Source organism: Chrysemys picta, chromosome 20, assembly GCF_011386835.1.
Source record: "Chrysemys picta bellii isolate R12L10 chromosome 20, ASM1138683v2, whole genome shotgun sequence".
Taxonomy (NCBI): Eukaryota; Metazoa; Chordata; order Testudines; family Emydidae; genus Chrysemys; species Chrysemys picta.
In genome coordinates, this window is record NC_088810.1 from 10,298,921 (window position 1) to 10,420,816 (window position 121,896).

Below are 121,896 nucleotides of genomic sequence, written 5' to 3' on the forward strand. Positions count from 1 at the left end.
TCCCTCCAGCTCCAGCGAAGGGAGGGGAATGGAGCTGGGTAGACCACCTGGCCCGGACTGGGGAAGCTTGAACAGCTGCTGCCTCATCACGCTGGGGCTGGCTAAGAGCCCCAGGGCAAGGGAGCCGGGGGGAGCTGGAAAGAGGGAAGCTGCACTAGAGGAACGGCAGTGAGGGGAAGCAGAGAGACAGAGCTTGACCCCTCTCTCCTGCCGGGGGACTGCACGAAGGGGACTTGTCTGGTGGAAAGGGGGTGGGAGCACAGCCTGTAAATAAAAGCACCAGGTGGGCACTGCACCTAAAGGTCTCTGTGTGACATTCTCAGCCCAGCGGGACAGGAGCCAAGGGGGGTCCTGCAGGGACGCTGTTACACTAGCACAATGGGGTTGGGTCCCTGATCTCAGTCGGCGCTGCCCTGGTGCACATACTAGTAAAGTTGTTCTCTGGGAGGGTTTGGAAGCGTCTGGCTGTTAAACCCCAAACAGAGACTGAATTCTAACATTGCTCCTGTCAGATTTTTGTTTTATTCCCGAGCTGCAGCTTGAGCTCCTGCTGCTGAGTTTAGACACTGACTCGCGTGTTGAGGCTGGGCTGAGGGTTGGCCGGTGTCTGGGAATCACGGACACGGCTTAGACTGACCTGGGGCGTGCAGACTGGAGTGGGATTGTTTTGGGCTCTGATAGTGCTTGGTTCAAATGATCCTATGAACCAATTTGTTGCAACAGATTTGCTCTGTATTCTGCAATCAGGACCCAGCGTGCGTTCTGTCTCACTGCTCTGTACTCATTGCCCGTGGTTTATTATTCTGACTCTTGCAGACACACTCTTACACTTTCAGAAACTGATGTGACCTGGCACTTTGTGCATCTGAGCTTCGAAAAACACAGATTAAGGGGCCTCGGCTGCACCCCAGCAGGTTGAGTATTTCTACATTGGGAAGGGAGCAGATATTCAACTGGACACCAGGAATATCCAGAGTTGTCATAATTAATCATCGCAAAAATGTGGGAAGGGACGTTGAACCTCAGCTGCAGGGCTTCAACTGCTCTTAATGATAGTGGGGGGCAGAGGGGGGCAAGGCATACTATGGGGAGAGGTTTTCCCACATCTGCTACTGTGAGGTTATTACATCTTCTTACAATGTAGTAAGTGAAGGCAACATAGTAAAGGCCTAATGAAGGCCCAGTGTGAGGCCTGAACCAAACTAAAGTAATGGTCAAGGCTTTGCTAGCATAGAAAGCAAAGTTAAGCTGTGAGCAAAAGGCAGGCCCTGCTCACAGAAGTTGGCAAGGAAAGGGCTGATGTTGCAGAAATATATATTCATTTAGCATAGTTATAGTATAAACATGGTACCAAGACATACCATACCGGAACATTCCACAGATAACAGGGAACAGACCGACCCATCCCAATGACAGGGGCAAAAGGGTGAAATGATGGATAGAGTTGTTTTGATCGAACCAACAGGTACAAGGTGCGAGGCGGCACCTTACTGCACAGAGGGGTTGTACCTTGCTACGTAGAGGGGTTGCACCTCAATACGTCAGGAGTGATGTGTAACTTGTTTGTACCTGTGTATAAGAATGTATCCCTGGGGTGGTGTCTTTGTCCGGCCACGGGGGCAGTGGAAAGTCCCGCCACTGAGCCGGGTCCTTGCCAAGAGGCATCTATTAGTAGTATGCCCGGTAGACTAAGTAATCTACGGGGAACTGCAATTGTGTCCGAGATCGCAATAAACCTGGCCAAGGTGCCTTTGTATCTTAGTAGACTCTGTGGTTATTGGAGATTCTCGTCGGGTCTGCTGTGTCAGCTATCTGCGCAGAGCTGGGGCAACACACAGAGGGAACACACGCACGCAGCCGAGTGATATCAACAGGAGAAAGCAGAAGTACCACACCGGTAGCCTCTCACAACACTCTGGATCTCCAGTGCTGGCCTCTGTCAGAGACAGGAGACTGATGTAGACGGACCTCAGCTCTGACCCCATCTGGCAATGGCTACATTCCAGTGATGAATTTGGGGACCGGATAACTTTATTTGTTACACCTTCAGGGCCATGGTTTGGGATCTAACCTGCCTCCAGACTGCCAGTCCTGCCCAGTGCCCGGCTAACACATTGGCACTCACGGCACTTGGGCACCGATCTGTGTAACTGGAAGGTGTTAATGGCTCCCCCATCTGCCCCCACCCTATGAGGCAGGAGGGGTAGCTAGCTCAGTGGTTTGAGCATTGGCCTGCTAAACCCAGGGTTCAATCCTTGAGGGGGCCACTTAGGGATCTGGGGCAAAATCAGTACTTGGTCCTGCTAGTGAAGGCAGGGGGCTGGACTCAATGACCTTTCAAGGTCCCTTCCAGTTTTAGGAGATAGGTATATCTCCATATATTATTATTAGCTGCTCCTTTTTCTCTCATTGCATAAAATAGACAGTTATGAACCCACATAACAACTGCAGATTATACAAATGCATTCAAAGATTGAAGCCAAATTACTAAATAAAAACCTTGTGTGATTTTAGGGGTAGGCTTTTCTGGAGACCCCTTTTGATGAATTGTCTGAGGGATCCAACCCCTGGGGGTGGCAGGCAGAGGTAGAATATAGTGAGAAAGGGGGTTTCCCTAACTTTGCTTTTGTTTTTTCACCTGGGAAAATGTGACAAAAGAAAATGATGCTAGAGTTTCTGAGTGAGCCAAGGTGGGTGAGGGAATGTCTTTCATTGGACCAACTTCTGTTGGGGAGAGAGACAAGCTTTGGAGCTGCTGTTTGAAGAACGGTAAGCAGCTCCACGGGGTGTTCCCTCGCCTGTGTTTCCTTGCAAGAGAAGGGCTGCCAGAGTTTTGTTTGCTGACTGAGAGCCAGCCCCGCTTCCCGGCTTTCTCCCATTTCTGGGAAAGGGGCAGCTCAGCCTGTTGCTTTCGGTTTCCATCAGAGTCAGATGAAAACGTGGGCTCCAAACTGGCTCTTGGGACTGTCACAAGCTCCCTGTCAATCTGAGCGATTTAAGATTCTCCGTTGCTTACACCTTGCAAACGCAGGCCTTGTCTACAGTGGATTTTGTTTACAAAAATATTATTGACAACCAAAAAGCATTATAACAACATCGGTAGTGCATGTTCGCGCTACGCTTCATGTGCTGACAGAGCGCATCCACACTTGGTGCTTTAGCATCAACAGTGAGAGCAGTGCACTGTGGGTAGCTATCCCCAGGTCTAGGTTGGATATTAGGAAGCACTATTTCACTAGGAGGGTGGTGAAGCACTGGAATGGGTTCCCTAGGGAGGTGGTGGAATCTCCTTCCTTAGAGGTTTTTAAGGTCAGGCTTGACAAAGCCCTGGCTGGGATGATTTAGTTGGGGATTGGTCCTGCTTTGAGCAGGGGGTTGGACTAGATGACCTCCTGAGGTCTCTTCCAATGCTAATATTCTATATTTCTATGATTAAAATGCCAATAGGCCGGCCCCAGCCTCTCCGAGCTGAGAGAGGCTGTCATGGTCACCAAATGATGATCCGAGAATGGGCCCGGCCGAATGCTGGAGGTGTCGGCCCGTGACAGATGGAAGCATGGTAAATAAATTGGGTCCAACCGGGAGTGGTGCGACCGATTGTCCTCCCCCCGGACATAGGTAAAGGTGCTATCATCGTCTGGGTGGGGGTCACACCAGGGAAGGATGGTCCACGATCTCTCCGAGGACGCCCGCGGCAGCGTGGCAGCTCTTGACTCCTGAGCGGTCCCGGTCCTCAAGGGTGGTGTTGAAGTCCCCACCCAGGACCAGGCACTTGTGAGGATCCAGAGGGCCGAGGAAGGCCAACGCCAACTGATAAAAATGCACCTGTTCCGGGCCTGTGTTCGGGGCACAGACTCAACGCCAGCCCCTCCGCACAGGCCCGGACGTGCAGCAGATGACCCAGCATGACCTCGGCAACCCCCAGCACTTCAGGCCGTGGCTCGGGGGAGAACAGGGTGGCCACTCCAGCCAAATGGGCGCTGAGGTGGCTGAAACAAACTCTGTCCCCGCACTCCAGCCGCCAGCTAGCCTCGACGGCTAGGGACGTGTGGGTCTCCTGCAGGAAGATCACAGAATACCCCCCTCCCGAAGGAAGGAGAGCACCTGGCACCTGCAGAGACCCACCCTACAGCCCCGGGTTTTTAATGTAGCAAAGATGGTAACTGTCATACAGAGGGCTGGGGTGGATCCTCACGGGCAGGGGAGTCAACGGCCCCCAGTGGGCCCCACAAAAACCTGGTTTCAACCCTGAAGGTCAGCAGGGAGTTGTAGTTCTCGGCCGCTCCCCTCTCCCGGCTCTCCCTGGAGCGTGAGGCCCGGCCGGACTACAGCCCCCGGCATGCCCTGGGCAGGAGCCGCGTGTTGCACCGAGATGATGTCACAGCGGGCGACCCACACACACAAATTCGGAGATCCTAGCCTCCCTATTTCCCCGGACATGTCCGGCTTTTTGGCAATTCCCCCCGGACGGGGATTTGGGGACCAAAAAGCCAGACATGTCCGGGGAAATCCGGACGTATGGTAACCCTAGGCTGAGGTGACACAGGGAGACTGCAGCAGAGCCAGGAACTGACCCCAGAACTGCCAAGGCCTAGTCCAGTCACCCTCCATTAACCAGTCCTCCCTGGCCTTGGCTTTATTCTGCCAGTTCCCCGCTCCAACCGTTCTCCCTCTGCCCCCTGCGCAGGGTCCTCATCACACTCAAAGAATTTAATTTTCAGTTTCTGTTTTCAGGAAATTCGCAGTGTTTGTGAAAAATGGCCTGGGAGTGGCAGGTGTTAAGTAAACACCACAGATCAGATAAAGGCAGAGATACCCTTTCATGCCTAAGGGCATGGCTACACTTGCGAGTTACAGTGCATTAAAGCAGCCCTGGGCGCCCTAACTCATGACACGTCCACACTGGCAAGGCACGTAGAGCGCCTGGATTCCGTGGCTAGAGCACTCCTGGTACTCCACCTTGGCGAGTGGAATGACGTGTGATACAGCCCCGCTGGAGCGCCGCGGCACCAGTGTGGACGCCCTAGTCTGTTAATGTGCTCCGATCGGCCTCCAGAAGTGTCCCACAATGCCTGTTCTAGCCACTCTGGTCATCAGTTTGAACTCTATTGCCCTGCCCTCAGGTGACCAACCGTCAGACCTGCCCTTTAAATTTTCTGGGAATTTTGAAAATCCCCTTCCTGTTTGCTCAGCCAGGTGTGGCGTGGAGTGGAGTGCTCTCAGCGAATCTTTCCAGGTGACCATGCCTCCATGCGCCAGGCGATCCCCAGTATGGAGCAATGGCGAGGTGCTGGACCTCATCAGTGTTTGGGGGGAGGAAGCTGTCCAGTCCCAGCTGCGCTCCAGCCGTAGGAATTACCGTACCTTCGGGCAGATATCAAGGGACATGATGGAAAGGGGCCATGACCGGGACACACTGCAGTGCAGGGTTGAAGTGAAGGAGCTGCGGAATGCCTACTACAAAGCCCGCTAGGCAAACAGCCGCTCCGGTGGTGCCCCAATGACCTGCTGTTTCTACAAAGAGCTGGACGCGATACTTGGGGGCGACCCCACCTCCACTCCGAGTACCACCATGGACACTTCAGAGCCCAGTTCAACAAGGCAGGAGGAGGGGGGGCAGCAAAGTGGGAGCAAGGGTGTTGAGGCAAAGGAAGCCATCCCGGCATCCCTAGATGCATGTCGCCAGGAGCTGTTCTCAAGCCAGGAGGAAGGTAGCCAGTCGTGGCGAGCGGTGCTTGGGGAAGGACAAACACCAGAGGAGGTTCTCGGTAATCGGCTTTTATTTGAGGAAGGAAGTTATTCGGTGCGGGTTTTTGAGGCGAGGATGGTTAGGGCTGTATGCATGCCAAGATGCAGAATAGGGCGTTGGTGTGCTCTCTCACATCGCGGTAATCGGCCCCAGTGATCTCTTCAAAGATCGCAGCCAGAACTTGGGCTTATACTGTCGTCCTTGTTCCAGTCAGGCTAACATGTCCGTGCCACTGTGCCGTGAGGGGTGGGGGGACCGTTGCTGCACACAGGGAAGCTGCATAAGGGCCAGGGCAGAAGCCGCATTGCAGTAGAAGACCCTCCCTTGCTTCCCAGGTCACCCTCAGCAGCGAGATATCGTCCAGGACGAACTCCTGTGGAAAATGTGGGGACAGTGTTCAGTATAGGGGCTCTCTGCAGCTGTTGGCTCTCCCCAAGGCACAGAAACCCAGAGGACAGTACGTCCGTGAAACAATCAGTCCCCCTTGACGCTGTGCTTACTCACCATTTTGGGGCTCCTGTGGGTTATGTGCGCTCGCTTTGGGATGGGCAAATTATGCTATTGTGTAGCCTGTGCTTGCCCTCCTTAAGTACGGGGGAATCATTGCTCTGTCTGGTGTGAACAATGCTGCCTCTGTTCAGTGTTGCATTTTACTTTTACAGACGCAAACTTGAGATCTCAGCCGTCCGTGTTATCACCGGCCAAAAGACTGCAAAGACTCAGGAAGAGGCCACGTAGAAGCAAAGACGACCTGCTGCATGAAGTAATGCAGCCGTCACTTAAGGAGAATCTAAAAGCACGGGAGTGGAGGGAGAGTGAAAGGAGGATCCACCAGCAGAATGTGGATCGCCAGCACAAAAGCGCAGAGCTCTGGCAGCAAAACACAGATCAGCTGATAAGGGATAGCTCAGTGGTTTGAGCATTGACCTGCTTAAATCCAGGGTTGTGAGTTCATTCCTTGAGGGGGCCACTTAGGGATCTGGGGCAAAAATCAGTACTTGGTCCTGCTAGTGAAGGCAGGGGGCTGGACTTGATGACCCTTTGGGGTCCCTTCCAGCCCTATGAGATTGGTATATCTCCATATTTAAATTTATCATGGAGCGCCAAGTGGACTCGATCCAGGCACTCGTAGCCACGCAGGCAGAGCACTACCGCCCCCCCTCCTCCCGCAGCCCTTGTCCTTTCCCTTGTGCCCCCATGTCACCTCCAACCCACTTTCCCGAACATCCGGGTTCTTATCGCCACCAGCTGCCTCCATCACTTATAGCGTCAGCACTCAGCCCTGAAAAATACGACCCTTACCCTCTGCATTCAACCGCCATCACCGTGCAGTATAGCCATCCTGAAGTGCAGCACTCCAGACAGGACATACGCAAATGTGTGATTGTACAGTTCCCCACCCCACCTCCGTTGCCCTTTCTGTTTTCCAAGCAGTTGTGTTTCTTTTCAATAAATGAATTTTCTTTTCAATAAATGGATTTTTTGGCTTTGAAAACATTCTTTATTATTGCATAAAGTAAAAGATCCCTGAGCCCAGGAAAGCAACAGGCACTGCAAGTCAGCGTTGCAAACACAGATTCCTACTAACATTGGAACCATTGCACTTCACTCCCGTGCAGGGCACTAGACATTACTGGGGGCTTTCAGCCTCAAATTGCTCCCTCAAGGCACCCCTAATCCTTGCAGCCCAGCGCTGGGCCCCTGTAATAGCCCTGCTCTCTGCCTGTTCAAATTCAGCCTCCAGGTGTTGAACCTCCGAAGTCCATGCCTGAGTGAAGCTTTCACCCTTCCCTTCACAAATATTATGGAGGGTGCAGCACGCGGATATAACCATGGGGATGTTGTCATCGGCCAGGTCCAGCTTCCCATTCAGAGAGCACCAGCGGCCCTTTAAACGGCCAAAGGCACACTCCACAGTCATTCGGCACCGGCTCAGCCTGTTGAACCGCTCCTTGCTGCTGTCAAGGCTCCCTGTGCAGGGTTTCATGAGCCACAGCATTAAAGGGTAAGCGGGGTCTCCCAGGATCACAATGGGCATTTCGACTTCCCCTACGGTGATCTTCCGCTCTGGGAAAAACGTCCCGGCCTGCAGCTTCCTGAACAGCCAAGTGTTCCGAAAGATGCGTGCATCATGCACCTTTCCAGACCAGCCTGTGTTAATGTCAATGAAATGCCCACGGTGATCCACAAGCGCCTGGAGAACCATAGAGAAATACCCCTTCCGATTAACGTACTCGGATCCTAGGTGGGGTGGTGCCAGAATAGGAATGTGCGTCCCATCTATCGCCCCTCCACAGTTAGGGAACCCCATTTGTGCAAAGCCATCCACTATGTCCTGCACGTTGCCCAGAGTCACAGTTCTTCTGAGCAGGATGCCATTAATGGCCCTGCAAACTTGCATCAACACGATTCCAACGGTCGACTTTCCCACTCCAAACTGGTTAGCGACCGACCGGTAGCTGTCTGGAGTTGCCAGCTTCCAGATTGCAATAGCCACCTGCTTCTCCACCGTCAGGGCAGCTCTCAATCTCGTGTCCTTGCGCCGCAGGATGGGGTGAGCTCCTCACACAGTCCTATGAATGTGGCTTTCCTCATCCAAAAGTTCTGCAGCTACAGCGTGTCATCCAGACTTGCAGGACAATGTGATCCCACCACTCAGTGTTTCTTTCCTGAGCCCAAAAGCGGCGTTCCACGGTGGTGAGTATGTCCATGAATGCCACAATGCCATGAATGCCACGTGTCGTATGCATTACTCGAGTCGATATCATCGTCGGAGTCCTCGCTGTCCGTTTGGATCGTAAGGAGTAACTCCACTGCCAAACGTGAGGTGCTGGTGAAACTCGTTAGCATATTCCTCAGCAGTTCAGGCTCCATTCCCACAGCCCGAAAGGGAAGACAGAGCGGGCAGCACAAAAAACATTGAAAGATGGCGCCAAATGTGGACAGAAGCAGAGGGATTCCTGGGATGTGAACCGATGCATCATGGGGCGTTGGGACAGGACCCAGAATGCCCTGCACACCCCGCACCCATCCCACAACCCACGGCGCCAGAATGGGAAGAGGTGCTCTGTGGGATAGCTGCCCATAATGCACCGCTCCCAATGCCGCTGCAAGTGCTGCAAATGTGGCCACGCCAGTGCGCTGTCAGCTGTCAGTGTGGACAGACTTCAGCGCTTTCCCTACTGTGCTGTACGAAGGCTGGTTTAACTCAAAGCGCTCTACATCTGCAAGTGTGGCCATGCCCTAACACAGCAGAGCAAGTATCAATGGAGCAGAGGGGACCGGCATTGGGTGCTTCTACCACAGCATCCAAAAGTGAAGCCAGGCCCTGGGATCCTGCCAGCCACCTCGCCCTGGGATGCTGCTGCAGACACAGGAGGGGGAGGCCGGGCAGGGGAGATCACAGGGGGAAGGAGGGCACCGTCTGCACTGCCCCATAGCCCTGTGATGAGCTCGCTCCCGCAGCACTGAGCTCTGTGTTTCCTGGCTTCTCCTTGTAACTCACAACCTCGGCTCCTGCATTTAGTTTGTGAGGGTTTGGGGCCGGGAGGGAAAAACTGGGAAACTCACCAATAAATGGCACCATGGCACATTTCCTGGAGCTCTGGGCTGCGTCCAGTAAGCTCCGCCGTGGGGCCCCTCGGCGCTGGCCCCTCCCTTACCTGCCCCAGTGACACATGGGGGGGACGTCACAGAGTGAGCACTTCGGGGCTCTGGATCGGTGCCGCCTTTGGAGTAACTGGGGGATTCTCCCAAGCAGGACGATGGAGCCAGTGACCAGCATCTCCTCCCCAGCCAGGCTCAACTCACCCTGCCCAGCCCTAAAGAAGCATTGGGACCTGCTCCCTGCTTCTGTATAGAATTCAAACCCAGCCCCTGTTCACCCAGTCCCTCAATTGCTCACGTCTGCCCCCACCCCAAGTGCCGTCTGGGGGACGGGGAGGGATTGTATTATTTTAGATTGAAAAAATGGGCCCAAAAGAGTCAAAGGTGTTACCTGACCCTGTCGCTGTCCAACATTAAACATTGTTATACCAGGTTCGGGGTTTGGTGTCCAGAGACCTCAGCTCGCTTAGTGCCATGGCAAACACTGTGTCAAAGTCATGCCAAAGGTGAGAAATGTATTAACTGAAACACAGGAAAGCAAAAGAAAACAAAGCAAAAATGTTGAAACTGGAATTGAGCGATTGTCTAAAAAAAAAACAATCAAAACCTACAGGAGTCTCATTTAGAACGGGGTGAATACTGGTGAAAGTCTCTTATTCTTTCAAACAGTCTGTCTTGGTGGGAAGAAAGGGTTAGTTCTGTTGTTCCATTCTGAGTTGGGAAGGACAGTCAGACTCAGAAGGGGGAGAAGAGACGGGATAGTGAAGAAGGGGAAATGTGGCTTTTGTTGGGGTTCTCAGGACACAGGGCGGCTCATCAGTCCTGGATGGACGCTTTGGGCTGGCAGATCAGCCATGACAGCGGTTGCTTTGGTCCCTGACTCACCTCCTTGAACAGGGTCATCATCTGGTTTGTTTGGTCCTGTCCCTCTCCTTCACTGGTTCTTTTCAGGCCAGGCCGAGCTGGATGGGCCGTCTCATCTCGCTGTGCTGGTTCTGTGCAGTGCAGTTGGTTTCAGGATCAGGTGAAAAGCCAAAAGAGAGAGTGAGAGATGAGAGGCGGGAGATAGTGGAGGGTGGAAAGGAACACCAAAGGCAGGGGAAGACGCAGCAGGATCTCACACATATCAGGTATTTATACTGAACCTGTGATTGAGTGATAACTACAAAACAAACTTAATGAAAATCTTTCCCCTTTTGGAGGCAAATAATCATTCTTTTATTTATTTATTTTTCCTTTATTAGGGGGGAGGGATAGCTCAGTGGTTTGCGCATTGGCCTGCTTAAACCCAGGGTTGTGAGTTCAATCCTTAAGGGGGTCATTTAGGGATCTGGGGCAAAAATCTGTCAGGGACAGTACTTAGTCCTGCTGTGAAGGCAGGAGACTGGACTCACTGACCTTTCAAGGTCCCTTCCAGCTCTATGAGATATGGTATATCTCCATATATTATTATTTATTTTCAGAACCACATTTTTGATGAAAAGAAAGGCATTAATGTTACACTCGATCTTGGTGTGTAGAGGACATTTACTTATCCTGTTGTCAACAAACAGACAGACACAAGAGGGAGGTGAGGTGGGATAGAAAAGACAGGTCTAATATGGCTTTAATTGATGTTTTTTGGAACTTTTGGCAGCTGGCCAATTATGAGTGGATGCTTTGGCTGGCAAGTCAACCATGACACCTGTGACTTTTATTCTGGTTCACAGTCTCGTCAGGGTTGTCATCTGATTGGATCCTTTCTCCTTGGACAAGGCCGGCTTGGATGAATACAGCATCAATAACTTCAGAATTCAATCAAAAGGCAAGAGAGTGAGATAGCATGGGAGAAAAGAAACAGGGGGCAGAAAGTAACACAACAAGGGAAGAGAAAACAATACAGGAACGTATGTGCCTGTGTAATGCTGGCAATAAGATATCCCCACATATGGACTGGGCACTGGAGGACATGATTGTGACGAAGTGGGGGGTTTTCTTGTTTTCTGTGGAGTTTCAATGGTTTGCATGCGGAGGGGGTGGGACTCAGTTTCCCTGGGTGTTACTGGTTTAATGAGGTGAGGGGAGAGGGAGTGTGTTTTGCAGGAGGACCGGAGAGAGGACTTGGGGATCCAGCCGATAGCCGGGAGGATGGATACCCCAGCGACCAGCGACCTGGTGACCCGGAGGCCCAGCTGAGGAGACGCAGCCGGTTCTGGCCAGTGGGCGGACTGTGGGCTGCAGAGTGAGGAGCCAGTGACCTAACTAGCCGGTTCCAGCCAGAGGACAGAAGCGAGGAGAGGAGGCCCCGGTTTACGACCCTGTTTACCTGGAAGGAAGACAATGGACAGAGGCAGGGCCTGGGGCAGGGGATCTCGGATGCCCAGCAGGGAGCGGGAGGGTGGGGGGGGAGCGCTCTGGGCTGGAGAGGGGAAGCAGGCAGAGCCCACCTGGAGGCAGAGAGACTGGGATGTGCTGGGCTGAGGGAGGCCAGGCCTGAGGGTCAGAGAGTTTCCTGGGCTGTGTTCAACTCTCAATAAACCCTCCTGTTTCATGCTGGCTGAGAGTCACTCCGGTCTAGAGAACAGGGTTGCATCAACCCCTTCGGGGGTGGAGGCCCCGGGGGTCCAGAGCGAGTGGACTCCCTGAGAGGGCCCATGGCAGAGACAGACGTGCTAAGGCTCAGAGAGGTGCGGATCCATGAGGTGGAGGGGCCTGACCCTGAGAGAGAATGGACCCCCGAGAAGGGCTGTCTCACTAAAAGGGGCACCCCCCACGTACCGCATGGGGCCAAGAGTGGGCACGATCTGTGAGTCCGTGACAACGATAATGTGATGATTTTCAGGATCCACAGGTAAAAACAAAGTTCCTTAAACAAGAGCAAGGCCAGCCAGCCTTCCTCTTGGGACAAAACTCCCTGAGTGTGATCTGCTCCTTCTGACTTGGGGTTCAGGACGCCGAGATGAGTGGAGATGAAATGCAATGCAGACAGGTCGAGGGAGGAGCTGAGGGAAAGATGATAGGGATAGAAATATGTCAGCAAGTCATGGAACAGGCCACCCACACCCCTAGTTATCACCTATCACCGCACACTGGAACCTATATGTGGTATCATTAAACAACTACAACCCACACTCCATGGGGAACACATCCTGAAAGACATCTTTCCTGACCCCCCACTTCCAGCCTTCAAACAACCCCCCAGCCTCTCCCAAGTTCCATATCAGATGTAAGCTTCCCACAGACCACTGGCTGGGCCACTTGGTTCCATGGGTGCAGGATCAAGCCCAGTATTTGGCAATTTTACCATCTGTAAATTGGTGATAATACAGACCAGATTGACATGGGCACTGTGAGGCTAAATTGATTTCTGTGTGTGAAACACTTTGATATAAGAGGCCTCCATAAGAAACGTTCCACTTGTGCATCTGTGACAATGGAAAACTCATGAGAGGGGTTTGCATTGGAGCAAGGTTTTAGGCCCTCCTCCTGGGGTTGGAGGCTGCCTCTGATGCTCTGTCTGTGGCCTTGGGCAGCTCCACACTGGGCATTAATTCTTCTGCCTCACTTTCCTCATCTGTGAACATGGGGGTCAATAATAAATGTCTATGTCCCAGAAGGCTGCAAGACTCAAATAGCTAATGTTAATGATCTGCTTTGAAGATAAAAGTGCTACATACACCTCTACCCCCATATAACGCTGTCCTCAGGAGCCAAAATATCTTACCACGTTATAGGTGAAACCGCGTTATAGCGAACTTGCTTTGATCCGCCAGAGCGCGCAGCCCCGCCCCCCGGAGCGCTGCTTTACTGCGTTATATCCGAATTCGTGTTATATTGGGTCACGTTATATCGGGGTAGAGGTGTATCTGTTAACCATGATTGTCATTATGGGAGAGGTGAATATGTCTTCTGACTAGTTATTGAACAAGCGGAGATGAATGGAGATGAAATGCAATGCAGAAAGGTTGAGGGATGAGCTGGGGGAAAGATGGTGGGGATAGAGATATGTCAGTGGGTCATGGAACAGGTCACCCAAATCCCTAGTGGTCACCTACCACCGCACACTGGAACCTTCAACCCCAGGAGGGCTCCCTGCTGTGTGTTTCAGGTGTACCTCCATCGCAGAGAGACGTCCTGCTGCTCACCCGGGGGGGGGCGGTATCCACAGCCGTGTGTTAACAGCTCCATCAACACCTGTTCTACAGGGTGTGGCGGCTCCAGAGCAGTGAGCTACCCTGCTCCTGCCATGGTGACCTTCGGGGGAGCAACTCTCACCTCCATGTGAAACCCAGCAAGACCATCCCCAGGACAAGGAATAACCAGGCAATGAATAACGGGATCCGCTTAGGGGCGTGGCTTTCAGAAGTGCGGAGCACCCACAACTCCAATTGAACTCAATGGGTACTGTGAGTGCTCAGCCCCTCCGTAGCTCTGCCCCACACACGTCTTTAACTCTGCCCCCCACGTGTCTTTCCCATGTTACACTTTCCCTCACATTTATGAGTCTTTCCTCGAATGGCTTCCCAGCCAGGGGCTTCTTCTAGTGTTAACGAGTTAGGCTGAGTCTCATGTCAAGCCAGGCTCCGTTACCCCACACGGCCAATTACTGTGAGCTGCCCCTAAATGACATTTGCACTCACTGTAAGGCCCCTCCCACTGCTCCAGTGGGGTCAAGGGGCTTTAGTGTCAATGAGAATCCAGCCCTGTGAGTTGTGGCCTTTCCGCGGCTATTTACCGGGTGTTTCTGGCTTTGAACTTTCTCACAGTGGATATATAATGGCAAAGCTGCTCGCTCCTCGGCCTATATTTTCATTTGTGGTATTTGACACTGACCGGGGAGAAATACGTGTCTCAAAGTGGTTGCAGACAGGTCTTGATTGTGAAAATCCTCAGCAGAAAGAAAGAAAGAAACAAACATCCTGTGTGAAATGCGGCACCTTGGAGAGGGTGAGGTTTGCAGCCCTCGCACACAGCTGGGTAGATATTCTCTCCACTCTGCAACGGTTCTCTCTCTAGCTCCACACAGCTTTTCTGGTGCACATTAACAATTAGGTCGCATCATAGCGCTCGTCTACATTGGCAACGTTAAAGCGCTGCCGTGGTTTGTGTAGTCATGGCAACTCTCTCCCAGCGCTCTAAAAAAATCACCTCCACGAGGGGCGTAGCTCCCAGCGCTGGTGCACTGTCTACACTGGTGCTTTACAGCGCTGAGACTTACTGTGCTCAGGGGGTGTTTTTCACACCCCTGAATGAGAAACTTGCAGCGCTGCAAAGTGCCAGTGTTGACAAGCCCTAAGTCTGAGCTTGTGGTTTTCTGTTTGATCCCGTTCTTTACACACTGATATCGCCAAGGCCTTCTCCACAGTAAGACAAAGTAGCCTCTAATTCTGGGTGTCTCCAGCTTTGGGTGCCCACGATGCTCCACCTTGGGTTCTGATTTCTTCCCAGGCGTGCTGAGCACCTGCAGGCTCTGTTCCTTCGGGCGGGGCTTTGCCTGCTCAATATTTCAGAACATGAGGTATGAAATGTCCCATGTTTGCAAGGTCCCAGCTGTGGCAGAGCCTCACCGATAACTGTCCTGCCACTTCCCCCGTAACAATACACGGGACACCTGAGTTCCAGTCACAACATTTCACCCGCAGCCTTATCCTGCATCTCTCTAAGGAACAACCTGCGTGGAATGGGGTCAGTGGGATTCTCAATATCAGACTTTGAAGATCTCAAAAATGGCTTATTTTAACCCCTACAGTAGAGTGTCAACTGAACACAAGAGCCAGAAGGGTGCAACCCCTTGGGCTTTAGAGAGCACGGCCCCTTTAAAACCTCGTCCTGAGGCAGAGGAAGTGCTGGTGTTCCAGGGGGAGGGGTGGAGAGGCAGAGGGACAGGGGCGTGTGGGTCTCTGTAGCTCCAGATAAGAGGCCCTACAACGAACTGGCTCTCATGTAGCAAAGCAGCCGAGAACTAGCCCGAAGCCCAGGCAGGAAAGGAGGAAGCCTGCCTGTGTAGGGAAGCTCGGTGGACTGTTTGTTGTACTATCTAACAGGATGAGAAATGGCTTGATTCAAATCCTATTCAGTTTAGAGAACTTAGATTGCGGTTTTGTTTTAGTTCTTATGGTGATCTACTTTGATCTCTATGCTATTATTTATAATCGCTTAAAATCTACCTTTCTGTAGTGAATACGTCTGTTTCATATTTTTTTACCAAAAACACTATGGTTTGCTCAGGGGCGACTCTTTGGTTTTTGCCGCCCCGAGCACGGCAGTCAGGCGGCGTTCAGCGGCATGCCTGCAGGAAGTCCACTGGTCACGCGGATTCGGCGGCATTTCTGTGGTTGATCTGCCGGTCCCCTGCCTTCGGCCTACCCGCCGCCGAATTGCTGCTGAAGCCGCGGGACCAGCGGACCTCCCGCAGGCGTGCCGCCAAAGGCTGCCTGACTCCCGCCCTCACGAAGACCGGCAGGCCGTCCCCCCGCAGCTTGATGCCCCAGGCATGCGCTTGTTGCACTGGTTCCTGGAGCCGCCTCTGGGTTTGCTTTAGGTGCAAAGGGAAATCTGTTCAGGAACAGGGGCGGGGACATTGTCCTCTCCACATCGAGCGAGGGGTGGGCTGGGAAATACACATATACGGGTCAGGCTGTTGCCCAGGGCAGGATGGTAGAGCTCTGGGGTCCTATGCTGGGGAGCTGGGGAGCTGGGGAGGAGCTAAGTGGAGTCTCTCTATTGTTAGTTCCTGAGTGGCTGAGGAGAAGCATTCACAGGACTGCAGCTGGGTGTGTCCCTGCCTGTGTAAAGGAACAGTCTGCATCTTGTCACAGCAGCACAGTGTGAGAGGGGGCCCAGGCTGGTTAGTCACAGGGCTCCGTGGTACCCCAGTTCCAAGTTGCACCCCGGGTGGAGGGGAACCCGTCACAAGGGTGTAGCCCAATGTGCTAGCTTGTCTTTATTATATTCACTGCATTGCATTATATTCAGCAGTAATGCAAGGAACCTACAGGCCTGTATCCTGTCAGATATTAACTTCAGCAAGTTAGCATAAGCCTTGAGGCCTATGAACTTCGCACAGATAAACAGCCCAACGGAAAACAACAAGTATTGGGGAGCTGAAAATAGAGTGTTTACAGGGAAGTTCTGACCACAGTTTCATAATCCAACTGCAGAAGTGTCATGGCAATGAACTGACGTACATAACGGGTACCTGAGCTACAGCCACTAAAGGGTCATGGTAACAAACTGACCTATGTGATAATAAGTTAAGATCATTGATACACTAACCTATGGAAAAAGACACTCCAACACTGGTAAGGGGAGGAAATACAAAGAAGGGAGAGGGAAGAAACCCCTACTGCATATGCATTAGACATGGTAACGTCAACATAAGGTATTGTAATAGTTGCATCCCAGCCTAGGGACGGTAGGAGAAGGAGATGTCGTCCTTGGGAGGTGCCAGAAGGATGGCCACTGGGTTGATGGAGAAGGTGTTGGTGATGAGGAAGATGATGGGGAAGGTGCTGGTGATGAGGAAGATGATGGCTAACACTTCAGGTTGTTCTGCAGGAGATGGAGTGAGTAAATGGATGTGCAGACAGATGTTCGGTACCATCTCTATCTACCTTGCTGTGTTGGGGTGTTTGTGACTGTGATAAATGTATGAATAAACTATAGTTGTAAATATAAAGATGCATGTAAAGATGGAGATTCCACCACCTCCCTAGGTAACCCATTCCAGTGCTTCACCACCCTCCTAGTGAAATAGTGTTTCCTAATATCCAACCTAGACCTCCCCCACTGCAACTTGAGACCATTGCTCCTTGTTCTGTCATCTGGTACCACTGAGAACAGCCGCGCTCCATCCTCTGTGGAACCCCCCTTCAGGTCGTTGAAGGCTGCTATCAAATCCCCCCTTACTCTTCTCTTCTGCCGACTAAATAAACCCAGTTCCCTCAGCCTCTCAGCGTAAGTCATGTGTCCCAGCCCCCTGATAATTTTTGTTGTCCTCTGCTGGACTCTCTCCAATTTGTTCACATCCCTTCTGTAGTGGGGGGACCAAAACTGGAAGCAATACCCCAGATTTGGCCTCACCATTATGGAATAGAGGGGAATAATCACTTCCCTCGATCTGCTGGCAATGCTCCTACTAATACAGACAATATGCCATTGGCCTTCTTGGCAACAAGGGCTTACTGCTGACTCATATCCAGCTTCCCGTCCACTGTAATCCCCAGGGCCTTTTCTGCAGAACTGCTGCTTAGCCAATCGGTCCCCAGCCTGTAGCGGTGCATGAGATTCTTCCTTCCTAAGTGAAGGACTCTGCACTTGTCCTTGTTGAACCTCATCAGGTTTCTTTTGGCCCAATCCTCCAATTTGTCTAGGTCACTCTGGACCCTATCCCTACCCTCCAGCGTATCTACCTCTCCCCTCATCTTAGGGTCATCTGCGAACTTGTTGAGGGTGCAATTCATCCCATCATCCAGATCATTAATAAAGCTGTTGAACAAAACTGGCCCCAGGACCAACCCCTGGGGCACTCCGCTTGATACCGGCTGCCAACTAGACATTGAGCTGTTCACCACTACCCATTGAGCCTGACAATCTATCCAGCTTTCTATCCACCTTATAGTCCAGAGATCGGCAACCTTTGTCACGCGACATGCCAGGGAAAGCCTCTGGTGGGCCGGGCCGGTTTGTTTACCTGCTGCATCCGCAGGTTTGGCCGATCGCAGCTCCCACTGGCTGCGGTTCACTGTCCCAGGCCAATGGAGGCTGCGGGAAGCGGCGCGGGCCGAGGGATGTGCTGGCCACCACTTCCTGCAGCCCCCATTGGCCTGGAATGGCAAACCACAGCCAGTGGGAGCTGCGATCGGCCAAACCTGGGGATGCCGAATCCTTTCCCACTCTTTCCCTGACCTTCTTCTTGTTGCTAACATACCCATAGAAACCCTTCTTGTTCCTCTTCACATCTCTTGCTAGCTGCAACTCCATTGGTCATTTGTCCAAGTTTCCACTTCTTGTAAGCTTCCTTTTTGAGTTTAAGCTCACCGAAGATTTAACTGTTAAGCCAGGCTGGTCGCCTGCCATATTTGCTAACCTCTCTGCACTTCGGGATGGCTTGTTCCTGCAGCCTCGATAAGGCTTCTTTAAAATACAGCCAGCTCTCCTGGACTCCTTTCCCCCTCATATTAGCTTCCCAGGGGATCCTGCCCATCAGCTCCCTAAGGGAGTCTAAGTCTGCTTTTCTGAAGTCCAGGGTCTATATTTCGCTACTCTCCATTCTTCTGTCAGTATCCTGAACTCAACTATCTCATGGTCACTGCTGCCCAGGTTGCCACCCACTTCTACTTCCCCTACTAACTCTTCCCTGTAAGCAGCAGGTCAAGAAGAGAACGACCCCTAGTTGGTTCCTCCAGCACTTGCACCAGGAAGTTGTCCCCAACATTCTCCAAAAACTTCCTGGATTTTTTTGCATTGCTGTATTGCTCTCCCAGGAGATGTCAGGGTGACTGAAGTCCCCCATTAGAACCAGGGCCTGTGATCTGGAAACTTCAGTTAGTTGTCTGAAGAAAGCCTCAGCTACCTCATTCTCCTAGTCCAGTGGTTTATAGCACACGCCCACCATGACATCACCCTTGTTGCTCTCACCTGTAAACTTAACCCAAAGACTCTCAACAGGCTTTTCTCCAGTTTCAAACTGGAGCTCTGAGCAGTCATACCGCTCTCTTACATACAATGCAATTCCTCCACCTTTCCTCTCGTACCTGTCCTTCCTGAACAGTTTATACATATCCATGACAGTGCTCCAGTCATGTGAACTGCCCCACCAAGTTTTTGTTATTCCAATCACGTCATATTTCCTTGACTGTGCCAGGACTTCCAATTCTTCCTGCTTATTTCCCAGGCTTCTTGCCTTCGTGTACATGCACCTTAGAAACTACCCAGTTGCCCTACTTTCTCAGTATGAATCAGGAGGCTTCCCGTTTTGTACCCTCCTCCTTGTGTTTCCTCCCTGTATCCCACTTCCCACCCCCCCTCCCGGTATCCCACCATCCCCCTGAGAACCTAGTTTAATGCCCTCCTCACTAAGGTAGCAAGTCTGCCTGCGAAGATGCTCTTCCCTCTCTTCATTAGGTGGATCCCATCTCTTCCTAGCAATTCTTCTTCCTGGAACAGCATAGTCGAAGAATCCAAAGCCCTCTCTCCGATACCACCTGCATAACCAGTTAGCTTTTACCTGTGGATAACCTTAAAGTTGGCATCACTGAGAAACTATTGCAAACCGGGTCTGTTCAAAAGAGGAAACTGTGGTATACTACCTCATGAATTCCATACATGAAGAGTGGGATAATTCACTAGCCTGTCTATAGTACAAACAAGGAGAGTATGGAGGTAATTCTTCTGATGTCCTGCAGTAAGCAAGGAGATTGGTAAAAGGAAGGGGTATCTTTAGGCAATAATTACCTTCCCCCCCCCCCACCCCCAGGACTGGGATATTGAGCGGGCAGTTCCACAATGCAAACCCTATAGCAAGGCCTCTATGTCCCTGCTCAAGTGGTCAATGGGTGTGGCACTGGGCCGGCAAAAAAGGGACTTGGGAAACTCTTTACTACAATAACTAGGCTCAATCAGTTTATTAATCAAAGATTATAACACAGTAAGTAACCTAGAAATTGACACTCGATTGTCAGAACTGGCTAAGTGAGCCTATCTATATGAATACCAGGAGCGAATGCCCACCAATTAATGGGGGCGGCTCTGCAAAGCACGGCACTAATTGTCACAGACCTGACTCAGCTATTATCGGTGTTAACTGATGGGGTGGCAAGTGCTACCCAAAGGGCAGAGTGGGGCGCAGCATGTGCCTTGGCACAGACAGTGCTTATGGCACACCTGCACCACATCTGGGAAGGGTACATGGTCTCCTTTACTTAACCCCATGGTTACCACCCGGTTCCCCTTACAGTGGAGCAACACTTGGACCATCACTTTGGGGTCCTGCTCACCTCAGCGGTGTTACTTTATGCCCCGCTCCAGTGCTCCAGCCAGGAAACAGGGTAGGGGGCTGCTCCATGCGGCTCCCGGAAGCCACGTCATGGCCCTGCTCTGGCTCCTATGCGTAGGGGCAGCCATGGGGCTCTGCTCTGCACGCTGCCCCCTGCCCCAAGTGCCACCCCTGCAGCTCCCACTGGCTGTGGTTCCGCTTGAGGTAAGCGCTGCCCAGAGCCTGCACCCCTGAGCCTCTCCCCGCGCCCCAACCCCCTGCCCAAGCCCTGATCCCCCTCCCGCCCTCCAAACCCCTCGGTCCCAGCCCAGAGCTCCCTCCTGCACCCCAAACCCCTCATCCCCAGCCCTAACCCAGAGCCCACACCCCCAGCCAGAGCCTGCACCCCCTCCCACACCCTACTCTGCTGCCCTAGCCCGGAGCCCCCTCCCACACCCTGAACTCCTCATTTCTGGCCCCAACCAGAGACCTCACCCCCTCCCTCACCCCAACCCCAATTTCGTGAGCATTCATGGCCTGCCATACAATTCCTATTCCCAGATGTAGGCCTCGGGCCAAAAAGTTTGCCCACCCATGATTTACAGCCTCCGGTTCAGGCCTCAAATTTGGCACCAGGCCCAATGCTCCAGCCTCTCTCTTGCTCTCTCTCTCTTTACTACAATAACCAGGCTCAATCAGTTTATTAATCAAAGATTATTAGTCAAAGATTAATCAGCACGATACAGAAGGGTATCATTGATCCAGGGAAGTGATACTGCAGCCTGAGCCATTCTAACTACTTTTCAGAAATTCCCCGCTTTATATTCCATGCTTGTTTACAAAAAAGGGAGAATGGAAATTGCTGTCTCCTGAGCATTTGTCGAGTTTCTTTCATGGCATCTCAATTTAAAAAATTGATACGTTGAAGATGTGTCAACAGGTCATCCTTTCATCAATCACAGCCAATACCTGTAACAACAAGTCTAACAGAGATGGCACTATCCTAGACGAACCTTAATGAATTAAGTTTAGTATCCTTGGAGTCTGTTGTATGAAATGCAGTTGTTCATAGATCCACGTGGGTCAGGGATTGGCTGTATCTGCCTGAGGTGGGGTAACTACAGTGCCTGAGAACAGTGGGGACGTTTTGGCAAAGTCAGTCAGGTTGTAACATCTCCAGAGCAGCACCACCACCTGCAGAGTTTCACAAACATTGGTTCAATCTGGATTCTCCAGTGGCCAACAGACAAAGAAAGAATTTTGGGGATAAATAACCTGAGTTTTCACTGACTCAGGGCCTCCTCTCAGATCCAGCAAATGGATGGGACCGTGGGGCCAAGGGTTCCCCAATCCTTAGGGAAGGGCTGCAAGGATGAAGCCTGCTGAGGCCCATAAGACTCAGGGCTTATTCTGAGCAAAAGCTGTTATGAGTTTGTGACCCCAGAGAAACCCGTGGGTGGGGTTTGAAGGGCTGCTCCCAGCCAGAGCTCAGCTCCTGTTGGAGTTGGGGGATCTCTGGGGAGCTTATTAGCATGTGAGTAGATTCTTCTATTGTTTTTAATAGATTTTCTCTATAATGTTTTTACTTTACGAATAAATGTGCCTGTTTAGAAAGAGCTGTGTGGTAATGTGACTGAGGCAATGACACTGTTTACCCCGTCTAAGGAGAAAGGAAACAGGCCTGCTAGGGAGTCTCTCCTGTAGGGCAGGGAGCTGCACAGCCCATCTGTGACCTGCTTCCTTCCTTTCGATATTAATCAGATCAATGTCTCAGTTCAGTATATAAGGAGGAGACGGGGGTGAGATCACACAGCTGGAGACTGGCCCATCTGTTCTACATCAATAAAGCTCAGAAGAACTGAAGAGTTTAGGGGCTAACGGTGAGAGATTCGTTTCTGGGTTGGGGCTTGTTAAACCATAGCTGCAACCAGGAGGGGATGAGGTATAACAGAGCGAGACATGCCTCCCACAGTGTAGTAGGGGGCACTGTGCTGGAGGGAGCAGGTCAGCAGTTAATTAGGGGGTGCTCTGCTGCAGGGTGTGGGGCTCCATAGGGGTGCTGTGCTTCAGGAAATGGGGTTGGGTCTCACTAGGGGCGCTGTGCTGAAAGGAGTGGGGTGTGGGGCTCAGTAGTGGAAGCTTTGCTCCAAGGAGAAGCTGGTGGGCTCACAGGGGGTGCTATGCTGCAGGGAACGTTGCCGAATGCTCAGCAGGGAGCACTGGGCTTCCGGCAGCAGGATGGAGGTCTGGGGGGGATCTGTGCTGCAGCGGTAGAGTCTCGGGAATCAGTTAAGGGCATCATGTTGGACGGAGGGGGTGGGGGCTCAGTAAGGGGTGCTGCGGTGCAGGGATCGGGGATGGGGGCTCAGTAGGGGGTCCAAAATTCCAGGGCGGGGGCTCAGTAGAGGTTTGGGGACGTCCAGAGGGGGCGCTGCGGTGCAGGGGGTGGGTAGGGCACATTTAAGGACTGCTGTGCTGCAGAGAGTGAGGTGCAGGGCTCAGTGCGAGGTGTTGTGCTGCACGGAGGGGTCAGTAGGGGTCATGTGGTGCAGGGAGTGGGATGGGGGGGCTCAGTGTGGGATGCCGAGCTTTGGGGTCGGGGACAGAAGAAGTTTGGGGATGTCCAGGGAGGAGGGGCTGTGGTGCAGGGCGGTAGGCAGCGATATATGAAATGGAAAAAAACGTGGTTAATGCAGAGTTCGGGTTTCCCAGTGATAGCTCCTGCCCTTCCAGAACACCAAGCTCAGCAAATCTCTGACATCTGAAAACGAGCAATAGAGATTGTTAACCCAAGGACCCCCACAGCGCCACAAGGGCTGGTAACAATTGATTAGTCCCCTGATCTACAGAATGCAAAAGTCCTTAGCTTAGTCAAGAGAGGGAAAGTTTGAGCCATTGTCCATCTGGCCAAGCCACTGCAGTGAGCCAGCCGTGCTGATAAGGACTCCATTTCTATCTCTGGCCCCCAATCTTTGTCCTGAGGGGCGTGTGTGTGTTTGTGCGCACGCGCTCTTGGGTGTTAGTTGTGAACATCCTGGTCACTGGGGCTCTCGTTGCTTTTCCACATTCTCCACTGATACGGGTCATAGAATATCAGGGTTCGAAGGGATCTCAGAAGGTATCTAGTCCAACCCCCTGCTCAAAGCAGGACCAATCCCCAGACAGATTTTTGCCCCAGATCCCTAAATGGCCCCCTCGAGGATTGAACTTACAACCCTGGGTTTAGCAGGCCAACGCTCTTCCCCTTCAGCCCATCCTTTAATGACCCTTTACCATCCAGCCTGTACAGTCACACATACACCTCAGGTCTTCTGTCCTCTCCAAAGACTCGGGAACAGCTTTTTAACCCTTTACACTCTGTGCATAGCAATGCAAAATACAGAGGGAAACTGAGGTACGCATAGGAATCATAACAATATTACCCAAATCCGCATTTCATCACAGGGACTTAATACTGAATGAGAGGTGATATGTAGGGTAGGGACAGCTCATGAAGAGCCTTAAAAGTGAAGAGAAGCAACTTATGTTTTATACAATAGAGAAGATGGTTGCAAAGACGTAGGATGAGGGATAGCTCAGTGGTTTGCACATTGGCCTTCTAAATCCAGGGTTATGAGCTCAATCCTTGAGGGGGCCATTTGGGGCAAAAATCTGTCTGGGGATTGGACCTGCTTTGAGCAGGGGGTTGGACTAGATGACCTCCTGAGCTCTCTTCCAATCCTGATATTCTATGATTCTATTAAAAGCCTCATGGGGAGAAATTGTCATGAGTAAATTATACCCCACTTTGTTTATTTTGCTTTATGCTCCATTTTTCTAGCTTTCAATTAGTAAGAAGAAATTGTTCTGAGTTTATTCTTTGCTGATTGTATTAATGATTGTTCGAAGGACAGCAGTTCCATGGCTGTAATTATTGCTTTATCCCCTTGAAAAAGATTCCATGTGCTTCTTATAAGCATAACATTTTTGGTGGAGAATTGCAGTGGGGGAACAAGGTGAGATGCCGTGCTTGTTGTAAGAATATAAGAGTCTGCATAAAACAAAGTGATCGATCATTATAGAATTTGGTGTGCGCACCCTCGGTCGTAGCGAGCCGAGTAAAATAGGAGGAGAACTTAGAGTTTCTCGCTCTAACCCAGCACTGGAGTAAACTGTGAAGGATATAGGAGTCTCAGGAGGTATTTTCTGTGTGAGACCCAACTCTGAAGGACATAGGAGTTTGGGCAGTAGTATTTTTTCTGTGAGTGATATTGTTGTGATCTCACTATTTTGAGAGAAATGTTTAAGAAAAGGGACCAGGAGGGGTGGGGGCTAGTTGAGGAGCTCACCCTCCTTGCTAAATGGGTAGTAGGACAAAGCCTGTGCCCATGGGAAAGGACGGTTCAGTGAGGAAAGCAGGATTGGGTCCAGACAAGCAGGCAGGCAACAGATAAAGAGACTGGAAAACTTGTTGGGAGCCCTGAGGGGCAGAGGGGCAGGAGTAAGGGAAGCAGTAAGTCCAGGCATGGGGAATTCAGATCCCTGGAACAGTACCTGAAATGGTGATTTCTGAGCTGATGAAGGTGTCATTTTGGAAGATAAACAAGTGATTTAAGGACAAAAAAAGAAGTTAACTCTGCAGAGCCTGGAGGGGATCAAGCAGCTGAATGTTGTAAAAATTTTGGAGGCAAAGAAACAATCTGATTTAAATCATTTGACTATGAACAATTTAATCAAAGTTTAGTTTGGCCAGAAGAAGACAGGTCTGGAGCAGAGAGGTAGATCTTTGAGTCCTTAGCCTAGACATGACAGTGGAATTTGTGTTTGTAAGCACAGTCAGAATGAGCTCTCCCCTGACATCTGGTGGTGAGCTGTGGAAAAGGACTTCAGGGGCTGATCTCGTTTGCATGGACACACCCACCCTGCCTAGCATGATGGGACTGCTTGCCCAAATGGTCACTTTGGCTGCTGTGGGATCCCCAGTCTCTTTGTTATCGGGGCAGGAGTAATAAAGCATTGTTATCCTGGTTATGTGAATCAAGGACAGTGGAACTGTACTTGGCACTTTAAGATGGAGGGCCTTGCCCTCAACTTAGTAGCACTCGCTAGGAAAGCTATGTGGGTTCCAAAGACAAATGGATTGAGAGTGAGGTTGGTGATAAATATGGTCACAAGAAGGGTGTTGGTAGTCTCAGGGTATAAAAGTAGATCTAGCTTTGATTCCAATAGGAGTTTTGTTATATGTTGCAAAACTGAAATCATTGATGTTTAGATCTGAGCATTAGACTAACTTTGGGCTACACGTTCTGAGTGTATTAACACTGAGGTTTCTCTACTAAGAGTATCAGAGGGGTAGCCGTGTTAGTCTGAATCTGTAAAAAGCAACAGAGGGTCCTGTGGCACCTTTGAGACTAACAGGTTAGTCTCAAAGGTGCCACAGGACCCTCTGTTGCTTTCTACTAAGAGTGAAATCTCTAAAAGCTGTGTTAAGTGTGTTTGTGTGGCTGAAAATATACTGCTGAGCAGCTAGCAGAACCCCCATGAAGAGGTGTTGGAGATGCAAGGAGGGAGGGGTCTAAAGCATGTTTGTATTGTGAAGGGAACAAGCCAGCAGAAGGTGAAAGGTTAAGGGAAGTAGAAGAGGGGATCCAGGTGGTCGCAAGGGAGATCAGGGTATGGGAAGGCAGAGGGAGTCAGTAGGCAGACCGCAGGCCAAATCCAGCCTGCCAGATGCTTTTCAGGCTGAAGTCAATCTGGGGCTGGAGCCGTGCGGAGCTGTGCCCGCTCCCCAGTGCAGGACTCCTCCAGCAAGGGGCTGGCAGTTGGGCCGGGATGCGAGACACAGTGTGTCAGCCGCAGCTTCACTGGCAGCAGCACAGGGATGGGAAGGGGGGAGCAGCAACATTTCGGGGGGGACGTCTCTACACCCCCCCGAGGACAGCCTCATGTGTCTCCACTATGCCCTGCCCTGCCCTGCCAATCAGGGAGCTATGGGGTCTGACATGCTCACTCTGCAGCCCAATCAGAGGGCAGCACTGTTGGGGCCCTAATCCAAATTCTTCTCCACTTTCTTTGGAGATGGCAGGGTCAGCGGGCCTTGGAGCCACCACTCGTGGGTCCCAGGCCTACTGGACAACAAGGCTGGTAAGTGCCCAACTGGGTCCCATGGCATCCCCTTGTGCTGAGACACCAAATGCAGCATCCCCTCCCCGCAGCCCCACCCCAGCTTTGTGCCCCCCACCCCCAAGTGGTCCCCAGAGTTCCCCACCACGGCCTCATGCCCCTCACCCCAATCAGTCCCTGGAAACTCCCCCACCCCACCCACGTGTCCTCCCCACACCCTGTACTTCAGGACTGGTTCCTGGAGTCCTCTCCAGCCCCACCTCCACCCCCACCCCAACTGGCCTCTTTCCCTCCCCAAGCAGCCTCCAGTCACCCGCTACTGCCACATCCCGGCCACCCACCATCTTCCCATGGCTGCTACATGGAGTCTCCTGGGTCCCTCCTGCTACCAATAGACTCCTTGATGGATGCAAGGGGCAGATTGGGTCATGAGGTGAAGGACTGGGAGGCACCAGGTGGGAGAGGATACATGCACTATGGTTTCAGTAGCAGCAGGCAGCCAGGCAGGTGGGGGCAGGAGAAGGCTCTAGGAGACACAGCGTGGCCGATGGAGTAGCTACGTAGGGATGTTCCTGTTCCCCTTATTCTAATAAAGCTCCTTGTTCAGAGCTAGCAGAGAGCATCTCTTGCTGAGACTCTCCCCCATCCTCATGGATCAGGGAGGGGTACTGGGATCTGGGAGCTCCATGTAGCAGGGGCTTCTGTGAATCCCTTTTTAGGCTCCTGACTCTCGCCAGGCATTGTGTGAGCCTGGGCAGCTGACTCGGGGCTGTGAATTCACAGGGTGGCAGGTCACATAAGTTAGGTGCTGCAATGCTGAGCCTGGCAATGCCTAACTTCCCCCTTGTGAATCCTGCCCTTCGTGCACATTCTTTGCAAAGAATCAGGACTGCAACAAAGAAATACCTGATTCCTTCATCAAGGTCTCCTGCTAATGGAAGCAAGTGGCAAGATCCCAAATATTGGCAAAACTGTTTGGGCCAAAAAGGGTAGCAAGTGCATACTGGCAATCACCATTAAGAAATGTTGTAAAACTGATAAGAAATGGAGACATTAAAACTACAAAGTATTGGAACTTTTTGCGCAGATTTGGTGCAGAACAAGTTCATATGAACAGAAAATCAACTTTTTAAAGTGTTGAATGGGTTGCCTCAACTGATTGTGGGGATTCCTTTACTAAAAAATGTATAAAATTCGGGGGTCTGATTTTTGGCTCACACATACTCTACATATGCTAATGAGGCCAAGAATGATTAGAGCTAGGTCCCCCTTCTACTTTATTTTTTAATAAAATAACTTATCAATGAATAACACATTTAAAAGTAGCCACCCTTCAACAAAATCTTCAAAAACAGACTTCAAAGAGAAACCTCAGAGCTGCAATTCATTTGCAAATTTAACACCATCAATTTAGGCTTGAATAGGGACTGGGACTGGCTGGCTCACTACAAAAGCAATTTTCCCTCTCTTCGGATTGACATCTCCTCATCAATTATTGGGAGTGGACCACATCCACCCTGCCTGAATTGGCCTTGTCAACACTGGTTCTCCACCCTTCTCTTCATGGAGGACCACCGAGAGCGGGTTCGGGCTCCGGTGAAAAAATTTTCGGGACCCCCCAGCAAGGGCGGACCGGCTAAACAGGGCTGACGAGAGGGCAGGGGGAAGCCAGGTCCCCTTCCGGACCGCCAGGCCCCCGTAATTTGTACCGGCTTTCCCCCCCCCGTCGGCCCTGTTTGCCAGTATATATCTATGCCTGTATTTTCACTCCATGCATATGGAGAAGTGGGTTCTTTCACAAGAGCTTATGCCCAAATAAATCTGTTAGTCTTTAAGGTGCCACCGCACTCCTCGTTGTTTTTGTGGATACAGACTAACACGGCTACCCCTGATTCTATGTAGTACATGATTACAAACTAAAAGCAACAACTGTACTTTCTATACATGTCTCTGTGGCTTCTTTCAAAGTAATCACTGTAGGGTGGTATTGTAATTGCTGTGAAGCACCATTCCACTGGAGATCTTTGGTAGATCATTTCCCTGCAGCTCAGCTGGGGTAGAGGGAAGAGATGGCAGGGTCACTGCAGTTCATCATCTGGTCATGCTAGGGACAAGCTGCAGTGTGTGTATGGGAATGTTTTGAAAATACAGTGTACTGAGCAGGTGGGTTTGAACTGAACTTAACTGTTGCTTTTCCCCCCTTTAATTTAATCAAACATCCCAGAGCATTTGCTATTGCTAAAGGTTGGGTGTTTGCTTCTAGGAAAATCAGCCTGTGTTAAACTTTATTACAACCTCATACAGTTAAAATTGATGTCAACATGAACCTTTCCCCCAGCCAGTCGCAGGTTCTGAAGGAAAGGGGTTGATTTGATTTATCCTGATAAAAATAAATCACTGGAATTTTTCTTTTCCTTTTTCTAAGATCTGTGATAAGAGCAACTGAGCCACCACCAAAGGCTGCCATGGCTGGTAGACTCTCCAGAAGAGAAATTGAAAAACTGAAGGCCGTTGTTGGGAGAGGAAACCTCACGGCAGCAGCTGCTGAACTTCAGAAGAAGCTGGAGTCATTAGAAAACACCCCACTGAACATCGCCATCACGGGAGAGTCAGGTGCAGGGAAATCATCCTTGGTCAACGCCATCCGGGGCCTGCATGATGACGATGAAGGAGCTGCTGAGACTGGGGTGACACAAACAACGATGGAGCCAACGGCTTATCCACACCCCAGACTCCCAAATGTGACAATATGGGATCTGCCAGGTACTGGGACACCGAGCTTTCAGGCAGACAAATATCTTAATCAGGTAAAATTCAACAACTACGACTTCTTCATCATCGTCAGTGCTACGCGCTTCACTTCCCACGACACCACCCTGGCCCGTGAGATTCACAAGATGGCGAAGAGGTTTTACTACGTGCGCTCCAAAGTGGATATTGACTTGAATGCTGAAAAAAGGAAAAAGAATTTCAATGAGGCGAGAACCCTGCAGGAGATCAGGGAGGACTGCATAGAGAACCTGAGAGAAGCAGGTGAGGCCTCCCCGCGGGTTTTCCTGCTCTCCAGCTGGGAATTGGCCAACTATGATTTCCAGCTCCTGCAGGAGACCCTGGAGAATGAGCTGGATGCTCAGAAGAGACACGTTTTCATCCTGGCCATGCCCAACATCTCAGCAAAGATCCTGGAGAAGAAAAAGGCTGAACTGCAGGAGTATATTTGGGCAGTTGCCCTATTGTCATGTGCTATTGGTGCTGTTCCTGTTCCAGGCCTCTCTCTCGCCTGTGATGTAGCCATCTTGGTTTTTCACATGAAGTGTTACTGCATGGCCTTTGGCTTGGATGATGAGTCTCTCGGTAGACTGGCTCAGCAGGTTGGCAAGCCTGTTGCAGAGCTGAAATCTGCTATCAAAAAGTCTCCACTGGACTCAGCCATAACAAAAGAGTTTGTATGGACTGTACTTTCCAGAACTCTCTGTGGAGCACTGATGGTGGTGGAACTTGTTCTGAATTTTGTACCAGGCCTTGGCTCCCTGGTAGGGGGGGGGATTTCTTTCATGACCACGCGCTACATGCTGCAGAGCTTTCTGGATGAGGCTGCAGAAGATGCTCAGAAAGTTCTGACCAAGGCTCTTGAACCCAGAGCTGAATAGTCCATATAATAGCACCAAGACCGGCTATGCATGCCCACAGAAAACCAGACACACCTGGTCCAGCCCTGTCAGAATCTCTAGACGTGGGTGAGCCCAGCCAAAACAAAACGACACCCTAAACTGACAAACAGCAGAGAGACCGACCAGATCAGATCAGACGGGATTCTGGTGAATCAAAGAATCATAGAATCTCAGGGTTGGAAGGGACCTCAGGAGGTCATCGAGTCCAACCCCCTGCTCAAAGCAGGACCAATTGCCAACTAAATCATCCCAGCCAGGGCTTTGTCAAGCCGGGCCTTAAAAACCTCCAAGGAAGGAGACTCCACCACCTCCCTAGGTAACGCATTCCAGTGCTTCACCATCCTCCTAGTGAAATAGTGTTTCCTAATATCCAACCTAGACCTCCCCCACTGCAACTTGAGACCATTACTCCTTGTTCTGTCATCTGCCACCACTGAGAACAGCTGAGCTCCATCCTCTTTGGAACCCCCTTCAGGTAGTTTAAGGCTGAAGGTAGTTTATCAAAAGCTTGTCCCTTCCACCAACACTATATGTCAGGTTAGATGGTTTCTTTTCAGGCAAAACTAACTGGGATGGAGCTGGTCTCTAAACTAGGAGAAATATTCTGAGAAGAAGACGATGCCCCAGTATCTCTGCTTGGCGCACTCACCCTGGCCTCATGTGAAACAGAGTCTGTAAGTAACCCCTGTGAAGTCTGGTACAACTGCATCTTCAGGGCTAGATCCATGAAAAGGAGTTAGGTGCCATTTTAACCCCCCAAGTCCAGCATGGGGCACCCTGGGCATTCAGAACACCACCGCTCAGCTGCCACCTGACCCTGTAGGTGCCTAAAGTCCCTCGACAGCTACATTTCCACCATTATAGCCCCCAGGTGCCTACGTTTCTGCCAGTGAGCAGGCACACAGCCGCATCACACCTGGGAACCTGCCTCACGCCGACACCCCAGAGGGTTCCATTCCCTCGTGTCTGGCCTGCAGGGCCTGATCCAGGAGTGTTCTCAGGACACACCTAACCCCACACAAAATGGATGGAGGGGGAGGTGGCTCTCAGGGATCAGGATCTGCAGCAGAGCAAGTCTCTGGGTAAGCTAATGAGCACAGTCAGCCTGTAGCAGGCTGCCTAATTGGCTCCACGGCTGATTGGCTGGAAGAGTCGACAGAGCAGCTCTCGAGTCCAGCAACAGCAGCAGGTCAGCAGCTGCTCAGAGCGTTCACCCGCGGCTGAGATGGCTCCTGCTCATTCCAAGCCTTGCTCCTGCCTTGGACCCAGCCTCGCCTCACGCCAGGTAACCTGGTTCTGACCCTCGGCTCCAAATCCTGCCTTGGACCCAGCCTCGCCTCACGCCAGGTAACCTGGTTCTGACCCTCGGCTCCAATTCCTGCCTTGGACCCAGCCTCGCCTCACGCCAGGTAACCTGGTTCTGACCCTCGGCTCCAATTCCTGCCTTGGACCCAGCCTCGCCTCACGCCAGGTAACCTGGTTCTGACCCTCGGCTCCAATTCCTGCCTTGGACCCAGCCTCGCCTCACGCCAGGTAACCTGGTTCTGACCCTCGGCTCCAATTCCTGCCTTGGACCCAGCCTCGCCTCACGCCAGGTAACCTGGTTCTGACCCTCGGCTCCAATTCCTGCCTTGGACCCAGCCTCGCCTCACGCCAGGTAACCTGGTTCTGACCCTCGGCTCCAATTCCTGACTCCGGCTGTGACCCTGGGCTCTGGCATCTGGCCTCTGACTCCTGCTCTGACCCTCAGCTCCAATTCCTGACTCCGGCTGTGACCCTGGGCTCTGGCATCTGGCCTCTGACTCCTGCTCTGAGCCTGGGCTCTGATTCCTGGCTACTGATGCCTGCTCCAACCACTGGGCCTGATCCTGCTCTAACTGCTAGGCATGGCCACCCATGTCCCAGTCACTGACAGTGGTGGCGCCTCTCTAACAGTTTAGTGCTTCAAGCACTCTCCTGGGGTGGGAAAATCCAATTGAAATCCTCCCTCCACATGGGGGGAATTCACGGTGTACTAGACGGATTAAAATATTTTGATGAAATGACGTTAAATTGAGAAGGAAAGTCAGCTAGAAGTTGGTAATGCTTTGGGCAAGACACTGTGAACATTATGCCAGGGTTTGCTGAGGGGTGATCCTGTTAGGAAAATGAAGAGGTTGCATTCGTATTGAGTTTTTTTAATTAGTGATAAAAGTAAGAAGTAAGGATAATATTTTCCATCAAGCGCGCTCATGTTACCACAAATACGTGAAATACACCTGGGCTGGGAGAGGCAGGAAATAAAAGGGGATGAAACTGAAAAATGTCTGATAAGAACAGTTGGTCACGGAGTTAAATAATCAGCAATGTAGCTTCTGGATCAATGCAGCACAGGCCCAGCTCAGCCACACACAGAGATCCTGCCACAATTGTAAAATAAGGAGACCAGGATGGCAGGTTTATGGAGCTGCTCCAGCCTGCCGGAGAACAACAGTTCAAGTGGCTCCATGGTCCTGCAGACTGGACTGTTCCAACACATTCAAACAATGTGGCAAGACTTTGTATAAAACTCCATTTGAAAGTTAAACATTTCAGCAGCCAGCGAAGTGCCGAGGGCAAACGGCAGCTTGGCCAGCACAGCGTGCAGTGGTGATCGGAGTGCATTGCAAGAGGGGCCCATGGAAAGCAATCTGTGAAAGGAGGTTGCTGAGCCGAGCTGAGCAGCAGGTGTTCACTGGCTGTCCCAGAATGGTCGTACTCCTGGCTATGGCCTAATTTGTCCTACACAACCTGATGTGACACCAGGAGTTCTGCACAAAAGAGACTGGAATTTGAGACCCCCATGTAAGAACTCACAAGACGTGCCTGTGGTTGGGTGGCGAGAAGACACAAGTTTCATTTTGGTTGGACATTTCCAGCCTTCATCACAAGCCTGGGTCACCGTTTGATTGGTCCATGCCAGCTTCTCCAAGCAGAGGAACCAAATTGAACTCACAGCAGAAAGGGGATAAAATGGCCTGCCTCCTTCAGCACATCACTTCCTGAAAGCCGAGAAAAGGAGAAGACCTGGGAATCCTCACTGCGGGTGACATTAAGTACCCTCAGTTAGGCACCTTTAACTATCTCTCTCTCTTTTCCAGCAGCTTGGGTTGTTTGTTAGCACATGCGGAAAAGACAATGTCCGTCCTACACTCCACCTGTGTTTGCAGTGTCAGCCCTGCTGTGATCAGTAACGGAGCTGAAGGCTGACAGTTGAGCAAAGATTTGGTAATAAGTAACATACAGCCTTTCTCTTTGGCAAGGACCCAGATCAGTCACTTGACTCCTTCCTCAGCTGGGTACCTCATTACTAAGGACATGTACATGCTTGTGTAGGTGGTGTATAGATTGTCACAGAGTTAGAGCTTGTGCCCTTGTTTTGATAAAGTTTGTTGTAAAGTAGCTTTTAAATAGAACTCGTTACAAGTCCTGAACACTGTTTATCCCCGTAGTTAATAGCTGCGCGCTGCCTGTCGAGTTCTAGGTGTACACAGACATCAAATAAGACTTCGTGTGAAAGCCTGTCATAAAAAAATAGATGTTCTTGTTAGGTGGTTAGGAGTGTTTATCTGATCCTGAGTTAATATAACTGGTGTGAATATTGGTGAAAAGGGGTAACCACAACAGATCCATTGGGAAGGAGACTATGGTGGGTTGGCATGTGAGGAATTGCTCAAGTTGTTTTATGCATTAGCCTAGAATTGTTTTCCACTGTTGAATCAAGTAAGAGTGGAGAGTTTTACTAATGGGCTTGAGTGTTTTCCTTCTGCTTTAAGGACTTGGTCAAAATTCCAAACAAAGTCAAAGGATAATTGTTGAATGGGAATTTTGCTGCTTTCTGCTATAGATGTGTTATGTGATTCTTAAAACCTGGATGGTTCGCGTGTGGACCAGTTTTTCCCGTTTCTCTCAGTCCAATCATAAACCAGTGCTACTGTGCATTATCTTATATTATATACTCTTGGCTGCTGTTGATAAGGGTAGCCAATAAAAATGTAAAATCAAATCTGAGTCCTTTTCTTTTGTTAAGCAGTCAATATCCAAAGCCCCCTAAGACAGACGAGTTGGGTAATCAGCTGAGCAATTAACTTAACCAAGGTTTTATTTGATCCCTTCCTTTCTTACATGTTCCAGGAGGGAAACACCCTCTGTGAATTACCCTGACTGGCCACCAGGTGCTGATCCCAGCCCGGGGCCAGGGAATGTTACCTCACTAGTGATAATTAGTGATAAAGGGGCAGGGGGTGTATCCCACAGATGAATCATGAACTCTTATCATTTCATGGTCGCCTTCACCCAAGCTGCCTTCCGCCTTCAAATTCTCAGCCAGTTCCTCCCGGTTTGTCAGACTCAAACCCAGAACAGCCTCTGCCCTAGTCACTTTCTCCACCTCCTGTAATAAAAAACTTGTCTCCAGCGGAGCAGGTCACTCGCTCATGGGAACCTGAGCTCCCACAGCCGATCAAGTCACTCACTCGCCCTGTCCTCTGCCGACACAGAGTCAGCTCACCCCAGAGACGTTGGGCTCTGCACCATGCGGCTTCTCCAGGAACGGCTCCCAGATGGGCCAAGACCCCTACCCCTGCAGCCCCTTGTCCTCATTCACATCTCCTGCCCGTGGGGATCTTGTGAGGGCGGTAGGACAAGAGCCCTGTTCCTGCTGGATTTAGGAGAGAGGTGGTTGGGGGCGTCTGAACAGGCGAAAACCTGGAGGAAGAGCAGGGACATATTCCCACCAGTCACTGCTGCTCCATGGGAAATACGCTCTGTGCATCCCCCCAACTAGCTATGAGCTGTCACTGCTGCTCCCATGGCAGGCAGGGGTGGGTGGAGGACACACTCTGTGCATTATCCGAACTGGCCACCACGTGTCATTGCTGCTCCAAGGCTGACACACTGCAGGATGGCGTGAAACGGAGCAGGTTCAGTTCCAAGGGTCAGATTTCCAGACGGGTGCAGCGCACAGCAGCCCCCCATGAGGAACAAGGGGAGCTGCTGGATGCGGGTCTGTTCGGAAAATCCAGTGAGAATTGTGCGTCTCATGAGCATGGTGTGGCCGCCCCTGTGGCCCAGTGCCTTCCCTGCTGTGCACAGCGTGGCTGGGCTGAGACCTCCCCTCTCAGAGCATCTCGTCTCAGCTCTTAGGGCTGGTCTACACTGGCACTTAACAGCACTGCAACTTTCTCGCTCAGGGGTGTGAAAAAAAATACCCCCCTGAGCACAGCAAGTCTCTGGGAGCTACGCCTCTCATGAAAGTGGTTTTTTTCTGCTATGACTACACTAGCAACACCATTAGTTGAATGGAACAGTTCATTCAGTGCTTGTGCCTGGGACAGTCGCACTCAACAGCACGGGCACAGAAGTACAGTGTTCCCCTGACAACCAGTGCGTTCTGGGACTCTGGACAAATGTATCCCTGAGAGCCCAGCACCATCTCTGGGAGCAGGGGCTTGTGCAGAGCGCTGCATTATGGGAAGGAGTCAGTCAGTAAGATGGGCTGCCCCAAAGCCGGTGGGTGTGTCCATGCAAATGAGATCAGCCTCTGAAGTCCTTTTCCACAACTCACCACCAGATGTCAGGGGAGAGCTCATCCTGACTCTGCTTACACAAGTCAGACCAGAAAAACATGAGATTTTTTTTCCCAAAACCCACAAGTTTGGTTCAAAAATCATCATATATTTTTGAAAGGATAATACTGAGGTCTTTGATGTTCTGGTTGCTCAACTCCCAATGCCTCAGTGCACATGTGAGAGACAATTACTGTGGCCCGCTCTCACACATGCACACATGACTCTGGCTCTTGGGGCTGCTGGGTAGAAAGGAGCTTCTAGCTTCTCCCCAGACCCCCACATTATAATTCATTCATTTTCTGTCCCCTGCCCAGCCCCAAATCTGCCCCTCCCCCAGGCCATTAATTGCACCCCCCCACCCCCCAGCCCCATATCAGCTCTGCCCCCCAAGTCCCACTGCTGCTCCGCCTGTTGCTCGGGGGGGGGGGGCGGTCTTCTCCCCTCTCCCCCTCCCCTACCCAAACACTCCTCTGCCTCCTGAGGGGAAGGGGAGGGTGCTGCCTGTCTCCTGCAGCAGCTCTGATTGGCTGCCCTTCCCCAGGAGGTGGGGCAGTGGGTATTTCTGACAGAGCAACAGTGACACCTGGTGGCCAGTCTGGTAATCTTTTCTTCATTAGCACAGCAGTGACACCCGGTGGCTAGTTAGGGTAATGCACAGAGTGTATTTTGAAAGTGGAACAGCAGTGGCTGTGCATTGCATGGTACTGCTGCTTCATTAGGTAACAAAATCTGAATGTAGAGCTCGGACACTGGGAGCCAGGACTCCTGGTTTCGATGTCTATAGCTGTTGTGCAATCTTGAGCAAGTCACTTATTTTCTCTGTGCTGCACTTTTCCCCCTGTGAAAGGGGGAATCCTGCTCCTTTGAGGTCTATGGCACAAACCCCACTAGCTCCACTGGGAGCAGCGCTGTGCCCCGAGAGGGCTCACGGGGTTAATTCATATGTAGAAAGCTCTGTGGTGAAAGGCTCAGGAATAGCTCATTATTGGGCAGTAATTCAAGGGCAGTGGGAGCAAGACAAACAGTTCACAAGACAGTGAGAAATCGTGTGTGAGGGGAGAGGAGACCTTAATTTTGTCTTATGATTTAAGAACAAACCTGAGTATGTGACTGGGAGATTCTTCCCCTGAGACTCAGGCAGGTTTCTGTGATTCCCAGACCACCCTGGACTCTCTTCACTTTCCTGCCAGGTGTTAAATGAGGTGACTGATGTCTGTCACGTGTGATTTGGTGCCTCTTATCCTCTCTTTGCGCTGTGTGTGCAGTGGGGTGGTTTGTTATGGGAGGTGTCACAGGCTGGCCGGCCCTTTAAGGCAAGCCAGGCTCAGCCTGGCCTGGGAGCTAGCAGCGAGCCCCCCGCTGGGGGTGATAGGGTGACTTAATGAGAATTAGTAACCTCAACTAGGCCAGGGCCAGGAAAAGACGACACAAGGGAGGGGAACTCAGTTAGGGGCAGACCCAGGAGAGAGGAGTGTGAGCCCTGGGGCCTGAAGTCCATGAGAGAAGGCAGGTACCACAGGGAGCTCTCTGCTGCCATCTGCTGGAGGGCAAAGGGACTGAGTGAGGCCATAGCTAATTTACATATCAACTGTGGATGGTTTTGGGACATCGGGGTTAAATGTGCTAAGTTTTGTAGTTGGGGCTGATTCTCTGGAGAGTTCCCTGGTGGGAACCAGCTGGGCAAAGCCTGAACAGTGACTGGGATCAGGGTCTATGTTCACCTAAAGACTCTGGTGCGGCCTCCCTGTCCTAGCTGCAGAAATCATCGTAATAGCCCCAGAATGGCGGAGTGGTGGCGGCATTAGGTTAAGATCCAGTGAACATATGCCCAGCCTGCACAGGTTTAAACCTGCTTCTGACATCATCCTAGCAGAGCCCCAGGGACCCTGATTCTCCTGCAGCCACAAACTGTGAGTGAGGGGCTGGGAGACAGAACAAACTGCATCAGCCGCTCAGGGGCCAATTGGTCGGGGCTGTGACAGATACACCCTGAGACAGTAGATGGGGGAAGGTGTTGAACAGTAAAGGTTTGTCCCAGCTCACTCCGTCCTTCCTCTTTCCTCCACCAACAAAGTTCTTCTGTTTAACCCTCTGGTGACTGTGCTGGCGAGTGGGTGCAGATTTGCCCAGCAAAGGTGCCCAGAGTAGATACAGGTTCCCAGATCACTGGGTGGGGGCTCGAGTCACAGTTAAGGAACTGTAGAGAATCCCCTCAGGTAAAGACCCGACCCTTGTTGCTGGCGACGCTGCTGCTTCAGGGTTTCACTTCTTCTCCTCACAAACACCCTACGGCTGCATTTCCCGCCCCCCTCGCTAAACTCCCCAATTAGTGACACTCTAGGGAAGAGCTCCTGTCTAGTCAGAGCAATGCCTTTAAGTAGGGTTACCATATTTAAAAATTAAAAAAAGAGGACACTCCATGGGGCCCTGGCCCCACCCCTTCCCCGCCCCCTTCCCCGCTCCAACTCCGCCCCTTCCCCGACCAGCCCCGCCCCAACTCCGCCCCCTCCCCTGAGCACCCGCATTCCCCCTCCTCCCTCCCAGCCACGTGAAACAGCTGCCCGAGCGCTACTGGCTTCGGGCAGCCCCCAGACCTCCAGACCCTGCACCCCCAGCTGGGCACTTCCCCTCCCGGGCTCCAGCGGCGGCTGCTGCGTGCTGCTCCCTGACTCTTCAGCTCTGTAAGAGCAGAGCTGCCCGAGCGCTACCGGCTTCGGGCAACCCCCATCCCTCCGGACCCTGTGCCCCAGGAGCCCGGGAGGGGAAGTGCCCGGCCGGCGGCGCAGGGTCCGGAGGTATGGGGGCTGCCCAAAGCTGGTAGCACTCGGGCAGCTCGGCTCTTAAACAGAGCCAAGGAGTCAGGGAGCACAGAGCCGCTGGAGCCCACTCTAAGGTAAGCCAGGGATGCCGGAAGCTGGGAGTATTTTTCCCGGACATGTTCGGCTTTTTGGAAATTCCCCCCGGACGGGGGTTTGATTACCAAAAAGCCGGACATGTCCGGGAAAAATCGGACGTATGGTAACCCTACCTTAAGCCATGGGCCTTTAGCAATGGTGAAATTCAGAGACACGGGCTCTTAGTCCAGATGAAATGCAAGTTTATTATAACTGAAATATTAAATCATTTCTACAAGACAAGAGGGGCCGGTTCTGGGGGTGTGAAAGGATCGCAGAACCGGATCTCTAATCATTATGGAAACAAAATCAACAAATCAATGGGTTATTGAGGGAAGGCAGAAGCTGACGCACTGGCTATTGACTGTGGAATAGATTTGGCCAAACCAGCCGCAATGTATCGAAGTCTCCAATTGCTCAAATGAATTGTTCAATCATCGGCTCTTATAATAAACTACAGAATAGGCTCCCACTGAGAATAGCAAATCAAGAAGCAATAGATGTACATAAACTCAGCATCAAACACTAAAGCCTCTCTCCACAGGAACTCACCAGCCAGGAATGGGAGCGCAGCCCAGAGTATAAGTGACAGCTGCCACTCAGCCAGGTCATTATCAAGCATCCAATATGGGTTTATCAGCCAGACACATCTTGACCCTTCTCCATTTCAATCCAGGGCCATTCACAGGGTTAATAGCACAGCCAGACACAGGTGCTTCCCTGGACAAATCTCCCTTTGCATAAGGGGCTGGTTAAACCTATGAGCGCAGAGACAGAATTACAAAGATCAGTCTCAGCATTTCTTAATCGATTATTGTCTCACTTGAGAACCTAGGACCCTGTCAGGAGATGGCCCTGTTGCGCTAGGTACTGTACAGACACAGAACAGAAGGATGGGCCCTGCCCCTGAGAGCAACAATCTAAGACTAGACCCAGCAGGCGGGTGCTCCAGGCAGACGGGGGAGCACACGGGAGCAGGGAGATGGTTGGGATAACACAATGGGCAGCGCTCCCAGAGCTCCGGCTGTGGGCCATTGTCAAGTGATCCAGAGGGTCCATGGCCGGGGTGAGGCTGAAGGAGGCGTTTGCAGAAGGTCAGTCCGGGGGCTCCATGGGGGGTTACAGGTGGCTCCTCCCTGGACAGGGGCAGCCTGGGGGAAAGTCACTGTTAGTGTTGCTCCCCGTTGTCTCCCAGTGAAGAGTTCGATGGGCTCTGCCCTGGCCCTGCTCTCGGCTGGGGCCTGAAATAACCATTCCCTGAGCTCCCTGCAGAGCGCGTGAGGCACTGGGGACCCTGGGGAGCTTTATCACAACTTGGCCGCGTTCGCTGGGGAAATAAAGAAACAACAAAGAACAGGGTCAGTCAGGATCCCTCCCCCCCCACCTCCCATTTTATGAATCAAATTCAGTATGTTATGGTGGGGGGGAGACCTCCGTGGAAACGGAGCTCAGAGCTCAGTTATGGTGAAGTTTCACACCCAATGCAGAAAAGCAGCAGTTTCATGAGACTTCCCACAGCTCTGAGCGCCGAGCTCCAGCTGGGACAGGGTCTTTACTTTCATCCTTTCAGTCACGGTCTCCCTCCATAACCACCTCCAGAACTCGTAGAGCGTCAGCAGCATCAGCATCCAGGAAATTCTTCAACATGAAGTATGTGGTAGGGAGAGAAACTGCTGCAGCTGACACACAACCTACCACAGCACCTACCACTGGTACACATTTTAATAAAATTGTTGAATATTGCACTGCCCCAGCCATGTACTTGGTCAGTAGCTTAATTACAAGATCTTTTGTTATTTCCTCACTCAGTGGGGACTTTATAACGGCCTTCAGCTCTGCAATGGGCTTGTTAGCCTGTCTAGCAAGTGTAGCGAGAGCGTTTTCATTGAGGCCGAAGTCCCTGCAGTACTCTTGCAGGGACGTCACCAGCATGCTCGTATCGTAAACAATGGAGAGACCTGGGATAGGAGCAGCAGCGACTGCGCATGACGCCAGACTTTTCAGACAGATCTGCCTATGCAGTTGTTGTTTTTTCTTCTCCAGGATTTCTTTAGAAACATTGGACAGGGATCGTAGGAGAGTGAGTCTCTTGTGACCGGGGAGCTCATCCACAAGCGTTTCCTGCAATTTTGGAAAATCATAATTGCATAAGTCCTGTCTAGATACAAGAAAAACGCGTGGGGAGACCATCCCTCCTGCTTCCAGGCCTTTGATGCAATTCTCTCTGATGGCATCGAGGATCGCACTCTCACTGTACTGATGTGACCTTTTCGTGGCAGCTTTCCTCTGCTTCAGGATTCCCTCCTCGTCATAGTGTCGTTTTTCATTTGTCAAATCCTGGTCCACCTTGGAGCGCACAAAGTAAAAGTTCTTCCCCTGTCTCTGGATCTCCTGGGCGAGTTCAATATCGTGGGTTTTGAAGCGGGTGCAGGAGATGATGATGAAAAAGTCGTAGCGGCTGAACCCCACCTGCTCGAGGTAAGTGTCTGATTTAAATTTTGGGGTCCCGATCCCTGGCAGATCCCAGACTATTACATTTGGGTAGCTAGGATGTGGGTAGGCAGTGGGCTCCATTGTTGTTTCATTCACCCCCGTATCAGCCGCATCGTCATCTGTATCCCCCAGGCCCCGGATGGCGTTGACAAAGGACGATTTTCCAGAGCCCGCCTCCCCCGTGACAGCGAAGTTGAGAGTGATTTTATCAGCCATCTCCAGAGCTTCTTTCGCTTTAGCAGCTGCTTCGGTGAGGTTTCCTTTCCCGACAGCAGCCTTCAGTGCTTCCACATCCTCTTCAAGTATCTTGGGAAGCTCTTTAGCATCTACCCCAGCCATGGCAGCTCCAGTGCACTGCTCAGCCTGCCTGCGAAAAGACAATGAGACATTCCATGTACGGTTAGTTTAGACACTTCCCCACGTTCCAGCCTCTTCCTGGAGTGGCGCAGGGCAGGGCAGGCAGGCAGGGAGCATGCCCTGCCCCCGGTGCACGTCCGGCCGGAGCCGCTCTAGGTAAACACTGGCGGAGGGCAGGGGGGCTGCGAGGGGCTCGTGGGCCACAGAAAATAGCCCCACGGGCCGCTGGCTGCTTGTTTGAGACCCCTGTCTTAGATAGGGTTACCATCCGTCCGTATTTCCCCGGACATGTCCGGATTTTGCGTCTCTAAATAGCCGTCCGGGAGGAATTGGTAACAAGGTTAAAATGTCCGGGGAGGTTTTCTCCCTCGCCTCCCTCCCTCCCTTCCATGCAGAGTGTGGCTGCTGATTGGGCGGCTAGGCCGATTGACCCACTCCCATTGGCCTCCAGCAGCCAGAGCCCTCCCCTGCTCCCCCCTCCCTCTCTCTGTAGTCCTGTGTAACAAACAAACCGACCCATGTGGAGCCAGAATGGTAAGAGGAGTGGGGGGGGGGCAGTCAGGGAGCGGGGGAGTGTTGGATGGGTCCCCAGCCTCCACCTGCCACCCCCCCTCCGTGGGTCCCCCCTCCCTGTCTGCCTCTCCCTTGTCTGCGTGTACTGCCAGAGCCAGCAGCAACTGCTGTCTGCTGCCCCCGGGTCCTAGTGCCCCCATCCACTAATGGGAAGACAGGCTGCCCTTACCCTGCCCTTCCACCCTAGCCCTGAGCCTCTCCAACACCCCAAACCCCCCAGCCCCAACCCTCATCGCCCCACACCCTAATCCTCTGCCCCAGCCCTGAGCCTCCTCCTGCATCATGAACCCCTCATCCCCAGACCCACAGCCCTCACCCCTGCATCCCCTCCTATCCCCAAACTCCCTCCCAATCCCCCTCCCTCTTCCCACACACCCCCTCCTGCCCTCAAACTTCCTCCCAAAGCCTGCACCCCCTCCCTTTGCACCGCCTCTCACCCCCAAACTCCATCCCAGAGCCTGCACCCCTCACCCCCTCCTGCACACCCACCCCCTGCCCCAGCCCGGAGCCTGCACCCAGCACCCAAACTCTATCCCAGAACCTGCACCCCTCCTGCACCCTAATCCCCAGCCCAGGACCTGCACCCCAGACCTCCTCCCCCCACCCAACCCCCCTCCCAGAGCCTTAGGCAGGTGGGGTGGGGGGTTCTGGGCACCACCAAAATTTCTACAACCCTGCCACCCATGCGAGTGGATAAGGGTCAGGGCAGTCAGGGGACACGTAGGGTCCTGGGGGGGGCAGTTAGGGTAGGGGGTTCTCAGCAGGGGGCAGTCAGGGGACAAGAAGCAGGGGGGGTTGGGGTTCTGAGGGGAGCAGTCAGGGGGTGGGAAGTGGGATGGAGTGGATGGGGCGGGGCTAGGGCGGGGCTTCCCCCCCCCCCAGTGTCCTCTTTTTTGTTTGTGGAAATATGGTAACCCTAGTCTTAGAGGAAGCAGAGGGACAGAGTTGCTTGGGCACAGAGCCCACTGGATGGCAGGCATGGGGATTTTGGAGTGAGGAAAGTGCCTGTGACTGTTTCTGCTGTGTTCAGAAACCACATCTGTGTGTGCGCTCTGTGTAAATAAACAAGCTCACACCAAGAACAGACCTGGCTTGTGTCTTTGATTCCTCCTCGTAATGCAAATAGCCCTGCAAATAATGGTGAACCCCATGGCCCCAAGAGGCAACAGTATTAAGTGGGACTTTCATTTTAACAATCTCCCTCATTCATTCCCTGTCTTTTTGGAGAACCCCTGCTTGCCAGTCTGTAGGATGGTGTCAGAGATGGTATGAATTGTTCTTTTGGGGGATAGAGGGAAAGTTAGTTTAGACGAGCTGGAGCGGCTGCGAGGGCAGTGGCTCAGGGAGAAGGGGTGGTGCGAGGGTGGGATCTTGGGGGGGAAGGGGCAGGAGTTTGGGGGTAGGGGAAGCATGGGGGGCACAGTTTAGGTGGTAGCGCCCCCCCCACACACACACACACTTTTAGGAATCTTCGGTCACCACTGGCAAAAGGAGAAATTACGTGGAGAAGGAAAATAACCAGGAGGGAGGGGTGTCAGCAGGAATCCGTCTCTCATCCCAGGTGGAGTTTAGCGGATTCAGCTGGAGCTGGTGGCGTCATGTGGCTCCCACTCTGACCTGCTCTGGTCATCACATCTCTGAGGATGAGGAGGAATACAAGGCCCAGTAGAGTCACGGTGGATCCTGGGGTTCCAGGAGACAGTGGGGGTGGCAGCCATGCTGGTGAGGCGTGTTTCTTTCAGTCCCCCCATCCCAATGCTCCTATTTAGTGACCCCCAGATACACAATATCCGGGTGGGGGGATAGGTCTAGTCCCATCGACGTTAATCACTCAAACATGCTATGGGGATTTGAACTCTGGAGGGTGCCTCCCATTTCCGGACTTTCTCAACTCATTGTGGTGCCAGCCTGGGACTTCACCCAGAGCCCGGCCCACCCTGGAGCCTTAGCCCAGCTCTTTTCCCTCCTTCAGTCCCGTCTGTTGGTCTCCTGCTTTGTTGACTTTTGCAGTTTGTCTAACGGGCTACATTGGCCTTTTGTCACCTTGGACGCGCTGGACTGTGCCATTGGGGCCAGCGCTGACGGGCGGGGGACAGTGTCCCCTACTGAGCACAGTGACCCCTAGCACCACACTGGGGCATTGGGGCCAGCACAGACTGTGAGGGGAAAGCGCCCTTACTGTAAATCCCACCCCACTCCCTGCAGCACAGCATTGCCCGTCGAGCTCCCTGTCCCACTCCTGGGAGCGCGGCGCCCCCAATGCACCCTCATCCCACTCCCTGCAGCACGCTGCCCCCTACCGAGCCCCCACCCTACTCCCTGCAGCACAGCACCCCCTACCAAACCCCCACCCCACTCCTTGCAGCACGCTGCCCCCTACCGAGCCCCCACCCCACTCCCTGCAGCACGCTGCCCCCTACCGAACCCCCACCCCACTCCTTGCAGAACGGTGCCCCCTACTGAGTCCCCTGCCACCCTCACTGCAGCACAGTGCCCCCTACTGAGCCTCCCAGCTCCCTGCAACGCAGCGCTGCCTGCGAAGCCCCGTTCTTATCCATGCAGCGTGGGGCTCTCTGCTGAACCTAAATAACGCTCTCCCTGCATGAGCCCCTGTCCCATCCCTGCAGCACGGCAGCCTGTAATGATAGTTGTAGCCACCACAGCTGAGATTTCTCTCCCTGGCCCTGTTAGTAACTACACACTGTGAACTTTTCACAGCACGACCATTAACCCTAAAGGATAAAATGATGTCACAGAGCTCACGGATTCCAGGACTTTCAGAGACCTCCGGGACATTTTCCGCTTTAGCCCTGGGTCGGGTGGAGGCCGGATCTGTCAGCCGGTCGGGGCCCCGGAGCTCTGAGCTGCTGCAGGTGGTGTGTGTGTGTGTGTGGGGAGGGACGACCCGAAGGAGCCTGGGCAGTGACGTAGGGCCCTGAGGCACCGCGGGCCCTGGAGCTGTCAGCCGTCATGGTGCAAGTGCTAGACTCCCCCTCCCCCTGCCCACAGCGAGGCTCGGGCTCTCTTTCCTCCCCACCGTGGGGCTCGAGCTTCAGTCATCCCCTCATCAGCCCCTCCCCCCATTATTTTTGGTTATTGCCTGCGACCTGTCCCTGACTTTTACTAAAATTAATCGTGACAAAAGCTTAACCGTATCCCCATCACACTGTAATACAATGTACAGGAGAGGGGAGGAGCCCTGAGGAATCACATGGCAACTGCGTGGCCTAGTGGAGACACCCCTGGACTGGGACTATTCCTAGCTCTGCCACAGGTCTGTTGGTTGACCTTGGGCAAGTCACTTCCCTTCCCCATGCCTCAGTTTCCCATCTGTATAATGGGGATAATGATGTAAAGCTGTTTGAAATGTCCTGATATAAAGCACCAGGGAACACTTCGGTGTTTTGATTATTACCTAGGCACAGTAGCATGGCAACTGCAAACCTAGGTGGGGACGACAGCTGTCTAAATGGCCACGAACTCCCACCAACAACCATTTCTCTTTTGGTTTAAAACACTAGAAAGTAAAATAGCAAAATCTTCATTGAGGCAGAATTCAGGTTGCCCAGTGAGAGCTCCTGCCCTGCCAGAGCAGTGAGTTCAGCACAACTCCAACTTCTGAAAAGCAGGAAACAGAGTTAGGGCAAAGGCCCACATCACCTTAGCTCTGCCCCCTTCGAGCGATGCCCCCTGTGCTCAGAACATGCCCACGCCCACTCTGCCTGGTCAGGGTTATTCACTGGCGCTACCTGCACTTGTCCTAGGCTCAGACACTGACCTGCTCCCCGACAGAACACCACACCTGGAACATTCAAACCACGTCAGCCCCTTTTCCAGCCCCGTCACCCTAGCACCCAGGATAACACCTAGACGTGTCCTTTCACCTGATCATCACTAATTGCACAGCCTGCGCTCAAATCCCACCTCACTGCTAACAATCCCCAGTGCCCTGCTACTGACCCAACCTGCTCAATTCTGTATAGAATCGATGCAGACTGGAACCTCCAGGGTCCATGGGCACCTCGTTCCTTTGATCACACACCTGGGGGAATCAGACCCAGATCTCCTCAGTTCTCAATCACAGTTCTCCTAGTCAGCTCCAGCTTATTCTTCCCCCATTCAGGACAATTTACACCTCACCCAGTGACTGCAGCTGGAGTTCACACAGACAAGTCCCAGGGTCTATTGGCAGCGCCGGGTGGAGGTCGGGGCGGGGGGGGGCAGAGCTATGATAAAGCATTTACCTTAACTCTGCATTTCATGGTCTTCAGACATTTGAGTTTTGCTGAACTTGACATTCTGGAAGGGCCCAAGGTATCACTGGGCACCTTTTCTCTGTGTTAATGAAGGTTTTGCTGCTTAATCTATCCCTGCCCACCCCCTGCAGCACAGCGCCCCCTCCTGACCTTCCCAAACTTCTTCCGAGCCCTGCCTCCCTGCAGCACAGCCCCTGTACTGAGCCCCCCGCCCCACAGCAGGCCCCCCAGACTGAGCCCCCCGCCCAGCTTCTTGCAGAACAGCGCCCCCTACTGAGCCCTCACCCCACTCCATGCAACATGATGCCCGTAACTGATGCCCACCACGCTGCTCCCTGCAGCACAACTCCCCTAATTAACATGCCAGTGGCTCCCTGCAGCCCAGTGCTCCCACCTGAGCATCCAGCCACCTTCCCTGGGGCATTGCGCCCCCTGTGAGATCACCAACCTCTCCTTGGAGCACAGCGCCCCCTACTGAGACCCTGTCCCACTCCCAGAAACACAGCACCGCCTAATTAGCCCCTGACCTGCTCCTTGCAGCACAGTGCCCCCGACTAACCTCTGGAAGGAAAGTCACCCGCCATTACACCCTCCTCCCCTCCTGGTTGCACCTATGGTTTAACAAGCCGCAACCCAGAAAAGAATCTCTCACCGTTAGTCCTGAAACACTTCAGTTCTTCTGAGCTTTATTGAAGTAGAACAGATGGGCCAGTCTCCAGCTGTGATCTCTTCACACACAGACACGTCTCGTCCTTATATACTGATCAGAGCCATTGATCTGATTAATATAGGAAGTGAAGGTAGCAAGTCACAGATCACCTGCAAAGCTCCCCCCGTCCTCACAAGACAGACTGCCTAAGCAGGCCTGTTTGCTTCCTCTTCAGAGCCGGTAAACAGTGTAGTTGCCAGAGTTACGTTACCACACAGCTCTTTCTAAGCAGTCACATTTATTCTTAAGCTAAATACGATACAGATAAACCATATTAAAAACAATAAACGCACCTACTCACATGCTAATAAGCTCCCCAGAGATCCCCCAACTCCAACAAGAGCTGAGCTCTGGCTGGGAGCAGCCCTTCAAACCCCACCCACGGGTTTCTCTGGGGTCACAAACTCGTAACAGCTTTTGCTCAGAATAAGCCCTGAGTCTTACGGGCCTCAGCCGGCCCAGTCCTTGCAGCCCTTCCCTAAGGATTGGGGAACCCTGGGACCAGAGGTCCTGTCCATTTGCAGGTGGCGGTGCTTCTCTGAACACGGTACAACCTGACTGAAATCCCCACTGTTCTCAGGATGTAGTTACCCCACCTCGTGCAGATACAGACAATCCCTGACCCACAATGATCTATGAACAATTGCATTTCATACAACAGACTCCAAAGACAATGAACTTAACCCAATAAGCTTCATCCGGGATATTGCCGTATCTGTTACGCTTGTTATTACAGGTGTTGTCTGTGATTGATGAAATGACGACTCGTTGACAGGCCTCTACTGTATCAATGATGTCAATGCAGACGCCATGGAAGGAATTCCACAGGTCGATCAGTCAGGAGAAAGGAATGTTCAGCGCCCCTTTGTCATACACAAGCCTGGTCTATGAAGGGGGGATTTTCTGGCAGGTAGCTGGAATGGTTCAGGCTGCAGTACCACTTCCCCGCATCCGTGATGTATTTACACCCCTGTATCGTGCTGATTAATCTTCGACCAATAATCTCTGATTAGTAACCTGATTGATCCTGGTTATCTGACCTCTTATTAACAGAGTTGAACCTGTAGCTCTACCTAGATACCAAGGGTATCAGTGCCTGGGAGCAAACGGAGATAAATGTGTGCCCCTCCCCTGGCCAGCGCCAGGACATTCTCGAGAGAGCTGCCAGGAGAGGAAGAGGAAGGAGGCGTTAGGCAGCGCTCCCCACTGCACCCCCCCTCCCCCCGTGAAAATCACAGACTTAGCCAGTGCAGAGACTCAGCTGCCATTAAAACAAAAAAGTCTCCAGGGCTCCGATCGCCAAAGGTCTTTAGGTGCCTAATTCCCGTCAGTCCATGGGAGTTCTGCGCCTAAACACCTTGGAGGTTCTAGGGCGGAAGGACTCGGCCAGTGGGTCCCGCACCCCCGAAAGCGTCACACCCCAAACCACGTGGTTCCACAGGACACTTGGGTCCTTCCCAGAGGTGCAGCTCGCCAGGGTCCCCCTTTGGAAAGCAGAACTCCCCCCCAGCAGCCGAGACCCCGCCCCTCCCAGTCCGAGCTGGCTGCGGAGAGCCGGGCCGGGCTGGTTGGCAACCACAGACAGAACCAAAGTGTTTTGCGGGAATGTGTCGATTTCGACCCGATCGGTTTCGACGCGGGACACGGCTCTGGGTTGAGTCCTTTCGCTTCGGCCTTTATACGCCACCAAACAGCCCTTTAAATCCCGTCCCCTGGGATACGGACCAGCTGCGCGCAGCCAGCGCATTGCACCCTTAGCCACAAGAACCTGCTTCCAGCAGGGGGGGGCGGGGCGCAAACTTTTATGGCTGGGCCGGGCCCCCTTTGAAAATAGTTCAGGCTCTGACGACCCCACCACATGCCCCACAAGTGTTAGCAAATCACTGGTCATAGAGGGGAACTGAGTGAAGCCTCTAATCGCCATCCCTGCATCAACGGCGCTGAAGCCCCAGTGGGCATCGCTGGCGCCCTCCACCCCGGTGCCTGCCTGCTCTCTTCGGCTGGGCTGGTAGGAGCCTGCATTGGCTTCAGCTCTGTCCTCGTCTCTCTGCCCGGGTGCAAACTCTCCTCCTACGGCCCTGCTTCGCACTTCCGCTGCTGAGCTGCAATACAATGAAACCTCGTCCTGCCCGAGCTGTGGGGTGCTGCTGCCCGTGCCCCTGTGCTGCTGCCGGCGGCGGCACTGCCCCCAGAGCTGGGCGGCTGGAGAGCTGAAACCCCTCCCCGGCAGAGTCCTCGAAATATGGTACCTCTAGAGCTCGTGATCCCCCTACAACAGCCTCGCACCCCCTTCTGGGGCCGGCCCCCTAGTTTCAGAAACACTGACTGGGGAGTTTCCGAAATGATCTTCTTCAGCGGGCACAGATCACTTCCACCCGGCGTCATCACTGATCCACACCCACGCATCCAGCTGCTGCCCCAGTCTTGGGGACCCTGGGGACCCTCTCCGGGTGCAGCCCTGCCGAGAGCTGGAACCCCCAGCCAGCCGCCGGCCCCCGGGGTGCGATGCAGCCCTTGAGGGTATGTCTGCACTGCAACTAAACCCCTGTGGCTGGCCTGCCGGGCTGCAGACTAGCAGTGTAGACGTGCAGGCTTGGACTGGAGCCCAGGTGGTGGGACTGTGCCTGGGGGGACGGTCCCAGAGCCCGGGCTCCAGCCTGAACCCAGATGTCTACATGGCAATTTTTAGCCCCCCAGCCTGAGTCAGACCAGATGCCGCTGTTCCACGGGGCTTTTAGTCCAGTGTCGACGGACCTGAGACTCCCCCGTCACTTCGACACTCCCTGTCCCCGGGCTCCACCCCAAGGGCGCGCTGCCTCCGGTTCGCAGTGTCGCTCTCTTGGGGCCCGCAGCAGCTGCAAAGCGGGTAACAGCCTGACATGCTTTGCACACCCCATCTAGCACTGCAGTGCCCCTGTACCTCACCACCGCCGCAGGGACAGTTCCTGCCTGACAGCTGTTAGTTAGAGAGGGGGTCATGCCCTGGAGCATGAGAGTGTTTAATCTTATCAAACTTAACAAATAAGAAATTCTTTTCTAATGTCATTCTGGCTCTCCTCATTAGCCATATAAACGTCAGATCCCTTTCTGGGTCTTGCTGGGCTCTCTGCATCAGCAAGATCATGAGACAGTGAGTTCCACAGGTAACTCCCAGGGTTGTTGTGAAACAGCATTCCCTCTACTCCATTTCATAGGGGCTCCCTGTCGGTTCCATTGCACATCCCCTTGGCCTTGCGCTGGGGATCCTGGAGGGGAAACTCTTTAAGCTCCTCACCTGCGCTCTCTGCTTTGTTTCCCAGCCTCGTGATGCTGTCCCTGTTCTCCGGCACAGAGAGCGAAAGAGAGAGGCTCGTGCGTGCCAGCCAGTCCCTGCTCAACTCCCTGGAAGGATGCATCTCGGCCACCCACGCTCTGCTCCGCATCCTCAACCAGCACCTTGACACCAGCGTGTCCCTGGAACCAGTGGGGGGCAGCGTCGGCGTGGGGGAGAACTTGGAGCGCCTGCTGCGGGCGGCGTGGGAGATGCACGCCACAGCAGAGCAGACGGACAGACACGTGCGGAAGAACACCAGCCGGGACCTGTACGCCCACATGGCCTCGCCCCACATCTCGCTACAGGAGAAGGGGGCCATCGTCCGGGACTTCCACCAGGCCACCATGGGGATCTTCGGCAGCGTGGGTGGCCCCATGGTGGCCGTGCTACTGCAAAACGCCGGCCTCCCGGAGCGGCTGGAGGCGGCTCTGCGGGAGTTGGAGGCCTCCCCGGTCCTGCACCTGCCGATGGACGCCCTGCGCCAGAGCAGCGAGGAGATTGCCAGGGCTGTGTCCGCTTGTGCCACCCCTGGGGGCCCAACTGTGGAAACGGCTGCAGAGCCCCCCGAGAATGGCCCCTTCTCTGGGACCGGCGTGGTGCAGAGTCTGGGCGAATACCTGCCCGATGTCCTCACGGGGCGTCGTGCTAGGAACGCCCTGGCAGCGGCCGCTGGGCACCTGGAGGAGGCGCTTCGGGCACTGGCACCGGCCTGCAAGTCTTTCCAGTTGGCAGCTGCCGCGGCTGAGGTCTACATGGCCCTGATCACGGAGCAGCAGCCGGGAACGGGCAAGGGGCCGGGCCAGAATCCTGCCGGTGTTGCCCATTGACCTGCGCAGGCAGAGCCGTGACAGCGCCCCCTCACCTTTGAACCGGACTCCCCTCCCGGCCCCTGGGGTAAATCAGGAGTGACTTGGGGAGAGGGGGGGACAATGGGGCCAATTCCCCTCTCTGATGTAAATCAGGAGTAACTCCATTGATGTCAAAGGGCCAATTCCCTTTCACTCTAGTGTAAATCAGGAGTAACTCGGGGGCGGGGGGGGGGTCAATAACCTGAACCACAAACGAACTGGTTACGGTTATTTTTCCTGCAATTTTTTTTGTGTGGGGGCGTTTGCTGAAAAAACAAAATAATAAAAAAATTCATTTTCAAAACCCCTTTCTGGTAAAAATAAAAACCCAGGTGGTGGTTTGGGTTGAAAGTTTGTGGTTTCGGTTTTTTAAAAACTTCCTTTTTAAAAAAAAAAAAAAGAATTGAAAACCTGATTTTTCTTTGTTACTTCAAAACTGACACATTGGTCCCAGCTTTGGTTCCAGGGTTTTCCCGGGTTTTGCAAACTGCCTCATTTCATGTGCAAACAGGGAGCCCAGATCCCCCGATATCAGGGGCTTTGTCTGGGACCCCCCAGACCGGGCAGGACACGGGGTGACCAGGGGTGGGTGTGAGTGAGAGCTCATTCCCCAGCGGGGGCTCTCAGCCCCTGCGAGGGTGGGTGGAGGGGTGCAGGGCTGGGCTGGGCCAGAACACACCCGCCCAGAGGACCCCGGGGTGGAGCAGGGGGCTCTGGAGTCGCACTGCAGTGGAATTATCACCAGGGAGCAAATGCTGGGGTCAGGGAGCTGCAGGTCCGGTGCTCCAGGACAGTCGCTGGGGGGCTGTACAGGGGCCAGCCCCCCATTAGGGTCTCACTCTGTCGCCAGGGGAAGCCACTTGGCTTCACCACCTCTTGGGACCCAACCTCGGTGCTTGCAGCCCCCTCCCTCCAGTGTCTCCGCCTGAGACGCACACCTAAGGGAGATGTGTACCCCCAAAGGGGGCACTGCCCCCAGCATCTGCTGGAGCTCCTTGTCCAGCCGGTGGGGGAAGGGCAGGCGGGTTTGTTAGGTGGCTGCACCCAGCATGGCCAGTCCTCGGTCAGCCCAGAGAGCCGGAAGCTACAGCCTGGGCCATGGGCAGCTCCGGGCCCCAGCCAAGTGTGTCCGCCCTTGGCTCCCGCTCTTCCAGCTGACTTCCTGCAAGGGGTGGGGGGGTCACCCTGGGTGTTAGTTGCTAGGTCGGCAATGTCCCGGCAGGTTGGCTTTGCCACTGTCTTCATGGACTCGCCGGCGACACGGGCCCCAAATTGAGACAGCCAGGATCAGCCGCCCCTGGGTGGTAGCTTGCCTGAGAGAAAACAGCCCTTTCCAGCCCCTAGGGGCCAACGTGGCACATAGGGGAAACTGAGGCACAGACAGTCTTCATACAAAATAGTGCAAACACTTCCCACTGCGCTACTCTGTGCAGGTGCAACCTGAGACTCACAGGAAACGCATGTGAGCAGAGCTCCCACGACTGCCCGCTGGCATGGACACAGCCACGGGACTGAGTAACTCCCCTGCCCCCATGTATCTTAGGTGTGGGGCAACACGCACACACACACACACACACACACACAGAGCAGGGCTCATCCCCTCCAGCAGACACATATGCACACAGCACCTCTATGTCCAATGGGTTGCTATGTGCATCAGATAAGCCCCCAACCCCCCCTCCTCCCAGAGATTCCCTCATGTGACTGGGGTATGTGCCCCAGCCTGCTGGGTGAAGTGGTGTCTAATGGTTAGAGCAGTGGGGCTGGGAGCCAGGACACCTGGGCTCTGTCCCGGCTCTGGGAGGGGAATGGGGTCTAGTGGTTAGAGTAGGGGACTGTGTTCCAGGACTCACTGCAACTGGAGGGTTTTTGGGAGTTCTGACAGGGTCATTTCATGTTTGCAGGCCCATCTTCCAGTCCCTGCCTGGCCCACTCGCCCTATCGGGTGGCAATGAGGAGGCACCGGGCACCTGGCAGTTGAGGAGAGGAGAGGAGAGGAGATCTGAGGCCCAGGATCAGGCCCCAAGCCCATGTGTCCACCTCTGGCTTGTTGACTCTGGACCATGGCCCAGCCTCTCACCTACATTCCCTGCCATTCCCCTGCACTGGACCCACAGCTTGAAGTCTTGGGTTTCCCCAGCCTGGCCCCAGGTGCTCCGTACACTGGCTGGAGTCACCCTGGGGTAAATCAGGGGTAAAGCCATGGGGACCAATTCCCCTCTCCCTCACCTGGGGGTAAATAATTTCTGTAGCTCTTCTCAGAACCCTCCCCAATTGTCCAATGTCCTGTTTGACGTGTGGCTCCTCCCCAGATCTGGGCGCAGTCTCCAGTCAGGGTCTCCCCCATGCTGTATCCAGAGGGGACCCTACCTCCCAGCTCCTACTCTCTAATCCCCTGCTTCTCCAGCTCAGGGCCGTGCTCCTCCTCTCACCCAGGGAGCTCTGTCCCAGTGGGTTCCTCCAGGATCTCTGGGTCCTTCCCTCATCACTGCTTTCCAGGGTACAGCCCCCCACCATGTAACTCCTTGGGGGTCCTGACCCAAAAGGGGGTGGCAAGGCTATTGTAGGGCGGTCACGAGATCTATGGGTACCATATTTCGAGGACACTGCTGGGGGAAAGGAGGCAATACAGCTGTCCGGCCGCCCAGCTCTGAGGGCAGTGCCGCCGTCAGCAGCAGCGCAGGAGCAAGGGTGCAACGCCATGTACCTCAGACAGGACGAGGTTTCCCTTTTATTACAGCTCAGCAGCAGTGGGGACGTAGGAGGACAGTTTACAGTCAGGCCAGAGAGAGACGAGGACAGAGCTGAAGCCAATGCTGGCTCCTACCAGTACCGTTCAAGAGACCAGCTAGGCAGGGACGGCTTTAGGCCAATTCAACCAATTCCCCTGAATCGGGCCCCACCCCTAAGAGGGCCCCGCGCCCAAGCCCCAGTACGGCATACCGGCAGGTGCGCTGTACCAGGGTGGCCCAGCTTCCCCAGGGGGCAATTTAAAGGGCCTGGGGTTCCCAGCAGGGGCTGGAGCCCCAGGCCCTTTAAATTGCCACCAGAGCCCCACTGCTGGAGCCCTGGGGTAGGGCTGCGGGGATCTCGGGGCTGTTTAAAAAGTCTGGGGCTCCCGCTGCCTCTAGCGCCCCGGCCCTTTAAATAGCCACTGGAGCCCCACCACTTCCCCAGGGCTCCCGTGGCTATTTAAAGGGCCGGGGCGGTAGAAGCAGGGATGCCTCGGGCCCTTTAAATAGCCCCCAGAGCCCTGGGGTCACAGGGGGCTCCAGCTGCCTCTGCCGCCCCGGTCCTTTAAATAGCCCCTGGAGCCCCGCCACTTCCCCAGGGCTCCCGCGGCTATTTAAAGGGCCTGGGAAGTAGAAGCAGGGGAGCCTGCCGCCCAGGCCCTTTAAATAGCCCCCGAGCCCTGGGCTGCTGCTGCTATCCCGGTGGGGGAGGGAGGAGAAGAGCGCACTCACCGTACAGGATGGGCTGTACCCCTGTACCTGCACCCCCTGCCCGCAGCCAGCCCCTGCTGCACCCCCTGCCCACACCAGCCCGGCACCCCCTGGCCTTCCTGCACCAGCCCGTCTGCAGCCAGCCCTGCACCCCCTGCCTGCAGCCAGCCCCTCTCCAGCCAGCTGCTCACCCCTTGCCCTGTTTCCAGCCCCACACCCCCTGCCCTGCCCGCACCAGCCCCTGCCTGCAGCCAGCCCCACACGTCCTGCCCTGCCCACAGCCAGCCGCTGTCTCCAGCCAGCCCCTGCCCTGACTCCAGCCAGCCCCATGTCCACTGGTGCCCTGCAGTTCCCAGGGCAGTAACCCTGCACACCTGCTTCAATGAGGGGGGCAGGGAGCAGCTGGGACCCACACATGTGCACACCCTAGGGTGACCAGACAACAAGTGTGAAAAATCAGGGTGGGGGGTAATAGGATCCTATATAAGCAAAAGACCCAAAAATCGGGTCTACCCCTATAAAAATGGGACATCTGGTCACCCTAGCACACCCCCAGGGAGTGGCAGGGACCCACTAGGGTGACCAGATGACAGGAAGAAAATATCAGGACACAAGGGGTGGGGTAACCAGTGGAGCAAAAAAAATCAAAAACTGAGTGCTGCCGGTGTAACGACACAAACAGCTCCCTCTCCCAATTCTCTACTGTGGCCCAGTGCTGCTGGCAGTTGGGGTGGGGAGGAAGCCGAGAACAGCTGAGTGCTGCGGGCAGAGGAGATTATGCACCCTCCCTTAGCTATGCATACCTTCGAGGGTGACCAGATGTCCCGATTTTATAGGGACAGTCCTGATTTTTGGATCTTTTCCTTATATAGGCTCCTATTACTCCGCACCCCCCGTCCCGATTTTTCACACTTGCTGTCTGGTCACCCTAATACCTTCAGCCTCTGGTTTTCAGGAGAGGGGGGAAAAAACCAACCGAGAACAGCTGAGTGCTGCCAGCGGTCAGAGGAGACGAAAAAAAAAAAAAAGCCGAGAACAGCCGGCGGAGGGGGAAAAAAAAAAAAGCGGAGTGCAGCATCCCGACCGAAGATCAATCGGGATGCGGGACAAATACCTAAATATCAGGACGGTCCCGATTTTATCGGGACGTCTGGTCACTCTAGGACCCACACATGTGAAACAGAGCTCATTTCTAGTTCAGTCCCATCTTTTCAAAAAAGAACTTTAGGTAGGGTTAACATACATCCGTATTTTTCCAGACATGTCAGGCTTTTTGGTTCTTAAATCGCCGTCCGGGAGGAAAATACGGATGTATGGTAACCCTATTGGTACAAAATATACATACTATGGCACATCTCTTAAATCAGAGCTTTTTATAGGGATCCGGTTGCTAAGAAATGAAAGGCTTTTTTTTACATTTTTTTTTAAGTCATCCCTGCCGGGGCCCTGCCGAAAATGTTCGAATTGGGCCCCGCACTTCCTAAAGCCGGCCCTGCAGCTAGGCACCGGGGTGGAGTGTGCCAGCGAGGCCCAGACAGATGCGGCTGAGTGAGCTGATCTCCGGCCTGGGCAGCCGTAGGGAAGCCACTGGGGGCTTCAGTGCCATTGACTGCAGGGATAACGCCGACATGCTTCATTTAGTGCTCCTGACAGTAAGTCCAGTGATTCGCTGTCACTTTGTGAGGGTGGGAGTGGGGTTGTCACAGCTGTAAATATTTTCAAAGGGGGCCCAGCCCTAAACGTTGGAGAACCCCTGCTCTAGAATGGGTTTTAAACCACCAGACGCCCTTTAGGACAGTAACATTTTCCATCTAGTTCCCTAGGCCGGAGCGTCTCAGCTCACCATCGTCCCAGAATCCCCCTCCTACCTAGTCTCGGATTCAGGTACGATGCCCTGAATTTAAACACCTGACAGACTCTAGCAATTGTTGGGGAAGTTACTGTCTTTGAGCTCCGCTCTAGCTCAACTCCCAGATCTGGGCTGGAGCAGAAAACCCTGAGGTAGGTTCTCCAGCCGGGGCCGGACACAGAGTTGGTCGGAAAGCTTTTGATAGAACCGTTTTCCATTGGAAAAGGCCGTTTTGTCAAAATTAAAATCTTTGGTGGGGACGTGTTGGTTTTGGATGGGAAAAGTCTAAATGAATTATTTTGACATTCTCATTCTGGGCGCTATTCCTGGCCTTCTGGCTGAGTCCCTTTCTGTGACTCAGTTTCCTCCTGTGTACAATTGAGGTATTGATACTGACCTTTCTGAGGCGCTTTGAGATCTACAGATGAAAAACACCATCTAGAGGGGAAGGATGGCCCAGTGGTTGTTGGGCACTAGTCTGTGACTTGGGAAACTCAGGCAATTCTCTGCTACACAACAGACTTCCTGTATGGGCTGGGGCAAGTCACTTTAGGCACCTAGCTTCCCTTGAAATCAGTGATGTTGCCTGAGTCTGCAGAGAGCCTGAGCCAATTGCTCTGAAATCAATGCAAGTTACGTGCTTAAATACCTGTGAATTTCTAGGCCTCAATTTCCCCATCTGTAGAATGGGGATAATAGCCCTGCCCTATCCCCAGATGTGGTGGAAGGATAAAGACATTAATGAAGCCAGAAGCGCTTTGAGCTCTACTAATGAAAAGCACTGTGTAAGAGCTAGAGATCATTTATTGTGCTGGCTTTAATGGCGCTGGGCTAAGTCACGCTAGATGGGAGCTGATCCCCACGGCCTTATTTTTACAAGTAATGGTAACTTGCAGCTTGGTCTGGAGTCGTCTGAGCGGCTGATTCTCCTCCGGCTATGGCAGCATGCAGGTGATCTTCATGATGGTTTTGGAATACTCATGGGAGGCTGGCTTGAACTCGTCCACCAGCGGCTGAAGCTCCCGAATCACTGTCTCCAGTTGGTCTCTCTCTATGCCGCCCAGGATCGCGCTGAAAATCAAGTCGACACCCACACCCAGGAGTGCACCAACAAATATGGCGCCGACAATGGAGGAACCGACCTTGACCACGAGCGTCATCATTTTGCTCATGACGCTGGTCGTCACCTTCGATGACACCAGCTTGATTAGGATCCCCAACGCTAACCCAGTGAAGCCGCTCACCCCCTTGGCCCAATTGTGGAGAATCTGCATCTTCTTGGCATCAGGCTCCTGGAAATCGTGAAGCTTTCGGTAGAGATCTGGCTCCAGTTCGCTCTTCAACCTTGCATCGATGGCCTGCAGCGTGTCTTGGATGGACTGTATGGCTGCGAGGAGTACGTCGCAGTTCTCCCGGACGGTGCCGTTCTTGTTCATCTTAATGGGGTGCAACTCGCAGTGACAGTGTGTGTTTAAGGCTTTAATCAGATCGTTGGTGGTATCAAAATTGAGCTCTATGCAGTTGATCAGGTCCTGGTGTAACCGCACCACCTCCTCCCGCCTCGCTGGGTTGCCAGGGTACAGGATATCGCTCCAGGACATTCTCGAGAGAGCTGCCAGGAGAGGAAGAGGAAGGAGGCGTTAGTAACCCTCCCCACTGCACACACACCCCCGTGCAAATCACAGACTTAGCCAGTGCAGAGACTCAGCTGCCATTAAAACAAAAAAGTCTCCAGGGCTCCGATCCCCAAAGGTCTTTAGGTGCCTAATTCCCGTCAGTCCGTGGGAGTTCTGCGCCTAAACACCTTGGAGGTTCTAGGGAGGAAGGACTCGGCCAGTGGGTCCCGCACCCCCGAAAGCGTCACACCCCAAACCACGGGGTCTCGGGAGGAAAGTGCCGCGAGGACCCAGCCAGAGCCTCCAGCTGGGAGAGGGAGAATCCGCCCAGCAACCTCGGGGCTCTCAGCCCCGCTCCCCAACAGACCCTCAATGGCCAGAGATCCCCCTCGCCCCCGCAGTGCCCCAGCTACTGCCCCAGACACCCCCACTTCTCCCCCCACGTTACCTCCCCACATTCCCCCGATCTCTGTCCCAGCACCCACCCCCTGCACCCCAACACCTTCCAGCACCCCGAACCATCCACCCAGGAGCGCGGCAGCATCCCCCATCTACCCGGCCACCTCCTGCCCCAGCCGCGGAGCTGCCCAGTTCCCGGCAGTTGCATGACTTGCTCCCTCCCCCCTGCTGCCCGGGGGGCCCAGCTGTGGGGCAGAAGCTGCCGTTTCTGGCTGTCTGCAGATTAGCCCATGAAGTAATTTGCTCAAAACGCCAGGCCTGGAGCTGGTCGCAGCTGGGCAGCTTTGTTCTGGCTTCAAGGGGCACCTGGGGATAGTTTCATTTTTTGCCTCCTCCCCAGAGCTGGGCGCAGTCTCTAGTCAGGGTCTCCCGCTATCCGGAGGGGATCCCACCTCCCGGCTCCCACTCGCTATTCACCCGTTTCCCCAGCCCAGGGTCGCGCTCACCCGCTTGGCCACAGCATCCCCTGGGGCGCTCACGGGCAGCTGGTTCCACAGGACACCTGGGTCCTTCCCAGAGCTGCAGCTCGCCAGGGTCCCACTTTGGAAAGCAGAACTCCCTCCCCCGCATCGGTTACAGACAGGGCAGCTCCCCCCTCTCACAGCGACCCCCCCCCAGTCTGTGGGTGACCGATGTTCTTTGTCCCTAGACATGGCACCTTGCCAGGGGCTGCATGAATCCCCTGTTGTTGGAGGAGCCCAGTTCGCCAAGCGATCCGGGGGCTCTCACTGCACGACCCCTGCTCCGATTCGTGTCTCCGCCGATGGGGCGAGTTACCTGCTCGCTGGGCGGGGGGGAAGCCGAGGGGCCGTTCGCCTGGGCAGAGGTCAGCTCGGGTCCGCGGGCAGCAGCCTGGGCTCTCCGGAGAGGATCCCTTTGCTGTGACGCTCCCCGCACGCCGGAGCAGGGACTCTCGCCTTTATAGGAGGCTGGTCCTTGCTGTCACTTCCCAGTCAGCCGCCGAGATCCCATTGGCAGACCCGGAGCCAGCTGTGGTCAGGAGCGCGGTGCCAGTGGATGTCACATGGGCCTTCAAGTGGCTGCTTCGTGCCTGCGGCTTCCAGTTCCCCGCGTGGTTTCCAGGAACTCGAGTCTGGCTGGTTTCCAAGCCCCCGTTTGCGCCTCAGTCACGAGGGGCAGAAAGATCCAGGATCGAATCAATCCATGAGCCCGGCCGGGCCCCCGCTGCGAGCGCCTCCTGCTGGCAGTGCCCGGGGGAATTGCTACCCCGCCCTTTGGCTTGTGCCAACTTCCCCTTTCTCCCCTAACGGGAGCTTTATAAGGAGAGGCGGAGAGCCGGTGTCGTTCGCTCCTTCGCCCACCGGGACAGCAACCGCGCCGAGGAGCTACAGGTGAGAGCCCCCGACCCCACCGATCGGGTCGGAATCGACGCGGGATACGGCTCGGGGCTGAGTCCTTTCGCTTCGGCCTTTATACGCCACCAAACAGCCCTTTAAATCCCGTCCCCCGGGATACAGACCAGCTGCGCGCAGCCGGCGCATTGCACCCTTAGCCACAAGAACCTGCTTCCAGCGGGGGGGGGGGGGGGGGGGGGACGGACGCAAACTTTTATGGCTGGGCCGGGCCCCCTTTGAAAATAGTTCAGGCTCTGACGACCCCACCACATGCCCCACAAGTGTTAGCAAATCACTGGGCAGAGAGGAGAACTGAGTGAAGCCTCTAATCGCCATCCCTGCATCAACGGCGCTGAAGCCCCAGTGGGCATCGCTGGCGCCCTCCACCCCGGTGCCTGCCTGCTCTCTTCGGCTGGGCTGGTAGGAGCCTGCATTGGCTTCAGCTCTGTCCTCGTCTCTCTGCCCGGGTGCAAACTCTCCTCCTACGGCCCTGCTTCGCACTTCCGCTGCTGAGCTGCAATACAATGAAACCTCGTCCTGCCCGAGCTGTGGGGTGCTGCTGCCCGTGCCCCTGTGCTGCTGCCGGCGGCGGCACTGCCCCCAGAGCTGGGCGGCTGGAGAGCTGAAACCCCTCCCCGGCAGAGTCCTCGAAATATGGTACCTCTAGAGCTCGTGATCCCCCTACAACAGCCTCGCACCCCCTTCTGGGGCCGGCCCCCTAGTTTCAGAAACACTGACTGGGGAGTTTCCGAAATGATCTTCTTCAGCGGGCACAGATCACTTCCACCCGGCGTCATCACTGATCCACACCCACGCATCCAGCTGCTGCCCCAGTCTTGGGGACCCTGGGGACCCTCTCCGGGTGCAGCCCTGCCGAGAGCTGGAACCCCCAGCCAGCCGCCGGCCCCCGGGGTGCAATGCAGCCCTTGAGGGTATGTCTGCACTGCAACTAAACCCCTGTGGCTGGCCTGCCGGGCTGCAGACTAGCAGTGTAGACGTGCAGGCTTGGACTGGAGCCCAGGTGGTGGGACTGTGCCTGGGGGGTTGGTCCCAGAGCCCGGGCTCCAGCCTGAACCCAGATGTCTGCATGGCAATTTTTAGCACCCCAGCCTGAGTCAGACCAGATGCCGCTGTTCCACGGGGCTTTTAGTCCAGTGTCGACGGACCTGAGACTCCCCCGTCACTTCGACACTCCCTGTCCCCGGACTCCACCCCAATGGCGCGCTGCCTCTGGTTCGCAGTGTCGCTCTCTTGGGGCCCGCAGTAGCTGCAAAGTGGGTAACGGACTGACGTGCTTTGCACACCCCATCTAGCACAGCAGTGCCCCTGTACCTCACCACCGCCATTCTGGCTCTCCTCATTAGCCATATAAACGTCAGATCCCTTTCTGGGTCTTGCTAGACTCTCTGCATCAGCAAGATCATGAGGCCGTGAGTTCCACAGGTAACTCCCAGGGTTGTTGTGAAATAGCATTCCCTCTACTCCATTTCATAGGGGCTCCCTGTCGGTTCCATTGCACATCCCCTTGGCCTTGTGCTGGGGATCCTGGAGGGGAAACTCTTTAAGCTCCTCACCTGCGCTCTCTGCTTTGTTTCCCAGCCTCGTGATGCTGTCCCTGTTCTCCGGCACAGAGAGCGAAAGAGAGAGGCTCGTGCGCGCCAGCCAGTCCCTGCTCAACTCCCTGGAAGGATGCATCTCAGGCACCCACGCTCTGCTCCGCATCCTCAACCAGCACCTTGACACCAGCGTGTCCCTGGAACCAGTGGGGGGCAGCGTCGGCGTGGGGGAGAACTTGGAGCGCCTGCTGCGGGCGGCGTGGGAGATACACGCCGCAGCAGAGCAGACGGACAGACACGTGCGGAAGAACACCAGCCGGGACCTGTACGCCCGCATGGCCTCCCCCCACACCTCACTGCAGGAGAAGGGGGCCATCGTCCGGGACTTCCACCAGGCCACCATGGGGATCTTCGGCAGCGTGGGTGGCCCCATGGTGGCCGTGCTACTGCAGAACGCCGGCCTCCCGGAGCGGCTGGAGGCGGCTCTGCGGGAGTTGGAGGCCTCCCCGGTCCTGCACCTGCCGATGGACGCCCTGCGCCAGAGCAGCAAGGAGATCGCCAGGGCTGTGTCCGCTTGTGCCACCCCTGGGGGCCCAACTGTGGAAACGGCTGCAGAGCCCCCCGAGAATGGCCCCTTCTCTGGGACCGGCGTGGTGCAGAGTCTGGGCGAATACCTGCCCGATGTCCTCACGGGGCGTCGTGCTAGGAACGCCCTGGCAGCGGCCGCTGGGCACCTGGAGGAGGCGCTTCGGGCACTGGCACCGGCCTGCAAGTCTTTCCAGTTGGCGGCTGCCGCGGCTGAGGTCTACATGGCCCTGATCACGGAGCAGCAGCCGGGAACGGGAGAGGGGCCGGGCCAGAATCCTGCCGGCGTCGCCCATTGATCCATGCAGGCAGAGCCGTGACAGCGCCCCCTCACCACAGCTCACGCACGGGCAGGCTTTGCCCCGGGCTCTGCGCTGGTTAACGAGCCCGGCAGAGCCCAGCATGTGGGGCTGGCAGCCGGGAACCGCAGCTAATAAAGGGAACTGAGCAAAACCCCAGGCCTGAGTCTTACTGGTTTGTCCCGGGTGGCGTGCTGGCCCAAGGGCCTTAGAACGAGACTCCCCACCCGGCCCCTGGGGAAAATCAGGAGTAACTTGGGGAGAGGGGGGAGCAATGGGGCCAATTCCCCTCTCTGATGTAAATCAGGAGTAACTCCATTGATGTCAAAGGGCCAATTCCCTTTCACTCTGGTGTAAATCAGGTGTAACTCGGTGGGGGGGAGGGATCAATAACCTGAACCACAAACGAACTGGTTACGGTTATTTTTCCTGCAATTTTTTTGTGTGGGGGCGTTTGCTGAAAAAACAAAATAATAAAAAAATCCATTTTCAAAACCCTTTTCTGGTAAAAATAAAAACCCAGGTGGTGGTTTGGGTTGAAAGTTTGTGGTTTCGGTTTTTTAAAAACTTCCTTTAAAAAAAAAAAAAAAAAGAATTGAAAACCTGATTTTTCTTTGTTACTTCAAAACTGACACGTTGGTCCCAGCTTTGGTTCCAGGGTTTTCCCGGGTTTTGCAAACTGCCTCATTTCATGTGCAAACAGGGAGCCCAGATCCCCCGATATCAGGGGCTTTGTCTGGGAACCCCCAGACCGGGCAGGACGCGGGGTGGCCAGGGCTGGGTGTGAGTCAGAGCTCATTCCCCAGCGGGCTCTCAGGTCTGGGCGTTGACCCGGCCCGTGGTACTTTGGGCTGGGCTGGGCCAGAACCCACCCGCCCGCAGGGCCCCAGGGTGCAGCAGGGGGCTCCGGAGTCGCACTGCAGTGGAACCAGCAGCAGGGAACAGATGCTGGGGTCAGGGAGCCACAGGTCCGGTGCTCTGGGACAGTCGCTGGGGGGGCTGTACAGGGGCCAGCCCCCCCTTAGGGTCTCACTCTGTCGCCAGGGGAAGCCACTTGGCTTCACCACCTCCTGGGACCCTACCTCGGTGCTTGCAGTCCCCTCCCTGCAGCGACTCCACCTGAGACGGACTTCTAAGGGAGACGTGTACCCCCAAAGGGGGCACTGCCCCCAGCATCTGCTGGGGCTCCCAGCCGGTGGGGGAAGGGCAGGCGGGTTTGTTAGGTGGCTGCACCCAGCATGGCCTGTCCTCAGTCAACCAGAGAGCCGGAAGCTACAGCCTGGTCCATGGGCAGCTCCGGGCCCCAGCCAAATATGTCCGACCTTGGCTCCCGCTCTTCCAGCTGGCTTCCTGCAAGGGGTGGGGGGGAGTCACCCTGGGCGTTAGTTGCTAGATCGGCAATGTCCCGGCAGGTTGGCTTTGCCATTGTCTTCATGGACTCGCCAGCGTCACGGGCCCCAAATCAAGACAGGCAGGATCAGCCGCCCCTGGGTGGTAGCTTGCCCTAGAGAAAACAGCCCTTTCCAGCCCACAGGGGCCAGCGTGGCACATAGGGGAAACTGAGGCACAGACAGTCTTCATACAAAATAATGCAGACACTTCCCACTGCGCTACTCTGTGCAGGTGCAACCTGAGACTCACAGGAAACGCATGTGAGCAGAGCTCCCACGACTGCCAGCTGGCATGGACATAGCCACGGGACTCAGTAACTCCCCTGCCCCCATGTATCTTGGGTGTGGGGCAACACGCGCGCACACACACACACACAGAGCAGGGCTCATCCCCTCCAGCAGACACACATGCACACACACATACAGCACCTCTATGTCCAAGGGGTTCCTACGTGCATCAGATAAGCCCCCAACCCCCCCTCCCTCCCAGAGATTCCCTCATGTGACTGGGGTATGTGCCCCAGCCTAAGTGGTGTCTAATGGTTAGAGCAGTGGGGGCTGGGAGCCAGGACACCTGGGTTCTGTCCTGGCTCTGGGAGGGGAGGGGAGTGGGGTCTAATGCTTAGAATACGGGACTGTGCACCAAGACTCACTGCAGCCGGAGGGTTTTTGGCAGTTCTGCCAGGGTCATTACACGTTTGCAGGCCCATCTTCCAGTCCCTGCCCGGCCCACTCGCCCTATCGGGTGGCAATGAGGAGGCACCGGGCACCTGATGGTTGGGGGAGAGGAGAGGGGAGGAGATCGGAGGCCCAGGATCAGGACCCAAGCCCAAGTTTCCACCTCTGGCTTGTTGGCTCTGGGCCAGGGCCCAGCCTCTCACCTACATTCCCTGCCATTCCCCTGCACTGGACCCACAGCTTGAAGTCTTGGGATTCCCCAGCCTGGCCCCAGGTGCTCCGTACGCTGGCTGGAGTCACTCTGGGGTAAATCAGGAGTAAAGCCATGGGGACCGATTCCTTTCGCCCTCACCTGGGGGTAAATCATTTCTGTAGTTCTTCTCAGAACCCTCCCCAATTGTCGAATGTCCTGTTTGACATGTGGCTCCCCCGCCCACCCCAGAGCTGGGCGTGGTTTCCAGTCAGGGTCTCCCCCATGCTGTATCCAGAGGGGACCCCACCTCCCAGCTCCTACTCTCTAATCCCCTGCTTCTCCAGCCCAGGGCCGTGCTCCTCCTCTCACCCAGGGAGCTCTGGTCCAGTGGGTTCCACCAGGATCTCTGGGTCCTTCCCGCATTGCTGCCTTCCAGGGTGCAGCCCCCCACCATGTAACTCCTACCAATATCAGTTGTGTCCCTCTCTTAGCCAGTGTACTGGGCGCTCATGGTGGGTTGATTCTCCTTGAAAATCTACCGATTTGTCCCATGTCACAAGAGGAGTCCGTGGTGGATTCGAACCCAGATCTCCAAATGGAGGCTGGCCATTATCAAAGAGTCTGTAGCACAAGTAGGGATATTAATGACTTACGTTTATGGGCAGTGCTATGGCCAGTGGGAGATGCCACCCCTTAGACTGCACAATCATTGGGAGACGCCAACTCTCAGAGTGTTCGGCCATTGGGTAGAGCGCTTGGCCGTTGGGGGAGACGCCACAGCTCTCTGAAGCTCCTTTCATCAACCGTGGGTGCCAAGAAAAGTTGATTTGGCACCAACCATTGGGGATCTGCCAAGCGACACGTCTAAGCCTTGCTCCTGTACCCGATGTGACCCCCACGCTACGGGAATGACGCTGGGCGAAATGAGGACAACCCACCAATAGCAGGTAGTTAGGCCGGGGAAGGAAGGACACTTTCTGCAGCCCAGAAACCCTGCTCTCTGGCTGGGAGGGAGTTAAATGCCAGAGGATGTTGGGAGAAGGACGAGGAGGGGAAGGATCGGTCTGGATGCGCCATTAACGTGGGCGGAGATTGGGGGAGAGCCTGGGGACCACGGCCCCCCAAACTGGATACGACCCACAGGCGACGTGTGGAGAGGCACCTAGATTTCTCCCTGGCAGTTGGTCCTGCTCCCTCCCCACAAAGGAACATTGGGATGGGTGGTGGGGAGGTGATGCCAGGAGCTTTGTCCCTGCTGGTCAGTTCCCCCCTGGGCTGGGAACAGGGAGGGCAGCAGAGCAGTGACCCGCGGCAGAGCTCCACTTTGTATGGACCCATCTTCTGTTGCGGAGGGAGAGAAGCTTTCGCACGGCTGTTGGATGGACACCAGGCTAAACAACTCCAAATGCCGGTCCCTCACCTGTGCTGCCATGCACAAATTAAGGTCTGCCAAGGTTTGGTTTGCTGACTGACAGCCAGGGTGGCTTCCTGACTATCTCCCATTTCTGGGAAAGGGGCAGCTCAGCCTGTTACTTTCGGTTTCCATCAGAGTCAGATGGAAATGCAGGCTCCAAACTGGCTCTTGGGACTGTCCCAAGCTCCCTGTCAATCAGACGGGGCTGTCTGAGCAATTTAAGATTCTCCATTGCTTGCACTTGCAAACGCAGGCCTTGTCTACACTAGTGTTTTGTCAACAAAAATATTATCCACGACCAAAAAGCATTATAACAACATCGGTAGTGTATGTTCACACTACGCTCTGTGTGCTGACAGAGCTAGGGCCAGATTAACTTTTTGTGGGCCCGGTGCCAAACATATTGTGGTTGTGATGGGCCCCTTCCAAGTGTTGGCCCGGCATGACAGCACCACTGATGCCACAGTAAATGTGATATTGCCGGGATGGGGATGAAAACATTTATTCAAAAACAAAATAAGATATTTGAAGCCACACTGAGACCTCCACTCACCCCAGAGAGACCAAACTGAGCTAACATCAATGTTCCCAGAATAGTATTGAATTTGGTTTGTGTGGGAGGGGGTTGTTTGTTAGTTTTGTCTTTTTTTCTTTTGTAACCCTTCTGCCTGTCAGAGTTGGCAGCAACAAGGGCCGGGTTCAGTATCTAGGGGTTCTGTTTTAATAACACTTTGCAAACCCGGCTCGAGCCCCCACCCAGTGACCTGGGACAATTACATACCACCCCCCGGTCGCCTCTAGGAGGCAATACTTCCCCTCTTGCAAGCACGGAGTCTGAGTGTAGCAAAAGCCTTTTATTAAAGGAGGGAAACAATGCGGCATTACACTGGGGAAACACCACAAACAGGATTCATAACACAAACCATGAGCAAAAGACCCAGCCCCCAAGTAAGTTTGGCAGTGTCTTTTTCCCCTCAGGGTCTTAAGTCCAGCAACCCAAAGTCTCCCCCCCCCCCGGTGTCTGTCCTTGGTCAGTGCAGCCTCAGAGTTCAGAAGTTCCTCTGCAGAATTTATCTCACAGCCTGGGTGGAAACGGGGGAGGTATGTGGGGCATATTATATGCTCCGCTGTCTCTCTATAGGGTTCTGCTGCACTCAACACCAGCTGCCCGCTCCACCAACTTGTCTTCAGGCTTCCCCCCACTTAGCAGAGCTCTCAAGCATCACAGCTCTCAGCAACTTCTGTACTTTATCACGTTTAGCCAGTAGTAGGGGAGCCTCACTGCCACCACTAGACCAAAGCAGGTATATAGAGCCCATTTTATTAGAGAATATTTAGAAAAAATAAACAATACAGAAAATTTGAAGCATTAGTTATTGGTCATTGGGGGTAACATACAGAGTATAGGGGCATGTTGGTGTTTGGGGCTGGGCAGCACACATATATACACATTGCAATATCCCCAATGAGGAGTGGGTAACAAGTGGGCAGGTTCAGGAGACGGTTGGCAAGTGATGAAGGTTTAACAACCATACCAGAGACAGAGACAGTCATGATTATAAGTAAGTGGGCTGGGTAATGGGGTTGGGGTTGGGGTGACCCTCACATGGCAGGATCTTAACCAAAAGGCAAAAAATCTGAGTCCACCTTCTCTTACTTACATGGGTTTTGGAACCCATGTCCCTTGCCTGGTAAGTGATGCATAAGTGAGGGCGATTCCCTCCATCCTAAAATGCCACATATACGTCTACTGTCCTTGATTCACATAACCAGGATAACAACACTTTATTACTCCTGCCCCCATAACAAAGAGACTGGGGGTCCCACAGCAGCCAAAGTGACCATTTGGCAGGCAGTCCCATCATGCTCGGCAGGGTGGGTGTGTCCATGCAAACGACATCAGCCCCTGAAGTCCTTTTCCACAGCTCACCACCAGATGTCAGGGGAGAGCTCATTCTGACTCTGCTTACATTTTAAACCCAAGCAGGCCCTGAACACAAGTGCGTAATTAGCACACTTATCAGCCAGATTAAGCCTGGATGTAGCAGTCAGTGGTGTCGAACTTGCATCTCCCCATCACATTTTTTTGATAGTGGCATTTTCTACTTTGGTACAATAATGTTTACAAAACTTTGGGGTGCAGCGTGGGGAGGAAAATTGCTGGTGCCCATCTTTTGCAGGGAGAAAGAGCCACTGAGAGGAAACACACATAGCCACAAAGGCTACCACAATCCAGCCTCAAGCTCCTACGCCAATCTTCACACCTGGGCTCTCCCCTTTCCCCCGTCCCTCCTGTTGTCCCCATCCCACGCAACTAATCCCCTAACAAAGGCTCTCCTCAATCTCCCTGCTACTGCCCCACCACACTTTTACCCCAGAGCTGTCACCTCCCTCTCTTCTACGACCCGCCCCCACTGAGCCAACCCCCACCTTCAACCCAGACTCTCCCCTCCCTCCCTTCCTCTGTCCCCTGTCACACCCTGCTTCCCCTACACCCCGCACACGGAATCACCGCCAGCTCCCCCATTTCACCCTGACTTGCCCCACAACTACCCTTTCCCCCAAAACTGGGCTGTGACCCCTCCCTTCCCCAGAGTGCAGGGGGGCAGTTTCTGGGCATTCCCACTGGCAGGGGATGCAGCAGCCAGCACTGACAAGCCCCACTGTCACCACTCCCTCTGTTCCCTAGGACCCCAGACAACCACACCCCACCCTGAAGTGTAGGGTCAAGACAGTGCCCAGGAGCCCCCAGGAATCACGGTTGCTGGGGGGCTGCCCCCAGCTCCCCACCCCCAGGAGAGGGGGGAGACTCAGGGTGGGGGGAGCCAGGAGCGTCAAGAGGGAGGGGACCTGCGCTGCCAGCTGCACTACTCGTCCCAGAATGCCCCGCGCCATGCTACCAGCCACCCCAGCTGAACTGGTTGGAGTGGACCAAAAAGAAACCCCCAAGCAAGGAAATGGTCTGGTGCCGAAACCCCGAACTCTCTGCCCCCACCCCCTGCCTGGTGAACAAAGAGAAACATGGGAAATTGGTCCCTTCCAATCTGTCTCCCGCTTTGGAAGACCTGAGGAGATCAGGCACTGGGCTGCTTCTCAGCCACAGAATCATAGAATCGTAGGACTGGAGGGACCTTAAGAGGTCACCTAGTCCAGTGCCCTGCACTCATGGCAGGACTAAGTATTATCTAGACCATCCCTGGCAGGGGTTTGTTTAACCTTGAAAACGTCCAATAATGGAAATTCCACAGCATTCCTGGGCAATTTATTCCAGTGATTAACCACCCTGACAGGAAGGTTTTCCTCAGGTTCACTCTAAACCGTCTTTGCTGCAATTTAAGCCCATTGCTTCTTGTCCTATCCTCAGAGGTTAAGAAGAACAGTTTTTCTCCCTCCTCCTTGTAACAACCTTTTATGTACTTGAAAACTATTATCATATCCCCTCTCAATCTTCTCATCCCAGTGTTTTCAATCTTCCCTCATACGTCATATTTTCTAGACCTTTAATCATTTTTCTTGCTCTTCTCTGGACTTGCTCCAGTTTCTCCACATCTTTCCTGAAACGTGGGGCCCAGAACTGGACAAAATATCAAGTTGAGGCCTAATCAGCGCGGAGTAGAGCAGAAGAATTACTTCTCGTGTCTTGCTTACAACACTCCTGCTAACACATCCCAGAATGAGGTTTGCTTGTTTTGCAACACTGTTAACTCATCTGTTCCTTCCTAAGTGGAGGACTTTCATAGAATCATAGAATATCAGGGTTGGAAGGGACCTCAGGAGGTCATCTAGTCCAACCCCCTGCTCAAAGCAGGACCAATTCCCAACTAAATCATCCCAGCCAGGGCTTTGTCAAGCCGGGCCTTAAAAACCTCTAAGGAAGGAGATTCCACCACCTTCCTAGGGAACCCATTCCAGTGCTTCACCACCCTCCTAGTGAAATAGTGTTTCCTAATATCCAACCTAGACCTCCCCCACTGCAACTTGAGACCATTGCTCCTTGTTCTTTCATCTGGTACCACTGAGAACAGTCTAGATCCATCCTCTTTGGAACCCCCTTTCAGGTAGTTGAAAGCAGCTATCAAATCCCCCCTCATTCTTCTCTTCTGCAGACTAAACAATCCCAGTTCCCACAGCCTCTCCTCATAACTCATGTGTTCCAGCCCCCTAATCATTTTTGTTGCCCTCCGCTGGACTCTTTCCAAGTTTTCCACATCCTTCTTGTAGTGTGGGGCCCAAAACTGGACACAGTACTCCAGGTGAGGCCTCACCAATGTCGAATAGAGGGGAATGATCACGTCCCTCGATCTGCTGGCAATGCCCCTACTTATACAGCCCAAAATACCGTTAGCCTTCTTGGCAACAAGGGCACACTGTTGACTCATATCCAGCTTCTCGTCCACTGTAAGCCCTAGGTCCTTTTCTGCAGAACTGCTACCTAGCCATTCGGTCCCTAGTCTGTAACAGTGAATGAGATTCTTCCGTCCTCCCGACCTGCTCCATGATTTTTCAGGGACTGAGGTGAGGCTGACTGGCCTGTAGTTCCCTGGATCCTCCTTCTTCCCTTTTTTAAAGATGGGCACTACATTAGCCTTTTTCCAGTCATCCAGGACCTCCCCCGATCACCATGAGTTTTCAAAGACTTTGCATTGGTCTATATTGAATTTCATCCTATTGACTTCAGACCATTTTTCCAGTTTCTCCAGATCATTTTGAATTTTAATCCTATCCTCCAAAGCACTTGCAACCCTCCGAGCTGGGTATCACGTAGAGAGCACACAAGCGTTATACGTGTACTCGCGATGCCGTTATCGAAACCATTGCTGAAGATATTGAGCGCAGGGAACAGAACCACGTTGTGTCGTCATTTGCACCAGTGCAGAAAGGGTCTAGAATGCTGCTTTTCTGCCTCAGTAGCGTTGTCCACCCGCGTTGCACTGGGGTGAATGACTTTGCGATGTGCAGGCAATGGAGAATCTTTCATCCCTCAGACAGCCCCGTCTGATTGGCTGGGAGCTTGTGACTGTCTCAGGAGCCAGTCTGGAGCCTGCATTTCCATCCGACTCTGACAGAAACCGAAAGCAACAGGCTGAGCTGCCCCTTTCCCCGAAATGGGAGAAAGCCAGGAAGCCACCCTGGCTCTCAGTCAGCAAACAAAACCCTGGCAGAACTTAACACAGAAACACAGCTGAGGGACCGGCATTTGGAGCTGTTTAGTCTGGCATCCATCCAAGAGCCGCAGGAAAGCTTCTCTCCCTCCACAACAGAAGATGGGTCCATACAAAATATTCCCTCACTGCGATGAGGTCCCCGGGGTGCAACATGAAGTGTGGGGCTGCTGAGCCCCTATTTCCCACCAGCCTCGGCTGCCTCTCACACTGTGCTGCTGATGTCAAGCTACACACCTCTGATAGGCCCTGCACTTACACAGCCATCCACAGGCAGGGAAATACCCAACTGGGTTACATGAATGCTTCTCCCAGCCACTCATGAACCAACAATAGAGAGGTTCCAGCAACTCCCCCTTCCCACCCACCCCCCTGCAGCTTCCCAGCCTTGCACCTCACAACGGTAGCGTCTTGCCCTGGTCAGAAGCCTGGGAAGTGTGAGTTCATTGCCCAGTTCACCACATCTACAAAGGAAAGTGGACGTGCACCACCCTTTGTGACCTGAGCAGATTTTCCAAGCACTTCAACCAAAACACACTGGTTTAGGTAAAATATAGAAGAGATTTATTACCACACAAAGATAGATTTTAAATGATTATAAGTGGCAAGCATAGAGATCAGAGCTGGTTACTTAAGAAACAGTTTACATTGGACAAACTAAACAGGATTTGAATTGAGCAGTGTCTCACCCTGACAGATGGTACAAACAGGTCACAGATCCTCAGTACATAGGCTGGGACTCCCCCAGTTCAAAACCTTTGTCCACCAGACGTGTTTCCAGGTGTTGAGTAGTGGGGGGAGTGAGGCCAAGTGATGATCTCACTTCCCCTCTTTATAGTTTCTTCCAGCTTGCTGAAAAGACCTGTACTGCACATGGGGGTCAGTCAGTCCCCATTGGTCAAGCAGTCTCCATGGCTTACGTGATCTCTCTGAGAAGTCTCCACTGCACACACTCTCTGGGAGAGTGGATTCTTTCCTTGGTGGGTGTTGATGAGCCATGAACTGCTATCTGGCTACTCCATTGTTGTACCCGAAAGGTTGGTTGTGGGGGTTCCCAACCTCACAGTATATTTCAGTAACACATCCAGCAATACTTCAGAACTTCCCATGCAATGCTAGCACATACCAGCCAACAGGATATTAATGTTCAACAGAGCAAGAGTGTTAAAAATGATACCTCACAAGGCAGACTGAGTACAAAACCGATCCTAATGACATGTCAGTGGTGAATAAAGGGGTTCCAGGGTACTGCTTTGAGGTACACTTGTCATTAACATAAATCCCCTTTGGACCTCACTGTGTGTCTGTGCAACACCCAGCAAGGACCTTGATCTAAGTCAAGGTCTGTGCAAAGACTGCTTAGCCAACCCTCTGTCCCTCCAGCTCCAACGAAGGGAGGGGAATGGAGCTGGGTAGACCACCTGGCCCGGACTGGGGAAGCTTGAACAGCTGCTGCCTCATCACGCTGGGGCTGGCTAAGAGCCCCAGGGGAAGGGAGCCGGGGGGAGCTGGAAAGAGGGAAGCTGCACTAGAGGAACGGCAGTGAGGGGAAGCAGAGAGAGAGCTTGGCCCCTCTCTCCTGCCGGTGGACTGCACGAAGGGGACTTGTCTGGTGGAAAGGGGGTGGGAGCACAGCCTGTAAATAAAAGCACCAGGTGGGCATTGCACCTAAAGGTCTCTGTGTGACATTCTCAGCCCAGCGGGACAGGAGCCAAGGGGGGTCCTGCAGGGACGCTGTTACACTAGCACAATGGGGTTGGGTCCCTGATCTCAGTCGGCGCTGCCCTGGTGCACATACTAGTAAAGTTGTTCTCTGGGAGGGTTTGGAAGCGTCTGGCTGTTAAACCCCAAACAGAGACTGAATTCTAAAATTGCTCCTGTCGGATTTTTGTTTTATTCCCGAGCTGCAGCTTGAGCTCCTGCTGCTGAGTTTAGACACTGACTCGCGTGGTGAGGCTGGGCTGAGGGTTGGCCGGGTGTCTGGGAATCACGGGCACGGCTTAGACTGACCTGGGGCGTGCAGACTGGAGTGGGATTGTTTAGGGCTCTGATAGTGCTTGGTTCAAATGATGCTATGAACCAATTTGCTGCAACAGATTTGCTCTGTATTCTGCAATCAGGACCCAGCGTGCGTTCTGTCTCACTGCTCCGTACTCATTGCCCGTGGTTTATTATTCTGACTCTTGCAGACACACTCGTACACTTTCAGAAACTGATGGGACCTGGCACTTTGTGCATCTGAGCTTCGAAAAACACAGATTAAGGGGCCTCGGCTGCACCCCAGCAGGTTGAGTATTTCTACATTGGGAAGGGAGCAGATATTCAACTGGACACCAGGAATATCCAGAGTTGTCATAATTAATCATTGCAAAAATGTGGGAAGGGACGTTGAACCTCAGCTGCAGGGCTTCAACTGCTCTTAATGCTAGTGGGGGGGAAGGGGAGCAAGGCATACTATGGGGAGAGATTCTCCCACATCTGCTACTGTGAGGTTATTACACCTTCCTCTGGATCTGCAGTGCTGGCCTCTGTCAGAGACAGGAGACTGATGTAGGTGGACCTCAGCTCTGACCCCATCTGGCAATGGCTACATTCCAGTGATGAATTTGGGGACCGGATGACTTTATTTGTTACACCTTCAGGGCCATGGCTTGGGATCTAACCTTCCTCCAGACTGCCAGTCCTGCCCAGTGCCCAGCTAACACATTGGCACTCACGGCACTTGGGCACCGATCTGTGTAACTGGAAGGTGTTAACGTCTCCCCCCGTCTGCCCCCACCCTATGAGGCAGGAGGGGTAGCTAGCTCAGTGGTTTGAGCATTGGCCTGCTAAACCCAGGGTTCAATCCTTGAGGGGGCCACTTAGGGATCTGGGGCAAAATCAGTACTTGGTCCTGCTAGTGAAGGCAGGGGGCTGGACTCAATGACCTTTCAAGGTCCCTTCCAGTTCTAGGAGATAGGTATATCTCCATATATTATAATTATTAGCTGCTCCTTTTTCTCTCATTGCATAAAATAGACAGTTATGAACCCACATCACAACTGCAGATTATACAAATGCATCCAAAGATTGAAGCCAAATTACTAAATAAAAACCTTGTGTGATTTTAGGGGTAGGCTTTTCTGGAGACCCCTTTTGATGAATTGTCTGAGGGATCCAACCCATGGGGGTGGCAGGCAGAGGTAGAATATAGTGAGAAAGGGGGTTTCCCTAATTTTGCTTTTGTTTTTTCACCTGGGAAAATGTGACAAAAGAAAATGATGCTAGAGTTTCTGAGTGAGCCAAGGTGGGTGAGGGAATGTCTTTCATTGGACCAACTTCTGCTGGGGAGAGAGACAAGCTTTGGAGCTGCTGTTTGAAGAACGGTAAGCAGCTCCACATGGTGTTCCCTCGCCTGTGTTTCCTGGCAAGAGAAGGGCTGCCAGAGTTTTGTTTGCTGACTGAGAGCCAGCCCCGCTTCCTGGCTTTCTCCCATTTCTGGGAAAGGGGCAGCTCAGCCTGTTGCTTTCGGTTTCCATCAGAGTCAGATGAAAATGTCGGCTCCAAACTGGCTCTTGGGACTGTCACAAGCTCCCTGTCAATCTGAGCGATTTAAGATTCTCCGTTGCTTACACCTTGCAAACGCAGGCCTTGGCTACAGTGGATTTTGTTGACAAAACTATTATCGACAACCAAAAAGCATTATAACAACATCGGTAGTGCATGTTCGCACTACGCTTTATGTGCTGACAGAGCGCATCCACACTTGGTGCTTTAGCATCAACACTGAGAGCAGTGCACTGTGGGTAGCCATCCCCAGGTCCAGGTTGGATATTAGGAAACACTATTTCACTAGGAGGGTGGTGAAGCACTGGAATGGGTTCCCTAGGGAGGTGGTGGAATCTCCTTCCTTAGAGGTTTTTAAGGTCAGGCTTGACAAAGCCCTGACTGGGATTATTTCGTTGGGGATTGGTCCTGCTTTGAGCAGGGGGTTGGACTAGATGACCTTCTGAGGTCTCTTCCAATGCTAATATTCTATATATCTATGATTAAAATGCCAATAGGCTGGCCCCAGCCTCTCCGAGCTGAGAGAGGCCATCATGGTCACCAAATGATGATCCGAGAATGGGCCCAGCCGAATGCTGGAGGTGTCGGCCCGTGACAGACGGAAGCATGGTAAATAAATTGGGTCCAACCGGGAGAGGTGTGACCGATTGTCGTCCCCCGGACATAGGTAAAGGTGCTATCATCGTCTGGGTGGGGGTCACACCAGGGAAGGATGGTCCACGATCTCCCCGAGGATGCCCGCGGCAGCATAGCAGCTCTTGACTCCTGAGCGGTCCCGGTCCTCAGAGGTGGTGTTGAAGTCCCCAACCAGGACCAGGCACTTGTGAGGATCCAGAGGGCCGAGGAAGGCCAACGCCGACTGATAAAAATGCACCCGTTCCGGGCCTGTGTTCGGGGCACAGACTCAACGCCAGCCCCTCTGCACAGGCCCGTACGTGCAGCAGATGACCCAGCATGACATTGGCGACCCCCAGCACCTCAGGCCGTAGCTCGGGGGAGAACAGGGTGGCCACTCCAGCCGAATGGGCGCTGAGGTGGCTGAAACAAACTCTGTCCCCCCACTCCAGCCGCCAGCTAGCCTCGACGGCTGGGGCCGTGTGGGTCTCCTGCAGGAAGCTCACAGAATACCCCCCTCCCGAAGGAAGGAGAGCACCTGGCACCTGCAGAGACCCACCCTACAGCCCCGGGTATTTAATGTAGCAAAGATGGTAACTGTCATACAGAGGGCTGGGGTGGATCCTCACGGGCAGGGGAGTCAACAGCCCCCAGAGGGCCCCACAACAACCTGGTTTCGACCCTGAAGGTCAGCAGGGAGTTGCGGAACTTGTGGGCCCACTGATAGCCGTGATGTCCTGCCTCTTGGTCCCTCTGCCCTCCCCCAAAAGGGCCTTCATGGCCCAGAGGCTGTGATAGAACTCCCCCAGCCAGGGCGGGTGCAAGGATGTTTCGCCCCCTAGGCGAAACTTCCACCTTGTGCCCCCCCACTAGCCCTGTGGCAGCTCTCCGCCCCCCCCTCAGCCCTGAGGCGCCCCCCGTGGCAGCTCCCCACCCTCCCACCCTGAGGCGCCCCCCGCAGCAGCTCGCCTCCTCCGCCCCGTGGTGCCCCCACCCGCGGCAGCTCCCCCGGCCTGGGGAGCCGTGCGGCAGCTCCCCGCCCCAGCTCACCTCTGCTCCGCCTCCTCCCTGAGCACGCCGTCGCCGCTGCACTTCTCCCGCCAGAGATGAAACACCCCCAGAGCTGGTGGAAGGAATGGCAGGGGAAGGAAGGGCCCTGGCAGGTGTCGGGGCCATGGCATGGAGCAGGCCTGCAAAACATGCGGCCCGCGGGGGCTCACTGTGCAGCCCACGGGCAAATGGCGGGGGGAGCTGCCAGCTTCACCCCCTGTCTGTGGGCAGAGCCGGCCTCACAGCCCCACGCGTGCGCACCACGCTCTGACCGGCCGGCTGGCGAGAAGCGTTGCTGCCGGGTTCGCCCCCTGCCGGGAGGAGGGGGAAGGGGAGGCCGACCTTGCGGCCCCGCGTGTGCGCGCAAGGCTCCGGCCGGCCGGTCAGAAGCGTGGCTGCCAGGTTCACCCCCTGCCGGGGGGCGGGGCCAACCTCACAGCCCCGCATGCGCGTGCTGCGCTCCGACCGCCCGGACAGTCAGAAACGCGCACACGCGTGCACGTGTCTCCATCTCCCGCTCCCCCCGCCTGGCGTACAGCGGGTGCGTCACTTCCGGGGCCTGCTGAGGCGGGAAGCGCTAGGCACGAGGCAGAGCCGGTAAGTGCGAGCGAGGGGAGGGGCGCCCGGCCTGGGCTCGAGCCACAGCTGGGGGGGACTGGGCCAAGACCCCCCAAACTCCCTCTTCGGTTGGGGGTGGGGTGGCTACTGCGCTGGTTGCTCCCAGGGCGGCCTCCGTAGTGATGTGGGGGGGGGTTGAACTGTCTGTGGGCAGCCGGGAAAACCTGGAGGGGAGGAGGGAGACAGAGTGTGTGTGTGTGTGTGCGCGCGCGCATGGTCGGCTTTAGGCCGATTCAACTGAGTCCCCTGAATCAGGCCCCACGCCCAAGCCCCGGTACGGCGTACCGAGTGGCCTGGCTTCCCCAGGGGGCAATTTAAAGGGCCTGGGGCTTTGGAGCCCCAGGCCCTTTAATAGCCCCCAGAGCCCTGGGATAGCGGGGGGCTCAGGGGATATTTAAAGGGCCAGGGCTCCAGCTGCCTCTACTGCACCCCCTGCCCACACCACCCCGCACCCCTGCCCTGCCCGCAGCCAGCCAGCCCCACACATGTCCCAGCCCCACACCCCCTGCCCTGCCCGCAGCCAGCGCCTGTCTACAGCCAGCCCCACACCCCCTGCCTGCAGCCAGCACCTGCTCCATCCCCTGCCCTGCTTCCAGCCCTGCACCCCCTGCCCTGCCTGCAGCCAGCCCCTGCCGCACCCCCTGCCCTGTCTCCTGCCAACCCCTGCCGCACCCCCCTGCGGCCCTGCCCGAAGCCAGCCAGCCCCACACACACCCCTGCCCGCCCCAGCCCCTCACCCCCTGCCCTGTCTCCAGCAAACCCCTGCCGCACCCCCGTGCCTGAAGCCAGCCAGTCCCGCACTCCTCTGTCTCCAGCCCAGCCAACCCCTGCCGCACCCCTCTGCGGCCCTGCCTGAAGCCAGCCAGCCCGCCCCATACCCCCCTGTCTCCAGCCAGCCCCGCACTCCTTGCCCTGCCTGCAGCCAGACCCTACCTCCAATCAGCCTGCCCTGCCTCCAGCCAGCCCCATGTCCACTGGTGCCCTGCAGTTCCCAGGGCAGGAACCCTGCACACCTGCTTCAATGAGGGGGGCAGGGAGCAGCTGGGACCCACACATGTGCACACCACTAGGGTGACCAGACAGCAAGTGTGAAAAAACAGAACGGGGTGGGGGGTAATAGGAGTCTATATAAGAAAGAGACCCAAAAATTGGGACTGTCCCTATAAAATCGGGACATCTGGTCACCCTAGGACACCCCCAGGGAGTGGTGGGGACCCACACATGCGAAATGGAGCTCATTAATAACCGATCAACAGCATATATAACACAATGTACAGAATAGATAATTTCATTATTTATATAGTTATGGAAAGTAAATAATACATGGAAGAAATGAAAGGCTTTTTTTTACATGTTTTTTTTTTCTTCTAGTCATCCCTGCTGGGGCCCCGCCAAAAATGTTCGAATTAGGCCCCGCACTTCCTAAAGCCGGCCCTGTGTGTGTGTGTGGTTTGCACCTGCCCTGCCCTGCCTGCTGCCCGCTTCCCTGGTCCAGGGACCTTATCCCTCCCCGTCCCCTATCCCCCCCAGGGCTCCCTGGGGCTAGGGTTACCATATTTAAAAAATAAAAAAAGAGGACACTCCATTGGGCCCTGGTCCCGCCCCTTTCCCACCCCCGGCCCCGCCCCAACTCCGCCCATTCCCCGCTCATTCCCCAAAGTCCCCGCCCTAACTCCCCCTCCTCCCTCCCAGCCACGCGAAAAGGGCTGCCCAAGCGCTACCGGCTTCAGGGTTTGCCGGGCAGCCTCCAGACCCTGCGCCTCCAGCCGGCGCTTCCTCAGCGCAGCTGGAGCCTGGGAGAGGAAGCGCCCAGCCGGGGGCGCAGGGTCTGGAGGCTGCCCGGCAAACCCTGAAGCCGGTAGCGCTCGGGCTTTGGGCAGCCCCCTTGCCTCCAGACCCTGCGCCCCCGGCCAGGCACTTTCCCTCCCGGGCTCCAGCTGCTCCGCTCCTCCCCTGACTCTTTGGCTCTGTTTAAGAGCCAAGCTGCCCGAGCCAGCGCTACCGGCTTCGGGCAGCCCCCTTGCCTCCAGACCCTGCGCCGCCGGAGCAGAGCAGCTGGAGCCCGGGAAGGGAAGTGCCCGGCCGGCGGCTTGGGGTCCGGAGGCAAGGGGGGCTGCCCGAAGCCGGTAGCGCTGGCTCGGGCAGCTTGGCTCTTAAACAGAGCCGAAGTCTGAGTCAGGGGAGGAGCAGAGCAGCCGCGGGAGAGGAAGTGCCCGTCCGGTATTTTTCCCGGACATGTTCGGCTTTTTGGCAATTCCCCCCGGACGGGGGTTTGAGTGCCAAAAGCCGGACATGTCCGGGAAAAAACGGACGTATGGTAACCCTACGTGACTGGTGCCCGGGGCCGGGGGCGCAGCTCCAGCCCCAGGGGGACGCAAATCTGGACAGTGCCGGCTCCCCGCAACGTGCTGGCGTCCACAACCCCCCGGCGGCGCTCCCCAGCCCGGCGCTGGCTGCCGAGCGGCGCCCAGAGACACCCCCAACCCAAAGGACAGGGGCCCGCGCCCCCCCCCCTCCGACAGCTTGCTGCCTCACAGGGGCAGGTTGGTCGCGTCGCAGGGGCCGCTGGGAGTTGTAGTTCTCGGCCGCTCCCCTCTCCCGGCTCTCCCTGGAGCGTGAGGCCCGGCCGGACTACAGCTCCCAGCATGCCCTGGGCAGGAGCCGCGTGTTGCACTGAGATGATGTCACAGCGGGCGACCCACACACACAAATTCGGAGAGCCTAGCCTCCCTATCTCCCCGGACATGTTCGGCTTTTTGGCAATTCCCCCCGGACGGGGATTTGGGGACCAAAAAGCCAGACATGTCCGGGGAAATCCGGACGTATGGTAACCCTAGGCTGAGGTGACACAGGGAGACTGCGGCAGAGCCAGGAACTGACCCCAGAACTGCCAAGGCCTAGTCCAGTCACCCTCCATTAACCAGTCCTCCCTGGCCTTGGCTGTATTCTGCCAGTTCCCCGCTCCAACCGTTCTCCCTCTACCCCTGCGCAGGGTCCTCATCACACTCAAAGAATTTAATTTTCAGTTTCTGTTTTCAGGAAATGAGCAGTGTTTGTGAAAAAGGGCCTGGGAGTGGCAGGTGTTAAGTAAACACCACAGATCAGATAAAGGCAGAGATACCCTTTCATGCCTAAGGGCATGGCTACACTTGCGAGTTACAGTGCATTAAAGCAGCCCTGGGCGCCCTAACTCATGACACGTCCACACTGGCAAGGCACGTAGAGCGCCCGGACTCCGTGGCTAGAGCACTCCTGGTACTCCACCTTGGCGAGTGGAATGACGTGTGATACGGCCCCGCTGGAGCGCCGCGGCACCAGTGTGGACGCCCTGGTCTGTTAATGTGCTCCGATCGGCCTCCAGAAGTGTCCCACAATGCCTGTTCTAGCCACTCTGGTCATCAGTTTGAACTCTATTGCCCTGCCCTCAGGTGACCAACTGTCAGACCTGCCCTTTAAATTTTCTGGGAATTTTGAAAATCCCCTTCCTGTTTGCTCAGCCAGGTGTGGCGTGGAGTGGAGTGCTCTCAGCGAATCTTTCCAGGTGACCATGCCTCCATGCGCTAGGCGATCCCCAGCATGGAGCAATGGCGAGGTGCTGGACCTCATCAGTGTTTGGGGGGAGGAAGCTGTCCAGTCCCAGCTGCGCTCCAGCCGTAGGAATTACCGTACCTTCGGGCAGATATCAAGGGACATGATGGAAAGGGGCCATGACCGGGACACACTGCAGTGCAGGGTTGAAGTGAAGGAGCTGCGGAATGCCTACTACAAAGCCCGCTAGGCAAACAGCCGCTCCGGTGGTGCCCCCATGACCTGCTGTTTCTACAAAGAGCTGGACGCGATACTTGGGGGCGACCCCACCTCCACTCCGAGTACCACCATGGACACTTCAGAGCCCAGTTCAACAAGGCAGGAGGAGGAGGGGCAGCAAAGTGGGAGCAAGGGTGTTGAGGCAGAGGAAGCCATCCCGGCATCCCTAGATGCATGTCGCCAGGAGCTGTTCTCAAGCCAGGAGGAAGGTAGCCAGTCGTGGCGAGCGGTGCTTGGGGAAGGACAAACACCAGAGGAGGTTCTCGGTAATCGGCTTTTATTTGAGGAAGGAAGTTATTTGGTGCGGGTTTTTGAGGCGAGGATGGTTAGGGCTGTATGCATGCCAAGATGCAGAATAGGGCGTTGATGTGCTCTCTCACATCGCGGTAATCGGCCCCAGTGATCTCTTCAAAGATCGCAGCCAGAACTTGGGCTTATACTGTCGTCCTTGTTCCAGTCAGGCTAACATGTCCGTGCCACTGTGCCGTGAGGGGTGGGGGGACCGTTGCTGCACACAGGGAAGCTGCATAAGGGCCAGGGCGGAAGCCGCATTGCAGTAGAAGACCCTCCCTTGCTTCCCAGGTCACCCTCAGCAGCGAGATATCGTCCAGGACGAACTCCTGTGGAAAATGTGGGGACAGTGTTCAGTATAGGGGCTCTCTGCAGCTGTTGGCTCTCCCCAAGGCACAGAAACCTAGAGGACAGTACGTCCGTGAAACAATCAGTCCCCCTTGACGCTGTGCTTACTCACCATTTTGGGGCTCCTGTGGGTTATGTGCGCTCACTTTGGGATGGGCAAATTATGCTATTGTGTAGCCTGTGCTTGCCCTCCTTAAGTACGGGGGAATCAGTACTCTGTCTGGTGTGAACAATGCTGCCTCTGTTAAGTGTTGCATTTTACCTTTACAGATGCAAACTTGAGATCTCAGCCGTCCGTGTTATCACCGGCCAAAAGGCTGCAAAGACTCAGGAAGAGGCCACGTAGAAGCAAAGACGACCTGCTGCATGAAGTAATGCAGCCGTCACTTAACGAGAATCTAAAAGCACAGGAGTGGAGGGAGAGTGAAAGGAGGATCCACCAGCAGAATGTGGATCGCCAGCACAAAAGCGCAGAGCTCTGGCAGCAAAACACAGATCAGCTGATAAGGGATAGCTCAGTGGTTTGAGCATTGACCTGCTTAAACCCAGGGTTGTGAGTTCATTCCTTGAGGGGGCCACTTAGGGATCTGGGGCAAAAATCAGTACTTGGTCCTGCTAGTGAAGGCAGGGGGCTGGACTTGATGACCCTTTGGGGTCCCTTCCAGCCCTATGAGATTGGTATATCTCCATATTTAAATTTATCATGGAGCGCCAAGTGGACTCGATCCAGGCACTCGTAGCCACGCAGGCAGAGCACTACCGCCCCCCCTCCTCCTGCAGTCGTTGTCCTTTCCCTTGTGCCCCCATGTCACCTCCAACCCACTTTCCCGAACATCCGAGTTCTTATCGCCACCAGCTGCCTCCATCACTTATAGCGTCAGCCCTCAGCCCTGAAAAATACGATCCTTACCCTCTGCATTCAACCCCCATCACCGTGCAGTATGGCCATCCTGAAGTGCAGCACTCCAGACAGGACATACGCAAATGTGTGATTGTACAGTTCCCCTCCCCACCCCCGTTGCCCTTTCTGTTTTCCAAGCAGTTGTGTTTCTTTTCAATAAATGGATTTTTTGGCTTTGAAAACATTCTTTATTATTGCATAAAGTAAAAGATCCCTGAGCCCAGGAAAGCAACAGGCACTGCAAGTCAGCGTTGCAAACACAGATTCCTACTAACATTGGAACCATTGCACTTCACTCCCGTGCAGGGCACTAGACATTACTGGGGGCTTTCAGCCTCAAATTGCTCCCTCAAGGCACCCCTAATCCTTGCAGCCCCGCGCTGGGCCCCTGTAATAGCCCTGCTCTCTGCCTGTTCAAATTCAGCCTCCAGGTGTTGAACCTCCGAAGTCCATGCCTGAGTGAAGCTTTCACCCTTCCCTTCACAAATATTATGGAGGGTACAGCACGCGGATATAACCATGGGGATGTTGTCATCGGCCAGGTCCAGCTTCCCATTCAGAGAGCACCAGCGGCCCTTTAAACGGCCAAAGGCACACTCCACAGTCATTCAGCACCGGCTCAGCCTGTTGAACCGCTCCTTGCTGCTGTCAAGGCTCCCTATGCAGGGTTTCATGAGCCACAGCATTAAAGGGTAAGCGGGGTCTCCCAGGATCACAATGGGCATTTCGACTTCCCCTACAGTGATCTTCCGCTCTGGGAAAAAAGTCCCGGCCTGCAGCTTCCTGAACAGCCAAGTGTTCCGAAAGATGCGTGAGTCATGCACCTTTCCAGACCAGCCTGCGTCAATGTCAATGAAATGCCCACGATGATCTACAAGCGCCTGGAGAACCATAGAGAAATACCCCTTCCGATTAACGTACTCAGATCCTAGGTGGGGTGGTGCCAGAATAGGAATGTGAGTCCCATCTATCGGTCCTCCGCAGTTAGGGAACCCCATTTGTGCAAAGCCAGCCACAATGTCCTGCACGTTGCCCAGAGTCACGGTTCTTCTGAGCAGGATGCGATTAATGGCCCTGCAAACTTGCATCAACACGATTCCAACGGTCGACTTTCCCACTCCAAACTGGTTAGCGACCGACCGGTAGCTGTCTGGAGTTGCCAGCTTCCAGATTGCAATAGCCACCTGCTTCTCCACCGTCAGGGCAGCTCTCAATCTCATGTCCTTGCACCGCAGGGGGGGGTGAGCTCCTCACACAGTCCTATGAATGTGGCTTTCCTCATCCAAAAGTTCTGCAGCTACAGCGTGTCATCCCAGACTTGCAGGACAATGTGATCCCACCACTCAGTGTTTCTTTCCTGAGCCCAAAAGCGGCGTTCCACGGTGGTGAGTATGTCCGTGAATGCCACAATGCCATGAATGCCACGTGTCGTATGCATTACTCGAGTCGATATCATCGTCGGAGTCCTCACTGTCCGTTTGGATCGTAAGGAGTAACTCCACTGCCAAACGCGAGATGCTGGTGAAACTCGTTAGCATATTCCTCAGCAGTTCGGGCTCCATTCCCACAGACCGAAAGGGAAGACAGAGCGGGCAGCACAAAAAACATTGAAAGATGGCGCCAAATGTGGACAGAAGCAGAGGGATTCCTGGGATGTGAACCGATGCATCATGGGGCGTTGGGACAGGACCCAGAATGCCCTGCACACCCCGCACCCATCCCACAACCCACGGCGCCAGAATGGGAAGAGGTGCTCTGTGGGATAGCTGTCCATAATGCACCGCTCCCAATGCCGCTGCAAGTGCCGCAAATGTGGCCACGCCAGTGCGCTGTCAGCTGTCAGTGTGGACAGACTGCAGCGCTTTCCCTACTGTGCTGTACGAAGGCTGGTTTAACTCAAAGCGCTCTACATCTGCAAGTGTGCCCATGCCCTAACACAGCAGAGCAAGTATCAATGGAGCAGAGGGGACCGGCATTGGGTGCTTCTACCACAGCATCCAAAAGTGAAGCCAGGCCCTGGGATCCTGCCAGCCACCTCGCCCTGGGATGCTGCTGCAGACACAGGAGGGGGAGGCCGGGCAGGGGAGATCACAGGGGGAAGGGGAGCACCGTCTGCACTGCCCCATAGCCCTGTGATGAGCTCGCTCCCGCAGCACTGAGCTCTGTGTTTCCTGGCTTCTCCCTTGTAACTCACAACCTCGGCTCCTGCATTTAGTTTGTGAGGGTTTGGGGGCGGGAGGGAAAAACTGGGAAACTCACCAATAAATGGCACCATGACACGATTCCTGGAGCTCTGGGCTGCGTCCAGTAAGCTCCGCCGTGGGGCCCCTCGGCGCTGGCCCCTCCCTTACCTGCCCCAGTGACACATGGGGGGGACGTCACAGAGTGAGCACTTCGGGGGTCTGGATCGGTGCCGCCTTTGGAGTAACTGGGGGATTCTCCCAAGCAGGACGATGGAGCCAGGGATCAGCATCTCCTCCCCAGCCAGGCTCAACTCACCCTGCCCAGCCCTAAAAAAGCATTGGGACCTGCTCCCTACTTCTGTATAGAATTCAAACCCAGCCCCTGTTCTGCGGGCCACCCAGTCCCTCCATTGCTCATATCTGCCCCCACCCCAAGTGCTGTCTGTGGGAGGGGGAGGGATTGTATTATTTTAGATTGAATAAATGGGCCCAAAGAGTCAAAGGTGTTACCTGACCCTGTCGCTGTCCAACATTAAACATTGTTATACCAGGTTCGGGGTTTGGTGTCCAGAGACCTCAGCCCGCTTAGTGCCATGGCAAACACTGTGTCAAAGTCATGCCAAAGGTGAGAAATTTATTAACTGAAACACAGGAAAGCAAAAGAAAACAAAGCAAAAATGTTGAAACTGGAATTGAGCGATTGTCTAAAAAAAAACCAATCAAAACCTACAGGAGTCTCATTTAGAACGGGGTGAATACTGGTGAAAGTCTCTTATTCTTTCAAACAGTCTGTCTTGGTGGGAAGAAAGGGTTAGTTCTGTTGTTCCATTCTGAGTTGGGAAGGACAGTCAGACTCAGAAGGGGGAGAAGAGATGGGGTAGTGAAGAAGGGGAAATGCGGCTTTTGTTGGGGTTCTCAGGACACAGGGCGGCTCATCAGTCCTGGGTGGACGCTTTGGGCTGGCCACTTTGGGCTGGCAGGTCAGCCATGACAGCGGTTGCTTTGGTCCCTGGCTCACCTCCTTGAACAGGGTCATCATCTGGTTTGTTTGGTCCTGTCCCTCTCCTTCACTGGTTCTTCTCAGGCCAGGCCGAGCTGGATGGGCCGTCTCATCTCGCTGTGCTGGTTCTGTGCAGTGCAGTTGGTTTCAGGATCAGGTGAAAAGCCAAAAGAGAGAGTGAGAGATGAGAGGCGGGAGATAGTGGAGGGTGGAAAGGAACACCAAAGGCAGGGGAAGACGCAGCAGGATCTCACACATATCAGGTATTTATACTGAACCTGTGATTGAGTGATAACAACAAAACAAACTTAATTAAAATCTTTCCCCTTTTGGAGGCAAATTATCAGTCTTTTATTTATTTATTTTTCCTTTATTCGGGGGGAGGGATAGCTCAGTGGTTTGCGCATTGGCCTGCTTAAACCCAGGGTTATGAGTTCAATCCTTGAGGGGGCCATTTAGGGATCTGGGGCAAAAATCTGTCAGGGACAGTACTTAGTCCTGCTGTGAAGGCAGGAGACTGGACTCAATGACCTTTCAAGGTCCCTTCCAGCTCTAAGAGATATGGTATATCTCCATATATTATTATTTATTTTCAAAACCACATTTTTGATGAAAAGGAAAGCATTAATTTTACACTCGATCTTGGTGTGTAGAGGACATTTACTTATCCTGTTGTCAACAAACAGACAGACACAAGAGGGAGGTGAGGTGGGATAGAAAAGACAGGTCTAATATGGCTTTAATTGATGTTTTTTGGAACTTTTGGCAGCTGGCCAATTATGAGTGGATGCTTTGGCTGGCAAGTCAACCATGACACCTGTGACTTTTATTCTGGTTCACAGTCTGGTCAGGATTGTCATCTGATTGGATCCTTTCTCCTTGGACAAGGCCGGCTTGGATGAATACAGCATCGATAACTTCAGAATTCAATCAAAAGGCAAGAGAGTGAGATAGCATGGGAGAAAAGAAACAGGGGGCAGAAAGTAACACAACAAGGGAAGAGAAAACAATACAGGAACGTATGTGCCTGTGTAATGCTGGCAATAAGATATCCCCACGTATGGACTGGGCACCGGAGGACCTGATGATGTGATGATTTTCAGGATACACAGGTAAAAACGAAGTTCCTTGCAGACAGGTCGATGGAGGAGCTAGGGGAAAGATGATGGAGATATGTCAGCAGGTCACAGAACAGGCCACCCAAATACCCCAAGAGAACAGAAATAAAACACCCCTAATTGTCACCTACCACCTTGCACTGGAACCCATATGTGGTATCATCAAACCACTACAACCCACACTACATGAGGACCCCATCCTGAAAGACATCTTTCCCAACCCCCCACTTCCAGCCTTCAAACAACCCCCCAGCCTCTCCAAGTTCAAAATCAGATGTAAGCTTCCCACAGACCACTGGCTGGGCCATTTGGTTCCATGGGTGCAGGATCATGGCCAGTATTTGACAATTTTACCATCTGTAAATTGGTGATAATACAGACCAGATTGACATGGGCACTGTGAGGCTAAATTGATTTCTGTGTGTGAAACACTTTGCTATAAGAGGCCCCTGTAAGAAATGTTCCACTTGTGCATCTGTGACAATGGAAAACTCATGAGAGGGGTTTGCATTGGAGCAAGGTTTTAGGCCCTCCTCCTGGGGTTGGAGGCTGCCTCTGATGCTCTGTCTGTGGCTTTGGGCAGCTCCACACTGGGCATTAATTCTTCTGCCTCACTTTCCTCATCTGTGAACATGGGGTCAATAATAAATGCCTACGTCCCAGAAGGCTGCAAGACTCAAATAGCTAATGTTAATGATCTGCTTTGAAGATAAAAGTGCTACATACACCTCTACCCCCATATAACGCTGTCCTCAGGAGCCAAAAAATCTTACCACGTTATAGGTGAAACCGCGTTATAGCGAACTTGCTTTCATCCGCCAGAGCGCGCAGCCCCGCCCCCCCGGAGCGCTGCTTTATTGCGTTATATCCGAATTCGTGTTATATTGGGTCGTGTTATATCGGGGTAGAGGTGTATCTGCTAACCATGATTGTCATTATGGGAGAGGTGAATATGTCTTCTGACTAGTTATTGAACAAGCCGAGATGAATGGAGATGAAATGCAATGCAGACAGGTTGAGGGATGAGCTGGGGGAAAGATGATGGGGATAGAGATATGTCAGCGGGTCATGGAACAGGTCACCCAAACCCCTAGTGGTCACCTACCACCGCACACTGGAACCTTCAACCCCAGGAGGGCTCCCTGCTGTGTGTTTCAGGTGTACCTCCATCGCAGAGAGATGTCCTACTGCTCACCCGGGGGGGGGGGGGGTACCCACAGCCGTGTGTTAACAGCTCCATCAACACCTGTTCTACAGGGTGTGGCAGCCCCAGAGCGGTGAGCTACCCTGCTCCTGCCATTGTGACCTTCGGGGGAGCAACTCTCACCTCCATGTGAAACCCAGCAAGACCATCCCCAGGACAAGGAATAACCAGGCAATGAATAACGGGATCCGCTTAGGGGCGTGGCTTTCAGAAGTGCAGAGCACCCACAACTCCAATTGAACTCAATGGGTACTGTGAGTGCTCAGCCCCTCTGTAGCTCTGCCCCACACACGTCTTTAACTCTGCCCCCTACGTGTCTTTCCCATGTTACACTTTCCCTCACATTTATGAGTCTTTCCTCTAATGGCTTCCCAGCCAGGGGCTTCTTCTAGTGTTAACGAGTTAGGCTGAGTCTCATGTCAAGCCAGGCTCCGTTACCCCACACGGCCAATTACTGTGAGCTGCCCCTAAATGACATTTGCACTCACTGTAAGGCCCCTCCCACTGCTCCAGTGGGGTCAAGGGGCTTTAGTGTCAATGAGAATCCAGCCGTGTGAGTTGTGGCCTTTCCACGGCTATTTACCGGGTGTTTCTGGCTTTGAACTTTCTCACAGTGGATGTATAATGGCAAAGCTGCTCGCTCCTCGGCCTATATTTTCATTTGTGGTATTTGACACTGACCGGGGAGAAATAAGTGTCTCAAAGTGGTTGCAGACAGGTCTTGATTGTGAAAATTCTCAGCAGAAAGAAAGAAAGAAACAAACATCCTGTGTGAAATGCGGCACCTTGGAGAGGGTGAGGTTTGCTGCCCTCGCACAGAGCTGGGTAGATATTCTCTCCACTCTGCAACGGTTCTCTCTCTAGCTCCACACAGCTTTTCTGGTGCACATTAACAATTAGGTCGCATCATAGCGCTCGTCTACATTGGCAACGTTAAAGCGCTGCCGTGGTTTGTGTAGTCATGGCAACTCTCTCCCAGGGCTCTAAAAAAATCACCTCCACGAGGGGCGTAGCTCCCAGCACTGGTGCACTGTCTACACTGGTGCTTTACAGCGCTGAGACTTGCTGCGCTCAGGGGGGTGTTTTTCACACCCCTGAGTGAGAAACTTGCAGCGCTGCAAAGCGCCAGTGTTGACAAGCCCTAAGTCTGAGCTTGTGGTTTTCTGTTTGATCCCGTTCTTTACACACCGATATCGCCAAGGCCTTCTCCACAGTAAGACAAAGTAGCCTCTAATTCTGGGTGTCTCCAGCTTTGGGTGCCCACGATGCTCCACCTTGGGTTCTGATTTCTTCCCAGGCGCGCTGAGCACCTGCAGGCTCTGTTCCTTCGGGCGGGGCTTTGCCTGCTCAATATTTCAGAACATTAGGTATGAAATGTCCCATGTTTGCAAGGTCCCAGCTGTGGCAGAGCCTCACCGATAACTGTCCTGCCACTTCCCCCGTAACAATACACGGGACACCTGAGTTCCAGTCACAACATTTCACCCGCAGCCTTATCCTGCATCTCTCTAAGGAACAACCTGCGTGGAATGGGGTCAGTGGGATTCTCAATATCAGACTTTGCAGGTCTCAAAAACTGCTTATTTTAACCCCTACAGTAGAGAGTGTCAACTGAACACAAGAGCCAGAAGGGTGCAACCCCTTGGGCTTTAGAGAGCACGGCCCCTTTAAAACCTCGTCCTGAGGCAGAGGAAGTGCTGGTGTTCCAGGGGGAGGGGTGGAGAGGCCGAGGGACAGGGGCGTGTGGGTCTCTGTAGCTCCAGACAAGAGGCCCTACAACGAACTGGCTCTCATGTAGCAAAGCAGCCGAGAACTAGCCCGAAGCCCAGGCAGGAAAGGAGGAAGCCTGCCTGTGTAGGGAAGCTTGGTGGACTGTTTGTTGTACTATCTAACAGGATGAGAAATGGCTTGATTCAAATCCTATTAAGTTTAGAGAACTTAGATTGGGGTTTTGTTTTAGTTCTTATGGTGATCTACTTTGATCTCTATGCTATTATTTATAATCGCTTAAAATCTACCTTTCTGTAGTGAATACGTCTGTTTCATATTTTTTTACCAAAAACACTGTGGTTTGCTCAGGGGCGGCTCTTTGGTTTTTGCTGCCCCGAGCACGGCAGTCAGGCGGCGTTCAGCGGCATGCCTGCTGGAAGTCCACTGGTCACGCGGATTCGGCGGCATTTCTGCGGTTGATCTGCCGGTCCCCCGCCTTCGGCCTACCCACCGCCGAATTGCTGCCGAAGCCGCGGGACCAGCGGACCTCTGTAGATCAATCTCTGATAATTTTCATATGTCTTTACATTGTGCCTCTTCATATAACCTTATGGTGGGTCTACCTACGTGTGACCTCTGTTTTCATGGAACTTTGTATCAAAGCCTCATTTAGAAACTTTGCATTGCCCTTGGTATAATATTATAGCCCCTAAGGATAGAATAAGATAGAAGAAAAATTTCTTTTTGCTAGCAGTAGAACAAGAGCTCTCCCCCCCCCCCCCCACTCTTAATCAATTGCCCTGTTGAATGAATGAGGTGTGAATGAGCAAGGCATGGAAGGCAACACCTCCAGACAGCCTCAACTGTTGGAGAGGGGCTGGGAGCCAGACCCAAGGACAATAAAACGTGTCAAGTGGGCTCATTAAAGACAAGCAGACATACTGACGGCCTCGGGGGTTAGAAGCAAGCACCTTCTTTTGGAAACACCCTCTTTGCAGCATTGGGACAACACTCAAAAGAAAGCAGCACAAAGGACCAATGGACACAGACACAGAGTTTAAATCTGGTATAGATTTGCATAAGACGAAAGCTGCTATAAAAGTGAGGTGTCTTGCAGAGAACCCCGGGTCTCGTCTTGTCAACATGGGAGCATCGATCCGGATCGGCAGAAGCCCGGCTCCACCCCCTCCCCCATCTAACTCACCTGCCCAGTGAAGTTAAGGGGAGCAACTAATTGGTAACAACAAGACGGAATGGGTTTGTGTGTGTGTGTGAGTGTAAGTGTAATATATTATATGCATATAATACAGTGTTAATGAATACATGTATTACTAATAAATGTGGCGTTCTGCCTTATTCCCCCTGAAAAGATCCTGTGCAGTACTTTAAGTACAACATTTTGGTGGAGAATGCGAAAGGGGGAGCAAGCATAGAACCCACAGTTATTATCAAACTGGTGTGCACACCGCCAGCTTTAGCAAGCCTGGCACTAGAGGAAAAAGAGCGTAAACTTTCAGTTAATTAACCAAACTCTGAAGGATATAGGAGTTTAGGTTTAAATTGTGTTCATGACTGAGCTAAAGAGGAGAATTTAGTGTTTCTCACTCTGATCCGGGGAAGGATCTAACCAAACTCTGAAGGATATAGGAGTTTAGGTTTAAATTGTGTTATAGAGGTACATACACCCTCAGCCGTAGCAAGACTGAGCTAAAGAGGAGAACTTAGTGTTTCTCACTCTGATCTGGGGAAGGATCTAATCCGGGGAAGGATTTGTATAATTGGTGTATGAACCCTCGGTGGTAGCAGACCGAGTAATACAGAGGGAAGCTTAGCGTCTCTCCCTCTGGCCCAGAGTGGGTTAAAAACATAAGATACAAATCTTGCTCTGTTAAACCAAACTCTGAAGGATATAGGAGTTTGGGCAGTGTAGTGTGGTTTATGTTTGTTTTGTTTTTTGTAAGTAATATTGTGGTAATTTCACAATTTTGAAGAAAATATTTAAGAAACAGAACCAGGAAGGGTGGGGGCTAGTTGGAAAGCCCACCCTCCTTGCTAAATTGGTAGTGGAACAAGGCTTGTGCCCATGGAAAGGAACTGTTTATTGGAAAAAGCAGGATTGGGCTCAGGCAAGCAATAGATAAAGAAACTGAAAAACAAGTTGGGTACAAAGAGTTAAAACAGCACTCTCAAATCTTACAGCAGCAGTAACATCAGGAGAAGAAACATTTAAGACCCCAGAAGGGGGCAGACCTTTGGGACCCCTCTGGAGATTGGGAAGGGGGATATTTGGGATATTTGGGTAAATTCCTCCTCCCAGGGCCAAAATGCCATTGAAACAGTTAACAACAGTGCCTGCTTCTGCCTCAGATCTCCAGGCCATGGCAAAATGGCTGAAGATTTTAAAACAGAATTTTTTTTTCTAGATGGAGTGTTAACGCCCTTTTACTGAAAGAAAGGGAGGATTTACACCCACAAAAAAATGCACCACTTAATTAGCATTTGTGCAGCCCCAAGTACCAAACACACTGTGGCAGAGACCAAGCAGGTTCTGCCAGGGTGAAAGCACTGTGCTAATTTGTTTCCAAGCTTCTATCTTTCAGGCTCTGAACCAGAACATCAGGAGAGCTGGTACCAGCTGAAGAGTTATAAAATACCATGGTTATAGTGTCATGACAAAGTCTGTGTTCAGTGTTCTGTGTTGCATGTTCTGTGTCTGTCTCTAGTGGTGTCCTGTGCTAGCATTGGGTCCAGAAAAAAGAGGAAATACTACACTAGACAGGGCAAATGTCTTTTCCTCTCTCTACTTCCCCCATCTCCATCCAACTTATCAATCACCCCTTGTGTCTAAAACACTTTGGTCCCCAGTGCATCAGGTTTATTTGTTGTTAGGTTCTCTAATAATCATTTTGTTGTTGATTTTTGTTATTAATACATTTGTATTGTTAGTTACATTTGCTTGTATTATTATTAATTCCACACTTTCCTCTATGCACTCTGATTCTATTTCCCCAAGCCCTGAAGGGTAGTTCTTGGGCCCCCGTAACCTGTAAGACCTTGGCCCATAATTGTATGGCCCCATCTTTCAGGTCCCCAGAAACCTCTGAGAACAACTGTTAAAAATAGGAAATTCTACAACATTTTAGCAACTGAATGTTAGTTAAAGTCCAAATCAGCTTAACCTTGCATAACAACTGTGGTACTCCTACAAAATCTTATTTGTTGTGTGTGCTTAAAAAGGTCCTGACCTCAGTGACTTTGGGCCTCATTTTGTTTGTCAATGTACCCAATTATTGTAATAATAATGGTTTTGTTGTATTTCCAATTATTATAATTATAATTGTTTGCATTTGTGTTTATGTTATATCTGGTGTTTAGTCAATTGTAATGGTTTTAGTTATATTCACCTGGTTATAATTGTTTGGTTTGTTTGCAACAAATACAAAAGATTTATATGGTGACCACTCAAGAATTGTTCTTGAGAGGTCAAAAGGGGGACAATGTAGATCAATCTCTGATAATTTTCATATGTCTTTACATTGTGCCTCTTCATATAACCTTATGGTGGGTCTACCTACGTGTGACCTCTGTTTTCATGGAACTTTGTATCAAAGCCTCATTTAGAAACTTTGCATTGCCCTTGGTATAATATTATAGCCCCTAAGGATAGAATAAGATAGAAGAAAAATTTCTTTTTGCTAGCAGTAGAACAAGAGCTCTCCCCCCGCCCACTCTTAATCAATTGCCCTGTTGAATGAATGAGGTGTGAATGAGCCAGGCATGGAAGGCAACACCTCCAGACAGCCTCAACTGTTGGAGAGGGGCTGGGAGCCAGACCCAAGGACAATAAAACGTGTCAAGTGGGCTCATTAAAGACAAGCAGACATACTGACGGCCTCGGGGGTTAGAAGCAAGCACCTTCTTTTGGAAACACCCTCTTTGCAGCATTGGGACAACACTCAAAAGAAAGCAGCACAAAGGACCAATGGACACAGACACAGAGTTTAAATTTGGTATAGATTTGCATAAGAGGAAAGCTGCTATAAAAGTGAGGTGTCTTGCAGAGAACCCCGGGTCTCGTCTTGTCAACATGGGAGCATCGATCCGGATCGGCAGAAGCCCGGCTCCACCCCCTCCCCCATCTAACTCACCTGGCCAGTGAAGTTAAGGGGAGCAACTAATTGGTAACAACAAGACGGAGTGTGTTTGTGTGTGTGTGTGAGTGTAAGTGTAATATATTATATGCATATAATACAGTGTTAATGAATACATGTATTACTAATAAATGTGGCGTTCTGCCTTATTCCCCCTGAAAAGATCCTGTGCAGTACTTTAAGTACAACACCTCCCGCAGGCGTGCCGCCGAAGGCTGCCTGACTCCCGCCCTCACGATGACCGGCAGGCCGTCCCCCCGCAGCTTGCTGCCCCAGGCATGCGCTTGGTGCGCTGGTGCCTGGAGCCGCCCCTCGGTTTGCTTTAGGTGCAAAGGGAAATCTGTTCAGGAACAGGGGCGGGGACATTGTCCTCTCCACATCGAGCGATGGGTGGGCTGGGAAATACACATATACGGGTCAGGCTTTGACCAGGGCAGGATGGTAGAGCTTTGGGGTCCTATGCTGGGGAGCGGGGGAGGAGCTAAGTGGAGTCTCTCTATTGTTAGTTCCTGAGTGGCTGAGGAGAAGCATTCACAGAACTGCAGCTGGGTGTGTCCCTGCCTGTGTACAGGAACAGTCTGCATCTTGTCACAGCAGCACAGTGTGAGAGGGGGCCCAGGCTGGTTAGTCACAGGGCTCTGTGGTACCCCAGTTCCAAGTTGCACCCCGGGTGGAGGGGAACCCGTCACAATGGTGTAGCCCAATGTGCTAGCTTGTCTTTATTATATTCACTGCATTGCATTATATTCAGCAGTAATGCAAGGAACCTACAGGCCTGTATCCTGTAAAACATTCGCTTCAGCAAGTTAGCATAAGCCTTGAGGCCTATGAACTTCGCACAGATAAACAGCCCAACGGAAAACAACAAGTATTGGGGAGCTGAAAATAGAGTGTTTACGGGGAAGTTCTGACCACAGTTTCATAATCCAACTGCAGAAGTGTCATGGCAATGAACTGACATACATAACGGGTACATGAGCTACAGCCACTAAAGGGCCATGGTAACAAACTGACCTATGTGATAATAAGTTAAGATCATTGATACACTAATCTATGGAAAAAGACACTCCAACACTGGTAAGGGGAGGAAATACAAAGAAGGGAGAGGGAAGAAACCCCTACTGAATATGCATTAGACATGGTAACCTCAGCATAAGGTATTGTAATAGTGGCATTCCAGCCTAGGGACGGGAGAAGGAGGAGATGTCGTCCTTGGGAGGTGCCAGAAGGACGGCCACTGGGGATGATGGGGAAGGTGTTGGTGATGAGGATGATGATGGGGAAGGTGTTGGTGATGAGGAAGATGATGGGGAAGGTGCTGGTGATGAGGAAGATGATGGCTAACACTTCAGGTTGTTCTGCAGGAGATGGGGTGAGCAGATGGATGTGCATATGGACATTCTGTACTATCTGTATCTACCTTGCTGAGTTGGGGTGTTTGTGACTGTGCTAAATGTATGAATAAACTAGAGCTGTAAATATAAAAGAGTTCCGCTAGTGGGAGTGTAGCACCTGTGCACATCGGGGTTCTCAACTACCTAATAAATTAAATAAAATTGGGCCTGATCTTGGGCCCAGAACCTGTCAACCCTCAAAGTATTAACTGGAGATTCTTAAGTGATCAATGTAATTAATACATCATCTAAACATCAGGCAACAACGGGGAGGATCGGGGGGAGCATGTGGCCATGGGTACCCATCTTGCTCTGTCAATCTGTTTCCTCACTTCCCCAGGTGGGTATTGTAGTTTTACGAATGCTTGATAAAGATCTTGTAGGTGTTTGTCTCTGTCTGAGGGGTAGGAGCAAATTCGGTTGTATCTTAGGGCTTGGCTGTAGACAATGGATCGTATGATGTGTCTTGGATGGAAGCTGGAAGCATGTAGGTACGTATAGCGGTCAGTAGGTTTCCGGTATAGGGTGGTGTTTATGTGACCATCACTTATTTGCACTGTAGTGTCCAGGAAGTGGATCTCTTGTGTGGACTGGTCCAGGCTGAGGTTGATGGTGGGGTGGAAATTGTTGAAGTCCAGGAGGAATTCTTCAAGGGCCTCCTTTCCGTGGGTCCATATGATGAAGATGTCATCAATGTAGCGCAAGTAGAGGAGGGGCACTAGGGGACGAGAGCTGAGGAAGCGTTGTTCTAAGTCAGCCATAAAAATGTTGGCATATTGTGGGGCCATGCGGGTACCCATAGCAGTGCCACTGACTTGAAGGTATAAGTTGTCCCCAAATCTGAAGTGGTTGTGGGTGAGGACAAAGTCACAAAGCTCAGCCACCAGGCTTGCTGTGGCCTCATCAGGGATACTGTTCCTGACAGCTTGTAGTCCATCCTCATGTGGAATATTGGTGTAAAGTGCTTCTACATCCATGGTGGCCAGGCAGGTACCGCATTCACAGAGCCAAATGTGCCGTCGCGGCGCATTCTGCATGAGGGAGAGAGTACGGGGGTCTCTGCGGGGAACTGTGACTCTCCACCACCGTGAGGCAGGCTGGGAGTCTGGGTATCCTTTGCTGCCTCATCCCTCCCCACCAGGCTGCGAGCCCGGGCTGTGGTCGGGCATAGGGGCACCAGTTTAATAATACTGTGTAGGGCCCCAGAAATCCTAAGGATGGCCCTGGCACTGCCCATGAACATAAGTCGATAACATCCCTACTTGTGCTACAGACTCTTTGATAATGGCCAGCCTCATGTTTAGAGATCCAGGAGATCTGGGTTTGAATCCACCAGGACTCCTCTTGTGACCTGGGACAAATCATTAGATTTTCAAGGAGAATCAACCCACCATGAGCGCCCAGCGCACTGGCTAAGAGGGGTACACAATTCATGTGGGTAGGAGTTACATTGTGGGGGGCTGTACCCTGGAAAGCAGCAATTTGCGAAGGACCCAGAGATCCTGGTGGAACCCACTGCGTTGGAGCTCCCAGGGTGAGAGGGCGAGTACGGCCCTGGGAGGGAGAAGCAGGAGATTAGAGAGTAGGAGCTGGGAGGTAGGGTCCCCTCTGGATACAGCATGTGGGGGACCGTGACTGGAGACTGCGCCCAGCTCTGGGCGGGACCCACACATCAAACAGGACAGTGGACAATTGGGGAGGGTTCTGAGAAGAGCTACAGAAATGATTTACCCCCAGGTGAGGGAGAGGGGAATCGGCCCCCGTGGCATAGGGACTGGGAGTGGCTGGCTTATTACAGAAGCGGCTTTTCCTCTCCTGGAATTGACACCTCCTCATCTATTATTGGGAGTGGACTACATCCACCCTGATTAAACTGGTCCTGTCAACACTGGTTCTCCACTTGTGAAGTAACTCCCTGCTCTCCATGTGCCAGTATATAATGCCTGCATCTGGAACTTTCACTCTATGCACCCGAAGAAGTGAGGTTTTTACCCACGAAAGCTTATGCCCAAATAAATCTGTTAGTCTTTAAGGTGCCACCAGACTCCTTGTTGTTTTTGTAGATACAGACTAACACGGCTACCCCCTGATACTATTTACCCTAGGTGACTTCAGCCAGCGTACGGAGCACCTGGGGACAGGCTGGGGAATCCCAAGACTTCAAGCTGTGGGTCTAGCGCAGGGGAATGGCAGGGAACATGGGTGAGGGGCTGGGCCATGGCCCAGAGCCAACAAGCCAGAGGTGGACACATGGGCTTGGGTCCTGATCCTGGGCCTCAGATCTCCTCCCCTCTCCTCCCCCCAACCATCAGGTGCCCGGTACCTCCACATTGCCACCCAATAGGGCGAGTGGATCGGGCAGGGACTGGAAGATGGGCCCGCAAACAAGTAATGACCCTGGCAGAACTGCCCAAAACCCTCCGGCTGCAGTGAGTCCTGGAACACAGTCCCCTACTCTAACCACTAGACCCCACTCCCCTCCCCTCCCAGAGCCAGGAGAGAACCCAGGTGTCCTGGCTCCCAGACCCCCTGCTCTAACCATTAGACACCACTTCACCCAGCAAGCTGGGGCACATACCCCAGTCACATGAGGGGAATCTCTTGGGGGGTTGGCGGCTTATCTGATGCACATAGGAAACCCTTGGACAGAGAGGTGCTGTGTGTGTGTGTGTGTGTGTTCCCTCACACCCAAGATACATGGGGGCGGGGGAGTTACTCAGTCCCATGGCTGTGTCCATGCCAGCTGGCAGTCGTGGGAGCTCTGCTCACATGCGTTTCCTGTGAGTCTCAGGTTGCACCTGCATGGAGTAGTGCAGTGGGAAGTGTCTGCACTATTTTGTATGAAGACCGTCTGTGCCTCAGTTTCCCCTATGTGCCACGCTGGCCCCTAGGGGCTGGAAAAGGGCTGTTTTCTCTCAGGCAAGCTACCACCCAGGGGCGGCTGATCCTGGCTGTCTCAATTTGGGGCCCGTGTTGCTGGCGAGTCCATGAAGACAATGGCAAAGCCACCCTCCTGGGACATTGCTGACCTAGCAACAAACGCTCACGGTGATTCCCCCCCGCTTGCAGGAAGCCAGCTGGAAGAGCGGGAGCCAAGGGCAGACGCGCTTGGCTGGGACTCGGAGCTGCCCATGGCCCAGGCTGTAGCTTCCGGCTCTCTGGGCTGACCGAGGACTGGCCATGCTGGGTGCAGCCATCTAACAAACCCGCCTGCCCTTCCCCCACCGGCTGGGAGCCCCGCAGATGCTGGGGGGGGGGGGGCAGTGCCCCCTTCGGGGGTACACATCTCCCTCAGGTGTCTGTCTTAGGCAGAGTCGCTGGAGGGAGGGGGCTGGAGGCGCTGAAGTTGGGTCCCAGGAGGCGGTGAAGCCAAGTGGCTTCTCCTGGTGACAGAGCGAGACCCTAAGGGGGGGGGGGGGCTGGCCAGCTGTAGGGCCCCCCAGGGACTGTCCCAGAGCACCGGACCTGTGGTTCCCTGACCCCAGCATCTGTTGCCTGGTGCTGGTTCCGCTGCAATGCCCAGTCACCCAGTTTTGTGAGATCCTTTTGTAGCTAGCTAGAGGGAGTATATGGGAATAGATAGATATTTAAATGATGGCTTCAACCATTTGGCAACGGGGACATTTTGGGTTCAAATGGTGGGTGTTCCATTAAAAATATTAGTTTCCAAAAACTTGAATAAATGGCGGGTGGGCCAGGATCTTCTTAATCCTTCCCTCCCGCCATTGGCCAAACACAAAAATGGTGGTGGGGGGGGGTGACCCAACAAGCGGAAGGAGAGTGGGAGGGAGAGGGGGGCAGAGCGGAAGATTGGGGGAGCGGGATGGGGACAGCACGGGAGATTTGGGGAGTGGGATGGGAGATTTGGGGAGGAAACTCTGGCAGAAGTGGGGGCAGAAGGCAGGAGCCTGGAGCGAGGGAAGTGGGCATCCGAACCAGGAGCTGCTTGAAGCAGATGCCATGTAAACACCTGGCCTGGGACTGAAACCACAGAACAGGCCCACCAGGGCGAGCTGCCAGTGCATGGCAGGGTGGGGGGCTGCATTGGTGGGGGAGAGTCTTTGTGGGTCAAGCCAAGGGACGGGGGCTGCATGCTGCGGGGGGAGGGGGTCTGTGTAACCCCCACTGGAGCGCCTGAGCCGGTCTTGGCCTGTGTTAGGCCCATGCAGTGCTACTGTTATGGGGCGGGTGAGCCAGGGGTTCACACTCCCTCCCAAGGAGGGAGAGTTGGGTTTGTGCAGAGGTGGGGGGCCGGGATCTGGGACCCCCCCCCACGCCCCAGGACCCCCCAGCTGACACAGGGAGTTGGGGTCCTTGGAGAGCATGTTTTGGGGGTCAGTTCAACGGGGCTGTTGGCAGGTCACATTTTTGCTTGGCAGGTAGGGGACCAGGGCGGGAGTGTGAACAACGGGACACTTGTTTTGGGGGACAGATGGTGGGGAGGTTTAGTTGCCTGTCTAACACCAAGCCCCTAATATCTGGACGTCTGGGCTCCCTGTTTGCACGTGAACAGAGGCAGTTTGCAAAACCTGGGAGAAAACAGGAACCAAAGCTGGGGCGAATGGGTCCTTTACGAAGTAAAAAGGAAAAATCAGGTGACAGTTTTCAAACTTTTTTCGTTTGTTTAAAAAAAAAAGGGAAATTTTAAAAAACCGCAAATCACCAACTTTAAACCCAACCCTGCCCCCTCAACCTGTTTTTCTTTTACCAAAAAAGGGTTTGGAAAATTAACCTTTTTGTTCTTTTGTTTTTTCAACGCCCCTCCTCCCCCACCCCCCCAAAAAAAAAACCCAGCAGGAAAAGCAGTAACCATTTGTGGCTAAGGTTTTTGTTTTTCAGTTAAAACCCAGTAGGTTTCAGTGTTTTAAATGTGGCAGGAGAATAGTCGTTGCTTTTCTTCCCCATTTTAACCAAAAACGTGAATGTTTTGTTTTATCTGAACCCAAAAATCATTTTTGAAAATGGCATTTTTTGAATTACTCCTGATTTACACCAGGGTGAGTGAGGGGGAATCGGCCCCATTGACTCCAGTGGAGTTATTCCTGATTTATACCAGAGAGGGGAATCGCTCCCCACCCCGAGTCACTCCTGATTTTCCCCAGGGGCCGGGCGGGGAGTCTGGTTCTAAGGCCGTTGGGCCAGCACGCCAGCCGGGACAAACCAGTAAGACTCAGGCCTGGGGTTTTGCTCCGTTCCCTTTATTAGCTGCGGTTCCCGGCTGCCAGCCCCACACGCTGGGCTCTGCCGGGCTCGTTAACCAGCGCAGAGCCCGGGGCAAAGCCTGCCCGTGCGTGAGCTGTGGTGAGGGGGCGCTGTCACGGCTCTGCCTGCGCAGGTCAATGGGCAACCCCGGCAGGATTCTGGCCCGGCCCCTCTCCCGTTCCCGGCTGCTGCTCCGTGATCAGGGCCATGTAGACCTCAGCCGCGGCAGCCGCCAACTGGAAAGACTTGCAGGCCGGTGCCAGTGCCCGAAGTGCCTCCTCCAGGTGCCCAGCGGCCGCTGCCAGGGCGTTCCTAGCACAACACCCCGTGAGGACATCGAGCAGGTATTTGCCCAGACTCTGCACCATGCTGGTCCCAGAGAAAGGGCTATTCTCGGGGTGCCCTGCAGCCGTTTCCAAAGTTGGGCCCCCGCAGGTGTCATGAGCAGACACAGCCTTGGCAATATCCTCGCTGCTCCGGCGCAGGGTGTCCATTGGCAGGCGCAGCACCGGGGAGTCCTCCAACCCCCGCAGAGCCGCCTCCAGCCGCTCCGGGAGGCCGGCGTTCTGCAGCAGCACGGCTGCCATGGGGCCACCCACACTGCCGAAGATCCCCATGGTGGCCTGGTGGAAGTCCCGGACGATGGCCCCCTTCTCCTGCAGTGAGGTGTGGGGCGAGGCCATGCGGGCGTACAGGTCCCGGCTGGTGTTCTTCCGCACGTGTCTGTCTGTCTGCTCTGCTGCGGCGTGCATCTCCCACACCGCCTGCAGCAGGCACTCCAAGTTCTCCCCCACGCCGACGCTGCCCCCCACTGGTTCCAGGGACACGCTGGTGTCAAGGTGCTGGTTGAGCATGCGTAGCAGAGCGTGGGTGGCCGAGATGCATCCTTCCAGGGAGTCGTGCAGGGACTGGCTGGCGCGCACGAGCCTCTCTCTTTCACTCTCTGTGCCAGAGAACAGGGAGAGCATCACGCGGCTGAGGAAAAAAGCGGAGAGCGCAGGTGAGGGGGCAAAAGCGGTTCCCCACCTGGATCCCCAGTGCAAGGACAAGGGGGGTGCAAGGGAACTGACAGGCAGCCCATTTGAAATTGAGTAGAGGGAATGTTGCTTCATATAATCCCAGAATTTGTCTGTGGAACTCACTGCCACATGATCTTGCTGAAGCAAGAGCCGAGCAAGACCCAGAAAAGGGATGTGACATTTATATGGCTAATGAGGAGAGCCAGAATGACATTAGAGAAGAATTGTTTTTTAAGTTTGAAAAGATTAAACACTCTCATGCTCCAGGGCATGAACCCACCTCTAACTAACTGCTGTAAGAAAGGAACTGTCCCTATGGTCAGAATCTCCCTAACCTGCTACTGCGGAGTTCATTTGGTACCGTCACTATCAGAGACAGGACACAGCACAAAGGGCCTCTGGGCTGAGCCTGTCTGGCCAGTCTGATGGTCCTACTTATACATAAAAAAATGTTTTCCCGCTGCTCTTCCTGATTTCAATGCACTGAAAGCGCCCAGACAAAGCCAGAAAGGTCCCAGGCTTCATAAGAAAGCTGGCAGCTTTTGTGTCTCCAGCTCAGGCATCTTTTGAACAAGTTTCTGTGCACAGAGGAAAGAATAAAGCACCACAAACTTGCCACAGCGAGTTCTTTCCTGCCGCTCGAAAGCGCTGGGGGGCGATTCCCAAAGCACCCACCAGCATTGTCTTCACTACTGAAAGAAGGGCCCCGACTTTCAGAGGTATTTCAGCTCCTAACTCCCTTTGGAATTGACAGAAATCAGGAGCCGAAATCCCCTGAAGCTGACAGGGCGAGTTCGGTGCGGGGGAGCCAAGGGGTCTCTTGTATTTTCATTGTGACAGTTCTGGCTTCCGTCCCCAGCACCCGGAGTCTCAGGAGGACGGGGAATTCCTGGCTACCTGGGCTTGTGGCCCTGCCAACATAGAGAAATGCCGGGCACGGCAGCTCCTGGAGGCCCAGATGCTAGGAAGCTACTAGGCTCAGCCCCGCACGTGGTGTCAGAGAGAAGGCTTTGGATTCTTTGACCATGGGATGGTGTTCCAAGAGGGAGGAGTGCTAGGCAGAGACAGGCTCCACTTAACGAAGAGAGGGAAGAGCATCTTCGCAAGCAGGCTGGCTAACCTAGTGAGGAGGGCTTTAAACTAGGTTCAACGGGGGAAGGAGACCAAAGTGGGGAAGTGGGATACTGGGAGGAAGCACGAGCAGGAGAGTGCAAGAGGGGAGGACTCCTGCCTCATACTGAGAAAGCAGGATGATCAGTGAGTTATCTTGAGTGCCTATACAGAAATGCAAGAAGCCTGGGAAACAAGCAGGGAGAACTGGAAGTCCTGGCACAGTCAGGGAACTATGATGTGATTGGAATAACAGAGACCTGGTGAGATAACTCACATGACTGGAGTACTGTCATGGATGGATATAAACTGTTCAGGAAGGACAGGCAGGGCAGAAAAGGTGGGGGAGTTGCGTTGTATGTAAGAGAGGAGTATGACTGCTCAGAGCTCCGGTATGAAACTGCAGAAAAACCTGAGAGTCTCTGGATAAAGTTGAGAAGTGTGAGCAACAAGGGTGATGTCGTGGTTGGAGTCTGCTATAGACCACCAGACCAGGGGGATGAGGTGGACGAGGCTTTCTTCTGGCAACTAGCAGAAGTTGCTAGATCGCAGGCCCTGGTTCTCATGGGGGACTTCAATCACCCCAATATCTGCTGGGAGAGCAATACAGCGGTGCACAGACAATCCAGGAAGTTTTTGGAAAGTGTAGGGGACAATTTCCTGGTGCAAGTGCTGGAGGAACCAACTAGGGGCAGAGCTTTTCTTGACCTGCTGCTCACAAACAGGGAAGAATTAGTAGGGGAAGCAAAAGTGGATGGGAACCTGGGAGGCAGTGACCATGAGATCGTCGAGTTCAGGATCCTGACAGGATCCTGTAGTGCCCATCTTTAAAAAAGGGAAGAAGGAGGATCCGGGGAACTACAGGCTGGTCAGCCTCACCTCCGTCCCTGGAAAAATCATGGAGCAGGTCCTCAAGGAATCAATTCTGAAGCACTTAAAGGAGAGGAAAGTGATCAGGAACAGTCAGCATGGATTCACCAAGGGCAAGTCATGCCTGACTAACCTAATTGCCTTCTATGACCAGATAACTGGCTCCACGGATGAGGGGAAAGCAGTGGATGTGTTATTCCTTGACTTTTGCACTAAACTGGGAGGAGTGGTAGATATGCTGGAGGGTAGGGCTAGGATACAGAGGGACCTAGACAAATTAGAGGATTGGGCCAAAAGAAATCTGATGAGGTTCAACAAGGACAAGTGCAGAGTCCTGCACTTAGGGTGGAAGAATTCCATGCACTGCTACAGACTAGGGACCGAATGGCTAAGTAGCAGTTCTGCAGAAAAGGACAGAGGGGTTACCGTGGTCGAGAAGCTGGATATGAGTCAACAGTGTCCCCTTGTTGCCAAGAAGGCTAATGGCATTTTGGGCTGTATAAGTAGGGGCATTGCCAGCAGATCGAGGAACGTGATCATTCCCCTCTATTCGACATTGGTGAGGCCTCATCTGGAGTACTGTGTCCAGTTTTGGGCCACACACTACAAGAAGGATGTGGAAAAATTGGAAAGAGTCCAGCGGAGGGCAACAAAAATGATTAGGGGTCTGGAGCACATGACTTATGAGGAGAGGCTGAGGGAACTGGGATTGTTTAGTCTGCAGAAGAGAAGAATGAGGGGGGATTTGATAGCAGCCTTCAATTACCTGAAGGGGGGTTCCAAAGAGGATGGAGCTCGGCTGTTCTCAGTGGTGGCAGATGACAGAACAAGGAGCAATGGTCTCAAGTTGCAGTGGGGGAGGTCTAGGCTGGATATTAGGAAAAACTTTTTCACTAGTAGGGTGGTGAAGCACTGGAATGGGTTCCCTAGGGAGGTGGGGGAATCTCCTTCCTTGGAGGTTTTTAAGGTCAGGCTTGACAAAGCCCTGGCTGGGATGATTTAGTTGGGAATTGGTCCTGCTTTGAGCAGAGGGTTGGACTAGATGACTCCTGAGGTCCCTTCCAACCCTGATATTCTATGATTCTTTCTTAAAATCGGTTTTCAGCCGCTCTCATGATTTTTCCTTAACCTCAGGCAGTGAGGGGCTGCCCAGAGCCAGGGAAGGAGCTGGAGCAGGCCCCACTATATCCAGGAGTCCAGTGGGTACGGCACTGGGCCGGGAGTCAGAGCGGCCGGGTTCTCTTGTCAGTTCTGTCATATGGACATTGGGGAAACAACCCTCCTTTCTCTGCTGACCCACCCGGCCTTTGTCTGTCTTCTCTCTTTGCACTGTGAGCCATTCAGGACAGGGTCTGTCTCTCGCTGTGTGTGGGCAGCGCCTGGCACAACGGGGCCCTGATCTCAGCTGGGGCAGGGACTGTCTCTGGCTGTTGATGAAGAATTGGGTATCTCAGATCTGCTTGTACATAGATATACATATATATTTTAAATAAAAGAGCACGGTCAATTAAAGAATCCTGGCTGTCCCACAGTCCCTCATTCCCAGGTGCGAGGTGCCTCCTTCCCAGGGTGACTCCCCCGCCTGGCAGAGGCCAGCGGTGGTGATGTACACAGCGGCACTGCTGTGCTAGAGGGTGTGCAAAGTACATCAGTGTGTTACCCACTTTGCACGTGCCATGGGCCCCGAGAAAGCGACACTGCGAACTGAAGCAGTGTACCATGTGGGAGGTCCTGGCCCTCCACAGCCAGCCCAGACTGGGGGAGGAGGGGTCCCAGCCCAGCCCTCTGCAGCCAGCCCAGACTGGGGAATCTGGCTACAAATCAGAGAGGGGATGGTAAAGGGAGCTCTCACCTGCAAGTCTGCTGTCCTGGCAGGCTGAAGGAGCAGACGATGCCTGACTCTCTGCTTCTAAAGTTCCAGTTAGGTGAGAAAGTGAGAGTTGGTGTAAAGCCGACAGACCCCGGTCGTCAGCAGGTGGGATCGAACCTGGGACCTCTGGCGCTTAGTGCATGGGCCTCTACAGCATGAGCTAAAAGCTACGTGACTGTCCGCTAAGGCAGTAGAGAAGGATCATTTTCTCTCTCTCGTTAAGTGGTCTTGGTGCCACTAGATGGGCCAGACCACCACACCCAGGAGGTGGGTGGGTTACATGGCACAAGCCAAGCCGCACATCAAGCTGCCCACGGCTGGCATCGGAGGGCTAAAAGGGGAAGTTGTTCTGGCCCTGACCGTGTTACCCTGACTCAGCTGACTCCAGCCCTGGGGGGTCCTTCTGCTAATGCCCCAAGGGGACGCTCCATACAGAGACCTGCAGCCAACTATCGCTGCTGCTCCAGAGGAGTTGGTTGATTCTCTGCCTAAGCACCAGCCTCCACTCCCCTCCCAGAGATGAGGAGAGAACCCAGGAGTCCTGGTTCCCAGCCCCGCCCCCAGCAGACCCCACTCCCTTCCCCTCCCGCAGCTGGGGAGGGAACCCCGGGGCGCTGACTCTGACTCGCCGCCTTTCACCTCTCTCCCTGTCCGGTTCCGCGATGGGAGAAGCCTGGAGCCGCCCTCCATGGAGGCTGGATGGACTCGGAGGGGTGCTGCCGGAAGCAATTGTCCTGGGCAAGGCCAGCTGCAGGTGCCTGCAGGCGGGACCCAGCCGGGGCTCGCTGGATCTTTCTGCCCCGCGTGACTGAAGAGGAAACAAGGTCTTGGAAACCAGCCAGACTCGAGTTCCTGGAAACCACGTGGGGAACTGGAAGCCGCACCCCAGTGGCTTCACCCTGGGTGTGGGCTCCCTTAGCAGTCCGCAGCGTTTGCATCTTCCAGCAGCCTCCTGCGAGCCGAGCGATCCCACTCACCCCCTTCCCCAGAGAGCAGCGGGGGCGTCTTTCGCGGGTTCCTTGAGCAACAGCTGGGTCCCAGTAGCAGCCTCTTTAAGGCCAAGGCGACGTCCATTGGCACCGTGCTCCTGCTGCCCACCGCTGTCTGCCAATTGCCCCATCCTAGCCAGCACGGATCAGCTCTCCTATAAAGGCGAGAGTCCCCGCTCCGGTGTGCGGGGAGCGTCACAGCAAAGGGATCCTCTCCGGAGAGACCAGGCTGCTGCCCGCGGACCCGAGCTGACCTCTGCCCAGGCGAACGGCCCCTCGGCTTCCCCCCCGCCCAGCGAGCAGGTAACTCGCCCCATCGGCGGAGGCACGAATCGGAGCAGGGGTCGTGCAGTGAGAGCCCCCGGATCGCTTGGCAAACTGGGCTCCTCCAACGACGGGGGTTTCATGCAGCTCCTGGTAAGGAGCCCCATCTAGGGACAAAGAATATCAGTCACCCCCAGGCTGGGGGGGGGTTGCTGTGAGGGGGGACCTGCCCCGACTGTAACCGATTGACCTTTGGTCTGACCCAGTAGGGCCATTCTTATGTTCTTATGTTAAAGACCTTTGGGGATCGGAGCCTGGAGACTTTTTTGTTTTAATGGCAGCTGAGTCTCTGCACTAGCTAAGCCAGTGATTTGGGGAGGGGGCACAGTGGGGTGCGCTGGCTAACGCCTCCTTCCTCTTCCTCTCCTGGCAGCTTTCTCGAGAATGGCCTGGAGCGATATCCTGTACCCTGGCAACTCAGCAAGGCGGGAGAGGGTGGTGCGGTTACACCAGGAGCTGATCAACTGCATAGAGCTCAATTTTGATGCCACCAACGAGCTGATTGGAGCCTTAAACACACACTGTCAGTTCAAGTTGCACCCCATTAAGATGAACATGAACGGCACCGTCCGGGAGAACTGTGACATATTCCTCGCAGCCATGAAGTCCATCCAAGACACGCTGCAGGCCATCGACGGAAGGTTGAAAAGCCAACTGGAGCCAGACCTCTACCAAAAACTTCATGATTTCCAGGAGCCTGATGCCAAGAAGATGCAGATTCTGCGCTCTCTGGCCAAGGGGGTGAGCGAGTTCACTGGGACCATGGCCATGAAGTTTTTCATCAAGCTGGTTTTATCGAAGGTGATGAGCAAAGCTATGAGCCAAATTACCATGATCTTGGCCGAGATCGGTGCCTCCGTGGTTGGCGCCGTGGCTGGCATGATACTGGGCGTGGGTGTCGACTTGATTCTCAGCGCGATCCTGGGCGCCATAGAGAGAGACCGACTGGAGACAGCGATTCGGAAGCTCGAGGCGCTGGTGAGCGAGTTCAAGCCAGCCTCCAAGGAGTATAACAAAACCATCCTGAAGACCATCTACACGCTGCCATCGCCGGAGGAGAATCAGCCGTTCAGATGACTCCAGAGCAAGCTGCAAGTTACCATTACTTGTAAAAATAAGGCCGTGGGGATCAGCTCCCATCTACCGTGACTTAGCCCAGTGCCATTAAAGCCAGCACAATAAATGATCTCTAGCTCTTACACAGTGCTTTTCATTAGTAGAGCTCAAAGTGCTTCAGGCTTCATTAATGTCTTTATCCTCCCACCACATCTGGGGATAGGGCAGGGCTATTACCCCCATTCTACAGATGGGGAAACTGAAGCCCGGAAATTCAAAGGTATTTAAGCACTTAACTTCCATTGACCTCAGAGCAATTGGCTCAGGCTCTCTGCAGACTCAGGCAATGTCACTGGTTTCAAGGGAAGCTAGGTGCCTAAAGTGACTTGCCCCAGCCCATACAGGAATTCTGTAGTGTAGCAGAGAATTGTCTGAGTTTCCCAAGTCACAGACTAGTGCCCAACAACCACTGGGCCATCTTTACCCTCTAGCTGGTGTTTTTCATCTATAGATCTCAAAGCACCTCCAAAAGGTCCGTATCAATACCCCGACGGTACACACATGGAAACTGAGTCACAGAAAAGGGCTCAGCTAGGCCAGGAATAGCGCCCAGAATGAGAGTGTCAAAATACAGTAACTCCTCACTTAAATTGTCCCGGTTAACGTTGTTTTGTTACGTTGCTGATCTATTAGAGAACATGCTCGTTTAGACAACATGCTTGTTTAAAGTTGTGCAATGCTCCCTTATAATGTTGTTTGGCAGCCGCCAGCTTTGTCCACTGCTTGCAGAAAGAGCAGCCAATTGGAGCTAACTAGTGGGGGCTTGGAACCAGGGTGGACCAGCAGCCCCCCATCAGCTCTCCTAAGTTCCTTGTGCTGCAGCTGCCCAGCAGGCTATCAATTGCCGGGCAGTTCAGCTGTCCCTCCTCCCACTGCTGTGTGCTGCTCCTGCCCTCTGCCTTGGAGCTGCTCTGGGAGCCTCCTGCTTGCTGTACAGAGGGAGGGGAAGAGAGGTGCTAATGTCAGGGTGTCCCCTCCCCCCACTCCTGCCTCCCCTCCTGTACCTTATCTCCACAGAGAATGAGGGGGACATGACAGGGCTCAGGACAGAGGGAGCTTGCTGGCAGCAGCTGCTGTCTCAACTTGCTGATCTATTTAAAAGGCAATGTACTTAGAGTGGGTTCAGTGTACTTAAAGGGGCAATGCACATCTCTCTCTCACACACAGGGTGTGTCTAGGGTGACCAGACTGCAAGTGTGAAAAATTGGGACAGGAGGTCAGGGGTATTAGGAGCCTATATAAGAAAAAGACCCAAAAATCAGGACTGTCCCTATAAAATCAGGACATCTGGTCACTCTAGGTGTGTCTCTGTCTCTCTCTGCCATGCTGTCTCCCCTCCCGCCATTCGGGCTGCCTTTTAGCGTGTGAGGCTACATTAACAACAATGTGTTAACCCTTGAGGGCTCAGCCAAGTGCTAGTTCATCGTTTAGCAGTAAGGCATTCCCTGGGAAAAATCCCACCCTCTGACTCCACCACCTCAACCAAGCTTCACAGTCATCACTGCTGTGTACAGTATTAAATTGTTTGTTTAAAATATATATATATAAATTTGCCAGACAAAAGACTATATATATATATATATAGTCTTTTGTCTGGCAAATTTTTTTCCCCTGGAACCTATACCCCCCTATTTACATTAATTCTTATGGGGAAATTGGATTCGCTTAACATCGTTTTGCTTAAAGTAGCATTTTTCAGGAACATAACTACAATGTTAAATTAGGAGTTACTGTAATTCATTGAGACTTTTCCCCGCCAAAACCAATACGTCCCCACCAAACATTTTGATTTTGACAAAACGGCCTTTTCCAATGGAAAACTGTTCTATCAAAAGCTTTCCGGCCAGCTCTGTGCTCGGCCCAGGCCGGAGAACCTACTTTGGGGTTTTCTGCTCCAGCCCAGATAGGGTGACCAGATCACCAAAGACAAATATCGGGACGCGGGGGGGGGGGGGGGGGGGTGACGTGGGGGGGGGGGCGTGGCGGGGGGGGGGGGGGGATGACGTGGGGGGGCGTGGCGGGGGGCGGGGCCAAAAAAAAAAAAAACTTCCTCCGCAAGTGCTGGAGGGAGGCCCGGGAGACTCAGGGGAAGCGCGGGGCCGGGGTAGTGAGAGTCCGGCCTGGCCCCGAGCAGGGAGGACTCAGTCGGGCGGTAGGGAGAGGAGGGGGGCGGCCCGCGGGGCCAGGAGGCGGCTGTTCTCCCCCCCGGGCAGTGGGACTCGGGAGCAGCCGCTGCTGCAGCTCCCACTGCCGCGGGGCAGGAAGCGGCCATGGCGCTCGGCGGCTGCAGCTCTGGCGCCCCCGAACCCCCCGAGCCGGGGCCTGCTGCGGGGACCCAGCAGCGCGCACGCTGCGCCCAGCCCCTGGCCAGTCGCGTCTGGGCTGCTGCCCAGCTGGTGCTATCCCGCGGCGGCCCCGGAGCGGGGGCAGCAGGCCCCAGCCCCCCCGTCCCGCTCGGGTCCCGCAGGGGAACGAACGGGGCTGGGCTGCCGATGCCTCCGCCCCGGGGCCGCCGCGGGATAGCACCAGCTGGGCAGCCCAGACGTGCCTAGCCAGGGGCTGGGCCCAGCGTACGCGCTGCTGCAGGCCCCGGCTCGGGGGGTTCGGGGGCGCCAGAGCCGCCGAGCGCCATGGCCGCTTCCTCCCCCGTCGCCTGGCCCCGCGGGTCGCCCCCCTCCTCTCCCACCACCCGAGTCCTGCCTGCACTGGGACAGGCCGGACTGTTACTCACCCCGGCCCCGCGCTGCCTCTGAGTCTCCCGGGCCTCCCTCCAGCGCTTGCGGAGGGAGGGGGAATGATGAGCCCGGGGAAGAGGCGGGGATTCGGGGAGGGAGCCAATCGGGGGAGGAGGGGGCGGAGTCGGGGCGGGGGGGGGGCGCGAGCACTTCCGGGCTCCAGGCTCCGGGGCATTTCCTTGTTTGTCCGGTTGTCCCGACCGCACGTCGGTCGGGACGCGGGACAAACAAGGAAATATCGGGACGGTCCCGATAAAATCGGGACGTCTGGTCACCCTAAGCCCAGATCTGGGAGTTGATACCAGTCAGCTCTGTGTTCTTGGGAACCAGGGCGCAGTATCCAGCCTGTCTGACTCATGAAAGACACCGTCCCCACCTGCCTCTGCTGAAACCAAAACCGATCAGAGAAAAGACTTGCAGAGAGCAGTGAAGGGCGGTGGGAGACACATCTAGACCCCTCCTGACAAGGGTGACAGCATTAAGGCAATTCCCCAAGCCTCATTTGCATCAGAAATGGGACAGGGAGACATCTCCATTAGCATACAGAATGGAGAACAGAGATTCCAAGGCAAGAACCGCACTGAACTCTGGGACCAGAAAAGCAGGGAAAGCAATGCATCATTGGGGATCTCTGCTCCAGATGTTAATGAACCCACGCCTGTACACACCCAGCTCAGCAGTTATCAGACCAATTCTAGGAATGAATCCTTGATTGAATCCAAAATACCGAAGCAGCCGAATTGCATTGTGAGCTCCCTGGAAGAAAACACCACCCATAGCCAAGAGTGATCAGCTCCTATTGTCTAGCTTAAAGAAAACCCTTGAGTGATCAGTTTACGCATAAACAAATCTAGTGTTCTCCCTTGGACCATTGTTGTTTCCCTACAGGAAACCCCGACCCACACTCCAGTAAGTGTTCTGATGCATGGATCCAAACTCTGCATCAGTTCCACTGGGACTTCATCTTCTCCTGACTGATCGCGCTGGGGGCTCTGCCTGTCTCCAGCACTCCGGACCCTGAGATACCACCACCACCTGGGACTCCTGACTGGTTCAAGCTTCACGGAGTGGCGAGACCCCAGCTCTCTCTCGCTCTCTCTCTCTCTGTTTTCTTTTCTACCTCAGGTATAACTTCCTAACCCTGACTTGTTTGATCAGGTAGAGTTTTCTATATATGACTTTTGTAATCTTTAATAATGTAACTGTTATGTTGGTTTAGGCTCTCCTTGTGTGGTATCACTATTATTCAATAAATAACTTTTATGGTTAAGTTGGTTGCTTCTCTCTCTCTCTCTCTCTCTCGCTCTCTCAACTTGACTCTTTTGTGTTTTTGGCTTCCCCATTTACTCTGCAGCAACGCTCCTCTTACCTAAGCTAAAGATCCCTGCAGCGCCCAAAAATCCTGTGGGGTTTGCTCATCAAGTGGGTTACGACCAGAACAGTGGTAACGTGACAGCGGGATAGGGATGTGCTGAACCTGGAACATACGACGGTGGCAACTTGGAAGTGCTGCTTGGCCCAGCCCACTGAGTCCAGGGATATATAAGGGGTCAGCTTGAGAGTGCTGATTGTCTCAGACCTGCTCTGCTAGAGAGAGAGAAAGAGAGAGAGAGTGTGTGTGTGTGTGTGTGTGTGTGTGTGCGCGCGCCAGGGCCGGCTCCAGGCACCAGCCCACCAAGCTCATGCTTGGGGCGGCACCTGGAGGGGGGTGGCGCAGCGCTCCGGCCCCCGGGGAGAGCGGGGCCACGGCCGGGCTCGCCGACCTCCCCCCGGCGCTCTGGCCGCCCTCCCCCGGCACTCTCCCCCCGGCCACCGGCGGGAGAGCGGCGAGCCCTGGCTGGGGCTCGCTGCTCTCTTGCCGCCCTGCTCCCTGCACTCTGGCCGCTGGGGGGAGAGCGGAGCCCCGGCCGGGGCTTGCCGCCCTCCTCCCAGGGCTCTGGCCGCCCTCCCCCCCGGCCGCCGGGGGGAGAGCGGAGCCCCCGCCGGGGCTCACCGCCCTCCTCCCAGGGCTCTGGCCGCCCTCCCCCCCCGCGCCCTCCCCCCGGCCGCCGGGGGGACGCCACCCTCCCCCGGGGGCTCCGGCCACCCTCCCCCCCCCTCCTGTGGGCGGGGGGGCAGCCGGCGGCTTTTTTGCCTGGGGCGGCAAAAAAGCCAGAGCCGGCCCTGGCACACGCGCATCCCTGGAGAACCTAAGTCCTGCAGGAGAGCTCCATTGGGAGGGGACTTGCAGCAGGGAAAAGTAGAGCTCCATATGAAAACACAAGTGACACACACAGTACATTGATAGAGTTACCAAACCCCGCCCCAGAAGAGTAACCTTAATAAATGAGTGTACCCCAAAGTAATGGGAAAATTTGGTAACAGAGTTGAGCTAGAGCGGAGCTCAAAGTACAGTAACTTCCCCAACCTTTGCTAGGGCCTGTCAGGTGTTTAAATGCAGGGCCTCTGATCTGAATCCGAGACTAGATAGGAGCGGGGATTCCAGAACGATGGTGAGCTGAGACGTTCCGGCCTAGGGAACCAGTTGGAAAATGTTACTGTGCAAAAGGGCATAAACCCATTCTAGAGCAGGGGGTCTCTAACTTTTTCTGGCTGAGCCCCACTTTGAAAATATTTCAGGCTGTGACAACCCCACTCCCACCCCCACAAATTGACAGCAAATCACTGGACATACTAGTCAGAGAAGACTAAATGAAGCATGTCGGCATTATCCCTGCAGTCAATGGCACTGAAGCCCCCAGTGGCTTCCCTACGCTGCCCAGGCCAGAGATCAGCTCACTCTGCCGCATCTGTCTGGGCCTCGCTGGCGCACTCCACCCCGGTGCCTAGCTGGTCACGACCTGGGCTGGCAGGAGCCTGCATTGGCTTCAGCTCTGTCCTCGTCTCTCTCTGGCCTGGCTGTAAACTGTCCTCCTACATCCCCACTGCTGCTGAGCTGTAATGAAAGTGAAACCTCGTCCTGTCCGAGGTGTATGGCACTGCCGCCCTTGCTCCTGCGCGGCTCCGGGAACTGGCAATGCCTTCAGTGCTGGGCGGCCGGAGAGCTGTATCCCTCTCTCCCTGGCAGTGTCCTTGAAATATGGTACTAGATCTCGCAACCCCCCTACGATAGCCTCGCCACCCCCTTTTGGGGCGTGACCAATGTTCCCTCTAATTTTTTACGTCCATGTGCAGAATAAATTGTATTATGTGCCCCAATATGGAGGTGATCTGTGGCAGGAGTGGGGCCGAGGGGTTTGGAGTGTGAGATGGGGCTCAGGGCTGGGGCAGAGGGTTGGAGTGCAGGGGGTGAGGGCTCTGGCTGGGGGTGCAGGCTCTGGGGTGGGGCCAGGGATGAGGGGTTTGGGTTGCAGGAATTTAGCTCGGGAGCCCAAGGTTGAGAAACGCTGTTTTAGAGAATAAACAGAAATCGCATCCCCGCTAGGGAACGGGGAGGGAATTGCCACGAAAGGTTCCTATTGGCCATTCCATTCTACAGGTGGATTTACTAGGAATCATTTCTGTGAAACTCTTCTCATCACCTCCGACCCCTGGGGTTTGAACCAGGCAATCTGTGACCCAGCAAAACCTGGGGCAGCCCAATCAGTCCAGAATTGCTGTAGGTTCCCAAGGCCCCAACATTTTTGGAAAAAATTGTCCCAGTCTCAAGTTGGACTGAAAAGTCGAAACTCTCCAATGTTTCCATGAGCCGAACTTTTTCTTCAGTTCCAATCCCTCAAACCGTTTCCTTTCAATCGTTTAGAAATGTCTCATCTCAAGTTTGGACCTTTGCCCCCTCGACGTGTGAATTGGCTCAAATTTCTAACCAAAAAGTTGTTTTAACTGGAGAAAAAAATGAAGCTTTGGAGTTCAACAATATCCAACCCTGTTAACAAATGTTGGGAGTCGGGTGTTTCCAAGTTTTGGTTTCTACTTTTTTTGGTGGAAAGCTCCCTGTTTTGTTGCAAACTTCCCACGCAGCTCTGCCCCAAGGGTAACATTTACTAGCCAGGTTTTTAGTTTTTAAGGGCCTGGCTGGCTTTTGTTATGTGGTTACCAAAGGTTAGAGGTGCTGTTTACCGAGTGATTTCTTCTTCAACAAAGTGTTTTATTATCAGCTCTTTCATATGTCCTTGTAATATCCTGGTGCAGAAGAGAACCACCAGCCACACAGAGCAACTTGTTCATACTGGGCAATTTTCATCCACAGCTCTCAAAGATCCCACTCCCCTCCCAGATCTGGGGAGAGAACTCAGGAGTCCTGGCTCCCAGCCCCTCCCCACACCATTCTAATCCATGGGATCCCACTCCCCGCCCAGAGCGTGGGCTAGAATCCAGGAGTCCGGACTCTCAACACCCTCCTGCACAGGGCCAACTCCAGGGTTTTTGCCGCTCCAAGCAACAAACAAAGGTCAGCTCCCAGATTGCTGCACTGGGCAGTACAGCATGGGGAGAAGGTGACCAGCCCTCTGTGGAGAAAGAAGTGGTTTGGCACTATTTAGAAAAACTGGACGTGCACAAGTCCATGGGGCCGGATGCGCTGCATCCGAGGGTGCTAAAGGAGTTGGCGGGTGAGATTGCAGAGCCATTAGCCATTATTTTTGAAAACTCCTGGCGATCGGGGGAGGTCCCAGATGACTGGAAAAAGGCTAATGTAGTGCCCATCTTTAAAAAAGGGAAGAAGGAGGATCCGGGGAACTACAGGCCAGTCAGCCTCACCTCAGTCCCTGGAAAAATCATGGAGCAAGTCCTCAAGGAATCAATTATGAAACATTTAGAGGAGAGGAAAGTGATCAGGAACAGTCAGCATGGATTCATGAAGGGGAAGTCGTGCCTGACTAACCTAATTGCCTTCTATGATGAGATAACTGGCTCTGTGGATGAGGGGAAAGCAGTGGATGTGTTATTCCTTGACTTTAGCAAAGCTTTTGATACGGTCTCCCACAGTATTCTTGCCGCCAAGTTAAAGAAGTATGGGCTGGATGAATGGACTGTAAGGTGGATAGAAAGCTGGCTAGATCGTCGGGCTCAACGGGTAGTGATCAATGGCTCCATGTCTAGTTGGCAGCCAGTTTCAAGCAGAGTGCCCCAAGGGTTGGTCCTGGGGCCGGTTTTGTTTAATATCTTTATTAATGATCTGGAGGATGGTGTGGACTGCACTCTCAGCAAGTTTGCAGATGACACTAAACTAGGAGGCGTGGTAGATACACTAGAGGGTAGGGATCGGATACAGAGGGACCTAGACAAATTAGAGGATTGGGCCGAAAAAAACCTGATGAGGTCCAACAAGGACAAGTGCAGAGTCCTGCACTTAGGACAGAAGAATCCCATGCACTGCTACAGACTAGGGACCGAATGGCTAGGTAGCAGTTCTGCAGAAAAGGACCTAGGGGTTACAGTGGACGAGAAGCTGGATATGAGTCAACAGTGTGCTCTTGTTGCCAAGAAGGCTAACGGCATTTTGGGCTGTATAAGTAGGGGCATTGCCAGCAGATCAAGGAATGTGATAGTTCTCCTTTATTCGACATTGGTGAGGCCTCATCTGGAATACTGTGTCCAGTTTTGGTCCCCACACTACAAAAAGGATGTGGAAAAATTGGAAAGAGTCCAGCAGAGGGCAACAAAAATGATTAGGGGTCTGGAGCACATGACTTATGAGGAGAGGCTGAGGGAACTGGGATTGTTTAGTCTGCAGAAGAGAAGAATGAGGGGGGATTTGATAGCAGACTTCAACTACCTGAAGGGGGGTTCCAAAGAGGATGGAGCTCAGCTGTTCTCAGTGGTGGCAGATGACAGAACAAGGATCAATGGTCTCAAGTTTCAGTGGGGGAGGTCCAGGTTGGATATCAGGAAAAACTATTTCAGTAGGAGGGTGGTGAAACACTGGAATGCGTTACCTAGGGAGGTGGTGGAGTCTCCTTCCTTGGAGGTTTTTAAGGCCCGGCTTGACAAGGCCCTGGCTGGGATGATTTAGCTGGGAATTGGTCCTGCTTTGAGCAGGGGGTTGGACTAGATGACCTCTTGAGGTCCCTTCCAACCCTGATATTCTATGATTCTATGATTCAAACAAACAAAAAAAGCCACGATCGCGATCAGCTCTACCGCTGCTGCTTTAGTCTTTGTCGGCAATTTGGCGGCAGGTCCTTGGCTCTGAGAGGGAGTGAGGGACTCGCTGTCGAATTGCTGCCGAAGAACCGGACGTGCCGCCCCTGTCCTTTGGCTGCCCCAAGCACCTGCTTGCTGGGCTGGTGCCTGGAGCCGGCCCTGCTCCTGCACTAGATGTCAGATGAAATAAAAGAAATTGGGGTGTGATGAAGCCAAAGGCCCTCCTGCTTTTCAATTCACATTGCCCCGAGGCATAGGCAGTGCAGCCAGGATGAGGAGTTGGCTGGCATGGGGTGTGGCTGGCCCTCCAGGGCATGCCCACAATTGCCTGGAGAATGGAGAAGATGGGTGAGGCAGAGAGCACGGGGCAGGGATGAATGGAGCAGGAAGCACAGGGCAGGGGGGGATTCTGGAAGTGGGGCGGGTTGAGGAACCCTGGCAGCAGGGGAGATGGGCGAGGATCACAGGACAGGGAGCACAGGGTGGGGAGAGCAATGCTGGCAGTGGGGGAAACAGGCAGGGGATCTGGCAGCAGGGGGGGCTGGCAGGGTGGAGAGAATAGGTGAGGGGTGGGGGGGATCCCAGCAGCAGGGGAGCACAGGCCGGTGAGGATGGGCCAGGGACCTTTGGGGGAGGGAGGCGGGAGTGCAGGCCGGGGAGAACAGGGGGAAGCCCAGGCTGTGGTGGGAGAATGGGGGGGAAAGCAGGTTGTGGGAAGAGAATGAGGGGGATCGGGGTGGGGGAGGAGCACATGACCATGGACAGGCCCCACATCACTTCAGAAGTCCAGGTCCCAGGGCCCCGTCAGCTCCCATCTGCCCCATGGCTCCTCATCTGCCCCCAGCTCTGCACCCCGTGCCCCCAGCTCTCCCTGGGGCTCCTGCTGTTCTGGCAGCTCCCCCCATCGGCCTCACCCGGGGTCACCACATGCCTGCGCTCCTCCTAGGAGAGCGGCTGCCCGTCCCGCTGCTGGTTCCGCAGGTGCCAGTCCTTGCCGATGCCCAGCTTGGGCAGGCCGCGGTCGAGTCCCTCCAGCAGGACGCAGGCCTTGCACAGGGGCTGGCTGGCCACGTAGCCGCAGCGCTGGCAGGTGCCGCGGGCTGGCATGCGGAGGTCGGAGCGCAGCGAGAGCCGCTCGCCCGAGTGGCCCAGGTCAGCCACGGCGCTGGGCCGGGCGGCCTCCAGCTCCTTGAGCAGGGCGCAGGCGTAGCCGCGGTAGGCGTAGACACACTCGGTGCTGAAGTAGTCCAGGCCCTGGAAGTAGGCATAGGGGACAATCTCCTGGTAGGCGTGGCACAGGGACTTGCAACAGGGCACCCCCCGCCTGCCCTGTTCCCGCCCCCTGGCACAGCCAGCCCATGTCGCCCTGCAGGAAGTTCATCGGCACCGTCTTGGCCACGTCGTCCGCGTTGTGCCCTGCAGGGAAGAGCGGAGGAGTCAGGCCAAAGTGGTACAGAGCCCTCCACAGCAGATCTCCTGGGGTCCCTTCCTCCCTGCAATAACCCCCAAATCAGACCCGAGGGTGTCCCCCCTGCCTCCATCCCACAGCACCCCTCGCACACACCTGGGGAGTTCTTGTCCATGCTGAACAGCAACCCGCAGCTGAGGCCCCTCCCACCTGCCTCCTGGGGCGATCCTGACATCACCCCGGCCCACACAGTCCCGCGCCACATGCTCTCCAGTACCAGTGTGGCCATCTTGCCCATGCCCAGCAGCAGGACGGCTCCCAAACCCCACCTGAGATCCAACAGCTGCAGGATGAAGCCCGACAAATCCAGAATGGAAATAAGGGGCAGATTTTCCCCAGTAAGGGCAATTGAGTCTTTCAAATCAAATTCAAATTCATGGAGATATCCTATCTCCTAGAGCTGGAAGGGACCTTGAAAGGTCATCAAGTCCAGGATTGGGGACTTCAACAGCAGAGTCCAGGGAAGGGGTAGGGACGGTTTTATGGCCTGCAGCATGCAGGGGGTCAGACCAGATGATCATAATGGTCCCTTCTGACCTTAAAGTCTATGAGTCTAAGTCCAGCCCCCTGCCTTCACTAGCAGGACCGAGTACTGATTTTGGCCCAGATCCCTAAGTGGCCCCCTCAAGGATTGAACTCACAACCCTGGGTTTAGCAGGCCAATGCTCAAACCACTGAGCTATCCCTTCCCCCTTGGAGTCTTGGAATGACTGCCCCAGGGATGGGGCAGATTCTCCATCCCTGAGGGTCTTTCCATTGAGATCGGCAGTCTCTCTAAAAGCTCTGTTCTAGCTCCACCATCAGATTTGAGCTTGAAAGCTACAAAGGGGCAGAGTTAAGGGTGCTCTAGCTCGACATCCAGATCGGGGCTGAGGCAGAGAAACTGAGTCAGAGAGAGGCAAAAGTGACTTCCCTACAGACACCCAGTGACCTGGAAATACAATCCAGGTCACTCCTAGGACCCCCACCCTGCTCTAACCACTAAACACCATTCCCCTTCATGACCTGGGGATAGAACCCAGACCCCATCCAGCTCTATCCCACTAGCTGATTAGCGGTTGCCAGATGTTTTCAAAGCTGGCCTAGAGGTGGGTGCGTCTATTTATACCAAAGGCTCCCTGGCTCCTGATTCCTACCTTAGCTTGGGCGCTGGCAGGAAGAGGTGCAGGTAGGGTGACCAGATCACCCAAGGCAAATATCGGGACGCGGGGGGAGGGCGGGGGGGGCGTGGCGGGGGGCGTGGCCAAAAAAAAAAAAAAAAACCTTCCTCCGCAGAGGCCCGGGAGACTCAGGGGCAGCGCGGGGCCGGGGTGAGTAACAGTCCAGCCTGGCCGCGAGCAGGACTCAGTTGGGTGGTTGGGCGAGGAGGGGGGCGGCCCGCGGGGCCAGGCGGCGGCTGTTCTCCCCCCCCGGGCAGCGGGACTCGGGAGCAGCCGCTGCTGCAGCTCCCACTGCCGCGGGGGAGGAAGCGGCCATGGCGCTCCGCGGCTGCGGTTCTGGCGCCCCCGAACCCCCCGAGCCGGGGCCTGCTGCGGGGACCCAGCAGCGCACACGCTGGGTCCAGCCCCTGGCCGGTCGCGTCTGGGCTGCTGCCCAGCTGGTGCTATCCCGCGGCGGCCCCGGGGCGGAGGCATCGGCAGCCCAGCCCCGTTCGTTCCCCTGCGGGACGGGGGGGCTGGGGCCTGCTGTCCCCACTCCAGGGCCGCCACGCGATAGCACCAGCTGGGCAGCAGCCCAGACGCGACTGGCCAGGGGCTGGGCTGGGCGCAGCGTGCACGCTGCTGGGTCCCCGCAGCAGGCCCCGGCTCGGGGGGTTCGGGGGCGCCAGAACCGCAGCCGCGGAGCGCCATGGCCGCTTCCTGCCCCCGCGGCAGTGGGAGCTGCAGCAGCGGCTGCTCCCGAGTCCCACTGCCCGGGGGGGAGAACAGCCCGCCTGGCCCCGCGGGCCGCCCCCCTCCTCGCCCTACCACCCAACTGAGTCCTGCCTGCTCGGGGCCAGGCCGGACTCTCACTCACCCCGGCCCCGCGCTTCCCCTGAGTCTCCCGGGCCTCCCTCCAGCACTTGCGGAGGGAGGGGGAATGGTGAGCCCGGGGAAGAGGCGGGGATTCGGGGAGGGAGCCAATCGGGGGAGGAGGGGGCGGAGTCAGGGCGGGGGGGGGGGAGCGCGAGCACTTCTGGGCTCCAGGCTCCGGGGCATTTCCTTGTTTGTCCGGTGTCCCGACCGCATGTCGGTCGGGACGCGGGACAAACAAGGAAATATCGGGACAGTCCCGATAAAATCGGGACGTCTGGTCACCCTAGGTGCAGGGTGTGAGGCAGTGGCCCTGGGAGGAGGCAGACACACCAGGTGTTCCTGTGGTGCAGCGCGTTTGGCTGCTAACCGAGAGGAGGGTGGGTCGAGCCCACCCAGGGACGGTGCTGAGACGTTGCACCTCGGCTGCTGGTCTGCTGCTGCCTGTCCCAAAGACATGGGCTTAGTTTGACTTCTATATTGGGGCAGGGGGTTAGGGGATTTGAGAGGGCTCTGGATACACAGGCTGGGTTTTAAGGTGCGGGGGTTTCAGGGGGGTGGGTGGATGGGGGGGCAGCTCCCCATACAGTGATCCCTCCCCTCCACAGCTGAGGAGTGACGGGGGCAGGAAGAATGGCCGGGGGGGAGGTGCAGAGACTCCTGCAGCTGGGGAGGTCTCTCAGGCTGGGCCTGAGTGGTTCCCGGTGGCTCCCAGCAGGGGAAGTCCCATCCTTCTCTCCGCACCCCACACAGCCCGGAGTAGCAGCTGGGCGCTCACCTGGGAGCCTGGCTCTTATTAAAAACGGCTCCAAAGTGGAGCTCTGCCAAGGGTCGCGGCTCTGTTACCCTCCCTGTACCCAGCCAAGGGGGGAACTGACCAGCAGGGACAGAGCTCCTGGCGTCACCCCTCCACCACCACCCCCAAGTGCGAGGGAGAAATCTAGGTGCCTCCCCACACATCACCACTGGGTCGTATCCAGTTTGGGGGGCCCTGCCCCCCATGCTCTCCCCCAATCTCCACCCATGTTAATGGCACATCCAGACCGATCCTTCCCCGCCTCGTCCTTCTCCCAACAACCTCCTGTGTTTAACCCCCTCCCAGCCGGGGAGCAGGGTTTCTGGGCTACAAAAAAGTATCCTTCCTTCCCTGGCCTAACTACCTCCTATTGGCAGGTTGTCCTCATTTTGCCCGGTGCCGTTTCCATTGCATGGGGATCACGTCGGGTACAGGACAAGGCTTAGACGTGTCGCTTGGTGGATCCCCAATGGCTGGTGCCAAATCAACTCTTCTTGGCACCCACGGTTGGTGAAAGGAGCGTATGAGAGTAGTGGCTGTCATGGACTCTCAGGTCGTGCCCACTCTTGGCCCCATTCGGTCCCTGGGAGGAACCCTCTTCACTGCGACAGCCCTTCTCAGGGGTCCGCTCTCTCTTGAGGATTAAGCCCCTCCACCTCCTGGAACCGCACCTCTCTGAGCTTTAGCACGCCTGTCTCTGCCGTGGGCCCCCTCAGGGAGTCCACTCGCTCTGAACTCCCGGGGATGAATACAGCACAGGAAACTCTCAGGGTCCTCAGGCCTGGCCTCCCTCAGCACAGTACATCTAAGTCTCTCCTGCATCCAGGTGAGCTCTGGCTGCTCTCTCTCTCCAGTCCAGAGACACCCCACCACACACCGCTTTCCAGCTGGGCATCTGATATCACCTTCCACAAGTCCCGCCTCTGTCCATTGTCTTCTATCCAGGTAGACAGGGTCGCCTGGGCCTCCTCTCCTCTCAGCCGTCCTTTGTTCTGACTGGAACCAGATGGTCAGGTCACCAGGGTCCTATCACTGGCCAGAACCTGCTGTGACTCCCAAGCTGGGCCTCCAGGTCACCAGGTCACCAGTCGCTGGGGTATCCATTCTCCAGGCCATTGGCAGGGGGTCCCAAGTTCCATCGCTGGTCCTCTGTAACAACAAACTCCCTCTCCCATCACCTTGTTAAACCAGTAACACCCAGGGAAACTGAGTCCCACCCCCTCCACATGCAAACCATTGAAAAAAACAAGAA

The 121,896-nt window shown here is 54.2% G+C and overlaps 7 protein-coding genes and 1 long non-coding RNA gene across 10 annotated transcripts; 4 read left to right on the forward strand and 4 right to left on the reverse strand.

Moving 5' to 3' along the window:
- The first annotated feature begins 22,026 nt into the window (after nucleotides 1-22,026).
- On the forward strand, nucleotides 22,027-34,106 carry LOC135976870 (interferon-inducible GTPase 5-like). 2 transcript variants are annotated; one of them, XM_065574576.1, is made up of 2 exons: nucleotides 22,027-22,189; nucleotides 28,837-34,106. In XM_065574576.1, exon 2 carries the CDS (start codon nucleotides 28,877-28,879, stop codon nucleotides 30,059-30,061), a length of 1,185 nt encoding a protein of 394 aa, XP_065430648.1. In that variant the 5' UTR covers nucleotides 22,027-22,189; nucleotides 28,837-28,876; the 3' UTR covers nucleotides 30,062-34,106. The 2 variants fall into 2 exon arrangements, with proteins under 2 accessions (XP_065430648.1, XP_065430649.1); XM_065574577.1 differs by lacking the exon at nucleotides 22,027-22,189 and adding an exon at nucleotides 25,772-26,432.
- Nucleotides 34,107-38,783: 4,677 nt separating this feature from the next.
- On the reverse strand, nucleotides 38,784-47,210 carry LOC135976871 (interferon-inducible GTPase 5-like). Its single transcript, XM_065574579.1, has 2 exons — nucleotides 46,896-47,210; nucleotides 38,784-41,424 (listed from the first exon to the last, which is right to left on the reverse strand). Exon 2 carries the CDS (start codon nucleotides 41,394-41,396, stop codon nucleotides 40,131-40,133), a length of 1,266 nt encoding a protein of 421 aa, XP_065430651.1. The 5' UTR covers nucleotides 41,397-41,424; nucleotides 46,896-47,210; the 3' UTR covers nucleotides 38,784-40,130.
- Nucleotides 47,211-57,191: 9,981 nt separating this feature from the next.
- On the reverse strand, nucleotides 57,192-59,392 carry LOC101934497 (single-pass membrane and coiled-coil domain-containing protein 3-like). 2 transcript variants are annotated; one of them, XM_065573847.1, is made up of 2 exons: nucleotides 59,258-59,392; nucleotides 57,192-58,017 (listed from the first exon to the last, which is right to left on the reverse strand). In XM_065573847.1, exon 2 carries the CDS (start codon nucleotides 58,004-58,006, stop codon nucleotides 57,341-57,343), a length of 666 nt encoding a protein of 221 aa, XP_065429919.1. In that variant the 5' UTR covers nucleotides 58,007-58,017; nucleotides 59,258-59,392; the 3' UTR covers nucleotides 57,192-57,340. The 2 variants fall into 2 exon arrangements, with proteins under 2 accessions (XP_065429919.1, XP_065429920.1); XM_065573848.1 differs by having other exon boundaries at nucleotides 59,139-59,265.
- Nucleotides 59,393-59,497: 105 nt separating this feature from the next.
- Nucleotides 59,498-62,434, forward strand: LOC135976713 (uncharacterized). The gene is made up of 2 exons (XM_065573846.1): nucleotides 59,498-59,832; nucleotides 61,435-62,434. The coding sequence occupies exons 1-2, from the start codon at nucleotides 59,498-59,500 to the stop codon at nucleotides 62,273-62,275; spliced, it is 1,176 nt and encodes a 391-aa protein (XP_065429918.1). The 3' UTR covers nucleotides 62,276-62,434.
- Nucleotides 62,435-89,673: 27,239 nt separating this feature from the next.
- Nucleotides 89,674-93,805, forward strand: LOC135976716 (uncharacterized). Its single transcript, XR_010594022.1, has 2 exons — nucleotides 89,674-91,057; nucleotides 91,160-93,805. It is a non-coding gene; the product is annotated as an uncharacterized LOC135976716 (long non-coding RNA).
- Nucleotides 93,806-99,841: 6,036 nt separating this feature from the next.
- Nucleotides 99,842-105,806, reverse strand: LOC135976673 (uncharacterized). Its single transcript, XM_065573631.1, has 2 exons — nucleotides 105,103-105,806; nucleotides 99,842-101,226 (listed from the first exon to the last, which is right to left on the reverse strand). Exon 2 carries the CDS (start codon nucleotides 101,217-101,219, stop codon nucleotides 100,386-100,388), a length of 834 nt encoding a protein of 277 aa, XP_065429703.1. The 5' UTR covers nucleotides 101,220-101,226; nucleotides 105,103-105,806; the 3' UTR covers nucleotides 99,842-100,385.
- A 204-nt stretch (nucleotides 105,807-106,010) lies between these two features.
- On the forward strand, nucleotides 106,011-109,059 carry LOC135976675 (single-pass membrane and coiled-coil domain-containing protein 3-like). The gene is made up of 2 exons (XM_065573634.1): nucleotides 106,011-106,412; nucleotides 106,807-109,059. The coding sequence occupies exon 2, from the start codon at nucleotides 106,818-106,820 to the stop codon at nucleotides 107,508-107,510; it is 693 nt and encodes a 230-aa protein (XP_065429706.1). The 5' UTR covers nucleotides 106,011-106,412; nucleotides 106,807-106,817; the 3' UTR covers nucleotides 107,511-109,059.
- An 8,251-nt stretch (nucleotides 109,060-117,310) lies between these two features.
- LOC101933054 (cytoplasmic tRNA 2-thiolation protein 1) lies at nucleotides 117,311-118,065 on the reverse strand. Its single transcript, XM_065574674.1, is given in 3 exon segments — nucleotides 117,311-117,686; nucleotides 117,688-117,784; nucleotides 117,987-118,065. Coding segments are annotated over 3 exon segments (552 nt in total).
- Between the last annotated feature and the right edge of the window lie 3,831 nt (nucleotides 118,066-121,896).

Coding starts and splice junctions, on each gene's coding strand:
- LOC135976870 (XM_065574576.1), top strand. CDS start 28,877: ATGGCTGGTAGACTCTCCAGAAGAGAAATTGAAAAACTGAAGGCCGTT.
- LOC135976871 (XM_065574579.1), bottom strand. CDS start 41,396: ATGGCTGGGGTAGATGCTAAAGAGCTTCCCAAGATACTTGAAGAGGAT.
- LOC101934497 (XM_065573847.1), bottom strand. CDS start 58,006: ATGTCCTGGAGCGATATCCTGTACCCTGGCAACCCAGCGAGGCGGGAG.
- LOC135976713 (XM_065573846.1), top strand. CDS start 59,498: ATGTCACATGGGCCTTCAAGTGGCTGCTTCGTGCCTGCGGCTTCCAGT. Junction 59,833..61,434: donor ACCGCGCCGAGGAGCTACAG/GTGAGAGCCCCC, acceptor TTTGTTTCCCAG/CCTCGTGATGCTGTCCCTGT.
- LOC135976673 (XM_065573631.1), bottom strand. CDS start 101,219: ATGCTCTCCCTGTTCTCTGGCACAGAGAGTGAAAGAGAGAGGCTCGTG.
- LOC135976675 (XM_065573634.1), top strand. CDS start 106,818: ATGGCCTGGAGCGATATCCTGTACCCTGGCAACTCAGCAAGGCGGGAG.